This window comes from Humulus lupulus, chromosome 8, assembly GCF_963169125.1.
Source record: "Humulus lupulus chromosome 8, drHumLupu1.1, whole genome shotgun sequence".
Lineage (NCBI taxonomy): Eukaryota > Viridiplantae > Streptophyta > Magnoliopsida > Rosales > Cannabaceae > Humulus > Humulus lupulus.
Genome location: NC_084800.1, coordinates 11046713 through 11190891, shown reverse-complemented (window position 1 = coordinate 11190891; position 144179 = coordinate 11046713). Strand labels below are relative to the sequence as shown.

The following is a 144179-nucleotide window of genomic DNA, read 5'->3' as shown; positions in this document are numbered from 1 at the left end:
CTTGCGGGACTACGAATAGCAAAAGAGCTCAAGGCCAAAGCTATACATTGCTACAGCGACTCCCAGCTCGTGGTTAATAAAATCTTGGGGGAATACCAGGCTCGTGGCACAAGAATGGCAGCTTATCTGGCGAAGGCAAAATCCGCATTAGAGTATTTCGAGTTTTATGCAATCGAACAGGTTCCCCGAGAACAAAACTCAAATGCAGATGCCTTAGCTCGGCTCGCCACTTCCACCGAAAATGAAGAGCTGAATGTTATACCCGTAGAACACCTATCGGCACCAAGCATTACTGAGCCAGACGAGGAAGATGTGTGTATGATTGAAACAGAACCAACCTGGATGAGTCCAATAGTTGATTATCTCGAAAATGGAATTCTTCCAAGAGATCGAAATCAAGCTCGAAGGTTGATGTATCAACTTCCTCGTTACACCATTCTGGATGGAAAGTTATACAGAAGAGGGTACTCCATGCTGCTGCTTAGATGTGTAACTCCTCCCGAAGCTAAAAAGATCATTGCAGAAATTCATGAAGGGTTCTGCGGAGATCATACCGGGGGGCATAGCCTGTCCAAGAAGATTATACGCCAAGGATATTTCTGGCCAACCATTAAAACGGACTCTTTTGAGTACGTGAAAAAGTGCAACAAATGCCAGAGAATCGCAACGATACCCCGAGCTCCACCTTCCGAACTGACCATGTTGACATCCCCATGGCCTTTCGCGGTATGGGGCATCGACCTCATAGGCTCACTCCCAACTGGCAAAGGCGGAGTAAAATATGCTGTGGTCGCCGTTGATTACTTCACAAAATGGACAGAGGCTGAACCATTAGCGACCATAACTTCGAAAAAGATCCTTGATTTCGTGGTGAAGAACATCGTATGCCGATATGGAGTACCAAGAAAGATTGTATCTGATAACGGAACCCAGTTCGATTGCGACCTATTCACCAACTTTTGTGACAAGAACGGTATAATAAAGAGTTTTTCATCAGTGGCTCACCCTCAAGCGAATGGTCAGGTCGAAGCCGTTAACAAAACCCTCAAGAGTTCTCTAAAGAAGAGGTTGGAGGAGGCAAAGGGACGATGGCCCGAGGAATTACCTCAAGTCCTTTGGGGATACAGAACTACAGCTCGGACATCAACGGGACATACCCCGTTCTCTCTAGCGTACGGATGCGAGGCAATGTTGCCCATCGAGGTCGAAATCCCAACGATTCGAACTCAAATTTACGATCAGGATACAAATCACACTCGACTCGAAGAAACCCTAGACTTGATCGAAGAAAAAAGGGAAGAGGCTCAGCTGAGAAATGCTGCTTACCAGCAACGAACCACAAGATATTTCAATAAAAGGGTTCGAGGTCGAAATTTCGGAGTGGGAGACCTGATTTTGAGACGCGTATTCTTAGCAACCCGAGATCCAGCAGCTGGAGTGCTCGGGCCAAACTGGGAAGGACCATACCAGATAGAATCAGTCATCCGACCTGGCGTATACAAACTTGCGAGATTAGATGGGAGCCTGATACCACGAGCATGGAATGGCGAACACCTTAGACCATATTATCAATAGTGTAGGAAGTGTTGCCTGTAACCATGAATTTCTATCTGTACTAGTTTGTTTGTTTCTGAATTTCATCAAATAAAATGTCTGCTTTGTTTCACATGTAAATGTATTTTTATTTTTTGTAATCTCCCTTAATTTAATAACCTATGGTCACATTCATAGGATATTAAGGGGGCATCATTGGTATACATACACCAGCTTAAAAAAATAAAAAATATATATAAAGTATTTGGATGTAACCAAGTACGCGATTTAGATAGTTCGGACATAACCGAATTATCAAAAACATAAAGTATTTGGATGTAACCAAATACGCGATCTTAGATAGTTCGGACATAACCGAATTATCAAAAACAAAGTATTTGGATATGACCAAATACGCGAGCTTAGATAGATTGGATATAACCATCAAGAACCTAAAACATTTGGAGTTAACCAGATGTGTAAACACAACAGGTTTGGAACAAACCAGCCAAATTATCGATCGATGATAAATGGGAGCCTAAACCTATTGCGAAATATGTCGAGATCGAGGCTGGAATATCTTAAAGAAAAATAGTTTCGAACTCATAACCTCGGAGGCAAAATACTGAGGATGAGGAAAAGTGACTAAAAAGATAACCAAATCATTCATATTACATACCATATAAGTACTTTCGAGTTCGTGGTTAAAGTAATATCCGACCTTGATAAGTAACGAGGTCGGAAGCGGATAATTCGAATAAACTATGCATGAATGCATCAAATTTCGAGCCCAAGTCCAAACTATGTTTGTATGAATAAATAAACATAACCGGTTCATCCATTTAAAATATGCAAAATATTTCGAGCAATGTAAATCATATAAAAGAATGGTAAAAGAAATTGTATCAGCCCCGTGGGCATATATTAAAATAGTTATAGAAATAAGGGGACGCAGCCCCGATAACTGATCTCCCCGAGGTCAGATTCAAGAAAGAGGAGTCTCCTTGGCCTTCTCAGCATCAGTGGCACCGGACCCCTCAGGACGAATAGCATGGCTATCCTCCTGAGCTTCCCTCGAAACGGTGCCCGGAGCAGCCTTTTCCTTCTCGAGTTGCTCAGCCTTCTCCTTCTCAAGCCGTTCAGCCTCCTCCTTCTCGAGCCGGGCATTCCATCGTTCAAGAAACGGCGCCTCGTGGGGACCCAAGAAGCTGGTGTCCAGCTCTTCGTTATTAGCCCACATCCGGTACATGGCTGAGTCGACCGCCTTTTCCCTCTTGTCTTTGAACTCGGCAGTAAGGCGAGCTTTGACATCCTCTATGAAGTCGAAGGTGGCGGCCTTGTCCTCTTCGAGCTTCTTGTTGGTCTCCCGAAGCTGGATGTTATCTTTCTTTTGCTCCTCGAGTTCAGTTTTCAGCTTTCCGAGCTCCTTGGCCATTTCCTCACGCTCCTTAACCACTGCCTCGAGCTTAGTATTCGCCGCCTTCAAATCGTCGTTCGCTCTAAGGTGGAGGTCCCTCTCCTCTTGAGCATGAGTCTTGCTCGAATGGATCTCGTTGTTCAGCTCGTAATTGAGCTGGGCAGTGAAGGTAAGAGCCTGAAAAAAGGAAGAAACCACCATTAGCCTCAGGACAGTATGAATGTAAGCAAAAGGAATAAAGAAGGATACTTACCGCGGCAGTGTGCTCGATACTCTTCTCGTACAGGACAGTGCGGTCTCGGGTGCCAGTTAGGCACTGCCACTGAGGAGCCTCGAAACTGCGGCCGATCCGGGACATGACATCCGAAATCAGCGTAGATCCATGAGGTCCGGCAGCGTTATCCACCACATATGAGTCCATATGGGTGGAGATGGTTAGCTTCTGAGCTCGAGAAGCAGAAGGTCTCTTGGCGAGCTGAGCAGAAGACGTTTGACCCGCCACAAGAGGTTGGGATTCGACCACGGCAGGGATACCAGCCTGCGAGGCCGGTGCCACCGCAGAGACGACGGCCTGCGAGGTCGTGGGGGCGCTGATCTGGCCAGTCGGCGTAGCAGCAGAGCTCGAAGTCGGCGGGGGAGGAGGAGGCGTTTTCTTAGATCTCTTAGAGCCTTTCCCCGGCTGGCTGGTCTTCACCGACCCTGCCCTGGGGCGTTTGCTCCTCTTGGCGCCTGCATGGTCGATAAGGGTGTCGAGGTCGGAGTCCATCTCGCCTGCACAAGTCACAACACTGAGTCAGTAAAAGAGAAATTTACAGCAAGTAATTTCGGTATCAGACACATAGAGTGATATGGAGGAAACCTAACTGGAACTCTCCCCCGAGCTCGAGCTTGGGGACCATGAAATTCCCCCGTCTTCAGAGGAGGTGGGGGGAGTGCTTTCCCTATAAGTAGGGGATAACCTCGAGAGGTCCCTATAGTCATTGGTCCCGTACTGCACCGCTATCCCATTCCACACCTCGTCCGTGGTGTACATGGTATCATATTTCCCAAGCCCACTATCGAACCTATGGACACAGTCGTCTACCCAACTCCATATGTAGAAGTGGTATCTATCCTGTGGGCACGAGACTAACCTATTGAGCCTGTGTTCTAGTAGTGTGGGGGACCACATCCTCGAGGTAGGGAGGACTTTACCTTCATCTGAGTCCGAGCTCGAGGCTTCATCATTGGCCTCATTCCCGGACCGCGGACTCCTCAGACGAACTGGGAGTGTTGGCCTCCTCTCTCTCCTCGGAGGAAGGGCGCCTGTAGGCAGGGGCACCTCCTCCCAACGTTCGTATTTTTTATTAGACCAGTCAGAGGTTGACTGGCCTTCTCCCAACAACCCACAGGCTCGGAGCTTGCCCTCTTGAAGAAGATACGAAAGAGACCTCCTGCCATAAGGAAGTCGGAGCAAGGCCTCTCTGTGCTCCCCCATTGCCTCGGTGGGGGAGGGGCGCTTAAAATTAGCTGAAAAGCGAAACACATTTCAGCTAAGTACGGTCTTAAGGGCTAAAATTCCGAGCTCAAAAAAAAAAAAAAAGTAACAAGAGTACTTACGAATCCGCTTGAACGATCGATGTCGAGACAGGGACAAACCGTCTGTCCAGAAAAAAGCCTTTTTGGAGTCAGGAGGGTGGTTTGGAAGATCTTAAAAAATCTTCGTTTCTTTGGGGTAGCTCGAAAGATAATAAAAACCATCTCCTCCCCGAGCTCGGGAGGGGTTACTTTTCAAACAAAAGAGATATAAAATCTCTTGAGGTGAAGGTCCTTCCCACCCCAGCTCGTGGAACAAGGACCTCAGGGCAGACAGCACCCTGTATGAATTGGTGTTGAGTTGGAATGGAGCCAACCCAACGAAATCAGTGAAGTCTCTGAAAAAGGACTTCAAGGGCAGCAGAGCTCCTGCCCTTATATGTTCCTGGCTCCAGGCCGAATATTTCACACTGACGTCGCGGCCCCCAGGGGCGAAACAGCTCCGTTCATGACTAACCGGAGCTCGACACTTCAGAGTGTCCAACGAACTAAGGCCATGGAGGGCCAAAATGTCAGTTATTTGGTCGGTGGTGGTAACCGAGCTCTGGTAGAGCTCGGCTTCGAACATCTCTCTCTGAGGCTGCGAGGACGAAGGTTCCGCCATTAAAGAAAATTGGAGTTCCCCTGGATGATATGCAACCGTGAATTTTGACGCAAGGTCGAGGGGAATTGGCCTAGGTCCTGGGTTGGGCTCCGGATAGATGGCCTCCCGAAGAACTCTTCTCTTCTTTTCAATGACCTCGTCTATCTGACGGCGATAGTGGGCTCGAGTGTCCTCTTGCTCGCGCGCAAGCTCGTATTCTTGTATCCGACGCTAATTCCGGGCGAACAGCGATTCTGGGCTCGGAGATTTAGGCTCGTATGGGATGGCTCGCAATGACCCCCACCGTATTTCCAGATTCTGTGACATCTAACGAGAAAGAAAAAATGGTGAGGGCCATGCATGCAAGAATCACGAGCTCGATGGTATGAGCTCGGGGATTTAGGAACAAGAAATTAAATATTGAGACCCTTACTAAAGAGTCAGAGCGTGTGTTCCACGGGAGAGAAAAGGAGCGTGGAAGATTTTTTGAAAATCCCGAAATTCAAGGGAAAGAAAGGTGGCGGTTAGCCAGGAAGGGCATTCTCGGTTTTCGTGCATTTGTCAAGGACAAGGGTTTTTACCCGAAAACTTATTAGACAAGAAACATGGCCTAAAATTTTCAAAACCCAGAAAATTGAAACTTTGCTCAAACGTTAGAACTGGATATAAACCAGTGATGCGAAATCCAGCAGGGGAAGTCTAGGAAACTTGAAAGCCTATCGAAATGAAACCCCCTATCTTATTATGCTAAGAATGTAAACTAGCATACACAGCAAAAACAGTATAAAAAAAAACAACAGAAATGACATACTTACACAGTGATGGTGATTGCAGAGAAATCGTCGACTGAAGAAGAGGTTGCAAGAAAGAACTCACTGACTCGAACAGACCAGGATTTCTTTGTTTCTTGGGTCGAGAAAACATGCGCAGGACAAAAGCTTCTTAGGAGAGTCTGGTTTTCTGGTTGTGTTTCTTTTCTTGCTTACGATGAACAAACGTGAAGAAGAAGATGAAGAGGGGAGGTCTTGTATATATAGGTGGAAAAATGGAATTAATCAGGAGCGTCGAGTGAAATCCTCACTAGATCGAACGGATGGGGTTCAATGACAAGAAGGCGCCGAAAAGTTGTCAGACGGATGATCGTGGGCATGTTTCCAAGGTACTCAAGTGCCTAAAGTGGGCAATACCCGGCTGACGCGTGTCCATTTTCAAGAGTGTTACGGTACGGTCCCCCAGAGGAAGTAGTTCAAAAGTTTCCTTCTCTTAGGATTCGAACAAATACTTTTGAGGGGGCAAGATGTTATACCCAGATTTCGAGCTATAATAAATATGACCTCGAAAGCTGAGTTCGCAATAAATGGTCTCGTGAGGGTTAGGGCATGCTCTAGAATTGTAAATCGAGCCTGCAAAGTACGATACATGACCTCGAGTGTCGTGACCTCGAAATGATCTTGATCTCGAAAGGTAGCTCTGAGAGTACCCTCATCTTCAGGAACAACTTCAGAGCAGGGGTCTTGAGCTCGACGTACTATCTCGAAAGCCACGTTAGCTCGGGAGATGTCACTGGCTCGGGAAATGATGGGAAACTTAGGAGGCAAGAGCCTTAGAGATACGCGATCGCCGCTTTGAATATCAACAAGTATTATAGACATGAGATGTAATCCTCATTTATTAATGTAAATCCCCAAGAATCGTGGGATATTATTTAATCAGTTATGCGTTTCCCGGTCTTCAGGGACGTTTCCTTTTTTATCTGATTATAGGCATTTAAAGCCATTTATTTTTATTCACAAAAGAGTAACTACCCAAAATATGTGGGATAGTATTCTGCATCCTTCTCTATAAATAGAGAAGCCATGCACCATTGTAAAGGACCGAAATTCTGATCCTTGAGAGAAAACTCTGGAGAATTCATGCTAAAGAATTTTTCAGAGATAATCTTGAGATTAATAACAGAGACTCGTGGACTAGGCAGATTTAACTGCTGAACCACGTAAAAAATTGTGTGTTTGATTTGTTTGTTTCGTTTGGCCATTGTCATTCATTGTTTTTGTGCTCTTCTTTTATCTGTTGACGAAAAACGGCGTCAACAATATGTAATACCAAAAAGAACTTGAGTAGTTTCAAATGAAATGTTGAAATATAGATAGTTTCAGAGACTCTCAAATCAAACCTTCAACGATAATAATGATTAATTAGAGCGAAAAACCTGTCAAAGGAAATAAAAAATGGAAGAACGTCAACAGACAAGAATAAAAGATATGAGAAAAATATCAACTAATTAATTAATCTAATAAATATTATTTGAATATATATACACTTTCATAGTCGTCTATATAGAAAACTATACACTGAGATAGTTGAGAAAAAAAGTGAAAGATGACGTAGGATGATATTCTGATTACATAAGTTTAATATGATCGATAAAAGATAAAATAAAGAAAAAAGCTCAAAAAAAAATTTCTAGCTATATTCACTCTTACATGACTTGAGTGATTTATAATAGTGATTAGTGGTAGGATAAAGTGTGAGAGAGAGCCTTGATCATGTGAATGACGGTTATAGATACAAGATACGTGTGAGACCATGTATTTAATTATTTATATTGATAATTATATATGTTTTTTTGTGAAATGTTAATTATATATGTTATCTACACAATACAATATATTGTTAATTATTTTAAAGAGTCACCTAACATATAGGTAGATATATATTTATGCTATCAACACTGAAGATTATTATATATATTTAATAATTTATCTTATAGTATACATAAATGATAAAAATTACTTGTGTGATATGTTAGTGTATATATATGGATTATAAATCTATAATTATAATTACTATCCTTTAAGAATTATAGTTATTATAAATATTTTAAAGATAAGTACAATTTGATTTTTTGCTACAAAATTATTAGTAGCACAAATTTTTACAATTAAGATGTAATAAATTTATTTTTTGCTACCAAAAAAATTAGTAGCTAAAAGTTTCAATTTTGCTACCAAAAAAAAAAGTAGCCAATAGTATATAAAATTGTCAATTTTATGTTTTGGCACCACTAGATTTAGCTACGAAAAAAAAATTGGTAGCTAAAAATACTAATTAGTTACCAACAATTTGGTAGTAGAAGCATTTGGTATTATTTTGTTAATATTTTGCAACTAAATCTTTTTGCTACCATATTTTGGTAGCAAAATACAAATAATTGCTACTAATAACATTTAGTAGCTAAAAACTTGGTAGCAACAAGATTATTTTCTTGTAGTTAAACTTAAATAAAATAAAATAAATAATTAAAAAAATTAAAATAAGATATTTTTGAGATATTTTACAATAATAACTATTTAAAAATAATAAATAATTAAAAAATTAGGATATATTTGAGATATTTTACAATGATAATTATAAAATAATAAATAATTAAATAAATTAAAATATGATATTTTTTAGATATTTTACAATAATAATTATTTAAAAATAATAAAATCATATGTTTTATAACTTAAATAAAATTTAATTAAACTTAAACTCACTTATTAGAATAATATCATATTAAACTTATAATATAAATTATTTTAAAAAAAAACTAGCAAAAAACTTAAATTTAAAATCCACATATAATATTTAAAATTACATTAAACATATAATATATAATATATAATTTTTTGTTGTCTCTTCTAAATTCAAATTATAGAAAAAACATAAAATTAAACAAAAATAAATAAATTATTTAATTAAAATAGAATATTTATTTAAAATTTATATGAAATTAATATATAATTAATAAATTTTATAAATAAAATTAAGCACTGGCACGTTATTTGTATTTAATATATATATGGTCTAGTAGAGTGTTAGATATATGTCTCCTAACACCACATGATTTATTCACATAGCAATATTCCATCTAGTATAATATATATAATTGGTAAAAATCAATTGATATTTACAGCAATAATAAAATATCCAATGTTAGCAGCGAAAATTGATAGTCTAATTATTTTTTGGGTTTATATTATTTTGGATTTTGTATTTTTTATGATTACTTATTTGAATTCAATGTTTTAAAAAAATTATTTTTGGGTCCTATATTTTGTAAAATTGTGCAAATAGACTCATAAAATCAATTTTGATAAAAAAAATTGAATATAACAACACATTTTTTAAGCATAATAATTTAATTTTTATTCTGAATTGTTAGTTTGGTGAATTATTTGTGATTTTAGTTAACAAAATTTTGACCAAAATTGAGTTTAGAGTTCTATTTAAACTATTTTACAAAACATAAGATTCAAAAAATAATTTATCAAAATACAAATTTAAACAAATAACGAGAACAAAACATATAATCAAAAAGTAAAAAATCTTTTTTTTTTTTTGTTTAGGTACGGTTTAATGATCTGATTCTATATTGTTGTGGTATGGTGTGAGATGGGAGTACTTGCAAATGCATTTATTGCACCATATATCCATTATTCTTTCGATGTTAATGTTAATGATAAATTTAAAAGGAAAAGACTAAATATTATATTTATTAATATTATACTTAAATGTATAAATGTTATATATAATACTATTCAAAATAAGAGATATAAAAATAATATTATTTAATAAATATATATAAATTTTAAATGAATGAAATACTAAATTTTACAAGTATTTATTGCCATACTAAATTTAGCACTATGCTAAACAAGTTTATTTTTTTTAATATTGCCACAAATATTTACTTAATTTGCATTGGAGATCTATTGAAAATTCAATATCTTGAGAGTGATAGTCACATGGGCAGAGGCGAACCCACATAGAGACAAGGGTGGGCGGCTGCCCCGGGTGAGAAAAAAAAATATAAAATATTGTTAAAAAATATATTTTTTAATTAATTAATGTATATATTTTTAATTAAAACTAACTTTTAACAATTAATATTTTAGCATAATAATCAAACTCATTTATTTAAATCTTAATGACATGGACAACAAGGACATTTTCTTATTGTCTTTTTATATATGTACAGTTTATTTATAAAAAAAACACATTCTTGTTAATTTTCTTTTATATAAATTTTTTTTTGTTAAGATTTTATTATATTGTGTATATTTTTTATTATTTAGTATCGAAATAAATAGTTTGATATTCAATATTTATATATGTTATAATTAATAAAGTTTGTCTCAATTTTTTAATATTTTTTTTTCTTATTATGATTGTATTTGGTAAAATTTTTGTTTTTAAATTTTTTAAACAAAAAAATGGAAATATAATTTTATTTTTGTTTCTTTATTTTAAAAAACTAAAAATATATTTGGTAACTATTTTTGTTTTTAAAAACAAAAAATAATAAACACTTTTGATCATTTTTACTTTTTGTTTAACAATATGAAAAGGTGATTTGAAGAAAAGAAGAAAAAAAGAAATTAAAAGTTGAAAACGGTTTTAAAAAAAATTTAAAAGTGAAAAAATCATATTTATAAATTTAAATAATTTTAATTAAAATTTTAAAAAATAATAAATAAAAACAGAGTTACCGAACACATTTTATGTTTAATTATCAAATTTTTAATTAATTAAATAAAAAACTATTTTTTTAAGTGTTACCAAACAATACCGATATTATTTCAAAAAAAAAAATGGCTCCCACTAAAGCTGAATCTCAAATCCGCCACTGCACATGGGTGAATTAAGTGTATCGTGTTCAACTAAATTTTAGAACTTTTTAAAATTATAAAATAATATATTTTTAAAATATAAAGTTTCAATAGAATTTTTATCATGTAGTTTTGTTAAGAAATTAGATAGAATATTTGAAAAACTAATTCAATAATCTTATTAATCTACCTAACATGAGATAATTTCATCAAATTAAATCTCTCGTCTTCATCTATATGTTATTGATGGTATAAGAAATAAAAATGATGACATTATACTTAACTTGATTTTTTTTTATAATTTATTATAGACAAATAATTAAATTATTCATTTTTTAATTTTTTTAATATTCAATCCTATTCGATTTTATTCTACATTCCATAACTGACCTAAAAAATGCATGGTAACTTAGTGAGAAACATTGACGTCCTTGATTGTCTATACAACGTACACAATGAAGACAAATACCTGTATTAGGCCAAATATAAAGTTTGTTTATGTACATGCAAAATGATCAAATGCTGAATTTTATTAGCTAGGTAATTATAATAATAACTTAATTGCTCAATTAGCAGTCTAAGATTAAAAAATATATATAATTATAAAAGTATCTGAATCTAAAAAAATTAATTTAATTTATATATTTGTACAATAGATCAGTCTTTTTTCTTTGACAGACTGAGTACTGAAATTAATCCTGATCAGTCCATTTTCTTTGACAGATTGAGTATGTATATATATACTGAGATTAATAATCCTTCACTTTAATCAAGGTCTCCAGTATGCAATTCATAAAAAATGGGTCATTTTTGTACTTACTGATTGGCCAATAGGAACTTCTTGAAAAGTTAACATTACAATACTATATATCTGGCTCTTGATTTGAGTAATTAATTATATCCACAGATCATTCATCGGACGGTGAGGTGACACTATAATATTACACACTTATTTTCAGTTTTCACTACTGCTACCATTGATAGAATCAATAGAATCACTGTTCTGACCTCAAACTCCACGTGAATAGGAAAGTACTTTCAGTCATTTTGAAAGCCCGATCTTATATTAAATGAAGTTGTACATGCATACATTTGGTATCAATTGACAGAGGCAGCAATGTTGGGGACATGCACTATCACTTTTTAAGTAGGATTTTTGTCCTTTATATATATTGATTTTATGAAACGAGAAAGATCAGTATATAAAAAGTGATAAGAAAGAACCCTTTCACTTTCTTTTTTTTTGTGAGAAAATTGATGACGAGAAACTCAATTTTGGTTTAAGTTCTAATATAATACAAATACAATAAGAATTTTGACTTTTATCTTATTTGAAGTTGAAAACAACTTCAAGAACATCAATGAAAGTGTTTAAGATTGACCCAAAAATATCTGTAAAAAATGTATAAAAATCAAAATTCCAAAAATCATCTCCAAATTCGATTTTTTACGAGATATAACTACAGATTTATATTTGTGAGTAAGATTGAAGAATTTTAAGTACAAAACAAAAATAATATGAATGCATTATATATATAAATAAAAAATGAGAAAAAAAAAACAATAATGTACAAAATTTTTAATTACATACTTTTGTTAGAGCGAAAAACAAACTCAAGAATAATACTAAAAAATGTTCAAAATTGAAAAGAAAAAAAAATCCTCAAACTCATCTCCAAAAAAGTGAAGAAACCATAACTAAAACTCTAAATTATTGATTTTTTAAGAGATATAAAGTTTCCATTTGTCTAGGTTTTCCCTCTCTTCTCTAAATTAGAGAGGGATGAACAAGAGAGTAAGCAGCCCGTAAGTGATTAAATTGTCTTGGCATTCACTTATCCAAATGAATCAACTAAAACTATCTTATAAAAACACTAGACATCACATTTATTATATAGACAACTTAATGACATTTATTTTAATTAAATTAATAGATAAAAATTCAAAGTCTTGGGCTTCCACACATGGATTTTGGCCCAATCTCTTTATCTTAAATTTAAATTTCAATTGGGCTTAAATTCAAAACTTTTTTATTTACTTATCTCTTAATTAATTAATTAAATATTTATTCAGATTAACTAATTATAATTTGAAACTTGTTTTAATATTATTTATTTTTACACCAATTTATCAATATTAATAAACTTTCACAAATATTCTCTTTTATTCCCAAATTCTTATTACATGTAACACTACACCAAAATACATCTTTTGTGTTAGTCAAACGCTCCAGTCAACGCAATTGACTGACACCATTGACCGAGAATCAGTATTTGTGGCAGTTGAACACTGCCACAAATACAGGGGCATTTGTGTAATGCCCCGGATTCCCTAATGTAGTTTAGCGGCTGGATTTGTAGGCCGGGAGGGCCATAATTGCTTAATTACGCCATTAAATGTGTTTATGCATGTTTATGAGAATTATATTATAATATAATGTTACTTGTATGCATATCGATGTTATGTGTTGAGACCACATTATGATGTGGGTTTGCTCGAGCTATTCGACATGAGACGATCGTAGATTATTGATTAGCGGTTTAGTCACAACGGGATTAAGCGTCGGGACTTGGGTTGAGTCTCGGGGTGGTTTTGATGATTAGAGCGTTACCGGGAGATAAAGGGTAACGGGATGTGAATTATTGGTGTTTGAGATTATTGAGAATAGCGGGAATTGGAGAGCGTTAATTATGATTAACGAGTTAGGAGGAAAGTACCAAAAATGCCCTTAGGAGCCTTTAGAAAGTATTAAATGACCTAGGGGTAAAATGGACATTTCACCCCTAGGATAGATATAACCCTTGTTGGCTGAGAAAATGAAGGAAAAACAGAGTACACTTTAGAGTTCTCCCGTACCTTCTTCTCCTCACTGTTCTTTGTGGTTTTTGAACCAATTTTGAGGATTTAAGCTTAGGAAGCAAGCCTTGGGAGTTTGGGAGTGTGTTCCACCATTGAAGGCCATCATAAGCCAAGCTTTGGGTAAGTTTCTAACCATGGTTTCTCTGGTTTGCTCTGTTTTGGTTTTGTTTTGCAGCTGAGTTTCCTAGGATGAATTCATGGTTTTTGTTGGGAGTTTTGGCTAGGGTTCCCATGCTTGTGATGTTTGGGGTGTGTTAGGATGGTTTTTGGGTTTATTTGGCATCAAGAATAGGCTTTGGAAGCTTGGAAATCGAGTTAGAATCGAAGGAGATGAAGAAGGTCGGTTCAGGGGTGTTTGGGTCTGGAGGTAGCGCTACAGCGCCCACCCTAGGGCGCTATAGCGCTCCTCAGGAAGCTTTCTGGCGCTTGGGAGGTTCTGTGTTGAGCGCTGTGGCGCTAGGGGTTGAGCGCTGTAGCGCTACCCTGTTCCTTCCAAACCCCATTTTGAGTGTTTTTAAGGGTTTTTGACTTGGGGTTTCAATCCTTAAGGCCCGAGATCGAACCTACTCACCGTGTGGGCATGTTTCGGGGTCCCGAGGGTGGTGCTTAGGTTAAGACCCTATTATTGTGGATTCTCATTAATGGAGGTTGTAATTGGTTGTGATTAGGTAACCGCTAAGGAACTAAAAGATCGATCGTTCTCAGGGGTCGTCCTTATCATACTTCTCGCTCGAACCTGAGGTAAGAAAACAGTGTATGAATACAGTTGCACCCTGTACAGGTATATGACATGCATGGTTTGATATTGAAGCATGTTGGTTGATATACGTGAACGTGGATTGCATATTAAATGCTAGTGGATGCTGATTACCTGTTTGAGACACTGACTAGTCAGGGACCGACTCTAAAGTCGATGATCACGCATTGAATGGCTCTATGGCATTAATGCGGGACCGGCCCTAAGGTCGATGAACTTATAAGCGCTTGCCTGGTCTACGACCAGAAGACTATAGCCAAGGTATATGACCCCGGTGACCGTTTGTCACGTGGCTAAGGGACGTTGTCCATAGTTTCGACCCTAGGGTCGTAAGGAAGGTTATGTTGGTGACCAACCACCATGCACCTGTCCTGAACATGCTTATGAAAGAGATCACCTATCAGTTAAGCCCTGGTGACCCTATCGTCACATGGCTAGAGGGAGCGATGCTCATTATTGTGACTTTTGGCTAATGTCACCTATTTGTTGGACTGATAGTCTTGAACGGTTATTATGATCGTTGTTGATATTATATCATGTTTTATTATGTTTTCTTGCTGGGCCTTGGCTCATGGGTGCTATGTGGTGCAGGTAAAGGAAAGGAAAAGCTTGACCAGCCTTGAGCGGAGAGCTTGGGCGATGTGATGTACATACAGGGCCGCTTGACCGCCACGGTCAAGAAGTTCTCAAAGGGACTAGGGGTTTACCCTATTTTTGCCGCTTAGGCTGGCGGGGATTGTAAATTTGGAACTGTAGCGACTCTTTTGTATTATGAACTACCTGTAAACATTTTGAAAGGCTCGTGAGCAGTTTGTTTACTTAATAAAATGCACCCTTTCCTTTTTGCTGGTTTTTCACCTTAACCTGATATTAACACTTAGATCACGTTTTTAACCAAAGGACTCGGGTAGCGGGTCAAATTTCCGGTTTACCGTTCACCGTAACTGTTCTGGGGTAACCAGGGCGTTACAATTTGCGTCAGTGTTGTGTCAGTGGTAACACTGACGCTGTTAATTGGCGAAGTTTGCATCAGTGGCCAACTGACGTCGTTAACGTCACTATTTGTGTCAGTGGGCAACTGACGCTAATGGCTTGTTTGCGTCAGTTGGGCACTGACGCAAACGGTTAAGCAAAACGTGCATGTTGCTTAACCGTTTGCATCGGTGCCCCACTGACGCTAAGTCGATAGCGTCCACTGACGCAAACAGTTCGCCCAGTAATAAATCTCAGCCATCATCCCCGAGCCCCTCATTCTCCCCAATTTGAAAACTTAGGTTTTCTCCTAGCAACCAGTAGTGCCTCCAACTTTCTTGACCTATTTTGGTGAGTTTTTTTTTTTTTTTTTTAATGTTAAATTGAAGAAAATAATATATTTATGAATCTTATACATAGTTTTTTTTTGTATAGATTTTTTATTTTGAAGATTATTGTTTGAATAATATCATGAATATTTTTACAAATTAAATAGTGTAGTTTATAATCTAAAATATTATCTCATATATATATTTAAAAAAATATTTAGATTTAATTTTTCTTTTAATATATTTATGTCATTTTTTAATATATAAATATAATATTATTTATTTATTTAAAATTTATATCACAATCATACAAGTTAATAAATATATTTAATAATTTTTTTAAATAAAATTAAGCACGTTGAAAAAGTAAGATATATTAATATATAAAAATACCATCAAATATTTTTATATGGATATAAAAAAATTAAGAAGCAAAGATTGAAGAAATATAAATAATATATTTAAAAAAAGAAAAACTTCTCTGAGACTATTTTAACCAACTACCTAGAATAGTCTCAGCCCATAGAAATTATATATTTTAGATAATGAGCAAAATGTCAAGCCCCTATAAACCCCCAAACAGGCGATTGTACTGTTCCCAACTTCTTGTCTAGCTGACCAAACTTTATCATTATCAGTATTAGTTTATGCAATATGTCTCTTCTATATATAAAATGGGTAGAAAATGAAATTTTTTATTTTTAATGATATTTAATTTTTTTCAGTTAATTTTAATAGAATATTTTTATATTTAATAGTAGTTTGTAAATATCACTTAAACTTAAATAAAATAATAAATAATAAAACATTTTAAAATAGTATATTTTTGAGATATTTTACCATAATAATTATTTAAAAATAATAAATAATTAAACAAATTAAAATAGTATATTTTTTGTGATATTTTACGATGATAATTATTTAAAAATAATAAAATCATACATTTTATAACTTAAATAAAATTTAATTAAAATTTAACTCATCTATTAGAATAATATCATATTAAACATATAATATAATCTACGGTCAATTAAAAACAATTTTTTTTTTAAATTAGTAAGAAACTTAAATTTAAAATCCACGTATAATATTTAATATTACATTAAGCATATAATATATAATTTTTTGTTGTCACTCCCAAATTTAAAAACTAGAACAAATATAAACTTAAACAAAAATAAATAAATTATTTATTTAAAATAGAATATTTATTTGAAATTTATATCACAATAATATAAATGTAATAAAAATAATTAATAAATTCTCAATATTTTTTGTGACAATAAAAAATTTATTGAAAATGATTACAGTACGGTAGAAGAGAAAAAAAAATCTTCCAACTATATAAGTTTTTTTTATCTATCTAAAGAGCATGTATAATTAATAGATGAGTGAAAATCTTCATAGTTTCATTCAAAAAATGGATATTTGCGATAAAACCCCATTTTCTTTTTGAGTTAATACACTAATAAACTCAATAAAAAATTTGGACGGCAATACCTTCAACTGTTACATTTTTCTTATAGTCGTCTATTTTGGACCGTTAAGTGCCAATGAGGACTTCGCCTCATCAAATCATTTGTCCACGTGTTTGATGACATGCCCAAATTTAATCAGTGTCCAATTTTGTTATTTTCCCCAAAAAATCATATAAATTAAAATTAAATGTCAAGCCCCATATATACTGTAACTCCCATTTCTTTTTACAAATACATTACAACAATTATGAAAAATAAGAGAAGATATTTTTTATTCATACTTTTGAGCGCATTACAATGCTAACCGAATGCTAGAGCTATTAAGTAAAGTGGAAGAATAACTAATGAATATGCAACTATAACATTCGTGGGCATTTCATTAGTATAATACCCATAGAATGATGCTAAATACAAGCAAACAATCACTAAAGTTATGAAAAATAAAGAGAAATTCATGATTTGATGATGAATTTTATCTAGAAGGTTAAGAGATGAAGAAGTTGTGTAAGTAAATGGTTGAAGGAACAAGTATTTATAGGACAAAAACTAGTCGTTTATGACCGTTGGTGAATAGTGATCCTGACCGTCGGGGAAATAGTTGTTTTCTATTATGGGATTTTAACAATTCTAAGTTGTTGAAGTAACCAACATGTGAGAATAATTAATTTATGGGTGTTAGAGAAACATTTTCAGAAAAGTTTGTGAGTCAAAAATGTTAAACCAAGTAATATAAGAAGATTGAGAAAATTTTCATTTTTTTACTATTCACCGGGTACTATTCATAGTGGGTCCCACAGTGGGGTCCGCAAGGGTCCCACAGTAGGGTCCACATGGGTCCCACAGCGGGGTCCACCCCATGGTTTCCACATGATGATGCAGTAGTGATATAATGATGACTTTAACAAACCACCATGTTTATATTTTGAATATTTTATTATTCCACTATGCTTTATATTTTAAATATTTTATTAGCATAGTAACCCAAAATTTTCCTATAAATAGCCCTTCCAAAACTCATCTTGAAATCACAAAAAACCTCATTTTCCTTTCTCTTACTTTACCCAAAAATTTTCTTAACACTCTTCTAAAGTTCTGTCCGAAACGCTAGCCTACGAAAACCTTTTAGGTAAGCTCTTTCCCGAGCCTTTCTTTTCAGTTATTTAGTTATTATATATGTATAGATTATTTTACTATGCCGTTATAATGCCAAAAGTTATATATAGATTATTTTACTATGCCGTTATAATGCCAAAATTTATATATAGATTAATTTACTATGCCGTTATAATGCCAAAATTTATATATAGATTAATTTACTATGTCGTTATAATGCCAAAAGTTATATATAGATTAATTTACTATGCCGTTATAATGTTAAAGTTATATATAGATTATTTTACTATAATGCCAAAATTTATATATGGATTATGTTACTATGCCATTATAATTTATATAGATTACTTTACTATGCCATTAAAATGCTAAAATTTATATATGGATTATTTTACCATGTCGTCATATTTTACAAATGCCAAAATTGAAATATAAACTATTTTTTTATGTATCTTTATAATACTAAACTTATATAGGCTATGGTCACACTTTGGACTATTTGGACTTTTATTATATGACCTTATTCCCTATTATTATGGACTGATACTATGACCTTGACATTTCCGTATAACCATGACCATGACTTTTAGACCGGGATCTTGCCATGGACAATTATAGTATGACTATATGCCTGGACATAAAATAAACAATAAAATAAGAAGAAAAGAAAAATAGAATAACAACAACTATAAACTAAAATTACATCATGTAGATTTTATGTAAGTTAATAGTTTTTGTTTTTATCAGAAAGCTAACAATTTCGGTTGTTTTATCAAGACGCAAGGTAAGTAGAATCCTCATCTACAATACAAGTTTTTTATGTGTCTTATGTGCATTTATATGCTTTATATGTTATTCTAACATGTTGTTATGCATAAGTTATTTTTAAGAATGTTATATTTCTTATGCATAAGCACACTTAATGTTCACAAACAAGTTATTGAAAGCGTTAAAGTAGAGGTGCTGCTTGGGAGACCTACGTCCCAAAAATGTAAGGAGGGAGATGTACGTCCCTATATAATGAATGTTTATGAGGGAGAAATTCCCTATTATCATGTTTATGTTCAGGTGGGAATGTGATTCCCTATGTAATGCCGGCAACAGCATCCTCTAGGGCCCAAAAGAAAGGAAAGTGAAAGACAGAAAGAAAATACATAGCATGTTGCATGTTTATTTTAATGCATATGAGGTAGTTATTCTACTTACTGAGCCTTAGCTCATCAGATAATGTTTTGTATTGTAGGTAAGAGGCCCCAAATATAAATTGTTGATGAGTATACGTGGAGCCAACACGACTGTACATATGGGGCTGACCTGAAGGGAGTGGAGTTCTGCTATGCTATTTTATAAATAAACGAGAAACTTGATTTTATAACTATATTTCATTAAAAGTATTTTGTGAACTTTATAATTTACTTAAAGCTTTAAAAGTATTTCATGAACATTGTAATTTACATAAAGCTTTTCAATTTATCGGTTGGATACATCTTTATTTCTACATTAAGATGTAGTAACGCCACGAAAATTATTTATAAAAAGTATTAAGATTTGTATGTAAGATAAAGTTTTTATTTAGTTGTGAGTATTGTACGGTTTGAAGTTATGAACATTAGTTTATGTATTGTTTAATAAAGTTTTTTGTAAATTCAGAATTTCAGTAGTGTTATATTCAGGTAAAACTTTGTTTTTACACTATATATATGTATGTTAAGAAAGGAGGTCGTTACATATACAGTCATGCTTGCCCCACGTATACTCATCAGCAATTAATACTTGAGGCATCTTACCTACAACACAAACATTATTTGATGAGCTAAAGCTCAGTTTGTAGAATAACTACCTCATATGCATTAAAATAAACGTGCAACATGTTATGCATTTTCTTTCTTTCACTTTCATCTTTTCACTTTCGTTTCTTTGGGCCCTAGAGGATGTTGCTGCTGGCATTATATAGGGAATCACATTCCCACCTAAATATAAACATGATAATAAGGATTTTCTCCCTCATAAACATTTATTATATAAGGAAGTATGTCTCCCTTACTACATTTTGGGACATATGTCTCCTAAGCAGCACTTCTAATTTAACGTTTTCAATAACTTATATGTAAACATTAAGCATGCTTATGCATAATAAATATAACATGCTTGAAAATAACTTAGGCATAAAAACAATATGACATAATAACATCTAAAGCATATAAATGCACATAAGACACATAAAAGACTTGTGTTGTAGATGAAGATTCTACTTTCCTCGCACCCTAATAAAACAACCGAACTGTTAGCTTCCTGATAAAAACACAAGCTATTAACCTACATAAATTCTACACGATATAATTTTAGTTTATAATTTTTATTATTATATTTTTCCTATTTTATGTTCATGCATATGGTCATACTATAATTGTCCATGATAAGATCCCAGTCTAATAGTCATGGTCGTTGTCATGGTCATACGAAAATGTCCAGGTCATAATTCCAGTCCATAATAATAAGGAACAATGTCATATAATAAAAGTTCATATAATAGTCCACATAATGGTATAAAAAGTCCATAATAGTTCAAAGTGTGACCATGACCTATATAAATTTTAGTATTATAATGACATATTAAAAATAGTTTATATTTTAATTTTGGTAGTGTAATGACTTAGTAAAATAATCTATATATAAATTTTAGCATTATAACGACATATTAAAATAATCTATATATGAATTTTGGCATTATAACAATATAGTAAAATAATCTATTTATAAATTTAGCATTATAATTGTAACGCACTGGATAGCCAAGACCGTTACACTGTATATTTATAAAGGTGCAAGACTTGCTAATCAATCCATTAAGTTGAAAACATGTCATTAACGCCGCTCATAAACTAGGGTCTAAAAAGGTTTTGGTCATAACAGACACGTTTCATAAAATTAAACGTTTGGGATCCCAAAAGAAACAACGTTTGAAAGTCAGTTTACAAAATTCTAAGGTACAAAACATTCTTGGCCACTCTAAGGGAAAAATAGGCATTTATGATCCTCCTGTTCCTGTCCCTTCCTCAACCGTGGCGGCTGAGCAGCTAGTCATGTACATTCTGCCTTCAGAGCTCTCCGATCAGGGCTGGTCAAGCTTACCCTTGCCTTTACCTACACCACGTAGCACCCGTGAGCCAAGGCCCAGCAAGAAAACATGACATCATAGCACAAGCACTGATAATAATCATATAACTCTTAAAGCATGTTTATACATTTAGCAATCCCTAAAAACCACATAATTCATAGACATACTCATGATTCCATAAGATAATACTTAGCCACTTAGCAACTCATATACAACAGTTAACAATGACAATCATATCACACAATAATTAGGGTCGATGCCCTTAGGCCGCACCCTCTGTTTACCCCACTGACTCCGGTTCGTTTAAACCGAGCTCAGAGAATATTAAGTTGTCCTCAGCTACCAGTGGCTGAGCCGTGCCCTGTGCGCCAATGTAAACCTCAGCACTCTTAGGCCGTTGTTTTAATATTCTCATGGCATAATACCAACCTTCATAACGCATACAAGAATAGGGAACCATTAGTCCCATTATTAACTAACAACCGGGTGCAGTTTTCTTACCTTTGATTTCCAAATGCTTAGATAACAAGAGATGTCCCTTGAGCACGATCCGTTTCCCGAGCCCTAGCTCTTACCTAGTCACAACCAAGATAAGGAATTCCATTAACAATTGCAAAAAAGTTTCTGATTAAAGTTCTAGCTTCTGGGACATCGAATTCCACAAAACACGGTAGTAGAATCGATCCCGAGCATCCTAGACTAGGTTCTCGCACTTAAAACCTCCAAAAGGCTAAAAGTACCCTTAAGGTCCACGACCCTTGAGACCCATGCCACGGCCCTCCCCCTAAAATAGAGGCTAGGCCTCCCTGAACACAGACACATGTCGCGGCCCTGCCCCTGTGTCGCCGTGGCGCTCCCTCACCTGAAAGCCTTCCTGGCTCCGTAGGGCCACGACACTCTAGAACAGAGCTGCAGCCCAGCCCCTTGAACCCAGAAAAACCACCATTTTTAACACTCAAAACCATCCTAATTCCACAACTCAATTATCAAAAAACTTCTAACACGTTTCCAGCAACATAATCCAACAAAAACTTAGCCTAGAAACTCATCAAAATCCCATTTCAATCTCTGAAATCCAAAAGCTTAAAAACATCAAAACTAGTCAAGAAAACACCAAGATTCAGACATTAGATCATAAATTCGAGCTTACCTCCACTGAAGAACCAATTCTCTAAGAAATTTCTGAGCTAACTCCCAAGTTCTTAGCTTCAATTCAATCTTCAATTTCAAAACCCAAAAACCTCTTAGAACTCAATCAAAACCACAAAATCTAAATAACCAAGAGTGTGATTCAAGTCTTACCTCAATCCTGGTTGAAATTCTTAGTTAAATACTAAGTTAATCTTCCAAAACTTCAGCTCAAATCATTGAGTTCCTAGCCAAATTTCCTTAGTTTTCAGTAGTTTCCCTTGAGAGAAAAAGAGAGGAAAGGAAAGTGACAAGCTGAAAGAAGGAGAGGGTCGGTTTGGGTATCTTACAGTGTTTTCTAAGTTTTAACTTAGTCTATCTTTAGTTGATTAAGTCGATCCCAAGGCTCGGGGTACCAAAACGTCCCCGAGGGCAAAAATGGTAAAATTCCCCAGTATTCCCACCTAGGCTTCCTATCCTCAAATATATCTCCAAATATTTATTTTCATAACCCGATAACCCAGATAATCATCTAATACCTGAAATACCCCTTGACTCGACCCAAGCCAAGTATTGGGTCCCATTGTGACTTTCTCGCTAACTAGCTCCCTAGGATCGCCTCAAGTCGCATACTGCTAACATATCCACATAATAATGTGGTCTCCACAATTTATCACATTTATACCCTCAACGGGCCAAAATTACAAATATGCCCTAATGTTCTACACAGAGCCTACATGCATACTAATTCTCATAATCATGCATCTCATTTATTCATATAATCATGAATTAAATCATTTAAAACATACATAAACCAATTATGCCCTCCTGACACGCTAATCATGGCCCTTAAGCCTTATTAGCAATTTCGGGTCGTTACAATAACGACATAGTAAAATAATCTATATATAAATTTTGGCATTAAAACGATAATCTATATATAAAATTTTAGTATTATAATGGCATAGTAAAACAATCTATAAATAATAGCTAAATAACTAAACTGAAAGGCTCGGGAATGAGCTTACCTAAAAGGTCTTCGTAGGCTAGCACTACAGACATAATTTCACCTAGATCTTAGAGATTTAGAACTTTAAAAGAGTTCTAAGAAGATTTTTAGGCAGAGTGAGGGAAAGAAAGATTTTCATAATTCAAAATGAATTCTGGAAGACCCTATTTATAGGAAAACCATGGGTTTCTATGCTACATAGTAAAATAATAAAATATTAAAAATATCGAGCATAGTAAAATAATAAAATATCCAAAATGTCAAGTATAGTAATTTTTGGAAGTCATCACTCCACAAGTGCATTGTATCATTGGTGCATCAACATGTGGGAACCATGGGGTGGACCCCGCTATGGAACCCATGCGGACCCTATTGTGGGACCTTTGTGGACCCCGCTGTGGGACCCACTATGGATAATGCCATGAATAGTGACCAAAAAATTGAAAAATTCACAATCTTATTATATTATTTAGTTCAACATTTTTTACTCACAAACTTTTCTAAATTTTTTTTCTCTAACATCCATAAATTAATTGTTCTCTTATGTTAGTTACTTTAACAACTAAGAATTGATAAAATCCCACAATAAAATAATGTTACAACAGTTATATCCCCAACGGTCAGGTTGTTGTTTCCAACGGTCGGATCACTATTCACCAACGATCATAAATGTTAGTTTTTGTCCTTTAAATACTTGTTCCTTCAACCATTTACTTGCAACAACTTCTTCATTTTTTACCCTTCTAGATAAATTCACCCCTAATCATGAATTTCTTTTTGCTCATAACTTTAGTGATTGTTTTCTTGTACTTTGCATCATTCTATAGGTATTATACTAATGAGGTGTCCATGGATATTATAGTTGTGTTTTCATTAGTTATTCTTCTTTACTTAATAGCTGTTGACTGCGTTTTTAGCCAACGACGTGAGAACGTCAAATACGACAAGCCTTCAAGAGAAATAAAAACGACACAGACGGTTTAAACAAGAAAAGTAAATAACACAGGAGATTTTTATAGTGGTTCAGCCCCGATTGTCGGTAATAGCCTAATCCACTTAGAGTTGTGATTTATAGATCTATACTCAAGATCAGATGGACTGAGCAAACTAAGTTTCTTCAGTACAGATTGTGAAAATACAAGAGTTCTCTCAAATATCAGCACTTTCTCTCTCTAGAATACACAGACCCAATTTTCTCTCTCTAGAAAGAAGAAGCAGCAGCAGCCCCTCTCTAATCCCATAAACCCTCTATTTATAGGTCTAGGATCCTCAACTGATATCCCCTTTCGATAGGGATATTTTATTATTCATCTTATATTTATATTACAATAAATGTTTAAAATACAACTGATTCCTCAATTTGAGTGAGGAGTGAGAGATTCCCGGGTGCCTAGACCAATTCTTGCTAGAGTCGTTCTGGGGACTTTGCCGTAGTCTCACATGCATGTTGGTTACTCCTTCAAGATTTCCTTGGACCAAGGTGATATATGCATGGCTCTCCTCGGACCAAAGGTCATGCATGCTTGGCTCTCCTCGGACCAAGGTGGTCCGAGCCAACACCCTTGTTTCTCACCTCGGACAAGTCCGAGCATACCTTCTCCAATCAAGGTTCGATCGGACCTTGTGGCCTTCTCCTCGGACCAAGGTGGTCTAAGGCATCCTCCTCTTGCCTTCTCCTTGGACCAAGGTGGTCCAAGGCATCCTCCTCTTGCCTTCTCCTTGGACCAAGGTGGTCCAAGGCATCCTCCTTGACATCTCACCTTGGACAAGCCTGAGGCACTCCCCTTTAGCATCTCCCAACTATGTCCGATCGGAAATTGTGTAGGCTCTCCTTGGCAAAATCTAAGTCTCCATTCTTGGCTTGCATGGGACTCCTCCTCCTTAGCTACTTACCTTGGACACGTTCGAGCCAACACTTAGGAAACCTTGGGAGGTTTACCTCAAACACACCCTTGGGCTCTCCTAGGACCACATCCTCCTTGGGGTCTCCTAGGACCACTCCCCTTAGCACTCCTAGAATGCATTCTCCTTGGCCTCCTAGGATGCATTCTCTTATTTTTTGGGTATAACAATAGCTATAGTATTCGATTAACATTGTATTGTACTCAAAAGTATGAATAAAAAAAATATCTTCTCTTATTTTTTATTATTGTTATGATGCATCTGTAGAAAGGGGGGTTACAATCTTCTCTCCTTATAAATTTTTCGTCCTAAAAAATTTAGAATAAGTCGGGATATTTAGCTTCATCTCAACTTCATGCTTCCACGTAGCCTCTTCTATTTTTTGACTTCTCCACAATACCTAGACCAAAGGTATTTCTTTATTTCTTAAGAACTTATTCTTTCTATCCAAGATTTGGACAGGTTTTTCCTCATAGGTAAGGTCTTTGTCCACCTGGATAACTTCATGTTGCACGTGAATGGAATCAAGAATATATTTCTTCAACATTGACACATGGAAGAAATTATGTACATCCTACAACTTTGGTGGCGGTGCCAATTTATAGGCTACTTTTCCAATTCGGTATCTAATATTTCAAAAGGTTCAATGTACCTTGGATTCAACTTTCCTTTTGGTCCAAATCTCATAACACCTTTCATTGGCGTTATCTGTAGAAATACTTTTTCTCTGACTTGGAACTCTAATGGTCTTCTTCATTTGTCTGCATAGCTCTTTTGTCGGCTTTGGGCTGCTGCTATCATTTGTTGAATTTTTTGAACGACTTCTATTGTTAACGTCACAATATCTAGTCCATTATGTTGCTTTATGTACTTTCATTCACCCGCCTCATGCCAATGGATAAGAGATCGACATTTCCACCCATATAACGCTTCATAACGTGCCATCCTTATTGTTATCCCTGTTTCCTGCCGTGGGCCCGAGACCGCGATCCAGGCCCACTAGCTGGCTAATTAAGGTTGGGCCCAGTCCGGGCCCGTGGCAAGGAGTATGATGGATATCGACAGTCTAATTCTGGGTGAGGCCCGGAAGGCGTCCGGGGAGTATTGTTCGAGACGATCATCCAGGAGATGGTACAAAGGGCTGGGGGTAACAGTCGGGATTGATGCGAACGGTCCCGAAGCCTGGTAAACGATCCGGGCTCCTGGTGGATGATCCGGGCTTGCGGTAAACGAAGAGGGACATAGGTAAACGAACCCGGGTCGGGTCCCCAAGGGTGGCAGGATAAAGCATCCGTGACCTTGACTTCGCCCCATGAAGCGTGGGAATTGTCCCCACGTTTCTCCTGCGAAAAAGGCCACCTCGGGATTGTACGCCGCTGGTTCAGACCTGTGCCGCCACTGCTTTGACTGTTCTTGTCCCCTGAATCTGTCTCATAACTCGAGAAGCCCAGACCAAAAGCTCCAATTTGTCGGATGATAGATACGGTTTGGGCTGGCCCAATGGGCTCAAGTTAATGTTTTTCTTTTATGTTTTAATTCTTTTGTATTGGGCTTCCGGTAGAGAAGTCAGCAGTATTTATACCTTTATTGGGCCCGGGTCAGCCCGGTGCACCTGTGAACCTATAAATACATGTAACAGAGCACTGGAGAAGGGACCTTTTTTTTTAGCGTGTATACAGTTACTCGCTAAAACTAAGAGAAAACTCCATTGTTATAGATTCTCTAAGCTCTAATACAACTGTCTCGTGGACTAAGGCTCATTAACGCCCCAACCACGTAAAAATCTTGCTTACGACTCCTAAACCCTTTCTCTTTAATCTCTCTTATCTTTTATTATTATAGTTTCTAAAAAACTCGGTAAACATTTTGGTGCTTTCATTGAGAGCTTGAGAAAGCTAGTGTTGACATCAAACCTCTACAACAATGGTGAATACAAGACACACCACTTTCAACCCTACTAGCCCAGAACAGGGCAATGGAGAGCCACTGCCCACCCAACCTCTTCCCTAAAGCCCACCTGAGGACACTCCTCATCAGACATCCCACCCTGATGAGTCACAGGACTACAAAGGTGGAACGGAGTACGAAGAGGACTATTACGAGGAAGAGGAGGGGAATGAGGAGGAGTACCACAACGAAGGTGAGGATCCCGAGATCCCAAGAGGAGTGGACCTCAACCAGGAGGATCTGGAGGTGATTAGACTGAGGCAGCAAGTCCTGGACCAAGAAGCCATGATTGCTGAGCAGGCAGAGGCATCTCGGGATGCAAGAGTCCCTCTAAGCCTTGCAGGCTTTCATAGCCGCGCAGGGTCTGGCGACCAATCCCCTAGCTGGCCCACCTCTAGGAGAACAATAACTTGCTCCGCAGGCCAGAACTGGAGTCCCTGAAGATGTGAGGTTGACCCCTCCTCTGGGGCAGGCTCCTGAGCCAGGCCTAGGAAACCCAGACTGAGAGAAAAAGAAGGCTGGGGCAAACACCCAAGGGAAAAATCCCCCCTTCCAGAGAGCCGGGCCCCGTCCCCGGCCGCTCCCTAGGAAAGAGAAGGTGCACTCTGTCCCAAGACAGGGCCACCCGACCAATCCGCAGGGGACGCAGCCGCAGGGTACTAGGCCTCGGTATGCCTCAGGGCAAGCCGGACGGGAAAGGTCTTTGTACCCCAGCACTTCGGTGAACAAAAATCGCCGAGAATGCCCGCATAACGAGGAACACCACGCCCTTAATTCTGGGGATGACACGTCCCGGGTGGACCTTCGTGATGGGCTAAATGCTCGAAAAGAGTGGGCCCGTAAGGAAAAGATTCGCCCCCGAGGTGGTGACCTTAGGAACAACATCAGCGACAGGAGGAACGAGAGAGTTCCCCTAGAGGGTGGCATGGCCAGGCAGCTCATGGAGTAACTGGCCGCCTTGAAAAAAGTCACGGACCGCTTGGTCCGCAAACAGGAAGGAGCAGACACCGACTCCAATGAGAAGGACAAAGAGCCTTGTGCGAGGCACATTCTGGACAATGTGCTCCCCAAGGGGTTCAAGATGCCGAGTCTCACTGCCTATACCGGGAACACCGACCTCAGGGATCATCTGTCCCGGTACAACCGACTTATGACCGTGGCCCACGTTAGTGATGACGACAAGTGCCTCTGTTTTTCGATCACTCTAAACGGTCCTGCCGAGGAGTGGTGGAAGAGACTCAAGCCAGGATCCATCCAATCCTGGTCAGGGCTACAATCGGCGTTTCGCAAGCATAGCAATCCGAGATCTAGGCCAGGTCCCCCCTCTGGGATGACATGTAGCGTAGCAAGGCGCCTACCTTAGAAAAATTCATAAGGAGGGCCCAGGGGTTCATCAACTGGGAGGAGGCTCAAATCCAGGTGTTCGGGTGGCCGTCGGTGCCTCAGCCCAATGCCCAAGCATTCCCGGGGTACGGGATACAGTTCCTGGCACAGCCCTACGTCACTCCCCCGATTGCCCCAGGTTCGGTGGCTACGCCCGGGGTTACCTACACCACGCCTATAGTGTACGGTCCTACCTCTTCAGGATACACCCCGATCCAGTCTGCCCCTTTTTCCAGATATAGAGCCGCACCAGTCGAGTACAAAGCCGCCCTCGTTGGGGCCCAGCAGTCCCAGGCAGGGGGAACTGAGGCAAGTGCAATCCCTTCTCGGGGGAAGAGGTCCAGCAAGGGCCAAAATCGGTTTGAGCCGGCTAAGAAAGGCAAGAGGGGCTACGGGCCCCAGTATTTGGAATACACCAATTTGGTGGACACCAGGGAGAACATCTTCCTTGCCACAAAAAGGGCGGTTCACTACCGTAAGCCTACCCCCATGGTCAAATGAGGGAGGAATCCGAGAGATACCAACAAAAGGTGCGCTTACCATAAGGATATGGGTCATATGACTGAAGAGTGCTAGCAGCTCAAGGATGAGATCGAGAATCTGATAAAGCTAGGGCTTCTCCACCAGTGGGTCAGAGTGCCCGTGGGAGTCTTGGGCCTGTCAGCAGTTCTCGGAAAACCCGCGGTCACGGGTGCGCTTGGAGCATATCTGCCTCAGGGAGGATATGCATAGGCCCCGGCAGCACAGACCCCTCAGGAGGTCCCCGTTGCGCAATCACCCAGACCTGGAATGCCTTATCCATCCGGGACTGCACCCCCCCACGTGGACGGACATGTGACCATCATTTTGGGCGGGCCTCACTTGGGAGGGTCGTCCAGGAATGATAAAAACGCTACCTTAGCGAGCTCGACCACGATTAGGAGGAGTGCGCTCTGGTACAGGCCCCAACTTAGCACCCGAAGCTGATGAACCTCCCTATCACCTTCACGGAGGACGACGCCCGTAACGTCCATTTCCCACATCATGACCCTCTGGTCATAGACGCCCAGATCGCCAATAAGCTGGTGTCCCAGGTGCTGGTGGACGATGGAAGCTCCGTTAACATCTTGTTCAAGCCCGCCTTTGCCGTGATTGGCTTGACCGAAGCGGATCTGGCATCGTGCCCAACCCAGATCTACGGCTTCAATGGGGACGCAATACTACCCATGGGAAAAATCCAGTTGCCTGTAACATTGGGGAACAAGTTGCAGCACTCGTTCAAGTTCGGCACGTTCGTAGTAGTGGATTACCCCACTGCTTACAATGTCATTTTCGGTCGGCCCGCACTAGTCGAGTTCGGGGCGATCACATCCATCCGTCATGTTTGCATGAAATTCCCTTGCGACAACGGAGGGGTGGGAATAGTCCGGGGAGATCAAAAGAGCGCCCAAAAATGTTACCACGTGTCCGCCCGACCAATATACATGGTTCGGGAGGAACCCTTCGAGGAGGTCATCGACCCGGTTCCTCCTCCCCCGTCTGGAAGAGTGGTTCGGGAGGAGGACGAGCTAGACCTGAGGATAGGAGATGACCACATCCTGGAGCCCATGGACGAGATTGAGGAGGTGTGCATTAGTGACACCGATCCGACCAGGATAATCCAAGTCGGGAAAAATCTGCCGGCAGAGGTCCGAGCCGCCATAATCGCTCAAGTAAAGGAGAACCAGGATATTCTAACCTGTTCTCATTCAGATATGACGAGGATCGACTGTAACATCATCTGCCATGCATTGAATATCGACCCAGACGCGACCCCGGTCCGACAGAAACGAAGGCTCTTGGGAACGGAGAGGGTCGAGGCCCTCAAGCTGGAAGTAGAAAAGTTGTCGTCGATCAACTTCATCTGCGAATCTGTATACCCCGTATGGCTGGCCAACCCCGTTCTGGTACCGAAGCCCAACGGGACATGGAGGATATGCATCGATTTCACGGATCTTAACAAGGCTTGCCTTAAGGATTGCTTCCCGCTTCCCTGGATCGATCAGATGGTGGATGCGACATCTTGGTACAAGATCTTAAGCTTCATGGACGCTTACTCTGGCTACAATCAGATTTCTATGCATGTAGCAGACCAGGAGCATACCAGTTTCCAAACTGACAAGGGGATATATTGCTACATTGTCATGCCTTTCGGGCTCAAAAACGCCGGGGCCACCTATCAGAGGCTCGTCAGCCGAATGTTCTGGGCCCAACTGGGGCGAAACATGGAAGTCTGCTGTAATGCCCCAAATTTCCTAATAGGGTTTAGGACCTTGATTAGGAGGCCGGGAGGGCCATAATTGATTTATCATGGTATTAAATGATCATATGCATGTTAATGTGAATTATATTATTACATGATGATAAAATGCATGCATATGGGTGTATATATAATCATAAGAGCATTTTGGTAATTTGGCCTGTTGAGGGCATATTTGTAAACTGGGTGTATGCTGTAATTTGTGAATGAGATTTTATTATTATGGAGATATATTCGAGCTATTCGACATGAGACGATCTTATTATGAGTTAGCAGTTTTGTCAAAACGGGGTCAAGTTCGAGGTAATAGAAATGTTTATTTGATGATAAATTGGGAGTATTTGAGATCAGAATGGAATTCTGGAAGTTTTGACTATAATGTCCCCGGGGGTGTTTTCGGGACTCCGAGCCCTAGGTTTTATTTGAGGTTACTTAAGCTTGAAGTAGCTTGTCAGATAAGAACGTAAGTTAGAAAATATCTCTCTCCCTTCCCGATAGCTTATTTTACTGTTCGAAGCTTTCTTGAAGGAATTTCGAGTTCTAGGAGTCGGAATTAAGTGAGGGTCGAGGCATAGAGATTCTAGGAAAGAGTAGAAGCCTCTTAACCAAAGGATTTGACGGAAAACAACCCAATCAAAGGTAATCTAAGTTTGAAGTTTTGAGTTTCTAAAGTTTTTAAGCTTAGAATTGGACTTTGTGAACTGTTGAGTTTTTGGTTGGTTTGAACCTTGGGTTTTGAGGGTTATGGAGCTTTGGGAAGCTTGGGAACTTTTTTTTGATGATTGGGATATGTTTGGGTATGATTTTGGAAGCTTTTAGAAGTTGAGAATACGTTTGGGAATGGCCCAGGGTTGGGGGTCGCGGCCCTGTTCTTGGGTGCCGCGGCCCTTGGTGTTGGGCGCCGCGGCGCTTGCTTCAGGAAATTCTGGGGGCCGCGGCCCAAGGTGCTAGGGCTACAGCCCTTGCCCTGTTTTCACCCCGTTTGCTCGTTTGACCCCGGGAACTTAGCTATAGGCCTCAGGAGTGTTCCCACTACTTGGATTAGTTTGGATTGATGTCCCGGAGGCTAGATTTTGGTTTGGTAACCTATGTTGATCATTTTTATTGATGGTGTCCCATATTTGGTTATGACTAGGTGACCGCTAAGGGCTTAAATGTTGATCGTTCTCAAGGGTCATTCTTATATTGGTTCTAGCTCGAATCTGAGGTAAGGAAACTACACCCTGTGTATATATGACATGCATGGTTGTACTTGATGCATGTTGGATGTTTATATGCGATGCATGTAATGCATGAGGAACATGTGATTAGGACATGCTTTACATATTGAGTATGATATTGTTCAGAGCTTGAGCCTCTGTGTCTGTGTATAGTCCTAATTGTACTAGTACTTGTTGAGTAAGCATGTTGAATACCTTGTTTATGGATATTGGATATGTGATATATGTTTGGTGGCATGGCTTACTTGTGTGTGGCACTGACTTATTAGTCAGAATCGGCAACGGTGTTAGATCCATCTGTGAAGCTATGATTTACTAGTCAAGTTCACAATGAGTTGAACACTGGTCGTGATTTACTGACCTAAGAGTCAGAAATGGCATAGCGTCGTGAACGCCAAGCCAAATGTGTAACGTCCCTAAGGTAGGGTACGTTCGCCACATACTCGTAATTCTAGAGTTTACGAGTATGTTAGGCACTTGACCAAAAGAATTAAATAAAATGATACGAAGAAATACAGAAAAATTTAAAACTTTTATATAAACTTATTAGTATAAATTATTACACGTATGAATACTTTAAATTTAAGGCAGCCATATGAAAACTCTAAACCATTATTACATTGCTACTGAGTCCGTGCTCCACAAGTTGCTCAACAGCTAAAGCCACACCTGGAAAAATGTTGGAAAATAACATAATGAGCTAACGCTCAGTAAGCAAATCTCATGCATACACATACACATGAATGTCGTGAGTTTGTAGTGCACATATACTAATATGCTGACTTATATACTTATGCATTTCATTTATTGCTCATGCACTTTCAAACTTTACTTTTATGCTCTTTCTTTTAGTTTCACATTTTTATGGGCCCAATATCACTTGTGCACACTGTTTGATTTGGCCAATGCCTGCAGGGCTTGTTACACATATCATATAGAATCCCATGGGTTCTCCTCCGGCTAGCCATCATCACAGCTGGGCTTATCATAACACTCATTTCATCGTTGCCATAGCTGCCATACTTATTACACATATGGAGAAGAAAGACGGAAACATGGCAAACATATCTGAATGGTCAACTCTGACCTAGCCCACACTAGTGGGCAGCCACTATAAGTCTTCTAGACTTCCGTCTTCTTTACTGAACTTACTTGATTGCTTCATCAAAACAGTGGCACCCTTTTTAAACATCTTATTATCACTTTGCTTAAGCCTTGTGTCATTAAAATGTTCACTTCACATAAGACATTTCAAGGCATTTCACAATTTTCCTCATATTTATATGCATGGTCTTATATCACATAATAATGTATCACATAACTGTACATGTCATGCATACATGCTGATGCTAAAATGTCAATGTTCATGTTCATGATTCATGTTTGATGGTATTCAATCAAGGCATTGTATCACATCTCATATAACTCAAAACATCTTTAGTCATAATACATGAAGCTTTGGGTTGGTGGCGTTGTTATACCTTAATGTAGAGCTATGGCTCAGGTCTAAGGTTTCCAGCCTAAAAACTTAAACGCTTCATATATCATAACATATAACAAATCATGAACATAAAGTAATCCACATATCCATCAAAATAAGAACATATACTTGCACATAATTCATATCATTCTTAACCAAGTAAGACATCTTTCACATATCACAGAATTCATCAATTACATATCACACAACACCCTTATGGTGTTCATATAACCATTCTTCACATACTTATCATATGCATCATCATCATACCATACTTAACTCATCAGATGTACACAATCAATGTAGTCATGCATCTTACACTTAAGCACAAAAGGTGAGATTTACTTACCTTAGGTCCTTAGCTTATTTTAAAATTGCTCAGCAAGGGTCAATCAATCAAATCCATACAAATCTTATTCAAGGCAAATCATTTATTAAATTCTATAAAAATCGTAAATATACACTATTGATAGTGTATATTAACAATACCATAAACTATATGAATGATAATAATAATTATTATCAACGTAATACAAATAACTCTTCATATAAAACATTGCTCATTTAATAATGTACTCTCATGATAATAATAATAATAACAACAACAACAACAATAATAATTATCATCTATAAATAAACTTATTTCAATAATAATAACAAAATACCTCAATAACAATACATATATGAATGTATATATATTCAAATAGTCATTTTATAAAAGAAATCATATTTTTAACATAAAATTGTAATAATCAATATAATGATAATAATATAAATATAAATATTTATATTATTATTAATTAGTCATAATATCAATTCCAGTGATATAATAAATATACTTTCTCCAAAATTCACCGGTCTTACAAATATCAATAACTGTAAGAAACTAATATTTGATATTATTTTAATATTCAAATATTAATAAAAATATTAATATACAATAATAATGGTTAAATAATAGGTTTACTATAAATCACACTTTTCATATATATATATATATGAATTTGTATTTTTGATTTACTTAACAAAACAATAACAATAATAATTAAAATTAATTAATCATAATAATTTCCATATTAATGGAAAATCAATTAAATATGTATTTTTATAATTTATTTAATATTTTCTAGAAAATTGGACAGCACAACGGCTATAAAGTGGACAACTCCAAAATCAAAACCTGTATAAAAAATACATATAATCCCAGACAGCCAGTATAATTACAGAAAAATATTCCATATATCAAGAATATATAATTATATACTATAAATACACATAGTAACAATTATTCTAATCAATCACAATTAAATCACAATATACAGATCAAAGAAATTATACCAAAGTGATCGGGTTCCACAACAAGTCAAACGATGATTTTCTGAGACTCAAAACGTACTTCAAAACCTCGAACACTAAGTTTCGACCGTCGGTCTACGGGGGATCGCGGTGGGCCCACCACCCAACTATGGTAGATGTAGGAACCAGTTATTGGGTTTTGAAGCCCACAACACGAGGAATACGATGGTGGTGACGGATCGGCAAACGGATGCCCGAGGTGGCCGAATCGCAACTTTGAAGTCGCGGGGTGGCCGAACTTAAATCGACCAGTTGAGGTGTTTAATCTGTGAGTGAGCTCTAGATTCCCGCGTGGTCGATAGTTCGGAGGCCTCTGAATCCAACGGTCCGGCGCGTGGCTGTAATGCCCCGAATTCTCCGATAAGTTTAACAGCATGAAGAGTTGGCCGGGAGGGCCATACTTGCTTAATTATGTTATTAATTGAGTAAATGTATGTATATGTTGATTATATTATGATATGATGTGAAATGCATGCATATGAGTCCATATTTACAATTACAGGGGTATGGTGATAATTTGGCCCGTTGAGGGTAATTTGTGTATTTGGGTGCATAACTTGATTTGTGAATGAGATTCTATTATTATGGAGATATATTCGAGCTAAGCAACATGAGACGGTTATTTTTAGTGGATTAGCGGTTTTACCATAATGGGGTCAATTTTGGGGTAATAGAAATGTTCATTTGATGATAAATTGGGAATATTTGAGATCAAGGTGGAATTTCGGAGGTTTTGACTATAATGTCCCCGGGGGTGTTTTCGGGACCCCGAGCATTAGGTTTTATTTGAGGTTATTTAAGGTTGAAGTAGCTTATCAGATAGAACATACGATAAGGAAACCTTCCGTTCTCCCTTTTCAAAGTTCGTTTTACCGTTTAAGCCTTTTTGACGAAATCTTGAGTTCTAGGAGTCGGAATCAAGTGAGGATCGAGGCATAGCGATCCTAGGGAAGATTAGAAGCTTCTTAACCGAAGGATTCGACGGAAAACAACCCAATTGAAGGTAATCGAAGTTTAAGTTTTGAGTTTTTCCGAGTTTCTAAGCTTTGAATTGATTTTGTGAATTGTTGAGTTTTCGGTTCGTTCGAGCCTTGGGTTTTGAGAGTTTTGATGCATGGGGAAGCTTGGGAACTTTGTTTTGATGATTGGGGAATGTTTAGGGATGATTTTGGAGGCTTTGGAGTGTTAGAAACGCGGTTGGGAATGGCCCAGGGTGGAGCGCCGCGGCCCTGTTCTTGAGGCGCCGCGGCCCTTCTTTGAAGAAGCAGGTGGAGGCCTTGTGCCTGCTGAGCGCCGCGGCCCTAGCCTCTGGGAACCCTGGGGGCCGCGGCCCAAGGTGCTAGGGTCGCAGCCCTTGCCCTGTTTTCGCCCCGTTTGCTCGTTTTGACCCCGTAAACCTAGTTTTAGGCCTCAGGAGTGTCCTTGCTACTTGGATTAGCTTGGATTGATCTCTTGGAGGTTAGATTATGGTTTGAGACCCTTGATTATCTTGATTATTAATGGTATCCTAAATGTGTTGTGATTAGGTAACCGCTAAAGGACTAAAAGCTAAACTGTTCTCAAAGGTTGTTCTTTTGCTCATTCTAGCTCGAATCAAAGGTAAGAAAACTGCACCCAAAGTGTGACATGCATGGATATTTGTGAGGCATGTTGATTGTATAAATATGGACATGGATTGGATACAGAATCGACAAAAGTGTTAGTATCAGCTGTGAGGCTGTGACTTACTTGTCAGGCTCGGCAGTGTTACTGGACACAGGTCAGGAAGCGCTGACTTACTTGTCAGAACGGCCTTAGCGTGAAACACGCAAGCCAACAGAGATTAGATCTAATCGACCATTAGCATTGAATGACTCAAGGAGCATTAATGCCTGACCGACCCTGAGGGTCGATGAACAAACAGAGCCTGGAGGCTAGTGGCTTACCTATCAGCCACTCTCCCGCTACAAAACAGAGCTTGAAGGCTAGTGGCTTTCCTATCAGCCACTCTCTTGCTAGAAAAGAGAGCTTGGAGGCTAGTGGCTTACCTAACAGCCACTCTCCTGCTTAAATCATGTGATGTTCATTTGCTTGTTGAAAGCTTTATGTTCAGTATGATTATAATGATAATCATGTGATAATGTTTATGAGGAATGTTATGTTTTCTTGCTGGGCTTTGGCTCATGGGTGCTATGTGGTGCAGGTAAAGGGAAAGAAAAGCGCACCTAGCCTTGAGTGGGGAGCTGATGTGGTGTTGTGTACATATGCGGCCGCTTGACCACCACGGCCAAGGTGTTCTCAGAGGAACTAGGGGGTTTACCCTATTTTTGCCGCTTAGGTCGGCGGAACTGTAACTTTACAACTATAGTGACCATTTTGTACTGAGAACCACTTGTAAATGTTTTGTTTAGCTCTGCAGAGCAGTTTGTAATAAAATCTCCATTTCCTTTTTATTGGTTTTGTACCTTAACCTGTTAATCATACTTAGAGCACGTTTTTGACCAAAGGACTCAAGCAATGAGTCAAATTTCCGGTCCACCGTTCACCGTAACTGTTCTGGGGTAGCCAGGGCGTTACAGTGGCTATAAACGGTGATCGCCGGTGGACGCTCGGTGGTCGGGTAGACGCACGCACGCGAGAGAGAGAGAGAGAGAGAGAGAGAGAGAGAGAGAGAGAGAGAGAGAGGGGCTCGGGTAAAAAAAGAAAGGCCGAAGCCTTTTCTTTTCTTTTTTTTTTTAAATTTATTTTTAAAATTACACTTGGACCCAAAATACTAAAATTCTTTTCAAACAAGCCCTTTAGCAAAACTTTCTTAATTTTATAAAAATCTCCAATTAAAATTATATGACATTTGGGTCCAATACTTGACTACTCAAGTTTCTCTCTCTTTAATCTCCTTAAAAACATAAAATCATATTTTAAACACTATTTTTCCATTACTATTTCTTAAATTTGTAAACTTGTACATTTTATGTATTAAAACTCTGATTTATAATAAATAAATGTATTATGAAAATGTTGGATATTACAAAATGAATATTAGATCTAATCAATATCAGTGTTGAATGACTCATATGGGGTATTAATGCTGGACCGACCAGAAGGTCGAAGAAAATTATAAGCGCTTGTCTAGTCCAAGACTAGTTATTCAAAGCCAGGGCATATGGCCCAGGTGACTGCTTGTCACATGGCTAGGGAACGATGTTCCATAGTTGTGACTCTAGAGTCACGAGGAAGGTTATGTTGGTGACTGATCACCATGCACCAATCTTGCTAAAGCTAGTGAGATGCTCACTTATCTGTTATGCCCTGGTGATCCTATCGTCACATGGCTAAAGGGTGCTGTCCCCATATTAGTGACTTTTGAGATTGTCACCTATTTGTTCAGACTGAAAGTCTTGAGTAACTGTTATGAACATTGTTGATATTATATCATGTTATATTGTGTTTTCTTGCTGGGCTTCGGCTCACGGGTGCTATGTGGTGCAGGTAAAGGCAAAAGAAAGCTGAACCATCCTTGAGTTGGAGAGCTTAGGTGATGAGGTGTACATATGCAGCTGCTCGTCCACCACGGCCGAGGTTGAGAAGGGACTAGGGTTAAACCCTGTTTTGCCGCATAGAACGGCTTGTTGTAAATATTTTCTTGTAGTAGACTCTTAAATTATAATTTTGGGATCCCAACATATATATATTAAACGTTCTAATGAAACGTTATATCTTATCCAAAAATTTTAATCCTTAAACCGCTAATCATACTTAGTTACACGATTTTGGCCAAATGACTCGATTAGCGAGTTTACCACTGTTTACAAGGCACACCGTAACGGTCCCTAGAGTTTAGGGCGTTACATCTGCATTGACGATATGCTGGTCAAATCCAAGACCTCCAGGAAACATTCGGACGACCTGGCTGAGGCCTTCGCAATCATTCGAAAGTATGGGATGAAGCTGAATCCTAAGTGTATCCCCATTTCCTGCGTGGACCCGGAAACATTCGTCCAGGCCCATGGTCAGGGGCTGTTAAAAATGTGGGCCCGACACAAGGCCTCTTGGTATGGGAATGTCCAAGAGGGGCACGGGCCTGGGTGCACTTCTGGGCCCACAAGGAGGTCTGGTATGATCATTCATCTCCCGTCATCCGGGACAGTCATCCGGAAGACGTACAGACAGTTCGAACCCCCCACGACATACGCGTCCTGGTCCCGGACCCTGGTAACGGTCCGGGCCTGTGGTAAATGAAGAGGGACAAAGGTAAATGGACCCGGATCACATCGTCCCCGGTTGGTGGGACCAAGCGTCCAGGACCCTGAAGCTGCCCCACTCCGCGTGGGCGTTGTCCCTACTTTTCACCTGCGGAAAAGGCCACCTCGGGATTGCGTGCCGTTGTTTCAGATCTGCGTTGCCCAGTACTCTGACTGGTCTTGTCCTCTGAATCTGCCTCGTAACTCGAAGTGTCCAGACCAAAAGAATCGTTTTGTCGGGCGAAATATAGCTCTTGGGCCAACTTATTGGGCCTTAACTGGTCTGAAATTCATGTATGTTTTATCTTTTATCTTGGGCTCCCACTAGAAAGGTCAAGAGTATCCATATCTCTGATGAGCCCGGGTCACACCCGGCCCAGACCCAGTGTTCCCATAAGCTTATAAATACAAGCTATAGAACACTAGAAAAAGGATCTCTCTTCAACTAGTATACAGTTACTCTGTCAAAATATAGAGAGAAACTCCATTATAAAAGGCTTTCCAAGCTCTAATACTACTGACTCGTGGACTAAGGCTTATTAACGCCCCAACCACGTAAAAATCCCGTGTTAAACTTCTACTTTTCTTATCGTTACTCTTAAATAATATTCATTAATATAGTTTCCGAAAATCTCGGTAAACACTAAGAAATGAACTTTCGGTGTGGCCTCCGGGAAGTTCTTGGGGTTCATAGTGAGCTTCCAGGGGAATAGAAGCCAATCCGGACAAGATCAATGCACTGATTGATATGCCCTCTCCTCGGAAGCATAAAGACGTGCAAAGTCTGACCGGGCGGATAGCCGCCCTAAGCCATTTCGTCTCTAAGGCCACGGACAAGTGCATCCCGTTCTTCAATGTTCTTCGGGGAAGCCAACGTTTCAATTGGTCAGTCGAGTGCGAAAAGGCTTTTCAAAAGATGAATAAGCACCTGGCCCAAGCACCGATATTGGCGAAATCGGTGGACGGAGAGCCTCTATATCTCTATTTGGCAGTGACCGAGCACGCGATCAGCGCCACACTAGTGCGGGAGGAGGAAAAAGCCCAACTCTTGGTATACTACGTGAGTAAAAGGTTGTTCGGGGCTGAGTCACGGTATCTGCTAATTGAAAAGTTGACATTTTGTCTGCTGATGGTGTCTCGAAAACTCCGGCCTTACTTCTAGGCCCACACTATAAAAGTTCTAACCAACCACCCCTTGTAGCAAGTGTTGCAGAAGCCCGAGTCGTCAGGGAGACTCTTAAAGTGGGTCATGGAACTAAGTCAGTTCGATATAGCCTACGTTCCTAGAGTCTCAATCAAGGGGCAAGCCCTAGCCGACTTCATCGTGGAATGTTCCGGGATCACCCAGGGGGACGATCCCGCAGACCCCACGACGCCCGTATGGAAGGTGTTCATGGACGGGGCCTCGAGCGAGAATGGAGTAGGGGTCAGAATCATCCTAGTGTTGCCGCAAGGACACCAGTTGCAAAACGCCTTGCGTTTCCATTTCAAGGCATCGAACAACGAGGTCGAGCACGAGGCCATGCTAGTCAGGTTGCGTCTAGCCCGGGAAGTAGGAGCCACGAACCTGGAGATCTACAGTGATTCCCAGCTGGTTTTCAGGCAAGTCTCAGGAGAATATCAAACCAAAGGGAAGAGAATGGTGGCTTATGTCACTTAGACGAGAGAAATGATGCAAGCGTTCAAGAGGCACTCCTACCGCCAGATCCCCAGAGTGCAAAATGTATTCGCAGACACACTAGCAACATTAGCCACCGATGTCGAAGCGGAGCTGTTCGGACTGGTCCCCGTTAACCATCTCCCCATGCCAAGCATTCAAGTCTCTGTGATCAATGCCATTGACCACTCCACGTCTTGGATGGGACCCCTTGTCCACTATCTGACAACTGGTGGGGTGCCAGGGAACAAGGCCGCAGCCAAGAAGCTTCAGTACCAGGTCCATAGATATGTCATGATGGACGAAAAACTCTACCACATGGGGTTTTCCATGCCATACCTCAGGTGCGTGTCCGGGACTGAACTGAGCGCAATCATGCATGAAGTGCACGAAGGCTTCTGCGGAGACCACACAGCCGGACTCAGTCTATCCAAAAAGATCATGCTCCAAGGATATTTCTGGCCAACCATGAAGAAAGAATGTATTGACTACGTCCACAAGTGCGAGCAGTGCCAAAGATACGCGAAGGTCCCGCGAGCCCCTCCAACAGAAATAACCCTGATGACTAGCCCCTAGCCTTTCACGGTGCGGGGAATCGATCTGGTAAGATCGATCCCGACCGGGAAGGGAGGGGTGAAATACGCCATCGTGGCCGTCGACTACTATACCAAGTGGGTTGAGGCGGGGCCCATGAATAAAATCACCTTGAAGAAGGCCCTGGATTTCATCATCAACAATATTATGTGTCGGTACGGGCTTCCCTATAAGATTGTATCCGATAACGGGAAGCAGTTCGACATCATCCACTTCACAGATTTATGTGAAAGAGATGGTATCGTCAAAAGCTTCTCCACAGTCGCCAGGCCCCAAGAAAATGGGCAACCAGAGGCCGTCAACAAAATCTTGAAAGGGACGTTAAAGAAAAAACTCCAAGCCTGCAAAAGCAAGTGGCCCGAAGAGTTGCCCCGTGTGTTGTGGGCTTACCGGACCACCGAAAGGACATCTACCAAGCACACTCCTTACTCCATGGTCTATGGATGCGAAGCTGTAATGCCCTGGCTACCCCAGAACAGTTACGGAGAACGGTGAACCAGAAATTTGACCCGCTACCCGAGTCCTTTGGCTAAAAACGTGATCTAAGTGTCGTTAACAGGTTAAGGTGTAAAAACCAGTAAAAAGGAAAGGGTACTTTTCATTAAGTAAATAAACTGCTCATGAGCCTTTTTAAAATGTTTACAAGTAGTTCAAGTTACAAAAGAGTTGCTACAGTTCCAAATATACAATCCCCGCCGGCCTAAGCGGCAAAAATAGGGTAAACCCCTAGTCCCTCTGAGAACTCCTTGACCGTGGCGGTCAAGCGGCCCTGTATGTACATCACATCGCCCAAGCTCTCCACTCAGGGTTGGCCAAGCTTTTCCTTCCCTTTACCTGCACCACGTAGCACCCATGAGCCGAGGCCCAGCAAGAAAACATAATAAAGCATGATATAATATCAACAACGATCATAATAACCATTCAGGACTATCAGTCCAACAAATAGGTGACAATAGCCAGACGTCACAATAATGAGCATCGCTCCCTCTAGCCATGTGAGGATAGGGTCACCAGGGCTTAACTGAGAAGTGAATCGTTCATAAGTTGTTTAGGACAGGTGTATGGTGATTAGTCACCAACATAACCTTCCTCACGACTCTGGAGTCGAAACTATGGACAACGTCCCTTAGCCATGTGACAAACAGTCACCGGGGTCATATACCTTGGCTATATTCATCTGGTTGTAAGCCAGGCAAGCGCTTATAAGTTTCTCGACCTTAGAGTCGGTCTGACATTAATGCTATAGAGCCATTCAATACATAATTCTCGACTTTAGAGTCGGTCCCTGACTAGTCAGTGTCTCAAACAGGTAAACAACGTTCAACAACATTTAATATGCAATCCATGTCCACATATATCAACCAACATGCCTCAAGTATCAAACCACGCATGTCATATACCTATACAGGGTGCAACCGTATTCACACACTGTTTTCTTACCTCTGGTCCGAGTGAGTATTATAATATGAACGACCCCTAAGAACGATCAACCTTTAAATTCCTCGACGGTCACCTGGTCATAACCAAAATATAGGATTCATCAATAAAAATGATAACTGAGGGTTACCAAACCAAATCCCAGCCCCCGAGACCTCAAATACTACCCAACCGGGTACTAGGTCCAACCCCGAGGCCTATGGTTTGAATCCCTAAGCTAAAAACCACTTTTAGAAAATTTTGGCCTTATGGGCCGCGGCCCCCAAAAGCTGTGCCGCGGCACGCCCCAAACAAAGAGGCCCCCCCACCTTCCAGACGCGCATGGGCCGCGGCACGGCCCAGAAAAGCTAGAACGGCCACACGCGAACCAGGTTTTCTCCCTGTTCGTTTTTCTCTCAAACTAGTCTCTCAAACCATCATAGAACCTTCTCCAAACATGTAATTGAACCCCCAAACAACATCCTTATCTCACTCACACCAAACCCCAATCAAACTAACATTAAAATCCTCTTTGCTTCACACTTTCCACACCAAAACTCGTGATTCAAAAGCTAGAACAAAAACAGAGTTTAACTTGAATTCAATGGTCAAAGCTTACCTTAGAACCTGTTTTGAACTTCCCACACAAGCAGAACCAAGTCTCCAACCCAGCCCTAAGTTCCTCTAGCTTGAACCTCCACCAAGAACTCAAAACTCTCAAAGAAGGCAATGAAGAAGATGAGGCTATGAGAAGGTACGGGAAGAGAAAAAACTAACCCCTGTTTCCCTCTGTTTTAATCTACAGCCTTCTAAGTTACTTAGTCACATATATCCTTCCAAAAAGACCAAAATACCCCTTATGTCATCTTAAATCTCCAAAGCCACCCCAAGGGAAAAATTGGTACATTCCGCTAAACCCGTTAATTATAATTAACACTTCCCAATTCCCGCTAATCTCAATATCCTCAAACACCAATATTTCATAACCCGTTACCCTAAAATCCCCGGTAACGCTATAACCTTTACTATCACCCCGGGACTCACCACGAGCCCCGAGCTCAAACCTGTTATGACCAAACCGATAAATCATGTTCTAAGATCGTCTCATGTCGAAATACTCGAACCAATCCACATTATAATGTGGTCTCACAGTATATCATTATCATACAAACAAATATTCAATTATACCCTCAACGGGCCAAATTACCAGAATACCCCTGTAAACAAATATGGACTCACAAGCATGCATTTAACATCATATGATAATATAATTCTCATAAACATGCATAAACACATTTAATGGCATAATTATACAGTTATGGCCCTCCCGGCCTACTAATCCAGCCATTAACCATAATAGGGAATCCGGGGCATTACAGAAGCCGTCATCCATGTCGAGACGACTGTCCCGTATCACCGAAGATACACGTACGATCCCGCCCAGAACCACGCCTTACTCTAGGAGTCCTTAGATCTCATCGAGGATGTAATGCCCCAAATTTCCTAATAGGGTTCAGGACCTTGATTAGGAGGCCGGGAGGGCCATAATTGATTTATCATGGTATTAAATGATCATATGCATGTTAATGTGAATTATATTATTACATGATGATAAAATGCATGCATATGGGTGTATATATAATCATAAGGGCATTTTGGTAATTTGGCCTGTTGATGGCATATTTGTAAACTGGGTGTATGCTGTAATTTGTGAATGAGATTTTATTATTATGGAGATATATTCGATCTATTCGACATGAGACGATCATATTATGAGTTAGCAATTTTGTCATAACGGGGTGAAGTTCGGGGTAATAGAAATGTTTATTTGATGATAAATTAGGAGTATTTGAGATCAGGATGGAATTCTGGAAGTTTTGACTATAATGTCCCCGGGGGTGTTTTCGGGACTCCAAGCCCTAGGTTTTATTTGAGGTTACTTAAGCTTGAAGTAGCTTGTCAGATAAGAACGTACGTTAGAAAATCTCTCTCTCCCTTCCCGATAGCTTATTTTACTGTTCGAAGCTTTCTTGAAGGAATTTTGAGTTCTAGGAGTCAGAATCAAGCGAGGGTCGAGGCATAGCGATTCTAGGAAAGAGTAGAAGCCTCTTAACCGAAGGATTTGACGGAAAACAACCCAATCAAAGGTAATCTAAGTTTGAAGTTTTGAGTTTTTAAGCTTAGAATTGGACTTTGTGAATTGTTGAGTTTTTGGTTGGTTTGAACCTAAAGCCTTCTTCAAAGTCAAAAATGCATCATGACATTCTTTGGTGAATTCAAACTGTCGGTTTTGCTCCAGCAATGAACAAAGAGGCTTTGAAATCTTCGAAAAATCCTTTATGAATCTTCGATAGAACCCCGCATGCCCCAAAAAGCTTCTAATGCCTTTGACCGTGGTGGGTGGTGGTAGCTTTTCAATCACTTCCAGCTTTGCTTTATCTACCTCAATGCCCTTGTGAGATACTTTATGGCCCAAAATAATGCCCTCTTTCACCATAAAATGGCATTTCTCCCAATTTAAAACCAAGTTGGTCTCCTCACATCTTATCAACACCTTCTCCAAATTAGCTAAACAATTGTCAAAAGACTCCCCAAATACCGAGAAGTCATCCATGAAGATCTCAAGAATGTTTTCTGCCATATCTGAAAAAATCGCCATCATACACATTTGGAAAGTGGTAGGAGCATTGCATAATCCAAACGGCATCATTGTAAAGGCAAAGGTGCCGTAGGGACACGTGAATGTTGTCTTTTCTTGGTCTTCCGGAGCAATAGAGATTTGGTTATAACCTGAGTATCCATCAAGAAAACAATAAAACTCTTTTCCTGCCAACAGATCAAGCATTTGGTCAATAAATGGCAGCGGAAAATGGTCCTTCTGAGTGGCATTATTCAGCTTCCTATAGTCCATGCAAACTCGCCAACCAGTCACCGTTCTTGTGGGAATCAATTCATTGTTGTCATTAGTCACCACTGTAACTCCTCCCTTTTTAGGGACACATTGAACCGGGCTGACCCATGAGCTGTCTGAAATCGGGTACACAATGCCATAATCGAGCCACTTGATCACTTCTTTTCGAACCACTTCCTTCATGATGGGATTCAACCTTCGCTGCTGCTCAATAGAGTTACTACAGCCAGCTTCCAGCAATATTTTGTGCATACAAAATGTCGGGCTAATGCCTTTTATGTCTGCCATAGTCCAGCCAATTGCTTTCTTATGCTCTTTCAACACCTCTAGCAACAAACTTTTAGCTTCAGCTCCCAACAATGCTGAAATAATCACAGGCAGCGTTTCATTGTCCCCCAAGTAAGCATATTTTAAGTGGCTCGGCAAAGGTTTCAACTCTAGCTTTGGTGGTTCTTGAATGGAAGGCTTTGGAGGCTTGAAATTCCCTTCCGATAGGTTTAGAGACTCATAAGGTTTGTTGAATTTCATGGTTGGTTTGCTGGACTCTACCCTTGTGACTTGGGACTCCTCCTCTTTGCTAAATTCTTCATCATCTTCAAAGATATTCACCCCCAAATCAGCCTTGCGAATTTCGTTATGAAAAGTTTCAGCCACAAGTGTCTCAATTACACTCAATCTAGAGCATTCTTCGATGTCATCCGGAAACTTCATGGCTTTGAAAACACTAAAGGTCACTTGTTGATCATTCACCCTCATGGTAAGTTCTCCATTTTGCACATCAATCAAAGTCCTCCCGGTAGCAAGAAATGGCCTCCCCAATATGATTGGTACATCTCTATCCGCTTCATAATCAAGAATGATGAAATCAGCCGGAAATATGAACTTGTCAACTTGCACTAGTACATCTTCAATTTTTCCTTCCGGATAAGCCATCGACCGGTCTGCCAATTGCAAGGTAACCGTGGTTGGCCTAACTTCTCCAATGCCCAATTTCTTGAAAATCGACATGGGCATTAGATTAATACTAGCACCCAAATCACATAAAGCTCTTCCCACACTTTCCCACCAATGGAGCATGGAATTGTAAAGTTGCCCGGATCTTTTAATTTAGGAGGAATTTTACTTTTCAACATAGCACTACAGCCCTCTGTTAAAGCAACTGTTTCGAATTCACCGAGCCTCCTCTTTTTTGTCAAAATGTCTTTAAAAAACTTCACGTAGTTGGGCATTTGCTCCAAAGCTTCCACCAAGGGAATGTTGATATGGAGCTGCTTCAAAACATCCCGAAACTTCCTGAATTGGCCATCTTGCTGCTGTTTTTTGAATCGTTGAGGAAATGGCGGAGGTGGCTTGTGTAAAGTCTTTTCTGCAGTAGAATGCTGATCCGATGCTGTATCAACTGGGGAGAATTCAGCAGCTGCACTTGTTGGTTTTTTACTCGTTTCCCCCTCGGTTTGGATTGAAGTGGGCTCCTTACTGCCCTTTGTTTCTTCCTCATTCACTTCCAGATTTTTCCCACTCCGTAGATTGATTGCCTTGCATTGTTCTTTGCCATCCCTCCTTGGATTCTTGGTATCACTAGGCAAGGAACCTTGGGGCCTATTTTTCAGATCATTCGCCAAATGCCCCAATTGAATTTCAAGATTCCGGAGAGAGGCTGCTTGACTTTGAATTACAACATCATTCTTGGCCATATAATCTCTCATTAAACTCTCCAAAGAACTTGATTGAGAGCCTTGAGATTGGTGAGGTTGTTGAGCTCTTGGTTGTTGAGGAAACCTCGGTGGAAATGATTGTTTTCCTTGTGCTGGTGCTCCACTTGAACTTGCTCCTTGACCCCCCCATGACAGGTTTGGATGATGTCTCCATGCTAGATTGTAAGAGTTTGAATATATGTTGTTGTTGCGGTTGAAATTTTGATTACCCACATAGCAATCCGAGGCTGGATTCGAAGGGCAATTCTCAAAAGTATGTCCGTCTCCACAATAAACACATGAGGTTTCTGCACTTTGAATGGTAGCGGCTGGCTGTATGTTCCCTCCCAAACTCATGTTCTTTAGAATGTTGGTCATTGAGGCCATTTGAGCGGTTAGAGCGGTTAACGCATCAACTTCAAGAACTCCCGCCACCTTTCGACTTGTAGGGGCTCTAGTGGTTGACCATTGATAGTTATTGCTTGCAATCCTTTCCAAAATCTTGAATGCTTCATTGTAAGACTTGGAAAGAATGGCTTTATTGGTTGAAGCATCCAATACCATCCGAGAGGCTGCATTGAGACCATTGTAAAATGTCTCCATTTGTATGCAATGAGGGATACCATGGTGCAGACACTTTCTCAACAACTCCTTGAATCTTTCCCAAGCTTCACTAGTGGACTCATCTTCCAATTGCTGAAAAGACATAATCTCACTTCGAAACTTTGCATTTCTAGTGGGAGGGAAGTACTTCCTTAAGAATTTTTCAGCCAATTCGTTCCAATTTGTCACCGAATCGGGAGGAAGGGTGTTGAGCCATGATCTAGCTCGATCCCTTAAAGAGAACGGGAACAACTTCAATCTTAGTGCCTCTTCACTTACTCCTTGTAGCTTGAAAGAATCACTCACCTCCAAAAATGAGCGAAGATGGAGTTGAGGATCTTCCGTTGGCAACCCACTAAATTGACCAACTGTTTGGAGCATTTGGAACATGACAGGTTTGAGCTCAAACTGAGGTGCTTGAATTTCGGGCCTCACAATGCCTGGATTGAGCTTGTTGAACATAGGGGCAACGTATTCCCTTATTGCTCTGGCTCTATCATCCGCCAAGGCAATATGATTAGCCATGTTATGCGCACCCCCTGCTTCTCCAACATTTTCAGCCATGTTGCAGCGGCTTTTAGCCTTTTGTGCCTTTCTCCTTTGTCTAAAAGTGCGTTCAATTTCGGGGTCAATAGGAGCAAGTTCAAATTCTTCTTGTTCGTTCATGCACTAAATTAATCTTGAAAAACACACAGCCCAAACAAGCAGAATTAGAACCAAACAAACAGAAATAAATTGCAAAATAGTTGATAATACACAATTTTAATTTCAATCCCTGGCAACGGCGCCAAAAAATTGTTGTGAAAATTAATATACGCAAGTATACGCAGTCACACAAGTAATATAATGATAAGTAAGATCGTCTCCACAGGGATTGCAAACAAAATTCAATGTAAAACCAACTAATTAACAACTTAAAATAAATGGAAAATATGGGAATGATTGGGTAATGAATCTAAATTTAAATGACTGTAAATAAAACCTGCTTAAAATGTGGCTACAATTACTGGAAAAATAATTGCAAGAAAAAGTATCTATGGAATGATAGACTTGAATAGCTAAATCCCCCCTATGTCTAATTTGCCCAGTTGTTACAGCATTTCTTTCAGCAAAGTTGCACAGAGTTAACAGAATTCTAGAATTTCTCGTGAGATTTTTCCAAAACTCACTGATTATGTTCTACTACTTAATTTAATATATTCCTATATTTAATCAGGTTGCAGAACATCAATTAAACTCCAATTCTCAAGTTATGCAACGTAGTAAAATATTCCTATCTTACTTACTAAGAACAACCTAAACATGGAAATTCTCTTGCATCATCCAAGTTATTATATCCACTAGATTTAGCCTTTCCAGAACCAAATCTAGCTTAGCAAATTGTTACTCATGGCCAATTAATAACAATTAAATAACAGTAAGCTCACTTGAATGAACAAAGGCAAAATTGCTAAACTCATGCATTCACATTAATTAATCACAAGCATAGGGGTTCATAGCTATTCAAATCTCAAAAGGTTTAGCTCATGCTCAAACCAGTAATTACAATCCAAAACAGAGTTTGTTCATCCATGACTAATACTTCAGTTTCACAAAATATAGAATTAAGAGTATATACTACAGAAAAGGAAAAGATAGAAGAAGAAGAAGAAGTAGAATCAAAGTATGCTTTCGTCCTCCTCCTTCTTTTCTCGTGGATATCCTCTTATGGGTACTTGGTTTTCTGTGTATATCTCTCTGCAATATTCCTTCTCTCCTCTCTCAGCTGAGTTAATGTCCTCCTTTCTCACTCTATGCGGCTGTACTTGTTTTCTTCTCCTCCCTAGGGTACAATTTCCATTACCCTCAATTAGAAAGCCCAATTTCTTCTCTTTGGCCCACTAGTCCAATCCACATCAGCCAGCTGACATAATTTTAAGTGACTGCCACATAGGCGCTGAATTAGATGAAGAAATTCCTGCTAGTATTTTGTCCACGTCATTTCCCAGTCCCCAGAAATGCTATAGCATTTTGTTCTCCAGCAAATCAGAAGCATTTCCAGCTTTAGTGTTCACTTTGGCCTCGAATTCCTTTCTTTCCCTTGGCAATTCAAAAATTCCTTTCCTAAACAACAAAACAAGCATAATTAATTAATTAATTACATTTAACTCTAACAACTTAAAAGACTCCTAAATTAGTACACTAACTAAAAAAAAAAAAAAAAACTAATCAAACTTACAAACAACATCACATTCATTACTCTTTTCACGAAAAATCAAGTTTAAAGTTAATAAAAATAACTCTATACCATAGAGTTATCAGCCACCTCGGGATTGTACGCCGCTGGTTCAGACCTGTGCCGCCACTGCTCTGACTGATCTTGTCCCCTAAATCTCCTCATAACTCGAGATGCCCAGACCAAAAGCTCCAATTTGTCGGATGATAGATATGGTTTGGGCTGGCCCAATGGGCTCAAGTTAATGTTTTTCTTTTATGTTTTAATTCTTCTGTATTGGGCTTCCGGTAGAGAAGCCAGCAGTATTTATACCTTTATTGGGCCCGGGTCAGCCCGGTGCACCTGTGAACCTATAAATACATGTAACAGAGCACTCGAGAAGGGACCTTTTTTTTAGCGTATATACAATTACTCTGCTAAAACTAAGAGAAAACTCCATTGTTATAGATTCTCTAAGCTCTAATACAACTGTCTCGTGGACTAAGGCTCATTAACGCCCCAACCACGTAAAAATCTTGCTTACGACTCCTAAACCCTTTCTCTTTAATCTCTCTTATCTTTTATTATTTAGTTTCTGAAAAACTCGGTAAACACTTATAGTTTCCCGATAACTGCGTTTTAAGCAAATTCAATCAGTGGCAAATACTTACTCCATGATCCTTCAAAGTCCAGAACACAAGCTCTTAGCATATTTTCAAGAGTCTGTATAGTCCTTTCTGTTTGTCCATCTGCTTGTGGGTGAAAAGATGTACGAAATTTCAATCTTGTCCCCATAGCCTTGTGCAAGCTTTGCTAGAATTTTGAAGTAAATTTGAAGTCTTTATCTGACACTATGGAAATTGGAATTCCATAAAATGAAATAAAGATCAAAGATTAAATAACTAAGGATAGAACGATATTAAAGAAATAGTTAAGAATTACTCTCCACCTTCGACAATCAATCTATCAACAATGACGAATAATATTCCCTATTCCCAATTAAGCAACCAATTATCCCAGTTTCCATATTATACTTAATCAAAGCTAAGCGCTCTTAATTAACCCTTTTTACTCAACAATAAACTCATTAAGCATGCGATCTATTTAACCTAGTAAAATCATTACACTCTATGGAAACAGGTTAATCTAGGCAACAAATTCATTAAGCATGCAATTCATTTAACCTAGTTTCTATTTTTCATCACAATCAAAATACTCTTCACAATATCCTAATTGTAATTTATCACTCTACTTAAAATCCTAAACTATTAGGTGAATACTAGTCCTAAGATGAAAGTAGAACAATGCAAAATCCTAATTAGTTGGCCACCTAACAAGATCTTACAAGATTCATAACATTCAAATAGAAAAATAGAAACAATTTAATATAAGGGAATATAAGAAATAAAATTCATCAATACATTCAATATCTCATGTCTAGGGTTTTGAAATAAGCTTAACTATAAATAAAACTACTCCATAATCATATTCATGTTCATACACATAAATATTCAATGAAAATAAAAGAGTTTTGAGAAGAAAGAAACACTAGATTAAAGAATGTTATGCTGATGTCATTTCTCCTCATCTGCTGCTCTAGCCTCTAAACTTCGCAATCCAAAATTATTATAAAAGTTATCCATAACCCCTTTAATAGCCCTTTCAAAAATACATTTAAAATTAAAAAACTAAGGAAAAAATCGATCGCCAGCCATGACCAATGTTTCTTGGCGTCCGCAGCCATTAGAAAATGTATTTTCCAGAAAATCAGGCTTCGGTCGCAGTCCGGGACATTGCTGGTCGCGCCTTGAAATAAGGCTGGCCGTAGCCGTAGAAATTTTTCCGTTTTTCAGTTTTCTTCTACTGCGGCGATTGAAAGTATTTTAACCATAATTTCCTCGATATAACTTGGAATTTGACGATTCAAAAAGCTATGGAAAGGTAAGAAAAAATATTTAAAACTTGTATTTCTTGAAAGATTTCCAAAAGAGTATTGGAAAATTATCAAAATCAAGTGTGAAGTTTCAGACTTATAATTTCGAGTTTAACCATTGCTTGTAAAACATCCCAAATTCATTATTTTTCACCCAAATGTCTTGAAAATCCTTGAAACACAAAATAAACTAATTCAACATATATAAATAAATAATCAAGTGCATAATTATAGAATAATAATTAATTAAAAATAGACAAATTTGGAACTTATCAGTGGAGAATGAAGAAGAAGAAAAGGAAAAAAATAGGAGGAAGGATATTAAAAGAGGAAGACAAGAGAAGAGAATCACTTGGAGACTGTAACGCCCTAGTTACCCCAGAACAGTTACGGTGAGCGGTGAACCGAAAATTTAACTCGTTACCCGAGTTTTTTGGTTAAAAACGTGCTTCTAGGTATTATTAACAGGCTAAGGTGAAAAACCAATTAAAAGGAAATCATATATTTTATTTAAAACATAAAATTGTTCATGGGCCCATAAAAACGTTTACAAGTTATTTACAACTCAAAATGGTCATTACAGTTTCAAATTTACAAATCCGCTGACCTAAGCGGCAAAAATAGGGTAACCCCTTAGTTCCTCTGATAACTCCTTGGTCGTTGTAATGCCTCGAATTTCCTAATAAGGTTTAAGACCTTGGTTAGGAGGCCGGGAGGGCCATAATTGATTTATTATAGTATTTAATGATTATATGCATGTTTATGTGAATTATATTATTATATGATGGTGAATGCATGCATATGGGCTCATATGTTAATTATGAGGGTAATTTGGCCAATGTGGGCGTAATTGTATATTTTGGGTGCATGTTTGTGATTGACTAATATAGCCACATTATAAGGTGGATTGGTTCGAGCTATTCGACATGAGACGATCATGAGATGTAAGTGTTCGGTCTAGTCATAACGGGTTTAAGTTCGGGGCTCGGGGTGAGTCTCGGGGTGAATTTAATGATTAGAGCGTTACCGGGAATTAAAGGGTAACGGGATATGATTTAATGGTATTTGGAAATATTGAGAATAGCGGGAATTGGAGAGCGTTAATTATAATTAACGAGATAGGTTGTAAAGGACAATTTTACCCTTGAGAGTGTTTAGAAGCCTTTAAAAGACCTAGGGGCATTTAGGTCATTTGGCTTAGATATGCATGAGGTTTAGAAGGCTGTAGAAGGCAGAGTAAAGCAGAGCCTATCCTCTCATTCTCTCTTCCATCCCGTACAAGATTTCCCCTTCTCTTTTCTTTGAATTTTGAGAGCCCAAATCAAGAAGTTAAGCTTAGAAATCAAAGGTGGCAGCTAGGGAACCTGTAGCAATCATCAAAGGGGATTCAAAACTGTGTTTAAGGTGAGTTATAGCCAATGAATTCAGGTGTGCTCTGTTTTCAAGTTTTGGTTTTCAGCTTTTGATTCTTGTGAGAAGTTTGGATTCAAAGGGGTTTTGATGGGTGATTAGATTGGGTTTTGATGAGGGGAGGTTATGGGTGGTGTCTAGAGGTTTGAATGAGTGTTTGGAAGGGGTTTTGGGCTAATTTGAGGGGCTGGTTCTAAGGGAAAACGCAGGGGCAATTCTGAGTTCGCGTGCTGGTTTTAGGCTGAACTGGGCTCGGTGCCGCGGCACGGCTTTTGCGTGCCGCGGCCCAAGCGTGTCTGGCAGATGGGGCTTGGGGGCGTGTCGCGGCACAGCTTTTGGGGGCCGCGGCCCTTAAGGCCAAATTTGCTAAAAAGTGGTTTTTAGCTTAGGGATTCTTACCATAGGCCTCGGGGTTGGACCTAGTACCCGGTTGGGTAGTATTTGAGGTCTCGGGGGCTGGGATTTGGTTTGGGAACCCTCAGTTATCATTTTTATTAATGATACCTTATATTTGGTTATGACTAGGTGACCACTAAAGGACTAAAAGTTGATCGTTCTCAAGGGTCGTTCTTTTAATCGTTCTAGCTCGGCTTTGAGGTAAGAAAACTGCACCCTGTGTATATGTGACATGCATGGCTATTATGATGCATGTTAGTTGATTAATGAGTATGACATGCATGGCTATTATGATGCATGTTAGTTGATTAATGAGTATGACATGTGTGGTTATCATTGATGCATGTCGGTTGATTATTATGTATGACATGCATGGCTATTCTTGATGTGTGTTGGTTGACTATTAAACGTGACATGCATGGCTGTTATAGGTGCATGATGGATTGTTGGATATATTGCATACGGTGCATGAGAAACATGTGATTAGGACATGCTTTGTATACTGGGTATGAGATTGTTCAGAGCTTGAGCCTCTGTGGTTGTGCATGGTCCTAATTGTACTGGTATCTGTTAGTGAGCATGCTAAATACCTTGTTTATGGATATTGAACATGTGATATATGATTGGTGGCATGTCTTACTCGTGAACGACACTGACTAGTCAGGGACCGACTCTAAAGTCGATGATCACGCATTGAATAGCTCTATAGCATTAATGCGGGACCGACCCTAAGGTCGAAGAACTTATAAGCGCTTGCCTGGTTACGACCAGATGACTATAGCCAAGGTATATGACCCCGGTGACCGTTTGTCACATGGCTAAGGGACGTTGTCCATAGTTTCGACTCTAGAGTCGTGAGGAAGGTTATGTTGGTGACTAATCACCTTGCACCTGTTCTAATCAAGCTTAAGTCGAGAATCATGCATTGAATGGCTCTATGGCATTAATGCCAGACCGACCCTAAGGTCGAAGAACTATTAAGCGCTTGCCTGGTCTACGATCAGATGTTTATGGCCAAGGTATATGACCCCGGTGACTGTTTGTCACATGGCCAAGGGACGCTGTCCATTGCACGACTCTAGGGTCGGGAGGAAGGTTATGTTGGTGACCATTCACCATGCACCTGTCCTAATCAAACTTATGAAAGGATCACTTGTCAGTTAAGCCCTGGTGACCCTATCGTCACATGGCTAGAAGGAGCGATGCTCAGTATTGTGACTTTTGGCTATTGTCACCTATTTGTTTGGACTGATAGTCCTGAATGGTTATTATGATCGTTGTTGATATTATATCATGCTTTATTGTGTTTTCTTGCTGGGCTTCGGCTCACGGGTGCTACGTGGTGCAGGTAAAGGCAAGAGGAAGCTGGACCATCCTTGAGCTGGAGAGCTTAGGTGATGACGTGTACATATGCAGCTGCTCGTCCGCCACGACCGAGGTTTAAAGTGGAACTAGAGTTGAACCCTGTTTTGCCGCTTAGAACGGCCTGTTGTAAATATTTTCTGTAATTAACTCTGAGACTTATTTTTGGGATCCCAATGTATAAATTAAACGTTTTAGTGAAACGTTACATCCTAACCAAAGTTTTAAATCCCTAAACCGCTAATCATACTTAGTTCACGATTTTGGCCAAATGACTCGATTAGCGAGTTTAGCACTGTTTACAAGGCACACCGTAACGGTCCCTGGAGTTTGGGGCGTTACAGTCGTGGTGGTCAAGCGACCGCATATGTACACACCACCACGTAGGCTCTCCACTCAAGCCTGGGTGAGCTTTTATTTCCCTTTACCTGCACCACATAGCACCCATGAGCCAAAGCCCAGCAAGAAAACACAATATAGCATGAATATAATATCAACAATGATCATAATTATCATTCAGGACTTTCAGTCCAAATAGATGAGTGACAGATGCAAAAGTCACTAAGGTGAGTTCAGTTCACTCTATCCATGTGACGATAGGGTCACCAAGGCTTTACAAATAAGTGATCCTTTCACTAGCTTAAACATGATAGGTGCTCGATGAACTAGTCACTGACATAACCTTCCTCGTGACCATAGAGTCACAACCGTGGGATTCCGCTCCCTTGCCATGTGACAAGCAGCTAGCTAGGCCTTTGGCCCTGACTCTGAGTAACTATTCTTAGTCTAGTCAAGCGCTTATAAGTTTCATCGACCTTAGGGTCGATCCAACATTAATGCTCCCAGAGTCTTTCAACGCTGATATCGATTAGATCTAATCTTTTATCGGCCCTGCGTTCAGGACGCTTATGCCGTTTCTGACTCTCAGGTCAGTAATATGCGACTAGTGTCGTCCTTGACTAATCAGTGCCATACACAAGTAAGCAAGCTCTGCTAAGCATTTAATATGCAATCAATGTCCACATTTATCAACCAACATGCCTCAACAACAATCATGCATGTCATATACACAGGGTGCAATTTTCTTGCCTTTGTTTCGAGCGAGAATGAATAAAAGAACGACCCTTGAGAACGATCTGACTTTTAGTCCTTTAGCGGTCACCTAGTCATAACCAAATATGGGACACCATCAATAAAATGGATAACAAGGGTTCCCAAACCAAGACCTAGCCTCCGAGACATCGAATCCTACTAAACCGGGTAGTAGGATCGATCCCGAGGCCTAAGGCTTGAATCCCCGAGCCAAAAATCCATTTCTGGCCAAAATGCCACTAAAGGCCGCGACCCTCCCTGGCCATGCTGCGGCCCGCCCCTCAAATAGAGGCGGCCTACCTTCAGCACCTAGCATGGGCCGTGGCCCTCCCTGGCCATGTTCGCGGCCCCTCAGCCCTTCAACATCTTCCTCTCATTTTCTCAAGCTTGGACCGCGACGCTCTAGAACAGAGTCGCGGCCCCACCTGAAACTCAGTCAAAAACCTGGTTTTTCTCCCTTCGAACCCAATCTAAAACCCCATTAAAACTCCCCCAACATCACCAAGCAAAGCCCCCAATTGCTACCACAACTTACCCACCATACAAGCATCAAAACCTAAGTGAACTTCCTCCAAAAACTTCCATTAATTCTCAACTTAATACCTTAAATTTCACAACTGAAAACAATAAGAAAAACAGAGCATCACTAAGGTTTCATGGATGAAATCTTACCTCAAGTTGGATTTAAGTCCTCTTTAATGGTTGAACTAAAGTCCTAAGCCCCACCCCAAACTTTGGTTCCTTAGCTTAGTTCTTCAAATTGGGATCAAAAACTCCAAAGGAAGCAAGAGGAAGATGATGATCGTGAGAGAGGTAACCAAACTCTGTTTTGGTTCTATTTTTCTACAGCCTTCAACCCATATATCAATCCTAGGGGTAAACCGACTAAAATGCCCCTAGGTCAAATAAAAGATTCTAAGGACTCCCATGGGCAAAACCATCATTTTCCACCTATCTCGTTAATCATAATTAATGCTCTCCAATTCCCGATATCCTCAAATACCAATATTTCATATCCCGTTACCCTTTAATTCTCGGTAACGCTCTAATCACCAAAACACTCCGAGACTCACCCCGAGCCCCGAGCTTAAACCTGTTATGACCAAACCGATAGTTTATATTCAAAGACTGTCTCATACCGAATAGCTCGAAAAAATCCACATTATAATATGGCCTCAACAATTAATCACAAGCATGCACCAAAATATACAAATATACACTCAACATGCTAAATTACCAAAATACCCCTGTAATCAAATGTGGACCAACATGCATGCATTTAACATTACGTTATAATATAATTCACATAAACATGCATATAATCATTTAATAATGGCATAATTAAACAGTTATGGCTCTTCCGGCCTTCTAATCCAGCCATTAAACCGCATTAGGGATTTCAGAGCAATACAGAGACACCTATTGGGGCTTCATTTTCTTAGTATTTAATTCTTCTCTTGTACTTTTCTAGTCAGTGTTTGAATTTATTATTAATATTTTTCATATTTTAATTATGAGCTAGTTTTCTTAGTAGGCAGAATAATTGTTAAAGAATTTGGTACTTTGGTGAGGGTACTTAATGCAATTTGAGGTGTATTCACTCAAGTGATTTTAATGTTTAAATGCTTGCCATTATTTGATCACCATTAGTGGGCTATTGAGTTAAGTAATAATTCTGAAAATATTTTAATTAATGGACATACAACTTGAATGTTGGAAGATTAAGTTCTTTGAATTTAATTTGTGTTAGTATAGACATATATTAATGTCTTGCATAATCTTTGTGAAATTGGTGCTTGATAAATATTATTGAAATTAGATTTGCATAGACATATGTTAGTTTAATTAGAAAATTTATACCATAACAGTGATACCGACGAGAACCTATGAATTTAATTGAAATTCTTGATTAATAATACAATGTTTGCCATAACATATACCAACAACATTATCATCATTTTTGCATATTAGGGGGAATTAATTGTTCTAGCCTTATTTCATTCTCTTGCTATCTTATTATTTTGTTTCTTTTTATTTACTTTCTTGCTTAGTTTTTAGGATCAACCAAATTTATTTTCACTTGTTTTGTTCCAAGTTGTTTAGTATTGATTTTTGCATGAATATTTGCTAATTCATTCCCTGTGGAGATGATATTTACTTTTATCTATTTATTATTTGTTGATTGTGTATACTTGTGTATTTATCACATATATATTTTACCACATCAATAAACAAATACTTATTTTGCTATTTAGGAGATAAAAATTCTATGTCAAAAGTTAGTGGTAAATACTAACTTTATCATTTAAGGGGCAAAACAATAATATGTCAAAAGCTAGGAGATAAAATCATAATAATAGTAACAAAAGTTGGGACAAATTCACTAATTGTTCATTTTGTAATCTTTCTGTTCTTATATTCCGATCCGTCAACTTCCATTAATTCTGGCATCAGTATGTAACACTTGTCATTATATAATCCCAAATTACGTACTCATAAAGCTTTTTCTAGCTGGTTTACAGTTTCAAGACTCAAAGCCTTAATATAATATATTCTCTATAACCTTTCTAATTTGTTTGTCATTTGAGTTGTGATGCTAATTGTTTCTACGTAGTGATCTATGCATACGTTAACTTGGTCTTATCCCTTAATTATGTTCTGTTTATTAAAGTCCAATACATCACAAATCTTGTAACACCAGTCAAGAAAACCAATAAAAAATTATTACGTATTAAAAGGTAAAACGTCATTATCTGTTCTTTCTTGTTAATAATCCTTATAAGCAAAAATCTTATTTTAATTTACGTAACAAATTTTATCGACAGACGTGAGTGAGGGTAAAGATCTATTTAGAGGTAAATGAATTGGACGACAATCATTGTTAGAAAGTCTTTCTTTTTTTACTATATTTATAAATATGGATATACTGTTGGATGTCTTATTCGAGTTCTAGCCATACTTTCATGTTTATCTATGTTAAACAGATACATGTGCTTAAGTTTATATATATATATAATATTTTCCAGTCTCTAATTACTATGAAACTTGCATTGGTAAACCCAACTGTAATTTTTTTACTTGCTCAAAAATCATTATTATTCCTTTTTTGACTTTTATTAAAAATACTTAATTTGTGTGGTATTGCATTTTAAAAAATATCATATCAGAAATCATACATATTTTGATTTCAAAATGAATCTCATTCTTAAGAGATAATATTTTGAACATTTAACTATTAATATCAAGTGGTAAAAAAAATCAAGACAATCTATACAATTAAAATATATAGAATTTTTGTCAATATATATTTATATATATAGAATTTTAGACTATCAATGTGTATTGTAATGAATAGATCTAGTATAATTTTCTTTATTTTAAGCAATAATAATTATTACACATTTTGTCAAAAAAAAAATTATTTTACACATATAAAATTTTATAGGATAAATATAGACCCATCATATATATAAATAATAGAAATAAATCATTTTTATAACAGATGTTCAGTTTCCAAAAGATATGTGTCGTTCACTAGTATAAAATATATATTTAAGTAATATGGGTACATGTATATAAACATACAATAAGTACCACTGAGAACAAGAACAGAGGAAAGAAGAAGAACATTATTTATGGCTAGGTTAAGTTTTTTGAATTTCTTCTCCCTCTATCTCTCCTCCATATGGGCAATCTACAAACACCTTTTTTCTAGTTTACTCAACACAAATGGAGTTCCAATCTTAGTCAAACTCATGGAGATTTGCTTAGGACTCTACTTCTGGTTCTGTGGTCTGTCTCCGTGTACCGTTGATTTAGATGACCAAACCACCATGCACTTCTGGACCGTTAATCACCGGCGGAAGAATAAGCCAGATCTAGTGATGGTTCATGGCTATGGTGGCAATTCAATCTGGCAGTTTCTAGGCCAAGTGGGTCCTCTCTCTCAAGCCTTCAACTTGTACCTACCGGACTTGTTATTCTTCGGCAAGTCTTATACCAAAAGGTCCGACCGGTCTGAGGTTTTCCAAGCCAAATGTGTGGTTGAAGGTTTGAAGAGACTTGGCTTAAACCGGTTCTCTGTGTATGGTATAAGCTATGGAGGTTACGTGGCTTACCAGATGGCTCAGATGTGTCCGGACGAGGTTGAAAAGGTTGTGATCGTGAGTAGTGGGATAGTTTGGACAGAGGATCAAAAACAAGAGCTGCTCCATAAGAAGCATGGGAGATATGGTTTGGAGATTCTTTTGCCAGAGAATCCTTGTGATCTGCGGCTGTTAGTGAATCTATCAGTGTACAAGTTTAATCCTCTTAAATGGGTCCCTGATTTTGTTATTCGAAAGTTCGTACAGGTCAGGGTGACTACTTTTCTTGCTTTTTCAATTGATATATTAATGTCAGTCAAACCCCTAAAAAAACCATTATTTTGCTCTGTTTTTCTTGCCAAGTACCGAGCTTTATTTATATATGTTGTTTTAGGCAATAATGGAATATCGAAAGGAAAAGATAGAGATGGTAGAACACTTACTCACCGGAACACTAGATTCCAATTTTCCAGTCCTAACTCAGGTATACCTATAACTTTCTTTGGTTAATTACCATTTTTTACCACTCTGAGAAACTTCTATTTTTTATAACTTTTTTTTCTCTGTATGTAATTATTAATGTAGTATTTTTCTTTTTCCTTTTGGTTCAAGGAAACGCTAATAATCTGGGGTGACAAAGATAATGTATTCCCTTTAAATTTGGCTTATCAGCTACATAGGTATGTAAAAATTAATGTTCTAAATAGTAAATACGTACTAATTGAGTTATTATCATTACAATAAATCATGATTTGCAGGCACTTGGGATCCAAGTCGAAGTTGGAGATTATTAGGGACACAGGTCATGCTGCAAATATCGATTCACCAGAGATCGTCAATGCATTGACAAAGTCATTTGTTTCGACCCTACCTTAGCTTACATAAAAGTTCATCAGCGAAGCCTGTAATGGTTTTAAATTGTGACTTTGAACTGAAATGAAAACAAAGGAAATAATTAAACTTTGCTTTGCAAACATGATGAAAAGTAGCTTAATTTGTAGACATTATGGCAAGCATGGTTATTATCCTTAGGCTACGCATCAATTATTACTTAATTATATCATAATCTATAGAAATTTATTTATTTAGTTAGATAAGGCAAATTATCATCCTAACCTGAGTTTTGCTGAACTTTTAAGAAAGCACTTTCATGTTCGAAAATATGAGAAAAATCCATGAGATAACTCTAAATTTCTATTGTCAAATTGCATTTATGAGACGCTAACACTTTTTAATTGATCGAATTAGATATGTACCAAGCAATCACAAATCAAGTTCAAAAAACATATAGTTATAATTTTTTCTTTTAATTTTAATAAACAATCCTTTTTTTTTCTTTGTTACCAAACCAAGTTAATTTTAAATTTTGGATTCGATTTATTTATTTTACTTTTATGGTTTGGTAGTACAACTGCCAAATTGTGAAAGAAAAATTGAGTTTTAATGGCTTTTTTAAGCTTATTTTTAATTATTATACAATGGTTTTTTTTCTTTAAAAAAATAAAATAAAATTGGGTTGGACTGAGACGCCCTAAAAGGCATATTAGGTTATAAATGTTTTTCTCCTCTCTTTTCCAAAAATAAAGTCCTAAATTTAAATCTCCTTCCCAAGTACTTTTTTTTAAAAAAAAAACGAATAAGTGGTAAATTTTAAAGTACTTTTAATTGTATGTAAAAAAAAATGAATTCATTTTTATTCCTTTTTTTTTAAAAAAAACAAAAATTCCCCTCCCCAAGTTAAAAAAAAAAATGTTGTTAAGCAAAAGAAGAAAAAGTAAAAACAATATTAATAAAAATTTCCATCATATAATAGAGGTACATCAATGTCATTTACTATAATTTTTTTTATCGGACAACGAGCAAAATAATTCCTAAAACAATTATTAATTAGATAAATATTTCTGTTTTAAAAAAAAATCAATAAATAGTCCAATACAACAAATTAGTATAGCAAAATTCTACATTTACTCTTACCTTCTTTAATCTCTTTATTAGCTCTTTAGGTAAACCATAATATTCACTTAAAACTTGGTGCAAAATGATAACTTAGGTAATCAACAATATAAAATGATCATTTATTTATAATTTTAAAAAAATAAAAACATTAATTTCTTTTAGGTCATTTACTATAATTTCTCTTATCTTTAATTCATTTTTCGAGTTGTTTAGTAGTAAAAGAAAAGATTTTCTAATCGATGGGAAGAATTTTTATTGAAAAATATTTTTTATGCAAGAAGATTAGATGAAAAATCGAAAGATGTGTTAAAATTGGGACATTCAAGCATCAAATTCCAACTCACAAACTTGATTATTTAGCGTAACTATTATATATATATTATCTTTATTTATTCTTCGTGTAAATCCTAAACAAGGCGCACAAAAATGGCGAGCAGCGGGCAAGAAGCGGCGCCTTACACCCCTTACCGGTACCTGAAGACGCTTCGGGCCCACGAACGCGCCATCTCATGTGTGAAATTCTCAAACGACGGCACCCTCTTGGCCTCTGCCTCCCTCGACAAGACCATTGCTATTTGGTCCTCCTCCTCTCTCTCCCTCCTCCACCGCCTCGTCGGTCACTCCGAGGGCATCTCCGACCTTGCCTGGTCCTCCGACTCCCACTACATCTGTTCCGCTTCTGACGACCGCACTCTCCGCATCTGGGACGCACGCTCCGCCAAAGGTGAATGCGTCAAGACTCTCCGTGGCCACTCCGACCTAGTTTTCTGCGTCAACTTCAACCCCCAGTCTAACCTCATCGTCTCCGGCTCCTTCGACGATACGATTAGGATCTGGGAAGTCAAAACCGGCAAGTGCCTTCACTCAATTAAGGCTCACTCTATGCCCGTTACCTCCGTACACTTTAATCGCGATGGTTCGCTCATCGTGTCCGGTAGTCATGATGGGTCCTGCAAGATTTGGGACTCCGCCACTGGTGCTTGCTTGAAGACCCTTATTGACGATAAGGTCCCTGCTGTGTCTTTCGCTAAGTTTTCCCCCAATGGCAAGTTCATACTCGTTGCCACTCTCAATGACACACTGGTAAATCCCTTGTCAATTCGGTCTTGTCTATTGCTACAAATTTGGTTAAATGAATATGCCATTTTTCTTTCGTGCGAATTGTGTTGTCAACTTCAATAATTGAATTGTACTAGTTGAATGATCAATTGAGTTTTCATCGTATTACAATACCAATATGTCAGGACTAAACTAATCATAGAGTAACAAGTAACCATTTTGGGGTTATATGTTTAAGTTGTAAGGTGCATTTTCTAATCACCGAATTTTAAAATGAATGATTAGAGTAACAAGTAACCATCTTGTTATTATGTTTTGCTTGTAACCTACATTTACTAATCACTGAATCTTAAAATGAATAAGTGTAACAAGTAACCATCTTGTTGTTATGTTTAACCTAGTGAATCTTAAAATGAATGATAATAAGTAGTTTCCTTTCTTATCTATTGATGTGTTCATTTACCTATTTGAGACCCAAAGTTCGAAAATTGCTCTCTAATTATCAAGAAAAGGATGGCAATTTTTTTTATTCCTCCCATTCATCGTTTTTTTTAAGACTGTTTCTATTTAGGATCAGTAAACATGCTCGTAGTAGTATATTGGTTGTTGTTAGTTCTGTTTTTTGATAAATTCTTGTTTGATTCCTTTTCTGATTTACTGTTATTTTCTCTTATGTTGTTTCCTATGTGTGCTTAGCTACCAAGTAGAAAGCCTGATAAAACTTAATTTCTTTACCTGGCTTTGCAATGTAATTGCTAGTGGTTGAAATGCTTATCTTGTTGGGGTCTTGTTAATACTTAATTGGTGACCCTTTTTCCTGGGTGCAGAAGCTGTGGAACTACTCAACTGGTAAGTTTTTGAAAATCTACAGTGGACACGTGAACAAAATATACTGCATTACATCTACATTTTCTGTGACAAATGGGAAGTACATTGTGAGTGGATCAGAGGATAGATGTGTATATTTATGGGATCTCCAACATAAAAATATGGTTCAGAGACTTGAAGGCCACACTGATACTGTAATCTCTGTTTCATGTCACCCTACTGAGAACAAAATTGCCTCTGCGGGCCTTGAAGGCGATAAAACTGTTAGGATTTGGGTTCAAGATGCCTGAGCCATAATGACATTGTAGGGGCAAGAATTCTTCCTACGACAGAAACTGGTATTCTCTATCGGCTGTGTATATAATATAATGTGTATTGTTTTGAAAACAGTTAGAATCTTTGAGCTGCTGGTTATTGCAAATCGGTTTCCTATAGGATAATTATACATGTAAATGGTTCATCCTATTTTGCCTTGAGTTGAATCCCTGAGTTTGTCGAAGACAGGACATCTCTAGTGTTTTCAGGTGAATTGGAAGAAAGAAATAACAGTTGGTTTAATAGTTTCATTTGACATGTTGCATATGCCAGTTAATTCTTGCCCAACATAAATTTTTCATCACGTTTTTTCCCATGCATGAGAGTAGATTATTGGAAATTTGTAGTGTTTTTTCCATTGGTTATAGTTCATGTTTATAACTTTATATTATAGCAAAATTGTGTCATTTCTATAAATTATGACCATGCTTGATATTAATTTTCCGGGTTGTTTCTATTACGAAAACAATTGAGGGCTGAAAATAAGTGATTCTCATTACTCAGCAAAAGAAAGTTTATACAAAAGCTATACATACAAGAGTTATAAACTACGACCATGCTTGATATTAATTTTCCGGGTTGTATCTATTACGAAAACAATTCAGGGCTGAAAATAAGTGATTCTCTTTACCCAGCAAAATTTTATACAAAGGTATATATACAAGAGCTGGTTAAAATAGCTACACTAACTAATCAGTAGCAAACTAACAACTAACTATATCACTGAACACCCTCCTCAAACTGATGGTGGAGAGTTGCTGAGCTGTCAATTGGTCTTTGAGAAACAAAAATCTTGTATTGGAGAGTTCCTTGGTTAAAATCTTGTATCTGAATGGAACTCACTGAAAACATTATTGTCACGAATAAGTTGAGAGACACTAATGAGATCTTTTGTAATATTAAGAACATGAAGAAGTTGATTGAGAAAGAGCGATTTAGAGTGGAAAGTGGATTGAATTACATACTTGCCAACATTGGAAATGATAGGCCAGCACCATCACCAACATGGAGTTTCTCAGGTCCGTTAGAATGTGTCCTTTACTAATACAATGGTTTATTGCTCTAGAATCAGGATACCACCCAGGGTCATTAACATAAGTAGTAGCCACCATAGCACTTGCACTAGGAGAACCTTTATCAACAAAAGCCGCACCAAAACCAGGGAATTCAAGATTATACCTTCGATAACAACGCGAGGCATAATGTCTAAGCCGAGAGACAGCTCACATACAAGTCTACTAGAAGCACGAGACGGAGGAGAGGGACCACTTTGAGGGTAAGATTGGCCAGATTGAGAGTCAAAATTACCTCGACCAACAACCCAATGATTCAAATATATTCCTTGAGCAGGTGGTGTGCCACTAGATCGACCATAACTAGAGTAAGAAGCCGGAGTAGAAAAATCACCTCTCCTCATTGTAGCATTAGCTTGGGCGAGATTAGCAGAAGAAGAATGAGAATCAAGCTCATGACTATGTTTCTCCAAACGACTTTCAGACTCAATCTCCACCACGATACACGAAGATTGATGAGAATTAACAGAGATAATGAATGTGTCATAATCGGGAGGCAAGCCATTAAAGATGGTAGCTATATGATCTTTAGCAGAGGTCACATGACCAACAAAACTCAATTGATCCACCAGTAATTACACTTTGAGAAGATAAGCATTTAGAGACAATGAACCTTTATTTAGATTTTGAAGTTGAGTACGAAATTGATCAATCTTGGCAGACGTTTGAGTAGTGACATAGGTTTCAAAAACAACCCAAACTTGAGCAGAAATGGGAGAGCAATGCTGAGCCGCAGTGCTAAATCATTTTGAGTCGCGACACAAGAATGCTGGCCGCGACGCCATCGAAGTCAGAGGCTCCTCGACTAGGGCTTAGCGTGCTAGGGTTGGGCGCTTGATGGCTGGGCCGCGACCCTTGAGTATGTACAACCTACAGAAATTGTATTTTTATGGGGGCAAGATGGTCTTTTCGCACGGAATCTCTAGTGTTATTATAAAAACATAATTATGAGCGATTCGAATAAGTGCTGGCCGCTGGAGAATAAGAGAAACTTGGAGATCAAGATTGGGGAATTCACCAAGAGTTCTTCTCCTTTTCTTCTTTAATTTATTTTTCTATGTTATTTTCTGAATCAATGAATGTTATGGATTTAATTAAGAACTAATTTTATTTTCTAGGGTTTTAATGTAGTATCTTGATGCTTTATTATTAGTTAATGCAATTTCAATGATTTTTTTTTCTTTAGTGTTCTATTCAATTTGTGCTTGATGAATGTGAGTAATTTGATGTCGTTATTTGCATTGCTTATGAATTTGATTCAATATCTGAGAGGCGAGAGTTTAACATGCGATAATTGAATAGACATAGATTTTAACGAGAGTATCTATATAGTTTGTGTAGCTTTTAGGATTTCTATTCTTAATGCTTGTCTTATGTTGAAATTTATTATAAAGATGTAGAAGATTCACATATAGGTTGAGAGATTTATATATCCTAGTAACAATATAGATTATATTAGTAAATCTACTATCACAATAAGAGAAAGAATAGTGAAATTGTATTGATAAAGTAATAAAGTGGATAGATGATGAAATTAAATACCATGTGTTTTCATCCAATGAATTAATTTTGCTTTTATTTGCTTCTTTTTTTGTTAATTCTTGTTTATGATATTCTTTAATCTATAATTTATTAGCCAAATTGAATTAGGAAATTAATTATTGGTAGTTAATAAACAATCTCTTTGGGACAATACTCTCATTATCTTTATTATTACTTGTCTACGATTGTGTATACTTGCACATTGAAATTATCGTAACAGCTACATATATTAAAAGTTAGGTATTTAAGTGTAACAATTACAAAACTTAAGTATTTATGGCGCGAATATACCTAATTAAAAAGTTTGGTATTTGTATTTGGGTTATTAGTGACTAAAGTCTATGTTCTTTTACAAGTGTAGCATTTAAGTCCCTTATCATTTTTTTGCTGGCAATAGTCCCTAACGTTACGTAATTGTTGCACATTTTCCTCAAACCATTATCTCTTTGTTAAAATGAGGATTAAACATGAATGTTAGAGACTACTGCCGCAAAAAAATAAAAGACCAAGGACTTAAATGCTTCAATTTTGTAAGAATGGGGACTATAGCCACAAATTTCCATATATATTTTTTTTAAGAAGATCAAACACTCTATAATCAACATATAAAAAAATTATTTCTTAAATTTTTTAAGGGCTATTGACTACCCTAGACAAGTTGTGGTTCTACAACTGTATATTCTCGTATTAATGTTTTCAATTACAAAATTAGGACATAATAATTTTTTTTACAATATATCAGTTTCTCTAATTTTTTCCTTACATCATTTAAATATTATATCTTTAAAATTTATAGATTTTTAGAGCTCCTTTAGATATATATTTTTTTAAATTATTCAAATTTATTTCTTTTTCCCTCCAAATTTATTAGTTTTTATTTATTTATTTATATTATGTTAAATAATTTTTTTAAAGATATAATATTTAAATCTATAAATTTTAAAGATATAATATTTAAATAATATAAAGAAAAAAAATAGAGATTAAGATATATTGTAAAAAAATTATTTTATCTTACTTTTGTAATTAAAAAAATTAATGTGGGAGACAATGGTTAGTCAATAGCCCCTTAAAAAATTTAAGAAATAATTTTTTTATATGTTAAACATAGAGTATTTGATAATTGGCGGCTAAAGTCACAATTCTTTTCAAATTGAAGCATTTAAGTTTGTGCTATTTAATTTTTAGTGGCAATGGTCTCTAACATTTATATTTAGTCCCTACTTTAATAAATGTATAATGGTTTAGGGAAAATGTGCAATAATTATATAACATTAGGAAGTTTTGCGAGCAAAAAAAAGATAAATGACTTAAATGCTACATTTGTATAAGAACATAGACTTTAGCCACTAATAACCCTTTGTATTTTAACAAAAAAAAGTAACAGGTTGCAACAAAAAAATAAACTCATAATTAAATAGTTTGGTATTTATATTTTAATGGGAAAAAGTAACGGTTGCAAAAAAAAAAAAAAAACTTTAGGTATTTATGCGGTAAAAAAACAAATTAGATATTGAAGTGTAATACATACATGAACTTAGGCATTTTTTTATGTCATTTTTTAAAATATTTTTTTGAAAATATATAATTATTCAATATTTTATACAATTATATTAATTTGAAATTTATTTTTTCAAATAAAAGGGGCATGGAGCAAAATGACCCTTAATGTTGTGTGAAAGTAAGTAAATGTCCATGTTTTTAATTTTGTAGTATAATAGTCTAATCATCTATTTAATATCACATATTACCAAATATACCATTTAACAAATTACTATTTTATTCTAAATATTTTAATATTATGATATATGTATATTAGTTTTGTTTAATTAGTTTTTATTTTAAAGTTATTTTGATTTTTTTTTCGTTTTTTATGAGTTGTTGAATAATATACCATACCACAAAATATATATACTGAGTTGAAAAATAATATACCATCAAAACTTACAAAATTATTACTAAAAAATGTATATACTATGCTAACAAAATTATATACTACCATTAAAATCTATATACTATGATACAAAATTATATACTATCACTATGTGTTGACGCCGTTTCTCGTCAAACAGTAAAAGAAGAGCACGTAAACAATGATTGACAATGGCTAAATGAAATAAAACAAATCAAACACGCGATTTTTACGTGGTTCAGCAGTTAAATCTGCCTAGTCCACGAGTCTCTGTTATTAATTTTAAGATTATCTCTGAAAAATCCTTAGCATGAATTCTTCAGAGTTTTCTCTCAAGGATCAGAATTTCGGTCCTTTACAATGGTGCATGGCTTCTCTATTTATAGAGAAGGATGCAGAATACTATCCCACATATTTTGGGTAGTTACTCTTTTGTGAATAAAATAAATGGCTTTAAATGCCTATAATCAGAGATAAAAGGAAACGTCCCTGAAGACCAGGAAACACATAACTGACCAAATAATATCCCACGATTATTGGGGATTTACATTAATAAATGAGGATTACATCTCATATTTATAATACTTGTAGATATTCAAGGTGATTATCGCGTATCTCTAAGGCTTTAGCATCCCAGGTCTCACGTCATTGTTCGAGCTAATGACATCTCCCGAGATCACGTGTCTTTCGAGATCATATATACATCTAGCTCGAGACCCCCGATCCGAAGTCGTCCCTGAAGATGAGTGTGTTCTCGAAGCTACCTTTCGAGATCGAGACCATTTCGAGCTCATATATTCGAGGTCATATATCGTACTTTGCAGGCTCGATATACAATCCTGGAGCATACTTCAATCCTTACGAGACCATTTGTTGCGAATCCAACTTTTGGAGCCATAGTTACCATGGCTCGAAATCTGGGTATAACACTATGTATAATAAAATAGAAATTAAATATCACAAAAAAAAAATTATATACTATACCACAAAAAACATATACACTAATTGTAAAATAATATACCAACAACCTATAAAAAACTTAAAAAATCAATATAACTTTAAAATAAAAACTAATTAAACAAAACTAATATACATATACCACTATATTAAAGTCATAAAGTCATAAATAAATAAATAAATTATAAAAAAAAGGTAATTTGGGTAATCAATAATGTAAAAGGGTCATTTATCTACAATTTAAAAAATGAGGACATTAGCTTCTTGACGGTTTTATTTTGGATCATTTCCTATAATTTCATAATTTTGTTTGTTTGAAGCCAAACAAGTAAAAATTAAATTCTTTGAAATTCTTTTTTTTTTCTTCCATTCCATCCAAACAGAGGATTAGAGGATTCAACAACTATAACATCAACTCCAAACATGGACCAGTGGTGACAAGTAGGGCTGTGCAGAAATTTTTACAACCCACCCAACCAGAATAATCCGTCCAAACCAACATGAAAAAATCGCCAAAAAACGCAACCCGAATAAACCGACCAAAATTTAAACCGCAACCCGCCCAATTAAGAATTTATTATTTTTAATATATTCAAATAAATATATAAATTAATTAAGTTTTGTTTTAATTTTTTTACTATAAATTTAAAATATTATTTTAAGCTTAAAAAGATAAACTTCACACTATTAGTAAAAGAAAAAAAATGTAAAAAAAAATACCACTTTTGTTTGGGCAGGTGGGTTGACTTGACTAACTCACCAAAAAAAAAATCATTTCGGTTTGGGCGGGTTAACATGACCAATCTGCCCAAATTATTGGATGGATTAAAAAAAAAATTATTAATTAGGCAAATTACTGATCACTTTTGCTAAGCCAATTATGATATTGGACAAATAGAGGAATCAACAACTATAACATCAACTCCAAACATGGACCAGTGGTGACAAGTAGGGCTGTGCAGAAATTTTTACAACCCACCCAACCAGAATAATCCGTCCAAACCAACATGAAAAAATCTCCAAAAAACGCAACCCGAATAAACCGACCAAAATTTAAACCGCAACCCGCCCAATTAAGAATTTATTATTTTTAATATATTCAAATAAATATATAAATTAATTAAGTTTTGTTTTAATTTTTTTACTATAAATTTAAAATATTATTTTAAGCTTAAAAAGATAAACTTCACACTATTAGTAAAAGAAAAAAAATGTAAAGAAAAATACCACTTTTATTTGGGCAGGTGGGTTGACTTGACTAACTCACTAAAAAAAAATCATTTCGGTTTGGGCGGGTTAACATGACCAATCTGCCCAAATTATTGGATGGATTAAAAAAAAAATTTTTAATTAGGCAAATTACTGATCACTTTTGCTAAGCCAATTATGATATTGGACAAATAAAAATACCTTGAAACCCGCCCAATGATAGCCCTAGTGACAAGTTCGTTTCTTTGATCTGTCTCCGCTTCTCTCTCTCTCCAACCTCCGTAACGCAACAAACTACTGCTTCGTGTCGATCGAATTCATTTGTCAGGTACTATTATATTATAAATGTAAAGACAGAACGACAACAACCCAAATGTCGTCGTCAAGAGCAAGCCCTATTGTCTTCTCCGGTGACGGTGCTGTATTGGCCCTAGCCCTAGCCTCCCCGCAGTTCGTTCTTTCCTCTAGTACAAAAGCATCTCATCCGCCCTCAACAGGCTCCGGAACGCCCCTTCGGTCAAAGTATCCGATCTTCGCTCAGTCATTGCCATCGACTATTCCGAGCATTTGAACGATTTGCAGCAAATCCGGTGATGGCAAAATCTTGATCGTCTGCGGTACTACAGAGGCAAAATTGGTCATAGACGGTAGCTGGAAGAGCCTGAGGCCAAGTGGCTTGGTTTGGTCTCTCAAGAATCTGGAGATATAGTCGTTATCCTTCAGAGAACTCAAACCGTAAGTTGCTGAACTTTCTAAATTTATATTAATTTATGCGATAAGAATTGGGAATTTTCTAAAGCCTGAGGCCAATTTAAACCGTAAGCATATAAATTGGGAATTTTTTCCCTCCCGAAGGAAATAAGATTAGGTTTAAGAGTAGTGTAGCAAGTTGAATTTAACTGAACTAGGCACATTGACTGATACTTGTTAAATGTAGAAGCAGTATTTTTTTTTTCGGGAATATTGAAATAGTATTTTAAAGGCTTTATACATTTTTTGAATTTTTTCGGGTGACAAATTAATTTTTGGATTTATATTTTTGTAAAATTTTTAAAATAGAATATTAAACTTTAAATTTTGATAAAGAAAAATTTAAATATATTATAACATTTTTAAGCAGAAAAATTTTATTTTTGTTCTGAATGGGTAGTTTGGTAAATTATTTATAATTTTAGTTGAATTTTTTTTGATCAAAATTAGATTTAAAATTCTATTTTAACTATTTTATAAAATACAGCTCAAAAAATAATTGATCAAAATACAAAGTCAAAAAATATAATGAAAAAAAAAACACATTATGAAAAAAAAAAAATATAAACCCTATTTTAAAGATGGTTTTAAGGAAAACATTTGTACAAACGACTACGATAGTGGAAAACGACAATGTTAGTTCCAGTAGAAAAACGACAACATGTTATTGATCGGATGCTTTATAGCATCCTTCCTAACATTTCAAACAAAAAATTCGCCAACTAATTAATATGCTTCTCACAAGTACAAAAGCCTAGGAAATTCTGAAATTTTAAAACTAAACTAATTCCCATTTCTCAGAAATATATATACAGTACATTAAAGTCAAATGTAAACATTATAACTGTCAAAATGAATAGCATAAACAAAATTATATTTAGGATGTTCAACGCAACCCAATTCATGAGTTCTAAATTTGTGGGTTTGTTTGGAACCGGATTTTACTAGGGAAAGTAAAAAAAAAAAAAGTTGGGAAAAATCAGATTTTACTGTCTGGACATGTAGAAAAAGTGCAGCTTAAAATTATTGTTGGAAACTTGAGGAAAAATGAGTTAAACAAAAAATTTGAGGATTTCACTTTCACTTTCTTTATTTTTTTGGTGAGGAATTCAAAATCGACAAGCTGCTCACTCATCTCTTCTTCTACCTCATACTCTCTCAAACTTTATTGTCTCAATAAGCCTAACCCAACCATAGAATCTTATTGCCAAAATCATCTACCTATGAAAACTTATTTGTCGTCCATAGATATCATCTACATTGTTGATTGAGTTGTTTTTTGCTGGTCAAATCTCAAAAGGAAGAAACAATACTGACCATGATATAAGCTCTTCTCTGAAACCATTAAATCTACGTGATCATATGAAATAGTAATAAGATTCAGTATGTTCTTTCTTTTTCTTAATGAATTTCTTTGCCTTTTCTCTTTCTCTTAAGATTTTTTGTAAATTTATTCAAGATTTATACAAATAATAATTTGAGTTTGATCAGAAGTATGCTTAGTGTATCCTTACTGTTTGATCAAATGCTTAATTAAATATGTGAATATTCTGGGTAAGTTTTATGATTTTTGTGATTGTTTACATCTTGGAGTTTGTATTACTGCTAGTTGTTGCATGTGGCAAAAACTATCAGGTTTAAAATTTTATTATGAGATATGAGGCTTATCTTTTGTGTAAATGATGATTTGGAATGACATTTTGATTGATCTCATATAAAAACATATTTATTCATATATATATATATTTATTCTGGTTTTCTATTATTGTTTCAGTGTTTTTTTAAGATATAATTATATTTTTGATTAATTTTATACCATAAGCTTAAATCAAATTTTAGATTCTATCGCTAGAAATGATTGTGATAAATGAAACTGTGCTAAGTTATAATTAATAGATTTTGTATTTTTAAAATTAAATTAAAGAAAAATATATTTTTTAATTGGAAAAAATATTATTTTAAAAATTCATTAGAAAAAATTGAAGGGAATTCTTATTGTTTACATATAAGTTAAACTTTAAAAATTTTAATCGAACCAGTTTTATTTCTTTTAATTATTATTATTTTTTAAATCTTCCACACATATCAAAGAACCAAATAAGAGAAAACTTTCTATGGAGAATTTATTTTTCTTCCCTCCTCTTGTGAGCCTACCAAATATAAGAAAACAATTTCCTCATTTTCTCCATCTCTTTCTTTCTTTCTCATTCTTATTATTTTTATTTTTCTTTTTTATCTTTCTTTTCTTACCAAATTCCAAGCCCCAAATAGAATATTATAGTAAATGGCTCAAAATATTGGCATCAAGAAGGTAATATAATCATTTTAAAAATTGGTGAGAAATAATCCTTTTATATTGTTAATTATCTAAATATATATTTTTTTTATCATTTTTTATTTATTTATTTAGAAGCGTATGCTTTTAATATAGTAGTATATGTATATGTATATTAGTTTTGTTTAATTAATTTTTATTTTAAAGTTATATTGATTTTTTAAGTTTTTATGGGTTGTTGATATATTATTTTCCAACTAGTGTATGTGTTTTTTGTGGTATGGTATACATAATGATAGTATATTTTTTTGTATCATGGTATATACATTTAAATGGTAGTATATAATTTTGTTAGTATAATATATACATTTTTTAGTAATAATTTTATAAATTTTGTTGGTATATTATTTTTAAATTCAGTTTATGTATTTTGTGGTATTATATATCATTCAACAACCTATAAAAATGAAAAAAAATCAAAATAACTTTAAAATAAAACTAATATACATATATCATAATATTAAAATATTTTGAATAAAATAAGAATTTGCTAAATGACATATTTAGTAATATGTAATATTAAAAATATGGTTAGGCAATTAAAAATATGGATATTTACATATATTCACACACCATAAAAAATCATTATGCACCAAACCCCTTATGTGTTTCGGGAGGGATTCTAATTTCAACAAAATTCTTAATCTAATTCATCCGTTCTAAATTCTTCATTAATTGACACCTTCAAAATGGTGTGATATAATAAAGTTGGGTTGGAGCTTAATCCTTTCTTTGAATACCAACATAACTTGAATTTTTGCGTCATTACATAGTTGAATTGGAGAAACAATATTGCTTTGTAACAATATTTATGAATGTTTAGAGAAATTAGAAAGCTTTCAGAGATTGCGTAAAATAAATATGGATAATTAGGAATATATTTCCCTCAAAATGCATCATAAGAAATAATAACTATAAATACTCTGTTTCCCACAACTTCAGAAGCGATAGTTTTAGCAAAAAACGACAGCATATGTAAAAACGACAAATTTGATGGAAAACGATAATATTTGTAAAACGACACTATTATTAAAAACGACGCTATTTGTCAAAATCGATAAATTTGACAGAAAAGGACAACTTTGGTCAAAACGACAAAATTTGGAAAAACGATAATTTTGAAGAAAACGACAACACTGGTCGAAAATGACAACTTTGATGAAAAACAACGATAGTTGTCAAAAAGCCAGTGTTGGCGAAAACGACACTATTTTTCAAAACGGCAGCTTCTGTCACAAACGACAACTTTGATGAAAAACGACATCATTTATAAAAAACGATAATTTTGACGTAAACGACAACATTTTTAAAAAATGACAAGTTTGACAAAAAGCGACAGCATTTTTCAGACGACAATATTTGATAAGGACTTTATATTTTAATGTAAACGACAACATTTGTACTAATGACAATGTTAGCTTTGTTGCATTTTTCCTAAATTCCTAACATTTCAGACAAAAATTTGCCAACTAATTTATATCTTTTCTTAGGGCCAAAAGCATATAAAATTTTGAAATTTTAAAACTAAACTAAAATATTATACTAAATTTTAATTTAAATTTATACATTAGAAATATCATAATGAGTGTAGTGCTGGCGTGTGCAATTTTTTTAGGCTGTTCAAGGCAACTCATTTCATGGGTTATGGTGGGTCAGAGATTTCATAAAATAAATAAATATGGATAGTTAGGAATATAGTTTCCTTAAAATGCATCATAAGCAACAATAACATTAAACATTTGCTTCAGAAACAGTTTACATGTAGATTACAATATAAAAACAGTGATTGCTTAATGTTTTAATTGAAACGGGCCAAATAAACACCAGCAAAACAAACTCCTTCAAAGATGAAAAGGTACATATTAAAAGAAATAAACAAACTGCTACTATTCATAACTAGGCACCAGATTAGGAATGAAGGCTACATACCATACTTAAATCTTTATCAACTGTCCTTGTCAAGGATATTGATTAATGGAGACTGAGTAATGTCACCCCAAATTAGCTTCTGGTCACGTACTATCTTTCTTGCAAATTCCTCTGGCATGTCTGTTAACTTCAATTCAGCTAGTTTCTTTAGGTTCTTCAATCCATCTGGTACTGTCAATCTCTCACAGCCCCTTATCTCCAAATCCCGAAGTTTTTGCAGTGCTTTATCTTCAATTATCAACTCTTCCAAATCTTTTATCTTCCATATTTTTAAGTCTATTAGCTGAGGAAATCCATCATTGGAGCAAACCATGCGTGCTCCCTTGTAAGAGCCAGAATAGAAGTATAGTTGTTTAAGGTTGGGAAGTTTTTCGAGCTTAGGCATTGGATCATCTGAAAGAGCTGAGGCTGATAAGGTAAGCTCAGTAAGTTTGTCAGGGAGTTCATTTATAAGGACAGGATTCTCTAGCCTCCCAAATAACTCTATGCTGGAGAGATTGGTAAGGTTTGAAAGGTTCAAGAATAGCTTATTGGGTTTACCCGTTTCATCAATCGATCTTAGTCTCAAAGTTTGAAGGCGCTTCAGTTTAGACATCCGTTGTGATGACAATTTCTCTTGCTCTGACACATCCAATTGGAACACCATTGCTAATTTCCTAAGATCATTTGACTTGTCGAGGCAATCCTTGAGAGGACTATCTTTATCAACAAACACACCCCACAAAGTTTGAAGCTTCTTCAAGGAATTGCCTCTTGGATGATGCATAAATTTACATCGGTTGCTGTGAGGCAAGTACAGATTTCGAAGTCTCTGCAGTTTCCAGACCGAACTGGGGAGAGAGCGGACATAAGTATGCTTCACATCCAAGGTTTCAAGCTGCACTAAGTCGCCTATGCACGATGGAATTTTCTGCAAGTACGTCCACCTTAAGCCTAGATACTTCAACCTTCTTAGCTTTCCTATGGAGTTGGGCAATTCTGGTTTGAAAACGCCTTCAAGATCAAGAACCTTCAATTGTTGAAAATGACCACGTTGAATTCCCTTGCAAAGAAAGCTTCCTATTGTTTCTCCTGGTTCTTCTCCTTCTCGAGGGTCAAAAGTCAGAAAGGTGTGAAGGTTTTTGTAGTCTAGTTCAAAACTACATTTTGTTGAGCCATCCTGAAGTTCATTGCCTGTGCGAAGAAAGCAACCTATGTCATCTCTGGGTTCATCGTCTTGTCGAGGATCAAAAGGGAGAAATGAGTGAAGTCTGTTCAAATCTCCCAGATCATCATGTTTTGAGTCATTATCACTGTGGATGAGACAAAGGCTAAGACCATTTTTGTTAAAATGATGAGCAAGCCTTTGAAGGTGCTTGATTTTTTGTGGTGAATCATGAGAAAACTGGAGATATCGTGGTTCGTTTGTACATGGAAAACGACATGTCTTGACTTTCCCACTGGTCTTTTTCTGAATCATCTGCACAATTCCTTGATCAATCAACTTATAAAGCTGCTTTTCTGCAATTTGTTCAAGAGTTTCGTTATCATCTCCACTTTGTTCTACTAACCCTTCTGAGACCCACAACGTAACTAATCTCCTGACGGGGATATCAAAGTCCTTGGGAAAAATTTCGAAGTGCTCAAGTAGTTTTTGTATATCTGACGTAAACTTTTTCGGTACAGTTTCTATGAAACTACTCTTCAACAATGGTAATGTGGCAAGAGCCTCAGAAGCCGTGGCGTTCTGCTTCAACATCATATATCCAACACGCACGATGGAAAGCGGTAAGCCCAAACATCTCCTAACAATATCTTGTGCGATTGTTTCTTCGTTTGAAGTAATGTACACCATCTGTTTGAGCAAGCCTAAACTTTCATCAGTGGTTCGTAGGCGAAGTTTTAGAGTGGGGTGACTCCTCTGATTAGGGTCAACTACTGAAGCCACATTCTCATTTTGTGACGTGATTAGAATTCTGCTCCCTTCTGTTTTTCCAAGGGGCATTCTTTCCATCAGTTTATAAAAAACTTCCTTTGTTGAGATATTGTCCAGAACGAGAAAGGACATGTCGTTCACTGGAAAGTTGTCTATCTTCTGCTTGTAGTGTTCAAGTTTCTCCTGCAAAATAAGACCGCGCTGGTCCATAACCTGTACTATTACATCATTTAGAAATGAGAATTGGTCGTCGTAGTCTTGAGGTACAGAAAGCCATACACGGATAGGGAAATGGGCCATAATAGCTCTATGACTATAAATTTTTTTTGCCAAGGTTGTCTTACCTATGCCCTCCATCCCTACTATTGAAAAAATGTCAACAGTATTGTCGCAATTTTGATGCTCGCTAATGCTGGTGGTCAATTGTGAAACTACTGCTTCTACATCTTCTTCCAGACCAACTACTAAGCTTGACTCGTCTCTTAACTCACCGCTGTATGCTGTTATGCTCCTTTCGAGAATACACATATGATGTTTGATTTGGTCAATTTCTCGGGAAAGTTGGAGCCTGGCTCGTGTATTCAACAATGTATTGGTGCTCTTTGCTTTCTCGACAAATGTTGTTGTAGATTTGAAAGCTGCCATTACTATATTTTCCATTTGCTTCGACCATGCTTGTCTGATATTTTGTATTGCAGCAGTTGAATTTGCATTATCTAAGAGATTAAGCATTTTCTCCATCTGATCACAGATCAACATAAGCTTGTCGGATACCCAGCCTAGTAGCAGGCTCTGCTTCTTGAGGTAAGAGCGAAAATTGCGTATGAGGGATGGAAATTTAACTTCAAAGTCTGTTTCGTGAAAATAATGGTGTTTGGATTTTGATGGATCTCTTATGATGAACTGGAAACCATACTTTTCTTTCCTTTCGAAAAGGTCAGAGAAGCTGACATCAATGCACTTCAAGTCTGCCTTAAACTTTCTCTTTGCTCTCCAAACGCTGAGAATATATACAGCTCTAAGCCACTTGCCTCGACACGAAAACGATACTTTTGAAAAGGTGTCGATAGCAGCCTTAGCTTTGCTCACGATCTCATCTAAATCCATCAACCATACCCTTTCAATTTGGCTCTCGAGGCGAAGACCTTTGATGTGCTGCAAGAAAGGACAGAGTAGCATCAGTTGCATCTCAACTGTTTGGCCTTTAATGCTGTCCAAACTTTTTCGATCGATCATACTGATAGCAGCCTCTACTTTCTCTAAAACAGAAGATATCAGCCCTCCTGCCCCAACTTGTAGTATAGAGTTGACCAACTTGTTCTCATGTTCTTCAATAGGCCTGTTCAGAAGCGTTCTTATTACAGACCACGATTTCTCCTGTGACTCGCAGATGTGCAATTCAAGTGCTTTCTTCCTCGTAAAACTGCTATTTATACGATCCTTGATCTGCATGGTCTTCAGGAAAAGCTCGTCTATATCTGATAAGTACTTGATCATTGATGAGAAAGACAGAGATATTCTTTTTAACTTTAATTCCTTTTTTCTTCGACACTCAAAGGCTTCAGTCAACTTATCTGCGTCGACAACAATGCCACTCGCATCTTTTATCCAAGCGTATTCAGTTAGCCCAACAGCTTCTGCTGTACTAGAACCAGAGTCTAGTTCAGGATCCCATAGTTGATGCCCTTTAGCCGTTATTTGGTCACTCAAAGACGTAATTGCTGCTTCATCATCCACAATGGCACGCAATAGCCTCGACTCTTTTCTGATCCACTTGATGTCATTGTCCAAGAGTTGAAATGCTATGAAGTTTACAAAAATGAAAATGCCTGCTGCGATTAGCAAAACACACAACAGGACTTGGTACAACGATATATTCTTTACGTTATGCCAAAACAAAGTCAAAGAAAGTATCAAACAGCAGTGGGCATCAATTTGGTTAAAATCGACAAATGCATTGGCTTTCGTCGTTGCTCTATTATCCTTTTGGTGTTCCAGAAAATATGTCAGCAGAACCAAACCAAAGTTTGGCGAACCGGCGGAGATGGCGTTCTCCTCCAGAGGCGACCCCCCAAATAGGTTGGCACCAGCTACTTCCGACAGGACCATCCATTCCATCGTCACTCCCTCAATCTCTCTCGCTACTATGGAATTTGGTAATAACAAAACAAAAGCATTGAATCACAGACAGAAGTCAGTCGCACCCCTTCATCACACATTACTACTACTATGTGGAGGCATAGTTTTTTTACATTTTTTAATCATTTTATTAATGTCCCTTATCCATAATATCTATCAGTGCTCAAACTTCTTTTGTCTTTACTCAAACTTTCCTCCATTATTGTCCTTTGTAAATACCAGAGATGTGTCACATTTTTCTTGGCTATTTGGTGTGGTGGTGGGGACAACGCACTTCCCCATAAGACCTGTGCGAATTTTATTACAATCATGTCCTTCCAACTTTATTTTTAGGATAAGGATTAGGATTAGGGTTATAATGAGTCCAAAGAGGACAGAATAATCGAAGACGAAGACTGAAATTTGCATATAATATTCTATAAAACATGTGGGATGAATGCAAGGGCTTTGGGATACGTGAAAGTAAAAATTTTGTTTTTTTTTTTCCACCAAACCTAGGTATCATTTCTTTGACTTTCATTGTGGTTAGGATAGGTTAAAGTTCGCAGAATAGTTATTATGTTCGTCAGAGCAGGTGAGATATTTATTGTTTGCAGTAATGGTGCCAACTGCCAAGGAATACATTGAAGTGCAAGAAAGTTGCGTTCTAAATTTTAGTTTCATGTTTGAGTCTCCAAAAGTGCTTGAATCCTTTTTTTCCTGTTTTTATTTCCGTGTAAATTCATCGATTCCTTTAATATTTTAATTAATCCATTATAAAAGTGAATTTCAACCCAGTTGGGATAAGAGTACGATCCAAATGATGTCACTAATGCTTTGATGTCGATAGCTGGGATAACAAAATTGTGGGTACCCTTAAGTTAATTGGCAACCATGAAAGCTCAACATTATCAAATAGAAACATACATATTATTAGTATTACTTGTGCGTTTATCGCAAAACTTAATTTGTGTTTAATGAGAATAAGCACGCGAATAGTTTGTCCGGTAAACTCATAGTTCTCCTAGTGCAGAATCAACTTGGCCCTTGTATGACCCTTGGAAATTTGAAACTGCTCTGTTATGCCAAGATGGGCCATGAGAAGCCAAACATGAGTGAGGAGCTCTCCACCTCGCCTGAGCTGCTGAGCATGTTGACTCCACCTACACTGGTTAGCCGCGTACGATAGTATTTCGACCCACAAACAACTGATCAGTTTCCAGCGTTCCTCTGTTTCAAGCAACGACTCCAAAGTTTTAGCAAGAATGCATGCCTCAAACAGCACTGATTTGCTTCTATCTCCTTTCACTTCAGATGGATGAACTTCCGTGTTCACCTCCATCAACATCCGACAAGCTTCCTTGGGATCTTTCTTATGTTTTCTTTGGTTGAAAAACTCCGAAACCTCAGCACACGTGTCTTGAAACCTGATCTGTCCAATCCCATTTGGCAGCATGAAAGGGCAAACGACTACGAGATACAACATGTAGTCCGACAACAACTTGCTCACATCTCGGTTTGGATCAGTACAGGTTTCGCTTCTTGGATTACTCGAATAGTAACACAGATCAGTTGCAATGTGCCATAAAAGAATGCTTTGGTCGAATTCTAAATCAATGGTCGAACCAAATTTATCATATAAATTCTCTCGTTTGAGGACATGGTCACCCCTGCTACGACATAATTCCTTGCAGCCCCTGAAATCATCATTGTCACCACTCGATTTCTCTTTCAGCTGCTTAAATATTAATTCCTTTAAATGCTTGGGCACATCTGTCACGTACATGTGTCTGTATTTCTCAAGCAATTTATCAATGCATAAGAGCTTAGCAAGAACCATAATCTTTGGTGGCTCGCTTTTGAGGCTTATACCAATTAAGTTGTACTGTCTTAACTTATTAGACCACCTAGGCCTGGAATTGAATATGTATCTATCAACAGCCACAATAATTTTCTTGTGCTTACTTAGCCATAGTATTGTCCAGTCTGAAGTAAGCAATACAATAACTGCATAAAATTCCAGGATTATTGCTCCGACCAACAATATGTAAGAGATAATTACATCAGTTCTCGTGTATGCTTCTTTATTGGTGAACTTAAATGCAAAAAGTACTGAAACTGTGGAAGAAAAACTGATGCAACGAAGAACTGCACCAGTCCAGGAGTGGATCAAGGCCGCTTTCGTGTAAAATGTATCGTACATGAATCCGAGCTCGATTTCAATCACTTCAAAAGCCTTATCAGAAGATATGTGTTTGAAGAAGGATCGGCTTTTGGTGATCTCATGATAACTGAGGATAAGATCAGCACAAAGCCGTCTGAAAGTTGTGAAGAAACTGTGAGCTTTGCGAACCATCTCTGAACTTGAATCAATACTTTTTCTGATCTCACGATGAGCACCCCTGGCTTCGCTAGCCTCGATGACTGTAGACTTTACATGAAAACCCTCTTCTTTTCTTAAACAGAGCTCCTCCATGTATCTAGCGTAATTGGGACCAGGGTCAGGTTGGGGAAGCATGGACTCTCTGAAATGCTCGTTGCTGGCAGATCTCAGTGCCCAAGTTCTCTCTCCAAATTTGATGATACCAGCTACGAACACGGGAATAGCTAAGAAATTTAACATCTTTGAGTTCCAGGCCCTGAGGAAGACATAAAAAGCTACTCCCACTTGAACAAAGAGACCAAGCAAGTGCCTGAGCCACAACTCGTTGTCTTCTAACGCGTAAGCAGTGATGGTGTCTGGGCCACCGAGGTGGAGGAGGAGAAATGGAGCCCAAAACGCCATTATTACGTAGTTGGGGTCTGTAGAATCGTGGGATGAGCCTGAGCTTGAGTTGGCTGAATTATCTTCTTGGTTGTTTGAGAGTATGCCAAGGGAAACTGTGGCCACTGAGTCGGCCGATAAGTAGGCAAGCCATAGAGCAATTCTGATTTTGTTACTGCTCGAATGTTTTCTCCAGTTTCCGATCAAAATGAGGATGATCTGTAGGCCAAGGCTAGTTAGAACCAGTGCCCGGAGCTCGCATTTGTTCCATAATTCTCTGGCCTTTTCTGGGAAAATTTGCATCGTGTTCCTCTTCTTGGCCAATATTAAACCGGCGATGCCTGCAAATTTCATGAATTCGAATCAAGATTCTTGAACAAGAGGACATTAGTTTGCGTTGCTTAGATGTTGTTGTATTGTTATTATTATCCATTTTGCAAAACAAGTTAACTGTTTGCATCAAATATTTGAATACAAAATCAATGGCAGAGGAAAGGATTTATGAATGGACAAAAGTAATATCACTTACTTCTGACCAACATCAGTTTTCTCTTTCAAAAGACAGCAGAAAACTAGGAATAACCGTCACAGCGAAGCTCTTTTAACGTCCGTGGAGAATTTAGTAGCAGCTGTTTGTGCTTAAAACAGGGGAACCACAAATAAGATTGTAAGACGATAAACGAAAATAAATTAAAATTGGAAGCACAGTCATTTTACAAAGGACTCGTTACAGTTCCCCCTTTTAAGTGATTAGTTTAGTCTCTTTTTTCTCGACATTGCCGATTGCACCTATCTTATGTCTAGAAATAAGAATAGAAAATCCAAAAGAAAGAAAAGAAACTGGTGGGGTCCTTCGAAAAAGCAGCACAATTAAAAACAAAAATCCTTTATGATCGATTGCATCCGTTCGCAAACAGTGAACCTTATTAATTAAGTTTTAACGCAGACTTTAGACATATCACTACCAATTAAACTTTAGATTCTAATTCAAAATTTGAAGGTGTTAGAAATTCTAATCTATTTTTCATGATTTTTTTTTTCAATTGATGCATGAGATTTCCACTTTTTAGCTTCCGGTATTATTCTGGGATTAGTCTCTTCCTTACCTTTTGCTCTTGATATCATAATGCGGTCAAGAGAGCAAGCCGCTAAGCCCATACTAATATGAACTTCATTCATATATCAGCTGAGTTTTGCTCTTACTTTGTTAATGTTACAGTTTTCCCAACCTACTGTTAAGCATCTCTGACAAAAGTGGCCCCTTTTAACAGGTGCAGCTATTTAAATGATAAATTAAATCATTCAATGTTTTGCAGATTGATTTTTATAGGCGTATTTTACAAAAATATTTATGTTTAGTTTTCTTTTTATATAAATATAAATTTTTTCAACATCACTTTGACAAGTGTTAAGTGCTGTCGGAAATAAATAAATAAATAAATAATTTTTATCATACAAAATTAATAAATTAAAAATTTCACTAATTAGTTGTATATTATTGGATTCAGTTTTGTGATGAAAGATCGAAGACAATTCTATGTTCTTAATTTGAAGAAGAAGTGGAAGTTAATTTTAATTCCTTTACTATTGTTTTATAGCAAAACTATTCTTGTATAGATTATGTATACATGTAAGTAATATTAATATGTATACATGTCTCTTTTTTAGCTATGTTCTACAAAAAGCTGTTTCTATGGTTGCTGCACTGCATGTCTCAGCTGAAAACAAGGCTTGTTCATTGCATAATCAGCTTAGTCCTCGCGTGGCCATCTGTAATTTGAAATTGTTTGGTTATACCAAGATGAGCCATAAGAAGCCAGACATGACTGAGTAGCTCGCCACCTCGCCTTAGCTGCTGGACATGCTGATTTTTCTGGCATTGGCTGGCTGCATATGATAGTATCTCCACCCAAACATGGCTGATCAATTCCCACTTCTTTTCCTTGTCCCAATTTTGTTCTGTTTCAAGGGATTGTAGGCCTTTCGCAAGGCCACAGGCATCAAATAGCACCGATTTGCTTCTGTCTCCTTTCACTTCAGACGGAAGAATTTCAGTGCTCACTTTGATCAATGCTTCACAAGCCTTCTTCTCTCCTGCTATGAATTTTCTCTCCTCAAAGAACTCGACTGCCTCTGCGCATGTGTCTTGAAACCGGATTTGTCCAATCCCATTGGGCAACATGAATGGCCGCATGACCAGAATATACAGCATATACTCGGACAAGAGCTTACTGATCTCTTTAGAATTGTAACGCTTAACTGTGTTTGAGCTTTGATTCAGTTGAGAGTTGTTTAAGTTTTCATCCGTATCAGACTTATAACAGAGATCTGTTGCAATATGCCAGAGAAGAATGCTTTCATCAAATTCTCCCATAACGCTCCAGCCAAGTCTGCTGTCACATTCCTCATCCTTAAGAGCCCATTCACCTCTATGATCACATAATTCCTTACAAGCGCTAGGTTTTGATCCCCTAGATTTCTTTTGAAGCTGCTTAAAGATCACCTCTTTCAATTCCTTGTGGATGCTAATCCTCTTGCAATAGTACTCATATACCAACTGATCGTAAAAACTTACGAAGTGCTTCAGATAAATACTGCACTTGCCAGGCCTGTATTTGAGGCAAAATCCTATAAGATTGTATTGTCCAATTGTATTAGACCATCTCTTGTTTTTGGGTATTAAAAACTTTGGAATATGGGAAATTACTTGGTACAAGAGATCCACTGCAATGTTCTCATGCTTGCTTAGCAACAGCATTGTCCAGTCAGAGCAAAGTAGAAAAAGGAGAATATATATCTCAAGAATGGCAGCTCCGGCCAGCAGTACATAGGTGATGATGACATCTGCGGCAGAGTAATCTTGCTTCTCAGCGATGAAGAAGGCCACAAATACGGAAAGAACACATGAAAAACTAAAGAACCGGAGACAACCACCTAAGATTGAGTGAATCACAACCACTTTGGTGTAAAACACATCGTAGATGAATCCAAGCTCTATCTCTATCACCCTGAAGACTTCCTCACAGGATCTGTTGCGGAAGAAGGATTGGCTATTGACAATGTCGTGGATGCTTAGGATCAGGTCTGCAAAAAGAGGCTTGAACATCTTGAAGAAAGTGTAGGCGTCTAACAAGCTGTTTGCATAGGGTATTGTGATGTTAACCGGGACAGAATTAAGATGATGACCTACTTTAGGAATGTCGACTATTTTTGTTGAAGACACCTTATACCCCTCGGCTTTCTTTGAACTATACTCATCCATGTATCTAGCATAGTTCGGTCCCGGATCAGGAGAAGGGAACATTGATTTTCTAAACTCTTCACTACTCGCCCGCATCAGAACCAAAATCCTCTGTCCAAGCTTGATGATCGCAGCCACAAGTATTGGAATAGAGAGAAAGTTGAGACAATTGCCAGACCAGGCGTTGAGGAAGATGTAGAGAGAAGCTATCACTTGTCCAGAAAGAACCACAAAGTTTCTCAACCATAATTCAGTATCTTCCATGGAATAAGCTGTAATGGTGTCCGGGCCACCGAGGTGAAGAAGAAGAATGGAAGACCAGAAGGCTTTAATAACGTAGCCCGGGTTAGAAGCAGGATCTTCTGCCCCGGCTTTCAAGTTGGAAACTATGCTCAGTGAAAGTATAGTGACCCAGTCTGCTAACAGGAAAGCTAGCCATAGAAAGAATCTGAGGAAGATATTAGTCCAATACTTTCTCCTGCTTCCGCCTATGATCAACATGGTTTGAGCGATTAGGCTAACTAGAACCAGTGATGGCATCCTCCACTGTACCCAAATTTCGGTGAAGCTTTCAGGAATGACATGAACCATTCTTTTCTTATCGTCCTTAGTGAAGAAACAAATATGGAGCAGAGTAATTGTAGAATCAGCTCAGAAATGAGGCTGAGGAGAAACTTTATATTTATATGTAGGGTATAGTACAACGTAACAAAAAGACACAAAATATAAAGATGATACCAAAAAGGAATTAACAGAATATTCTAGATAGTAATATATTGTGGTGCTGGTACGCAAGTAGCATTGTGGCACAGACTAAACTTTCTTAACATCCTTTGCGAAAATTAAATTGGTAAAAACTGATATCGAGATTTGTCCTTCTCTAGTTAATTAATTGCTTTTCAGCTTAGCTATATGAAAGGAAATAGTTTGGTTACTTCTTCTGGAACTAGCTGGATTGGTTGACGAAATAATATATAAACTTGCAATTTAGATTTTGACAAATGTAGCCACCTAGATAGAATGGTTCAACTTTTCAATACAGCGTTATAAGCTTGAATTTTTGTATTTTAGCTCTTTTAAATTAGCAAGCCTATTACTGGAGAAATATTTTCTCCATTTAATTAAGAAGACTTAAGCTACACAAATATATAATTAAACAATGTCTCAGAAGGACCTGTGCTAGCTGCTAATGTTAACCCCTAAAATATAAGTTAAAAAAGACTAGAACAGTCAACAATGTAATATTTTAAGTTTTGATAATTTAAACACTAAAAAAATAGTTTTAGATCTAAATGTGAAGAAAGTGGTAAAGAATAGAAATAAAAAAATCTTAATCCAAAAATATCTCCAATAATAATAATAATGATGATGTGTCCAGTAATTTACCAACATTATCTAAACAATACAGAGAATGAGAGAAACATACATAACCAAATTAATAAAGAAAAAAAAACTAAAACCAAGCAACATGTCGAACAAAAAGATTCCCTTGTGGACAGCCATTCCAATCAGCCAAGTAGTAGAGTAAAGCCATTGCTTAAACAACTTGTTCAAAGGATATCGTTACGAGGATAAGATCTGTAAACAAGTTGCCGAGCAATAAATTAATGTACTGGTTAAATAAATGGTTGAAAACAGAAAACAGAATACAGAGAAAACATTTTAACATAAATAAAGGCGTTATATTTATTAAGTACCTTAGCATTGGAGGGAAAGCGAAGGACTTTATCCTTGGATTGTGCTTTAGCTTCTGCGACTTCTTTTTCAAATCGGCTGTGTACTCTTCAGGCATGTTACTCAATTTCAATTCTGTGAGAGTGCTGAACTTGGGTAGCTTAGTAGTAGGTACTGTCAATCTCAAGCAGGACCTGATTTCAAGTACTCTTAGTTTTGGCATTACTCCTTCCTCCACCACCAGTGTTTCTAGATTAGGAAGATTCCAAAGATTCAAAACAAGAAGCTTGGGAAAGCCCTTGTCGAAAACCATTTCTGTTCCACAATAAGAATCAGAAAGAAAGTAGAGAAATTTGAGTTCCGGAAGGTAGTTCCCTAGCATTTGCATTAGTAGATCACCTGTTGAAATTTCAGAACTTGATAAGGTAAGTTCAGTGAGGCTTTGTGGTAGATCAAACATGACAGATGATCTTCTTATCTTCCCTGTTAAACTTAGGCTGGAGAGCTGCGTAAGGTTATTCAAATGTGGCACGTATAGCTCCTGCGGTTCGCTGCTCTCATCGATGGATTTTAGACTCAAAGATTGTAAGTTGGTCAGTTCCTGAATGTGTCTAGCTAAATCCTCTTGCAGCCTTGGTGTCAATTGGATTGTTAGCCTCAGCTTTTGAAGATTCTTCAACTTGGGCAGCCCATCCATCAAAGCCCTGCCTTCATGATTCACAAGCACGCCAGATAACTTATGCAGATTGTTCGGTGGAGTCTTAGTTTTAATTTGACAACTCCCGTTCAAATGCAGGTTTCGAAGCTTCTTTAGTTTCCATATGGAGCTAGGAAGCTTTTGTACAAGAGTATGCTTTAGGTCCAGAGTTTGTAGGCTCGATAATTGGCCTATGGATTCGGGAAGATTCTTTATCTGAGTCCATCTTAGGCCTAGATATGTCAGCTTCTTTAGATTTCCTATGATGCTGGGCAATTGAGGTTTGTATACATGTTCGAGATCAAGAATCACCAAGCCAAGTATGCGCCCAGTTGTAATGGCCTTGCTTAGAAAGTTTCGTATATCTTCACCTGGCTGATGTCCTTCTCGGGTATCAAAGAACATAACTGAGAGAGGACAATTTTCCTCTGGTAAAAGATTTGAGTGATCCAGACGATGAATTCTCCTACTGAAACTGGCATCGTCATCGTCGAATCGATAAGCAAGTTTTTGTCCTAAACTTCCACATAAGGACCAAGAGCGAACTGCAGTGTTGTTTGTTCTGCTTGCCAGCCAGAGTTCTCTTAGAATGCCTGGAAATTGGCATGTTAAGACTTTCCCGTTAAGCTTTCTTTCAACTATTTGGATGATATTACGACCAATTAACTCCAGCAGATAATTGTAGGCTAACTTTTCCTGAGTTCTCACTCCATTAGTATTATCACTTTGTCTCAATCCTTGTGCAACCCATAAAGCAACCAGTCTCCTTGCAGAAATTTCAGAATCCTTTGGGAACAATTCAAAGTAGGAAAGACAATTTTCAAGATCTGATTGCAAGGGAAAATCTTCTTTAATGGTGTCCCTAATGGCCACCCATGGTATTTGGTTCTGACCTTGAGTTACACGCTCCAGCACCACAGACAACTCCTCCTCAGTAAGTATCTTCCCTGACAATAGATATCCAAGACGTAAGATGGCAAGGGGAAGGCCTCCAGTCCTTGTGACCACTTTTTTGGCAAGCTTTTCGACGTCTTCATCAACAGGGCACGAGACTATTTGGGTGAAGAATTCCCAGCTCTCTTCTCCAGTTCGTAGCCGAAGTTGGTGGATGTTGCTCGAATTCGCATGAGAAGCCACAGCTTTGTCACGAGTGGTGATCAACATAATAGTACCGGTGTTTCTATCTGAGAGAACCGCAGGTTTGAGTATATCCCAAGCTTCCTTGGACCAAAGATTATCGAGAACCAGGAGGCATGGATTCTCATTGAAGTAACCTCGTAACTTGTTGATCCAGTAGAGTTTTTCATTCCTTTCATCTTGGGTCCGTAGGATCTGGTTCCCAACACTGCGGAGGAGTATGACATCATCAGTCTCTTCCGGTACAGAAACAAAATGACGAACATGAAAGTAATTGATAATGGATTTATGGTTTAAGATTTCCTTAGCCAGAGTTGTCTTACCGACCCCTTTCATACCAATAATGGAAAAGATCGATCCATATGGATCACGGTTAGTAGTCATCTTCAAAAATTTAAGTACGTCTTCTTCCAAACCGACAACCGAGCATGATTCTTCCATCACCTTGATCTTATACACTTGTATAAATCTCTTAAGAAGAATAAAGGTTTCCTCAATTCGCTGAACACGTTTGATATCCGCTGAAGACTCTACTTCGGAAGTCATTTTCCTCAAAAACTCAAAGCAAGCTTTTCTCGTATTAGTGGCGACGTTAGTTGCTTCTTCCTCTTCCAACTGCTTCCGGGTATTCTCCAATTCGATACGTAGCTTATTAATGGCTTCATCATGTTCGTGGGAGCTTGATATATGTTCATGATAATCAACTTGGTTAAGAATCACAGTAGAAGAAGTAGTAGTCACCGCATCCTTGGAGGAATCTCTCTGTCTCTTGATAAGGTTAAAACCGTATCTTTGTTTTGTTTCAAGGAGATGAGAGACCTCGTTACCAACATTATTTATAACGTTCTCCAACTTGCGCCTTAAAAGTCGATAATCAGTGATGAAGGCAAGCCACCTAGGCTGATCTGCAGCGTCTTGCAAGAAAGTATTGACGTCGTTCTGTGATCGAGCAGTGATTTGTTGTGCCTCCTCCACCCAAACCTTTTCAATTTCACTTTCAAGTCTAAGCTCCCGTAAATCTTTCATGAAAGCTCGTAGTAGTTGCAGCTGCATTACCAAGGATAGAACTTTGTCTCCTACCCCACGAACCAGTTTTGGCTCCTCAGTCACCAGGCGTTCCAGGACCAAAGCAACCCCCGAGCGAAATGGCGGCATTGGACCGATTACAAAGCTCTGCTCTGCCTCATCAATAGGCCTGTCTTGCAAACTTCTGACTTTAATTCTCGACTCCTCTAGTTTCTTAACAATGGAGTTTGTGTACTCTTTCTTCTGCTCAAGCTGGCTCGTTATCTCTTTCTTAATTCGACTAATTCCAAGGGCAAGCTCAACTATTGGTATGAACTTTTTGAAGACAAGTGAAACATACCGTTTGATCAAATTAGTACTAGCTCCATTTGTGACTATTATTAGTTTCTCATAATCTTCAACATAGCGCTGAGCATCTGAGCTGACCTTTGCTTCTTTCGTCAGCCACTGCTTCTCTATTTCGCTCAATGTTTGAGTAATTCCTCTCAAATTGAGCTCCGACTCCCACACTTGGTTAGCTCTGTGCTTTATTACATCTACTGACTTGTTCACTGTCTGGAAATCTTTTGCAAGAGCATCCAATAACTTCCATTCTCTTTTGATCCACCTGCTGTTGTCATCTAAATACTGCACAATTTGGTGGTTTACAACGATTAAGACTATGGAAAAGACAACGAAGATTGCTAACAAGGCTTCAGCAATATCTTCCTCCACGGGATCTTGCTCGTTGTACGGGAAAAAGGGCAAGTATCTCAAGATCAGACTCATGACTCTCAGTAGTAGTTAGCTAAGTAGCTTTGTTACGTTTGTCATTTCAGTGTCTATCTTTTTAGTCTATTTATTCATGGAGAAAAAGCACACATATTGGGTTTAACATTTTGGATCCAAAATTTTTATAAATTTCTGAGCGAATTCGTCTTTGTTTCTCTATGTTCACATAGTCATGAATTATTTAATTTTTGTTTTGGACGATTCATTTTAGCGACTTTTCCTATAGTAAAACAATTTACAAGTGGAAGTGATTTGAGGTATAGTTTTTATGTCAGATAGATCAATGATATTAAACAATGACTTCAAAAGTCTGAAGTAGAAACATTCAAACCTCACTATATTTTTCTAATAGTGACAGGACCACTAAGAAGTTCGTTGGCAATTCCTAATGCTTCGTTTCATTTTGTAGTCATTGTCATTTGTCAGTGAAATTAGAAAGCGTAGATACTATTCTCATCTCGGCATTTGTATATTCTTAGTGGTCCACATATATTTATATTACATCCTTGAGCTAAAACGAATGTAAAATGAAACACATCACGAGCACTCGTGATGTTTTATTCATGTCGTTCGCATTGATTTATTATTATATTGTTACTTCATCTTCAAAAATGAAAGTTCTTCGTCAATACGAGCGTTTCTCTCCTTACTAGTATTGTCTCTGTTACATGACTTCGTCAAATCTTCATATATATATATATATATATACTAGTTAAAAGTTAGGTGCCTATCGCACGTACATGTGGATTTAAAAATAATTAGTAATATATTTATTAAATTATATTTAAAAATTGATAAATATGTGTTTAACTTTTTTGTTGAAAAAAAAAATGCCTTTTTAAAATTTAAAATATAACTCAAATTAATAAATTTTAAAATATTTGGTAAAGATTAGACTATTTTATATCTTTTTTTTAGTTTATTTTTGTCGGAAATGTTGTTTGGTATAACCCAATTATTTTGAATACATATATATTTTTTTTAAAAACTAATGCAATGTTTATAGAGTTATTTTTATAAATTAATAAATATGTGTGTAGATTTTTTGAAAAATGAAAGATTAATATTTACTTTGCAAAATTGTGAATATAGCTTAAATCAAAAGATTTAATGGGTGTTTGGTAGATATTATACCACTTTATTATAGTATTGTTTATTTATATTTATGACAATCATATAATTTAATTTTGCAAATATATATTTAGTAACAAGGATGAATAATAAATAATATTATTTTGAAAACTACCTAGGACTTTATGTATATAAGTTTATGGAGGATAATATCAAAGTATAATGCAAAAATTAATAGTACTATTTGTACACACGATATATATATAATATTTATAATGTTTGGTGCAATTAAATATGAATATATGTATATTTATATAGGTGATTATAAGTAATAAAAAATATATAACATCTTTTCTTTTTAAATATAATTGATGAAAATTTTAATAAAAATTAAGATTATGTATTATATATATGGGTACCACTATAGTAATGATTGTTTTTAATTACTATTTATAGGTACTTTAGTACTTTTGGTACATTGATAAGTTGCAAATATATATTTTTTATAATATAGTTACAAGAAATTTTCTACCAATTTTTAAGAAATTATGAATAATTTAAAATACTATAATTAAAATTCAAACAGAATGTTGGACATATGCTTATTTGATATTTATCTATTAAATTAAATATATATAAAAAATCAGTTGACATATGTTATAATACAGCAAAAATGATTGATAAACAAAACCATAAGAGGATTAATTATTAATAGTTTTATTGTATTTAAGAGAAAATACAATTATCTTTGAAAAATAATTATTAATAAAATGCAGTGGAAAAATAATAATATCTAAATAAATAATGGCAAATGGAAACAATAAAAAGCAATAAAAATAATTATCTACGTGCGAATAATAAAACAAAGAATCTTTAATCAAGTTTGTATATATGTTAGTTAGAATAATAATAATAATAAAATATATATATATAAAAACGTGTCATTGGGCCTTTAAAATTAATCGAAGACACGAATAAAAACAAAACAAAAAAGATAAAAATAAAAAGTAATAAGAAATCTTTGAAGTAATAAGGAATATTCAAAGTTATATATAATATACTATAAATAAATATGGGTGAGGATAGTTTTTTTTTTTAAAATTGTAGATTATGGTGTTTAAAATACAAAATATATAAATGTTTTTTAAATTAAATATGTATATGAAAAGGACAAATGCAAAGGCTGAAATTTGTTGTATTATAATTAGAAGAATTATTCTGAGCAATATTGTTCACCGGTGCTTAATTATTGAGTTAATAGTCAATAATATTTTATTTAAAGTACGTAGCAACATATTTGATTTCTTGTGTGAATTAAGGTTTGATTAAATAATATTTTGATTGAATGAGAGATCTATCATCATATTTCGAACTAATATATTTGATATTTGTTCTTTTTAAATTAATGTTGGTATATGTACAAATAAACACATTAGATGTTATTTGTTGTTTATATGAATACTGTTGGTCATATTTTGTCTATATATAATTATAAACTATTTAAAAAAAGATAGGTGTATCAAGAGAAATTTGTATCTATTAATGAATAAGAACTAATTAGTTGTATCTCTATAATTCTCTAATAACTTAACAGTCAAGGAAAAAAATTGTTAGAGATATTAATGAATAGCTTAGGCCTTTACTTGTTTGTTATTTTTACTGTTAGTTGTTATCAGATGGTTACAACTGATTTCTCTGAGTTTGTTATAGCCAGCTGTAATTCTCTTTTCGTGTATATGTAATCAGTATCACTATATAAAGGCCAAGCCTTCCTATTCAAAGGTTGAGCTTCATTCATTCTCATATCTCTTCTTCACCCAATTTCTCTGTGATCTTGATTTTGTGACATGGTATCAAGAGCCCTAGGTAAAAATGGCGTCTAACGACTCTGTGTCTTCCGCTCAAAACGACAATCCAGGAGCTTCCATCGCCGGTCGTGAAGCTCCACCGGTAGCTCTTCCCAACAATAATCTTCTTCCCCTTACTCTTCGCCTCGATCGATCAAACTACACATTCTGGCCCTCCCTAGTCCTAGCAGCAGTTCGAGCTTACAATCTTGATGGACATATACTCGGCACCAATCCTCCACCGGTTCAATTTCTTGCAGGTGATGTTCCTAATCCTGCGTTTCTTCACTGGCTACGTTTAGATCAATTCTTGATGCACTGGATGATGAACTCGATTACTGAACACATGCTTGGTTATGTGATAAATTGTCGCACGTCATTAGAGATCTGGAATGCCTTTGCTCAGCTCTTTGCCACCACTTCCAGAGCCAGATCACTTCAAGTTCGTGGTCTCTTGCAATCAACCAAGAAAGGTTCTTCTACTGTGGATGATTACATTCTCAAGATGAAAGGCTATGCGGATACTCTTGCTGCGGCTGGCCAACCTCTTTCAGATGAAGACCTCGCTCTATACATTCTTGGCGGTCTCGGATCCGAGTACGAAGCTGTGGTGGTCAACCTAACCTCCAGATCTGAACCTCTCACTCTTCAAGAAATCCAGTTTATGCTTCACAGTCATGAGATGCGTTTACAACACTTTTCCTCTACTGCACTAGCAAATGTTCAAGCAAATGTAGCAAATCTTTCTTTGAATGGTAACAACTGTGGACGTGGTTACAGAGGTGGATATCGAGGAAACAGAGGCACTTACTTTAATCGTGGTGGTAGGGGAAATAGACCACTTTGTCAACTCTGTGGACGTGCTGGTCATACCGCTCCTAAGTGTTATCACCGTTTTGATATCACCTACACTGGACCACACTCTCCTGGTACTTCCAGCTACTCTCCCTCTCCAGAAAGTCCTCAAGCAAATCTCATAGAGACCTCGGCACTTCAAGAATCTCCTGGAACTTGGTATCTTGACACCGGAGCCACGAATCATCGAACCACGGATGATCAACATCTCACCAACACAGCTGATTACAAAGGCAAGGCAAAAGTGGTTGTAGGTAATGGTGCTTCTCTCTCTATTTTACATGTTGGTTCTAACAGTGTTCCCACCTATATTCCTACCAAATCCTTACTTCTAAAAGATATCCTTCATGTCCCGAGCATAACCAAAAATCTATTAAGTATTTCTCAATTCACTAAGGATAACAATGTTGTTCTTGAATTTGACTCTGTGTGTTGTCTTATCAAGGTCAAGACTTCGAAGCAAGTACTTCTAAAGGGTTCCCTCACTAATGGACTCTACAAACTGCATGTGCCTTCCTCTCACCCTGCTGTCTTTTCCCAGTCCGAGCACTGTAACTCTAATATCAATTGTAATCTTTCTGCTCTTAATTGTACCACTTCTAGCAACCCTGTATTTGATAAATCAATTACTAGTTTAGTTTGGCATTGTAGGCTTGGACGAGACTATTTGGGTGAAGAATTCCCAGCTCTCTTCTCTAGTTCGTAGCCGAAGTTGGTGGATGTTGCTCGAATTCGCATGAGAAGCCACAGCTTTGTCACGAGTGGTGATCAACATAATAGTACCGGTGTTTCTATCTGAGAGAACCGCAGGTTTGAGTATATCCCAAGTTCCTTGGACCAAAGATTATCGAGAACCAGGAGGCATGGATTCTCATTGAAGTAACCTCGTAACTTGTTGATCCAGTAGAGTTTTTCATTCCTTTCATCTTGGGTCCGTAGGATCTGGTTTCCAACACTGCGGAGGAGTATGACATCATCAGTCTCTTCCGGTACAGAAACAAAATGACGAACATGAAAGTAATTGATAATGGATTTATGGTTTAAGATTTCCTTAGCCAGAGTTGTCTTACCGACCCCTTTCATACCAATAATGGAAAAGATCGATCCATATTGATCACGGTTAGTAGTCATCTTCAAAAATTTAAGTACGTCTTCTTCCAAACCGACAACCGAGCATGATTCTTCCATCACCTTGATCTTATACACTTGCATAAATCTCTTAAGAAGAATAAAGGTTTCCTCAATTCGTGGAACACGTTTGATATCCGCTGAAGACTCTACTTCGGAATTCATTTTCCTCAAAAGCTCAAAGCAAGCTTTTCTCGTATTAGTGGCGACGTTAGTTGATTCTTCCTCTTCCAACTGCTTCCGGGTATTCTCCAATTCGATACGTAGCTTATTAATGGCTTCATCATGTTCGTGGGAGCTTGATATATGTTCATGATAATCAACTTTGTTCAGAATCAAGGGCGAATTGGAGTCAAGGGCGACGTTAGTTGATTTTTCTGCCACAATGTCTTGACATTTCACTGTGTTCCAAGCCCATGGTTACGTCCAATCCCAACTCCAGGGATGGAGTCAAGGGCGACATTCTTAGCCAGCATGCCGAATGCTGATAAGAGTGTCAAAAATTTAGTTACTGAGGCTAACCTTAGGTTGGCCGGCCTCTTGAATCCCCAACCAGCAACGAGCGAACCTTCGGTGGGAAATGCCCAAGCCGAAGTGGAACCCGAGCAGCAACCCCAAGCGTCTCCTCCGCGGAGGAGACCAACTGGGGTTACGATCAGGGAACCTGCCGTCCCTCACCGAACAGAGAAACCCTTGGCCCCCGAGGGCAAAGGAAAACAAAAGGCTGCTGAGTCTACTGAACTTTCTGACGACTCGTTGGATGAAAACGGTATAATAATCTCGCTTTTAAATCATTTGCCAATTCCCTCTCATCTATTTGATGGGGATGGCAACTTTAAGAATGCTCCCTCCTTAAATTCAGGTTTCTTCCAGGCAGTAGGTAGTTCAGTAAATAATGTTACGACCAGTAGTTGTAGCGCGGGTACTTTACTTGTAATCCTTTTGCTTTCATTCTTTTACCCTGCGTGAACATTTAGTCTTACTGCTCGTGTTGCTTCCTTTTGTGCAGGTATGGACTCCGAGGACATTTTTGAGCACTACCAGGCCGCTGCTGCTTCTTCTGCTCAAAAGAAAGATAGCAAGAGGGCCCGAGAAGAAAGTAGCAAGACCCCCTCGAAGAAGGCCCGAACAGACGACGTTCCAGCCACTGCCCCCTCAAAGGAGAACTCACCACCTCCACCTTCCTCCGAGCAGGCGACTCCCACTCCTGCTGATCCACAGCCTTCTTCCAAGGCTCCTGACAAAGAGGCATTGGACACTCGGCCCGAAGGCTCCCTGCCCAGCCTCGTGGTCAGCTCAGCCAGGGAGAGGATATACAAACTCTCCAAGCACAAACGCAGCCAGGCAGCCATTACTGAAACTGCCTCCATGGAGGCTGATCAGGTCGTCAACAGAGGGCTGAACGAGATAGTCAGCGTAAGTTATCTCCTGTTACTTTATCATTTGTTTCTGATTTCTTGTCCTTACTTTATCTTATTCTCTGTCTTCAGGGGCTGCTAACTTTAACTGCTGGCTGGCGCTGTGTTGGGACGTTGGTTTCTCGGGGAAAGAACTTTGACTCCAGGCTTGTCGAGACTAAGCGAGCACTTGAGGCTGACAACAACAAGCTGCTCGAGGAGAATAAGGAGCTGTCCAAACAAAAAGAACAACTGTGCGAGGACAAAGCTACTCTCACCAAGGAGCTTCTGGACGCCCAAGATGCCCTGAAGAAAGCCAACGAGTCCAGGGAAAAATTCAGGGAAAGTGCCAAGCTCAACACTCAAGCATGTGCTCAGCTTGAGCTTGACCTGATCGCTAGCAGGCAGGAGACGGGGGAGCTTGAAAAACGAGTACAGGAGCTCGAGGAGGACGGGGCCAGGAATTTGAAGAAGTACAAGGAGGCCCCTCACCTCTGCTTCTATGAATTTTGGAAGCACAACCGGGAGGCTAACTTCGACTACCTGTCCGAACGTTTGAATAGGACTCTGATGGCGCAGTGTGCTGGCACTCTTCCCAACCCTTAGGACCCTCCAGCTCCTTAAGAATTTTTCTCTTTTTATTTCGTTTTCACGGCCCACGGGTTTTATTGTAAAGACAATTTGTTTTTGTTGCTGCAAGGGCAGCTTTTTACTTTTAATTAAACAATTACATCCGAGCAGTACTGCTCGCGGTGTAAAAGAATGTCTTTTGATATTATAATATTTCTGTCTATTATAACATCTGTTCGCATGACCGAACTTAGCATAGTACTTTGGCTTGATTTAACAAAATATAAATTTGAAAAATACTCTAAGTACTGTAGCATGCTTTCACTTATTTTGTTCATGTGTTTACATACCTCTTGGTATGCTTTGCTATCGATGTACCTTATATGCCCCCCAAATGAATTATTTTGCATTTTTGGCCAATGGCAGGTAAGAGGAATACCATGTATTCATGCAGCTGCTTCTATAACCACCACCAGGGCTGACATAGCCAATTATTGCTCTTCATACTTCACTACTGAAATGTGGAGGAAGACATTTGAGCATGTTATTCATCCTATCGCTGATGAATCGATGTGGCCTCAATTTGATGATGAGGAGTTATTACCACCTGTTGTAAGAAAACCACCAGGGAGACCTAAAAAGCATCGTAGAAGAAGGGTTGCAGGAGAGGAGAGACCTTTGCCACCTATGTCAGAGAAGCCACCAACTAGAATGGGTGTTTCTAGCACTAAAAAGTGTAAGAATTACCATGAATTTGGCCACAATAGTAGGTCATGCAAGAAACCATCACCATGCCCATCTCAACCACAAGCACAACCAACAAAAGGCAAGGACAAAGGCAAAGGAAAAAGCAAAGGCAAGAGCACTGGTCAAGGCAGAGGAAATGCAGAACAAACACAATCATCTAATGGCCCATCTCAACCACAAGCATCGCCAACAAGAGGCAGTGGTCGAGGCAGAGGTAGGGGGAGAGGCCAAGGCAGAGGAAGGTCAACATCATTTGAGGTAAAAATATTCAGATCCTGATGTTAGTTTTTTATTTTTCATATGGGGTATTCAACTACATTACATTATTGTCAGGTTCCAATGACCCATTTTGAGCAACATATTGTTAAAGAAATGCACACCACTGCAGCACCAGTAGACCTATTCTCAACACATGATACTCAATAGATCTACAACCAACCACAACACCTTTTGAACACAAGTTGACTACATTTTACACTATTTTTTGTTGTTCTAGTTGACTAAATTCATTTTGTAAATAAAAAAATATTGGATGCAGTATTTATTTTGTATTTTGACAAGTTACATTACTGGATTTTTGATAGACTAATATGACAATTGGTTGTGGTCCAACACATGGAAATTACAATGAAGCAATGAATGTGATTTTGCAATTTTACAATTTTTTTTGTTCATTTTCTATATCTCTTCTTTTGTAATTGTTTATTCATTAATCATGGGGGAGTTTTGGAAACAATCAATTACATATGCTGAAACACAAACAGATCCAAACCAAAATTGCAACTTCTTCTCATTTTGAAATTACATATGTTAAATTACTTCTAAGCTTTTCTGTAAAATACAGAACCATGATGGAGTCTATTTCGTTTACTTTGATTTGCTTTGTTGTCCTGCTTTCAATTTTTTTGTTTGGTTTATGGTTGTAGAACTCTTTATTTTCCTTTGCTAATGAATTTGGGTCCCTGTGTTTGATGGGATTCTTCCAGCAAAAAAAATAAAATAAAACAAACCAAACCAAATTAATAATCTCAACATTACAAACATAATTCTGAATTGAATTTTACATCTTCAAGGTTATAAACTATAGCAAAAACATAAAAAACAGACAAAATACATATAAACTCTTAAGCATAAAAATTCCAAAGGCAAATTTTTCCTCCAAGTTTTCTACTATGTTCTACCATCTTTGAATCCCCAAGTTTTCTACTCTTGTTGCTCCCAATCTTCTTCTCATTTCCTTCATTCCAATAATCTTTGTTCCACCAAGCAAAATAGTTGCATTCTTTCACCCTATTTGACGCGATCAATGGTCGTATACTGTATTAACACAACCTAGGGCATAGACTTGAAGGGCATAGACATGAATAATGGAGAGAGATTCAGCCCTAGCGCATGGAGAAGATTAAGAAGGAGAGATTCTAAGGCATGGAGAAGAAGAAGAAAGAAAATGAAGAAATTCACTTGTATTCAAGCTTAGCACCATGGAGAAGTGAGAGCGTTTCAGAGTTTTTTTTTTTGGGATAGAAAAAAAGAATGAGACCACTTCTCATGGAGAACACAAATTAAAGTATTATTTTTAATTAGTGTTTCTGTTTTTTATTTTAGAAAATAATATTAAAACATTTGAAAATATGAAAAATAAATAAATATTATTTGATTAATTAAAATGGAGGGTAATATGTGTATTATTAACCAAAATTGTGTGGAAGGTACTATTTTTTACTTATTTTATAAATACAGGGTACATGTTAGGAATTTTTTGTATTGAGGGTACTAAAGTTACATTTTAATGAAACACAGAGTACTAAATGAGTATATTCCCTACTTATAATGGTTGTGTTTGGTAAAATTTTTGTTTTTGAATTTTTTAAACACAAAAATAGAAATATTATTTTATTTTTGTTTCTTTATTTTAAAAAAAATATATATGTTTGGTAACTATTTTTGTTTTTAAAAACAAAAAATAATAAACGTGTTTGATAACTTTTATTTTTATTTTTTGTTTAACAATATGGGGTGTTGATTTGAATAAGAGAAGAAAAAAAAAAAGTAGAAAACGGTTTGAAAAAATTTTGAAAGTGAAAAAATTCTATTTTCAAAATTTAATAAATTTTAATTAAAATTTAAAAAAATAATAAATAAAATAGAGTTACCAAACACATCTTATGTTTAATTGCCAAAATTTTAATTAATTAAATAAAAAACTATTTTTTAAGTGTTAACAAATGTTAATAATATAAGTTTTATTAATATGTAAGGGTAGTTTAGTCTTTTAGTCTCTCATTATTTTTGCTATATATTTTATTGCTCTTGTACTCTTATTTTTATCTTTTTGATATAATGAAAACCTAGCATCCATTTTGATTCTCTCTCAAATCTCATTTGTCTATTTGCAAAATTATCACCAAACAGCACCAATATTAATCAAATTTTATTATTTTTCTTTTAAAAGATAGATAATGAAATGTATCTTGCATGTAAGTTATGTCATTATAAGTGTATAACAATGATCTAAACCATCAACTTGAAATATTTTAGCTGCAGCATAAGGTTTTTTTTCTTTATTAGAAAAGAGCATTATCTTGTTATAAATTGATACGATAATCAATTGGAAGCTAAATTGCAGTACACATATGTGATAGTCAGAATCCCGTGATTCGCAGAGGGAAAGACCGGGTAAAAAGTTGTGCAATCCCACATCACCTGGGGAAGGTCAAGTGTGATGATTCTAAGATTGTGTAGGTATGGAACTACACAATTGAAGAGGGCTTAAATGAATTGATTGGTACTACCTATGCTAACAAGATGCATCTTGTAAAGCCCCGAATTCTCCGATGTGGTTTAGTGGCGGTTTAGTAGGCCGGGAGGGCCATAACTGTTTAATTATGCCATTAAATGAATATATGCATGTTTATGTGAATTATATTATAATATGATGTTATATGCATGCATGTGGGTCCACATTTGAATAATTATGATGTTATGATAATTTGGCCCATTGAGGGTAAATTTGTGTATTTGGGTGCATAATGTGATTTGTGAATGAGATTCCATTATTATGGAGATATATTCGAGCTATTCGGCATGAGACAGTCCTATTTAGTGGATTAGCGGTTTTGTCATAACAGGATCAATTATCGGGTAGTAAGAATGTTTATTTGATGATAAATTGGGAGTTATTGAGATCAGGGTGAAATTCTGGAAGTTTTGACTATAATGTCCCCGGGGGTGTTTTTGGGACCCCGAGCACTAGGTTTTATTTGAGGTTACTTAAGCTTGAAGTAGCTTGTCAGATAGAACGTACGTTAGAAAACCTCTCGTTCTCCTTCGTTAGTTCATTTTTGTAGAGTCCAAGAACTTTACTTAGCTAAGATAGATAATAGTATGATAGTATTTATAGCATTATCTTTGTTACTGTGGATTTTTGGTTCAGACCGGGAATTATTTGGACACTCATAGTAGTACTTATAGATTTTCTAAGTTTAACCTATAGTTTAAGAATATTAAGTATAACCTAAGGTTTGATTAAAGTGACTGATATTAAGGATTATATTATTATATTATAAGGTTTAGACATCAACCAATAGGATTTTAAGCACATGTTTTGAATGGTAATTAAGGATTAAGATTTTTGAGGATTAAATATAATAAGGAGTAAAGTTTGAATGTTATAGGGTCAGTCAGCAGCTTTGAGTACGTTGAGGGCTTAGTCAAGGCTGTTTACTCCATTCAAACTTAGCTAAAAATGTGTAATTTCGTGTTTAAATATTCAGCGTGTGCCGATATATCGCAGCTATAGGGGGCGATATGTCGCAGCACGTAGATACGGAAAACACGAAACGATGCACGGTCGCCTCGGGCATACTGGCCCAGGCGATATATCGCCTACAGGGGCGATATATCGCCTCCTTCAGCATGGATTCAAACTCTTTTGAATTCATTTCCTTTCAGCCATTCAAACTCCTTCAACAGTCCAGCATCTTGTGAACGAGTCTTCAGCCTCTGCTGAACGATTATTCAAATGATTTTCACCTAAAAAGCCATTATTTTTATTCAAGTAAAATCAAGATATTTTCATTCCCAAACTCTATAAATAGGACCTAGTACCCAGCCATTATTCACCATTTGCTCTAAGTTCAGAAGCTGCTAGTGTTAAGTGAGTGTGAGAGTGTAAACACCTGGTTTGGGGAAAAACTATAAGCTTAAACATCATAAGCTTATCAAACACTTTGGGAAGTGAGTTCTATAGTATTTCGGTGAAGGTTAGATTGATCTTGCAATCTTTGAGGTAAACCCAAAACTCTAGTTCTTTTCTGTATTTTTATGTTATTTCCTTTCTCAAAACCTTCTACTCAGTCCCCTAACCTTATTCTTATTTTGGTTAGGGAATCCAAGCTTTTAAGCATATAAGTTGGTAAGTATGTTTTCTATGGTTTAGTCTTTCCATCTCTTTCATTTCATCTCCTTTCTTTAGACTTACTCTTTTTTATGGTTTTAGGAGTGTTCCAACAATCCCAACTCAGTCCATAATCTCGGTAACTTTGGTAAGGAAAATAGGCTAGAATTAATATGTTATGTGCTTATGTTATCTATATGCTTTATGTTATTAATGTGTTATGATATGTATATGTGTATGTTTGTAGGCTTGGGCATATGACCCATATGGCTAACAAGACCCCAAATGGGTTATGGGCATATGACCTACTTAGCTAGTAGGACCCCACTAATCCCATGGGCATATGCTTGTTTAGTCTATGGGACCCCAAGTAATAATGGCCATTATAATAAGTGAATTATGTGTTATGATATGTCTTTACGTTATTATGAAATTATGTTTATGTTTATGACTATGTGTTAGATTTTCCTTGCTGGGCATTAGGCTCATTCCTTTCTGTTTATGTGCAGGAAATAAGCTTTAGAGGCGGAAATATTCGTGACGCTTAGAGGATGTGTATCGATGGTGAATGGAGTCAAGGGGCCGAGCGTTATTCGATTCGAGGATGTAGTCTTGTTTTTGCTTTTATGGTTTTAAATGTATTTTCCGCATTTTCTATGTAACTCTTTTTAGTTTTAAGTTATTTTTGTTTTAAAGACAATGGGTACCCATATCCTACTTATTATTTATGAAAGTAACCTTTGTTTCTACAAGTTTATAATAAATTGTGGTATTTTCGCAAATATATGTTTTAGTAAGAATATGTATGTATAGTTCGATAATGGTCCAAGAGTCTAGATTAGTGGGTCGCTACAATTTTTGCCATCCGAAGCATTTTCGAAGAAATCTCGAGTTCTAGGAGTCGGAATCAAGCGAGGATCGAGGCATAGCGATCCTAGGTAAGATTTGAAGCTTCTTAACCGAAGGATTTGACGAGAAACAACCCAATTGAAGGTAATCTAAGTTTAAAGTTTTGAGTTTTTAGAGTTTCTAAGCTTTGAATTGGACTTTGTAAATTGTTGAGTTTTCGGTTCGTTCGAACCTTGGGTTTTGAGGGTTTTGGAGCATTGGGAAGCTTGGGAACTTTGATTTGATGATTGGGGAATGTTTAGGTATGATTTTGGAGGCTTTGGAGTGTTAAAAACTCGTTTGGGAATGGCCCAGGGTTGGGGGCCGCGACCCTGTTCTTGGAGAGTCGCGACCCTTGCTTGTAGAAGCAGGTGGGGCTTTTTGTGCCTGCTGGGCACCACGGACCTTGCTTCAGGAATTTCTAGGGGCCGCGGCCCAAGGTGCCAGGACCACAGCCCTTGCCCAGTTTTCACCCCGTTTGCATGTGTTTGACCCCGGGAACATGGTTTTAGGCCTCAGGATCACTCCTACTACTTGGATTAGTTTGGATTGATGTCTTGGAGGCTAAAAGTTGGTTTGGGAACCTATGTTGATCATTTTATTTATGGTATCCTATAATGTGTTATGATTAGGTAACCGCTAAAGGACTAAAAGCTAAATCGTTCTCAAGGGTCGTTCTTTTGTTCATTCTAGCTCGAATCAGAGGTAAGAAAACTGCACCCCATATGTGACATGCTTGGTTATTCTTGAGGCATGTTGATTGTGTAAATGTGGACATGAATTGATTATCGAATGCTTTGCAAATCTTGCTCACTTATGTATGGTACTGACTCATTAGTCAGATTTGGCAAAGGTGTCAGTATCAACTGTGAAGCTGTGACTTATTAGTCAGGTTCGGCAGTGGTACTGGGCACTGGTCACATAGTGTTGACTCATTAGTCAGGACGGCTTTAGCGTGTCCAACGCAAGCTAATAAAGATTAGATCTAATCAATATCTGCATTGGATGACTCAAAGAGCATTAATGTCGGACCGACCTCAAGTTCGATGAATATTATAAGCGCTTGTGTAACTTACCCATCAGTCACTCATTTGTTAAGTTACAGACTTACCTATCAGCCTCTCATCTGTTTAAGGCTAGTGGCTTACTTAGCAGCCACTCTTCTGTTTAAATTATTGACTTGCTTATCAGTCACTCAGTATGGTTTTCTAGAACCTCAAGTGATATTCACTCATTTGTTTAAGAGCTATGAGTTCTGTGTGATTATAATGATAATCATATGATAATGTTTACATATAATGCTATGTTTTCTTGCTGGGCTTTGGCTCATGGGAGCTATGTGGTGCAGGTAAAGGGAAAGAAAAGCTCACCCAGCCTTGAGTGGAGAGCTTAGGTGGTGATGTGTACATATGCGGCCGCTTGACCACCATAGCCAAGGGGTTCTCAGAGGAACTAGGGGGTTTACCCTATTTTTGCCACTTAGGTCGGCGGGTTTGTAATTTTGAAACAGTAATTATAACGCCCTGGTTACCCCAGAACAGTTACGGTGAACGGTGGACCGGAAAGTTGACCCGCTACCCGAGTCCTTTAGTCAAAAACGTGCTCTAAGTGTAATTAACAGGTTAAGGTATAAAACCAATAAAAAGGGAATGGATATCTTTCTTTACAAACTGCTTTGCAGAGCTAATCAAAACATTTACAAGTTGCTCTCAGTACAAAATAGTCACTACTGTTTTAAATTTACAATCCCGCCGACCTAAGCGGCAAAATAGGGTAAACCCCCTAGTTCCTCTGAGAACGCCTTGGCCGTGGTGGTCAAGCGGCCGCATATGTACACATCACCACCTAAGCTCTCCACTCAAGGCTGGGTGAGCTTTTCTTTCCCTCTACCTGCACCACATAGCTCCCATGAGCCAAGGCCCAGCAAGAGAACATGATACAACATGACATAATATCAACAAGAACCGTAATACTCATCCAGGATCAACAGTCCAAACAAATAGGTGACAAACGCAAGAGTCACTAATACAGGGACAGCACCCTCCAGCCATGTGACGATAGGGTCACCAGGGCTTAACAGATAAGTGAGCATTTCACTAGCTTTAACAGGATAGGTGCATGGTGATTAATCACCAACATAACATTCCTCATGACTCTAGAGTCATAACTTTGGAATAGCGTTCCCTAGCCATGTGACAAACAGTCACCGGGGCCATATGCCCTGGCTCTGAGTAACTAGTCTTAGACTAGCCAAGCGCTTATAAATTCATCGACTTTAGGGTCGGTCCAGTGTTAATGCCTTAGAGCCATTCAACACTGATATCGATTAGATCTAATCTTCACTTGGCCCGGCGTTCATGACGCTCTGCCATTTCTGACTCTTAGGTCAGTGTCCCTGACTAGTCAGTGCCATATACAAATACGCAATATTCATCAGCATATAATATGCAATTCATGTCCACATTTATCAACCAACATGCATCAATAGCCAACACGCATGTCATATACACAGGGTGCAGTTTTCTTACCTCAGGTTCGAGCGAGAAATATAATAAAGATGACCCCTGAGAACGATCGATCTTTTAGTTCCTTAGCGGTTACCTAATCACAACCAATTATAACCTCCATTAATGAGAATCCACATAAATAGGGTCTTAACCTAAGCACCACTCTCGGGACCTTGAAACATGCCCACACGGTGAGTAGATTCGATCTCGGGCCCTAAGGATTGAAACCCCAAGTAAAAAACCCTTAAAAACACTCAAAACGGTACTTAGAAGGAACAGGGTAGCGCTACAGCGCTCAACCCCTAGCGCCCCAGCGCTATACTCAGAACCCCCAACATGCCAAAAACCCTCCTGAGGAGCGCTGTAGCGCCCTAGGGTGGGCGCTATAGCGCTACCTCCAGACCAGCACTGCCCTGAACCGACCTTCTTCAACTCCTTTGATTCCAATATGATTCCCAAGCTTCCAAATCCCATTCTTGATGCCAAATGAACCCAAAAAACATCCTAACACACCCCAAACATCACAAGCATGAGAACCCTAGCCAAAACTCCCAACAACACCAAGAATTCACCCTAGAAAACTCAGCTGCAAAACAAGACCAAAACAGGGCAAACCAGAGAATTCCATGGATAGAAACTTACCCAAAGCTCAGCTTATGTTGCTCTTCAGTGGTGGAACACACTCCTTAACTCCCTAGGCTTGCTTCCCAAGCTTGAATCCTCAAAATTGGTTCAGAAATCACAAAGAAAGGTGAAGAGGGGAAGGTACGGGAGAACTCTAAAACTTGCTCTGTTTTTCACTATCTTCTTCAACCAACACCAGGTATATCTATCCTAGGGGTGAAATGTCCATTTTACCCCTAGGTCAATTAATAGTTTCTAAAGGCTCCCAAGAGCATATTTGGTACTTTCCTCCTATCTCGTTAATCATAATTAACGCTCTCCAATTCCCGCTATTCTCGATAACCTCAAACACCAATAATTCACATCACGTTACCCTCTAACACCCGGTAACGCCCTAATCATTAAAACCACCTCGAGACTCAACTCGAGCCCCGAGCTTAAACCTGTTGTGACTAAACCGCTAATCAATAATCCAAGATCGTCTCATGCCGAATAGCTCGAACAAACCCACATTATAATGTGGTCTCAACACATATCATTAACATGCATACAAATACACAGTTATACCCTCAACGGGCCAAATTACCATCACATCCCTGTAATTAAAATGTGGACCCAAATGCATGCATTTAACATCATATTATAATATAATTCACATATACATGCATAATATCATTTAATGGCATAATTAAACAAGTATGGCCCTCCCGGCCTACTAATCCCGCCATTAAACCATATCGGAGAATTCGGGGCATTACAGTAATGACCTTTTTGAGTTGTAAATAACTTGTAAATGTTCTTGTGGGCCCATGAACAATTTTATGTATTAAATAAAACATATCTTTTCCTTTTTGCTGATTTTCACCTTAGCCTGGTAATAACACTTAGAGCACGTTTTTAACCAAAGGACTCGGGTAGCGGGTCAAATTTCCGGTTCACCGTAACGGTTCTGGGGTAACCAAGGCGTTACACATCTTCTTTTCGGTAGCCCAACACTTGAGAACTCCAAAGTTAAGCGTGCTTGACCTGGAGTAATCTAAAGATGGGTGACCTCCTGGGAAGTCTTCTTAGGAAGCGTGCGAGTGAGGACAAAGCACGCTGGAAAGACTCGTGTTGGTTTGTAGAGCCAATTGCCATTCCAGGAAGCAGCCATATTGACGTGGGGCGTTACAAATGGTATTTGAGCCTTGACCCAGCCGGAAGTGTGGCCGACGAGGACGTCGGGCCCATAAGAGGGGGTGATTGATATAGTCAGAATCCCGTGATCTGCAGAGGGAAAGACCGGGTAAAAAGCTGTCCAATCCCACATCGTCTGGGGAAGGTCAAGTGTGATGATTCTAAGATTGTGTATGTATGGGACTACACAATTGAAGATTGATTAAATGAATTGATTGGTACTACCTATGCTAACAAGATGCATCTTATTTTTGGTAGGCCAACACTTGAGAACTCCAAAGTTAAGCGTGCTTGACCTGGAGTAATCTCAAGATGGGTGACCTCCTGGTAAGTTTTCCCAGGAAGCGTGCGAGTGAGGAAAAAACACGCTGGAAAGACTCGTGTTGGTTTGTAGGACCAGTTGCCATTCCAAGAAGCAGCCATAGTGACGTGGGGCATTACAAGGCGGCACCACCCCTAGGTCCATATAGGTAGAATTCTTACAGTATTTTGTTACCAAAAATACTTGTCTTCACAAGACTGAATTCTATTAAAAATTCTTTTGGTTTTAACCCTCAACTTGGTAACTCACAAGTACTCAACATCTCAGATGGGACTTGTTTTGAGTACAACTAATATTCACTTGATTGACTTGTTGTTACCTATTGAACCTAACACTAGTGTTAAGATAGGTTACCATCAATCGTGAATCTCTTTAGGGAGTTTAAGTCCCATCCTTCGAGATGATGTAGCCACTAAATCCCTCGTTAGTGGCTTAGTGAAAGGAACTGCCAGATTTTCACTTGTTCTCACATAGGATATTGAGATGATTCCTCTTTGAATAAATTCTCTTACATATCCATGTCTTAGACTAATGTGTCTAGACTTCCCATTATACACTCCACTGTATGCTCTAACCAATGTCGCTTGGCTATCACAATGTATCGACATAGTGGATACATTCTCTTTGATTAGGGGTATCTCTATCAACAGATGTCTTAACCATTCGCCCTCTTTTCCGGTAGCAGCTAGAGCTATAAACTCTGCTTTCATAGTGGAATGAGATATACAGGTTTGTTTCTTGGAACCCCAAGAAATTACAACCCCACCAAGTGTAAATACCCAACCAATTGTGGACAAGTTGTCCCCAAGATTGGATATCCAGCTTGCATCTGTATATCCTTCTAAGATTGAAGGAAATTTGGAGTAGTGAAGGCTTAGTCCTTTGGTTTTCTTGAGATAACCTAGGACTCTTCCTATCGCCATCCAATGATCCACACTTGGATTACTTGTAAACCTACTAAGTTTACTTACCACAAATGTTATATCAGGTCTAGTACATTGAGCAGCGTACATTGGACTCCCTATAGCACTAGTGTACTCCAATTGAGCCACCGCTCTTCCTTCATTCTTCTATAGTTTTACACTATGATCGAATGGAGTATTGGCATCTTTAACCTTGAGATGGTTAAATTTGTTCAATACTTTCTCAACATAGTGGGCTTGCCCTAATGCAAAACCCCCACTATGTTTCTTTACTTTGATACCAAGTATGGTGTCAACTTCTCCAAGATCTTTCATCTTTAAGGTTGATGATAGAAACATCTTCGTTTCTTCTATCCCTTTCATGCTATCACTTAGAATAAGCATGTCATCCACATATAAGCAAACAATGATCACATATCCCTTACAAGTTTTGGAATACAAACACTCGTCTCCATTGTTATGTCTAAACCCATTAGACATGATGGCTTGATCAAATTTCCCATGCCATTGCTTAGGAGCTTGTTTCAATTCATATAAGGATTTTACAAGTCTACATACTTTATGTTCATATTTTGGTAGGAAAAACCCTTCGGGTTGTTCCATATAGACCTCCTCATTGAGGTCACCATTAAGGAATGTCGTTTTGACATCCATTTGATGAACATACAAGTTGTGTATAGAAGTTAAAGCGAAAAAAATTCTTAGAAGTTGTTCTTGCAACAGGCGCATAGGTATCAAAATAATCAATACCCTCTTTTTGCCTAAACCCTTTAGTTACTAATCTAGCTTTAACAGTTTGGATAGTGTCGTCAGTGTGGTATTTTCTCCTAAATACCCACTTACACCCAATTGGCTTAGACCCCGATGGGAGGTTTACCAATTCCCAAGTGTTATTGGAAATAATGGAATACATCTCATCATTGATGGTTTATTTCCAAAATGCACTATCTCTCGATTGCATAGCTTCTTTATGAGTCTTAGGATCATCCTCAACTAGAAGTACAATAAGAATTTTCCTAATGGCTTCCTCTCTATTTCCTTCTACCATGTAGAATGAAATTCGTTGATAATCTATCTCATCCCACTACTAGACTTTTCTCATTATTTAGCCTTTGACTTCTTCTAAGTTCAAAGGGTTGCTTTACATTCCTTTGAGAATTCTCCTCTTGGGAATCATTTTTGGATGTAGAAGCTTGAGCATTGTTCTCATATAACAAATTCTCTTTTAGAGATGTTGAAGCTTGAGAATTGTTGTCACATAACATGTTCTCAAAAAATTCAACTTCTCTAGATTCAATCACAATATTAGACTCTAAGTCTAATAGCCTATAAGCTTTACTATTGTTGGCATAACCAAAAAAAGCATACTTTATGGCTCTTGAACCTAACTTTGTTCTATTAGGTTTGTTTTTCTTGCAATATGCAAGACACCGCACACTTTGAAGTATCCTATGTTGGGTTTTCTTCCTTTCCATAACTCATATGGAGATATCTAATTTTTTTTCATCAGTATTCGATTAAAAATGTGACAAGCGGTTAATAGCGCTTCACCCCATAAGTTGAAGTTCAACTTAGAAAACACCAACATAGAATTTAGCATCTATAGATAAGTTCTATTTTTCCTTTCGGCAACACCATTGTGTTGTGGTGTATAAGGTGCGATGCACTCATAAATTATACCATTTTCTTCACAAAATGTATTGAATTAATAGAAAAATATTCTCCTCCTCTATCACTTCTTAGCACCTTAATCTTTTTATTAAGTTGATTTTCAACTTCTAATTTATATAATTTAAAAGCATCAAAAGTTTCATCTTTATGCTTTAAAATAAACACATAGGTATATCTACTAAAATCATCTATGAAAGTAAGAAAATACATTTTACCACCTCTAGTTAAAACACAATTTAATTCACAAAGATCACTATGGATTAAATCTAGTAAATTAGATGATCTTTCTACACTAGGAAATGGTTTCTTAATCATTTTCGCCTTAACACGTGTTTCACATTTACCATAGTTTTTAATATTGCATGCAATCATACCAAATTTTACTACTCTTTTCATGGTTGAAAAACCTATGTGAGATAGTCTAAGATGCCACAAAAATAAAGAATCATACTCAACTATATAGACATAATTAACATTTTTATTGATAACATTGAAAGTTACATTATTGGTGCACAACTTAATCATACCATCACAAGAGTACCATTTTCCCAAAAATACATTTGATTTGGTAAGAATAAGTTTACCGGACTAAAAAATGGCTTTAATGCCGGGCTTGCCAAGCAAATCACCACTTACCAAATCAAATGGTGTGGTGAAAAAGACTTCGATGGTACCTTTTCCAAGCACCTTAGATTTTCCCTCATTGCTCATTTGAATCTCATGGTTGCCCTTTGACTCTTCAAAGGTCTTGAACAATGATTTGTCATAGGTGACATGGACGGTGGCACATGTATCATACCACCACCCTTTCACCTTGCCTTGGACCGCATTCACCTCACTAAGGGTAGCAACTATGTTTTCTTATTGAGTTGCGTTCACCTTAGGTCTTTGTTGGTCTTTTCGATGCCTACACTCTCTAGCATAGTGACCATTTTTTCCACACACAAAGCAAACACTTTTTTCGCCCTTAAACTTGTTTGGCTTGGTTCTTGGACCCAAGGATTTCTCGTTACCCTTTTTCCCTTTGTTTTTTGGGATGTTTTGGTTGTGACACCGCATCTGCTTTGGAAGTCTCTTCATTAGATCCCTTCATAAGTTTATCTCTACATATCAATTTCTCCTCGATTTGAATATGTTTTTGGATTTCCTCCAAAGAATAATCCTCGTTTTTATGAAGGTTTCTTTTCCTATAGCTCTTCCAAGTTTGTGGTAATTTAGCCATTATAGCACCAACTTGAAAGGCCTTGGGAAGCTCAATCTTTAATACTTTCAATTTGTTAACAATTATTTGCAATTTATGTATTTGAGGAAGAATAGGTTTATCACCAAAAAACTTGAAATCAAAGTATTGAGATATCAAAAAAAATTTGCTACCTTCCTCTTCCACCTTGAATTTAGTCTCAAGTGCATTCCATATCTCCTTTGTCGATTTGGTCTCGGTGTAGAGGTCATAGAGCCTATCGGAAAGGGCGTTGAGGATATAACCCCTACAAATGAGATTGTCTTCCTCCCTCTTCCTTCTTTTCTCCACCTCCTCGGAAGTGTCCTTGTCGGATGGTGTTAGGAGAGTTTCTAGAGTGGACTCTAGAATGTAGGCGATTTTGATAGTGGTCAAAAGGAATCTCACCTTGTCTTTCCATCTAGTGAAATTGGACCCATCAAACCTATCCAACCTCACTAGGTCTTGATTCATAATCTTGATGCGCTCACCTTCCATTGAAACAAACAAAGGGTAAGCTTTTGAATGTTAGGAAAAAATAGTTTGCCTCAATAGAAATTGTAAGAAATATTACAACTCTAGACAAAATATTACAAATAAATAATGTTACAACTCTATAACGGAAAATACAAATAAATAAGAGAAGGATTAGAATAGGAGAGTGGTGAAATACAACTCTAAGCAAAATGATACAAATAAAGTAAAAATGTTTGACAAAAGAAATGAAAGGATTACAACTCTAAACAAAAATACAAGTAAATAGAACAAGAAGAATAAGAAGAAAATCAATAGTAGCAAGAATAAGAACAAGAACAAATAACAAGAAACTCTCACTCACACAACCAAAGTGAAGAGTGTTGGAGAACACCAACTTGAACAAGGTTTGAAACCTTTGTCAAAAAGCTTATTTCCCCCTAACTCAAGCACTAAGGGATCTCTCACAGATTTTGGAAATGCTTTTTGGAATAATCAAGCCTCTAGGTGTTTTCTAGCCAAGTGCTCTAATGGATAGAAAATTTGTTTTTTTCAAGTGAGCAATAGACTCCTATTTATAGAGTTTAGAGACACCCTTTGAATTTCAAATTCCACCAACCCCATGGTTGTTACCAATGATTAATTGGATGTTTATGGAATTAAAAGTAAGATTTGGGAGTTATTTGAGTTTTTGAAGCCGTTCAACAAAATTGGAAAAACTGAAAAAATTGATTAGTTTTATACCTGTGGCCGCGGCTAGGGACATCAGTGGCCGTGGCCAATGCTTTCTGTTCTCCAGGTCGCGACCACTGACCATTTTCAGCACATAAAATTGTGATGTTTTTCAAACGGTTCCAAACCCTCCAAATTGATTTTGTAATTCCCAAAACACATTATTGGGGTTTAAATCATATCTCTAACAGACATTTCACATATGGCTTTAAGAAATTCATCTTAATATTGTGTAACAACAAATTTACACAATAAAGGTTAATTTTTGGAAGTTACAAATTTGTAGCTGAATTTGTAACACCAAATATGTTACATATTTGGATATTTCTCATATATCTAAATATTGTAACTCTCGGTTATATGTTACAATATGTGACACTCTTTGTCACATCTATTTAATCTAAAATATTATATTATAAAATAATATAATATAATATTACATTATATTATAAAATAATATAACAGGTTCGATTGGATTAGTACTAGTAGTCTCTTCTAGTTCAAACCTAGGAGAAGATTCATCCACAAAATCATTGGATTGATCTGACAGAGATGTCTCAACAGACTGAGAAGAGGACTGATTTTCTTCAATGACAGGCTCAGTGAGAACAACTAGTGGAACAGATAGAACAGGAGGATCATCATCTTCACTAGTCTCATCTTTATCCTCCGATTAATCAAATCTCACATTTACAGATTCCATGACTGTATGAGTGCGCTTGTTGAAAACTCGATAGGCTCTACTGTTTACTGCATAACCTATAGAAACATTCCTTCATCACTTCTAGGCTCAAATTTGGTTAGATGCTCTCTATCATTCAGTATATAGCACTTACATCCAAAAATATGTAAGTGAGCTAGATTGGGTGTCTTACCCTTCCAAATTTCATAAGCTGTCTGAGTTGTTCCTGATCTGAGATGAACTCGATTGCTAATATAGCAAGCTATATTCATAACTTCTGCCCAAAAATGAGTGGCAACCTTCTTTCCACTTAACATGACCCGAGCCATTACCTGAAGAGTTCTGTTTTTTCTTTCAACTACACATTCTATTGAGGTGTTTTAGGAGCAGAGAACTCATGAGCAATACCGAGATGATCACAAAATTCAGCAAAAAGACTATTCTCAAATTCTTTTCCATGATCACTCCTCACCCTGTAGACTTTCATAATCTTTTGAAGTTTTTCATTTTGAAGTTTAAGAACAAGGGCAGAAAATACTCCAAAAGTATCAGACTTTTCCCTAATAAAATTGTCCCAAGAGTATCTGGAATAGTCATCTACACAGACCATGACATATCTTTTCCCACTTATGCTCTCAGTCTGCATGGGTCCCATCAAGTCCACATGCAAAAGTTCCAAAACATGTGAGGTTTGCAGAAACTTAATTGTAGGATGAGTTGCTCTAATTTGTTTCCCTATAACTGACATGGTCCAAAAACCTTTTCTTGACTAACTTTACATTCTGGAACCCCCCTAATTGCCTTGAGCTTGATCAGTTTATGTAGATCTCTGTAGTTTAAATGACCCATTCTATGATGCCACAACTCTGATTTTCCAAGTATAATTCTATGACACAGAACATCACTGTCCAGCTTATAGCAATTATCATTGGATCTTTTTCCTGTCAAGACTGTATTTCCATCAGACGAAACAACAGAACAACAGTTTTTAGAAAAATTTACCAAATATCCTGAATCACACATCTGACTTTGTTACAGATTTTCTACACGCAAGTATACGCGTTCGTTTAACAAGTAATATAATGTAAGAAAGGTCGAACCCACAAGGACTGTTACCAAGTACCAATCATTAATCCTAATATTCTATTTGGTTAACAATAATTTGATTATAAGAATTAAGTAAAACTATTGAAATAAGAACGTAATTGCAAGAATAAAAGATAACAAAGGAAATAGAATTCAATAATTAAATAAACTAGGAAAATTAACTTCATCTACCATCCACTTTATATTTCAGTAATACCAATTATACTATTCAATTCTCTCTCGTGATAGCAGATCAACAAAAGTAACGTATCTTCTTACTAGGATATACAAGTCTCAATCTTATGTATATTTTCTACATCTCTATGATAAATGAACATAAGACATGCATTAAGCAAGACAACCCAAAAGCAACACAGACCAAATAGGCACTCTCGTCCTATAATGAAATCTATGTCTATTCAATTACAACATAATCAATTCTCACTTCTCATATTTCCAATCAAAATCATATAAATCATGTAATGGATGGTCAATCAATCACAAGCATTAAACATAAATTTGAATAGATCACAAGATAGAATAGAAATCATAAAACTTGCATTAATTCAAAATAAAGTTCAGGAGAATCCATTAACACCCTAGAAAAAGAGTTTAGTTCATGACAAAATTCATAATAACCATAGAAGAATTAAAAAGCATCCAAAATACAGAAAATAAAAGTAGAACAGAAGAAAAACTATGATAAGTTCTTTGATTCCACTTGCAATCCTCCACAATGTACCTCCAGTCGTCTCATATGGTTAATCTTCCCTTAAAAAAGTCATTAAGAAAGCATTTATAGTCCCTAATTAATTATGTGCGAAAGGACAAAATTGCCCTTGAAAAATGCCCTAAATTTGACTTCCATACGGATTGGCGCCCAGCGCTGATGTGTAGAGCCGCAGCTCTAATGTGCTTCGCGTTCCAGATTTTGTCTCTGGAGTATGTAGCGCTGCAGCGCTGTCCATAGAGCCACAGCTCTAATTCTCATTTTAATAGAGCCTCAGCTCTGTCTAGTAGAGCCGCAGCTCTAATTCTGGCTGATTCTTTTTTTTCTTCTCTGTAACTCTTAGGGCTGCGACTCTACACCATAGAGTTGCGGCTCTAATTCCAACTTTTCACCAAATCATCAATTTGACCCCCGGATTCGCCTAGTTTCCATTCCTTAGCCCGTTTAACACCGTTTCTTCAAGAATTAAGAGATTTTCCTCCAATTTCAAGCTATTTCCTTAATAACCACACTTAATCTTTAAAACACAATAAACACCGGCATAATATCGCACAAAACCAAATAAAAGACTAAAATTGCATCTTAAAACACGCCATAAAAACATACCAAAACTAATCCTAACAGACTTATTCTAATCAAGTTCGCTTTCAACCCCTCAACATACAGGACATCCTTTAAAGACGGGAGATTCTTCAGAACAAGTTCACCTCTTCCTTGTATAGCTCATTTGTTCCCATCACCAAAGTCACAACACCTTCAATCCTTTCTTGGTAGTTAATCAACAAGTGTTGGTTTCCAGTCATATGACGTGAACAACCACTATCAAAATACCATTGGTTGTCCTTAAATGCAGATAAAGAGATATAAACCACACATGCTTTTGGATCCACTGAACATTCTTTAGGACAAATATCAAAAGGTACAAAGTCAATCTTCTCGAAAGACTTCAATCCCTCCTTTCTATCAACTAACTTTTGAAGATAAGATTGCAACCTGAAGCACTTTGGGCGAATATGACCACGCTTATTGCAGAAATGACAGACTTGGACAAACCTTCTACTAGTCGAATTTTTTAAACTAGTTGGTCTACTCCAGAATTCATCTTCTTGGGACTAAAAATTTATAGATTGAACTGCATTTGAACGAAAACCTTCAGAAGTAGAGGGACCATCAATAAGAATCTCCTTTCCATTTTTGTTTAATAGTCTAACCTTGTTTCGAGACCCTTCCATTCCATATTCTTCTCTTGGTTTTTTAACTTTCAGAACTTCAAATCTTAAGGCCTACAACTGAACATCCTTATCATCGATTTCCCTCAATTGTCTTTTTACTTTTCCCTCAAGGTTTTTGTTAACAAGAATTAATTCCTGACTTCTTCCCTCGACTTGCTTTACCTTCTTGATCAAACTCACCCATTGCTCATACATCTATTCATACGCAGTTTGTTGATCCAGGCTTTCTGTATCAGATTCGCCAGTCTTTTCATTCTCACTTTCATCTTTTCGATTAGATGAAGCCATAAAAGCAACCACACATTTATCTTGATCTGAGTATTCATTGCAAGTTTCATCTTTATCCTCATCAATGTCACTCCAAGTTACAGCCATAGCCTTCTTCTTCTTAGAGTATTGGCACATTCATCTTGAATGTGTCCAAAGCTTAACGCCCTGGATAGCCAAGATCGCTACACTGTGTACTTATAAAGGTGCAAGACTTGCTAATCAAGTCATTATTTTAAAAACGTGTCATTAAATATGTAAGAGCTAGGGTTAAAAGGTTTTGGTCTCAAAAGACTCATTTTATATATTTAAACTGATACATACACGGGATCCCAAAAGAAACAGGGTTAAAAATAAGTTTATAGACTCCCAAAGGTACATGAGTAATCATTAGCCATACTAAGGCAAAATAAACAGTCTTTGGGTCTCGCGTCCTTGCCTAAACCTCAACTGTGGTGGCTGAGCAACTGGCCATGTACATTCCACTCGTTGAGCTCTCCAATCAAGGCTGATCAACTTGCCCTTGCCTTTACCTGCACCACGTAGCACCCGTGAGCCAAGGCCCAGCAAGAAAACATCATATACAACACAATCAATGATATCAGACAGTTAAATCATCAAGCATGATCTCTCATCAAATAATTCACAATAGACATTCAGCACATATACTCAGATTCAAGATGCAAGCAATCACTTATATCACTCATATCACATAATATTCAGGGCCGACGACTTAGGCCGCACCCTCTGTTTATCCCATTGACTCCGGCCCGCTTAAACCAAGCTCAGTGCATAATAAGCTGTCCTCGGCTACCAGTGGCCGAGCCGCGCCCTGTGCGCTAGTGAAACCCTTGACACCCTTAGGCCGTTGGTTCACTAAATGGCTTGCATGGCATGATACCATCTTTTCAAGCATTTACAATAGGGAACCCTTAGTCCCGTCACATATATTCAACCAGGTGCAGTTTTCTTACCTTTAATCTTTACAGTTATTGAATTACGAGCAATGCCCCTCAAGCACGATCCGTTCCCGAGCCTAAGCCTTTATCACCTAGTCACAACCAAGGTATAGGGTTCCATTAATATTCAAATATAGGTTTTTGGTTACAAAACTAACTCCCGGGAATCCGAATTCCACCAAGCACGGTGGTGGAACCAATCCCGAGCGAACTAGACCACATTCCCATGCCTAAAATCCTCAAAAGTTCACGTGCACAACTAAGGGCTGCGGCCCTTGAAGCTTAGCCGTGGCCCTAGCCTCAAAACAGAACCAAGGCCTTCCTGAACAAAGACACGCGCCGCGACCCTTGCTTTGGGCGCCGCGGCGCCCACCCTTGGCCGAGCCTCCTTGGCTTTTCTTCATCCTAGGGTCGCAGCGCTCTAGAACAGAGCCGCGGACCTTCCCTTCGAACACAGAAAACCCACCATTTTAAAGCTCAAAACCTCAGCCAAAACCACCCCTAAGCTCCCTACTTCAACACCCAACATTACTACAATTTATTAAACAACTTATGCTACACATTTCAACAGAAATTCAGTCCAAAAACCCATAGAAATCTCACTTTCAATCCTTGAAACTTTAAGAACTTAAACACCCAATTTAACCAGCCAAAAACTCAAACCCAAATCATCAATTCATGAAATAAAGCTTACCTTCTTGATAGAACCCTTCCTCTAACCAAAACTCAGTTGATTCCCAATGATTTCCCAGCTCAATTCCACCTTAAACAATAGTTGGACAGCACCTCAATAACCAATTGATACACAGAGTTAAACTTCTGAAAAAATCACATGGGTTAACCCTTACCTTAGTCTTGATTTAGTCCTGGATTATTTCTTGAGCTAAGCCTAAAAGTCCAGCTTAATTTCCCAGCTCAAAGGTTCCAAATTTCCCTCTGTTTTCCTTTGAATTCTCACTTAGCTTCTTCCCTTTGTTTTCCTTGAGAGAGAAAAGAAAGAGCTGAGAGAAAGATGTTTAGGTCAGTTTATCTTTTCCTTCTAAGGGTTTCCTTATGTTTGTCTTACCCACTAAGTTAATTCCCAAAGCTCGAGGTGCCGGAACCGTCCCCGAGGGCAAAATGGTAAAATCCCCCAATATTCCCGCCTAGACATCCTAACCTCAAATATATCTCCATATATTTATTTTCATAACCCAATAGTCTAAATAGCTACCCGATACCTAAAATACCCCTGACTTGTCCAAAGTCATATTTTAAGTCCCGCTGTGACTTTTCCCGCTATCTGACCCTAGGATCGTCTCAAGTCGTGCTCTGCGGACCTGCCCACATAATAATGTGGTTCTTACATATATCACATGTTTATTTCATATTATCATAAAAACATTACTAAACATATAATTACACATTTAAATCACATAATAGTCCAATAATGCCCTCCTGACACACTAATCAAGGCCCTTAAGCCTCATTAGTGAATTTGGGGTCGTTACAAAAGCCTTCACACTCTCGACACTGTATTCCTCTCTTTTTCTTTTCTTGAGGAATCATAGATCTTTGATTAAAGGGCACATTTTTCTTGAAGACATTCTCTTTTCCACCAAGGTTACTTCTTCTCATGTTCTTTTTCAGGAACTTTGCATAGTTTTTTGTAAGAAAGGCCACCTTATCTTTAGTCATACATTCTGATACATCAATCTTCTCCACATATTCTTTGTGAAAAAATGCAAGATTGTTGTTTCCCTTATCCTTTTCCTTTTCTTTCTTCTCTTTGCCCCACATTCTTAAGGTCATCTCATAGTTTTGTAAAGAACCTATCACCCATCAAGATCCAGTTCCTCAACATCATGAACCTTTTCAATAGAGGTAACTTTTGCTTTAGAAGATAGACACTGAAGTGACAAATTTGACAAAGCTATTGATGTACATACTGATTAGTTAGTCTTTGCTAGTTAGTTAGTTGGTTAATGAGTTGTCCCTTGATTAGTTACAGGGCTTGTTATTTTGTTTTGCTTGTCCTCTCTGGATATATAGCTCTCTTGCACTAGCTCTCTTAATCAATAATAATACGATTCACAATTCTTTCAGATATTTCTTCTTGAAATTGTTTTGCTCTTTCTCTCTTCTTCAAATCTCATCATGGTATCAGAACCATCCATCATTGGCGACAACCTTGTAGAGTCCCAGAATATTTACTTAGCTAGATAGGTAGTAGTAGTAGTAGTAGTAGTAATAGTTAGTATTAGTTAGTAGTATGTTAGTTACCGTGGATTTTGGTTCAAATCGGGACTTAGTTGGACAATCATAGCAACAGTTATGGATTTTATAAGTTTAACCTATAGTTTAAGAATATTAATTATAACATAAGGTTTGATTCATATTTCTGGTCCTAGATATATATTTATTATAACCTAAGGTTTAGATAGAATTTTAAGAGCGTGACATTTGTCACAATCTTGTTTATTTGAGGATTTAAGCATTTTAAATGGATAATTTAGTAATAGAAGAATCTAGAAGCTTTAGAACCTTCCAGAACCTGCTGGAATCACGTATTACTCAGTCAAATCTGTTTAATCAACTTTGATTATGCTAAATTAGTGCAAAAACATGTTTAAAATATCTATGTATGCCGATATATTGCAACATAGGGGTCGATATATCGCCTATGGAAGATACGAAAAACACGTCGACTTTGCACGAACGAAAACACGAGCATGTGATATGCTGGTAGGGGCGATATATCGCCTACCCTAGGCGATATATCGGCTTCAGTGGCCTGTTTTCAAACTTCGTAAAAAACCGAACTTGATTCATTCCTTAACCTCTTGACTTGCCTCTGAACGATTTTGACTGAGTTCTGGGCACCTGTTGAACGAATATTCAAATATTTTTCAATTAATATTCGTTATTTATTAAAGCTAAAAGGAGATATTTTCACTCCTTGAACTCTATAAATAGGACCTAGTACTCAACCATTTTCTTCATTCTTCAAGCTGTATTTAGAGCCTTCAAGCTGCTAGGGTTACTATAGAGAGATACACTTGGGTTTGGGATAAAAGCTTTATCATCTTAAGCTTTATAAACACTTGGGAAGTGAGATATATTGTGTTTTCAATATCGAGGTGTAGATTGGTTCTAGTTCATCCAAGGTATTCCTATTCTTAAGTTCATTTCTATATGGTTCTTTAGTTTTCATTTAGATCCTAAGTCATTGTTTCGATTCTTGGTTAGGTATTTCAGTTCTTTGAACTTAAGGTTTCTTTTCGGTAAGTTTCTTCTTGGTGGTTTAGTTTTCTTTTAATTCATCTCTTTTCTTTAGAAATACTCACCATTCTTATTGTTGGTTTTAGGAGTGTTCCACATCCCGTCCTTGTTCTCAAATATCTCGATGTTGGTAAGGAAAATATGATAGATTTATGTGCTTATATGTTTATGTGATATGATATGTTATGATAATATGTTATAGTATGTATAATATGAATATATGATTTACTTTTATGTCACTTGAGGCTTATAGTTGCTTAGATAGCAAACCTTAAGATTAGGGCTTATAGTTGCTTAGATAGCAAACCCTAAGAATTTTATCATTATTATGGCTTATAGATGTAATCTAACTTACCTCGATTAGTAGACTGAGGCTTATATAGGTTTTATTGCATACCACCCTAATGAGTTAATGGCCATTAATATTGTAGTCCTATATGATATATGTTTTATAGTATATGATATAGTCTTATGTTTATGATTTATGATGTATGCTTTTAGTAGATTTTCCTTGTTGGGCATTAGACTCACTCCTTTATTTTTTAGTATGATGCAGGAGAATAGACATGGAAGGCGGAAGGATTCTTGGTAGCTTGGCTTGTGTGTTAAGGATGAATGGATTCAATGGACTGCGTGTTGATCGAGGATGACGTTATTTAATTTATGTCTTTAAAATTATGTTTTGATGTAATTCCGCAATTAGTATTTAAATTTATGTTTTATCTTTTATAAACAATGGATACCTATACCAAATTTCATATGTTACTTTATAATTTTCACAATATTTATTTTGGGGTTTTTAAATAAAGTTATTGTTATCCAAAAAACAGGCATTGATGACATGGCAGACGTTTGGTACACGTGGCTGACATCTGGCAGAAGTCTTGTTCGACCATCGACCAAAAAGATTTTCGTGGCGCAACGCTCAATCGGTATATACAACCAGCTTGGTCGTATACTCGTTATATTTGGAGAAAATCTTATGCAGTTATGATCATATCTGAAATTATCTCCCATGATTTCCTGAGTATCCGATTATTTAGGAAAGAATATCTATAACAAATTAATGTAATCTTCCTTGAGCCTATAAATAGAGAAAAATGGCTCAAGGAAGGGACTTTTGGCTTTCTAATTACTGAAGATTAGAGATTTACGAGTGAACTAGAGCTATCATATTCGATATAGTGTTTTGTTCTTCAGAGGTTAGTGAAACTCATTGAACCCTAGTTCTTTGATCACTCCTTTCAAATATTATATCAATAACAGCTCAAGTGGACGTAGGTTATTACCAGATTCTGGGGCCGAACCACTATAAATTCTTGTGTGCTTTACTGTTTTCGTCATTATATTCATTCTAACATATCTGTCCACATCAAGCATTTTTAACTCCGTGTCAGTTGACCAAAATCAGGGTCAACATTCTGGTGCTTTCATTGAGAGCTTGATATAATATTGTTGAAGTATCAATGGCGAAAACAACAAAGAAGACTGGACAGGCGGCTAGCGCTGCACCATCTCAACCGCCTCCACCCCGAGACATGGCTGAGAATGAGCCACATTTGGAGTTTGATGAGGAAGAATTGGATTCTAGACGCTGAGGAATACCCTGGGGGTATTGCAGGATGAACTGGCCAATCTGAGGGCCAGCCAGGAGAGTGCTGCTGAGATTATGGCGCGGCAGCAACAAGAAATTGAGCGACAGCGCCAGGAATTAAGTGAAAGACAGGCGGAGATGGACCGTCGCCAAAGGGAGGCCATGGCAGCCCTCGAAGCAGCCTTACAGTTGGCTAGGAATCAGGCTGTACCTGCCTCACAGCCTGATTAACCTACAAATGGGCCGCCCCAAAGGGGTCCTAATCCTAGCCCGCCGATCCAGCCCTCGAGCCCCCAAAGGCCCGAGCAGCCATCGATGCCTCAGAAAGATGTCCCGCTGAGGGATCCTGAAGCGCAGCCTCCATCCCAGGCTGGTCGCGGTAATCCCTCGCAGTCAAGGCAGAACAGGGCCGGGCAGCAGCCCCGCAGTCCTATACGCCATAGGGGCGAAGAGCCTAACCCTCCGAGCAGAGGATAGCGTCCTTCTGGCAACAGAAGGAACTTAGAGACAGGCTCTGCGGTCCGAGGTCCCCCACGGCATGATAATGCACGATGACCTACCGACCAACGCAAGCCACCCTCTAACGCTCGGGAGGTTCCAGCCCGGGAAGGCAACCGAGGGAATAGTAGATCCCACCATAGCCAGTCGAGATTCAGAGATGGCCATGGTTATAATGAGGCCGACTCAGGCAGAGGAAATTCCGGTCGGAGGAATGAAGAAAGAGGTGGAGGCAGAAGCCCATCACCTAGGGAAGACCAACTTGAGAGACATGATGTTGGGGGGCAGCCCAGACAAAACAACGTCTTCAACCGGCTCGGTGCAAGCGAGCAGCGGCGAAGAGACGAGGATTTGAAAGATGTGCTCAACGACCGCCGGGAACGGCACGATGAGTATGTTCCCCCAACAGAAGAGGCCACAACGATTCCTGCCGCCGTGCAAGCCCAGATAGATGCCCTGAACCAGGCAGTGCAACAGCTGGTCGGGGGGAGGACGTCTCACATCGAGTACGATAGGAGAAGAGGCACTCCTTTCGTTCAAAGGATAGCTATGGTAGAGACTCCTAACAAGTTTAAGATGCTGACGCTTCCAAACTTTGACGGGTATGGTGACCCAATATCTCATGTCAACAAGTTTGAGATACAGATGGACATTCAGAAAGTGTCTGAAGACGCTCGGTGCAGGATCTTTCCTGCAACACTTTCTGATGCTGCACAGGAGTGGTTTTTCAAATTCCCTCCTGCAAGTATTGTTTCTTGGGAGATGTTCGTAAAAGAATTTTACGAACAATTCTATGCGGGTCGTGTGCACCCAACTGAGGCGAATCAGCTAGTCGAGATATGCCAGCAAGAGGGAGAGCCACTGAAGGATTACATCCAGTGCTTCATGCGAGCAGTGGCTGGAGCCAAAACAGTGGGAGATGAGGGCAAGATGATGGCCCTAACCGCAGGAGTTAGGCGTCGCACGCCTTTGTGGAGTAGCCTCAGAAAGCATGGAGTCAAGACTACTCAAGAGTTTTTAGATCGAGCTGATCATTACATCAAGCTCGAAGATGCCATCGCCAGTGAAGGGAAACCCCCAGGCAAGGATAAGGGGACTGCCGAGCCCGCCAAAGCCGCCAATGGGTCAAAACCAGGCAATGGCAAAGGCAACGGGAACGGCAATGGCAATGGCAATGGCAAGAATGGGGGGAAACGGCCGCATAATGAGCCTTCCACCTCTGACAATAAACGAGCCAAGGGCAATCGTTATGAACCGCGGTTCACTAACTACATTGCCCTTATCGAGTCTCGGGGAGAGGTATATCAGGCCACGAGTTCTAGTGTGCCTTATAAAATACCTGCTCCCATTCGAAAAGATATTTCGAAGAGGGACACTACCAAGTTCTGTCGTTATCATAACGACTACGGACATGATACAAATGAATGCAACCAGTTGAAGGATGAAATCGAGTTCCTTATTAGACAAGGACACTTGAGAAGATATGTACGGGCCTCGGTAAATTCCCAACGAGAGGCTCCAGGTGGAAACGAGCATGCGCCCGCACGCCAACGCTCGCCACCTTTGTAGCTTGACCCCGTAGCTGGCACTTTACTCACCATCTGCGGAGGCCCGCACCTCGCGGGAAGCAGTGGAAAGGCGAAGGAACGATATGCTCGGACCCTACGTCACGATCAGGACATCGAGATGATGATTGTGGAGGACAGGGCATCAAAGAAGGCTCGGTCAGGGCATCCCAGCATGTCCGGTTCCCACATTCTGATCCGCTGGTCGTGGACGTTCAAATCGCCAACATGATGGTGAAAATAGTACTAGTTGATACAGGAAGTTCAGTAAACATCCTGTACAAATCTTCGCTGGAACGCATGAAGTTGTTCGTCAAGGACTTGGAGCCGTGCAACCAAACAATTTACGGCTTCTCAGGCGAGGGACTTGCCCCAGCAGGGTCAATCAGACTTCCAGACACAGCAGGTACAGCGCCCGCTACTAGGACATTGCTCGCTACTTTTATAGTAGTTGATTGTCCTTCGGCATACAATGCTGTCATTGGAAGGCCCATACTGGTTGATCTTCGGGCCGTCACCTCAATATGGCACTTGGCCATGAAATTCCCGACAGACGCAGGGGTAGGACACGTGTTGGGAAATCAGAAAGAAGCAAGGGAGTGCTACAATGCCTCAGTTACAAAGGCGAAGAAAGGAACGTCGAAGAGCACTCTCCCAGATAGGTTGCAGATGGCAATTGATACACAAGCCCAATCCGGTGATAGAGTCACCAAATAGGGTGTTTCCCAAAGCGAGGATAGGGACTTAGATCCTCGCTTTGGGGATTTTGAGGAAGATGTTGGACCCGTCGAGGACCTGGAAGAGGTCCAACTTGACGAAAAAGACCCGACCAAAGTTATAAAGGTTGGGAAGAATTTAGAAGCAACAATGAAGCATGCACTGGTGGAATTTTTGCGGAAAAACCAGGAAGTCTTTGCCTGGTCACACAAAGACATGGCTGGGATAGATCCTGCAGTTATCAGCCATGTCCTGAACGTTGACAAGAGTTTTCCACCCGTGCAACAGAAAAGAAGGCTGCTCGATAAGGATAGATCGTAAGCCTTAAAGGAGGAAGTCGAAAGACTAAAGGAGAATGGGTTCATTAGGGTGGCATTTTATCCATTGTGGATCTTTAATCCAGTACTGGTTCCCAAGCCTAATGGCAAATGGAGAACCTGTGTGGATTTCACAGACCTCAATAAAGCCTGCCCAAAGGATTGCTTCCCACTCCCAAGGATCGACCAGCTATTCGATGCAACTGCAGGACATGAGATCCTCTCCTTCATGGATGCATACTCTGGATACAATCAGATCAATATGCATCCCCCTGATGAGGATCACACTAGCTTTCGGACCGATACAGGGTTATACTGTTATAAAGTAATGCCCTTCGGACTGAAAAACACTGGTGCGACTTACCAGCGACTGGTCAACCACATGTTTAAGGAGTTGATCGGAGTAAACATGCGGGTGTACGTGGACGACATGCTAGTAAAGTCAAAAAAAGCAGAAGGACATGTGAAGGATTTACAAGAGTGTTTCAATGTTCTGAACAAATATCAGATGAAGTTAAATCCTCTCAAATGTTCCTTCGGAGTAGGATCAGGGAAATTTTTGGGGTTCATTGTTAATTCAAGAGGAATCGAGGCCAACCCCGACAAGATAAAAGCCCTGATCGACATGAAATCTCCAATGAAAATCAAGGATGTGCAAAGGTTAACTGGAAGAATTCCCGCACTAAGTAGATTCATTTCCAAGTCGACGGATAAATACGTCCCTTTTTCAATCTACTTAGAGGCAACAAGAAATTCGAATGGACAGGAGATTGCGAGCAGGCTTTCCAGGCCTTAAAGGCCCGCATGGCACAGCCTCCTGTTTTATCAAAACCCATGGACGGAGAAACTTTGTTCATTTACCTGGCGATCACCGAATTTGCTGCCAGTGCGGTACTAGTGCAAGAGGAAGAAGACGTACAAAAGGTGGTTTACTATGTAAGCAAGAGATTAATTGGAGCCGAATTGAGGTATCCTCCAATCGAAAGATTAGCCTATTGCTTAATCTTGGCCTCAAGGAAGTTACATCCTTACTTCCAAGCCCATCCCATCACAGTCTTAATTGACAAGCCCCTTCGGCAAGTTCTGCAAAAGCCAGAGGTGGCTGGACGCTTATTAAAATGGACAGTCGAACTCGGGCAGTTCGATATCACATATTCACCGCGAGCAGCAGTAAAAGGACAAGTCTTGGCTGACCTCATCGTTGAATTCACTGAGCTCCCAGACGACAAGCAGTGCGAAAAACCTAGTGCGCCTGAGCCCCTAGTCAAAGCTCCTTCGTGGAAGTTATTCACGGAAGGATCGTCCAATGAATCTCACGCAGGAGCAGGAGTGATATTGATAACGCCGGAAGGGCATCAATTTCACTGCGCTATTAGGTTCGATTTCACTGCATCAAACAATGAGGCCGAATATGAAGCACTCCTCGCAGGACTAAGGTTAGCCAAAGACATGAGTATAAAAGCGCTTGATATCTACAGTGATTCACACCTGGTAGTGAATCAAGTCTTAGGGGAGTATCAAGCACGGGGCCTCAAAATGGTGGCTTACTTAAACAAAACTAGAGATTTGTTGGCGCAATTCGAGAAGTATACCCTCCAGCAAATTCCCCGAGATCAGAATTCAAACGCAGATGCCTTAGCCAAACTCGCAAGTGCGAAAGACGCTAACACTTTGAATATAGTGCCAGTAGAGAGATTATGCGAGCCAAGCATACAAGCAGACGGAACCAATATGGAAATCCGGATGGAGGATACATGGATGGCACCATACTTGGAGTATCTCACAAATGGTGTACTACAGGCAGATAGAAACAAAGCCAGAACTCTGCAGAGACAGGCTGCTAGGTACATACTGGTCGATGGTGTTCTTTACCGAAGAGGATATTCCATGCCACTGCTCAGATGTATGACACCGGAAAAAGCTAAAGAGCTGATGAGGGAGGTACATGAAGGCTTCTGTGGGGACCACGCTGGGGGGCAGAGCTTGTCAAAAAAGATTCTGAGGCAAGGTTATTTCTGGCCGACTATGAACGAGGACTCAATGGAGTTTGTGCGAAAATGCGATAAGTGTCAAATGTTTTCCAAGATTCCACGCGCAGCTCCCAACGAGTTAAAACAGATGCAAAGTCCTTGGCCTTTCGCAGTATGGGGTATAGACTTGATTGGATCCCTGCCAACAGGGAAAGGTGGAGTAAAATATGCAGTCGTAGCAGTTGAATACTTCACCAAATGGGCCGAAGCTGAACCGCTCGCTACCATAACGACCAAGAAAGTTATTGACTTTGTCATCAAGAACATTGTTTGCCGGTATGGTTTGCCTCAAAAAATTGTCTCAGACAACGACACCCAGTTTGACAGCGACTTATTCACAGACTTCTGTGAAAGACATGGAATCGTCAAAAGCTTTTCTTCAGTCGCACATCCACAAGAAAATGGGCAAGTCGAAGCAGTGAACAAAACACTTAAAGATATCCTGAAGAAAAGACTTCAAGACGCTAAAGGAGCATGGCCAGAATAGCTGCCTGAAGTACTCTGGTCGTATAGAACTTCTCATCGAACAGCGACAGGTCATACCCCATTTTCCTTAGCATACGGGTATGAAGCTATGCTGCCCGTCGAGTTAGATCCCCCCTCACATCGACGAATTACATACGGCCAGGACCAGAATAGCCAACTGATGATGGAGTCCCTAGACTCACTTGACGAGAAACGGGAAAAAGCCCAACTCCGAGTAGCTGCGTACCAGCAAAAAGTCGCCCGGTATTTTAACTCAAAGGTGAAAGAAAGAAAGTTCAACGTCGGAGATCTAGTACTTCAATGAGTTTTCTTAAACACCCACGACCCAACTGCTGGAGTACTCGGACCAAACTGGGAAGGACCTTACCAGATTGAAGATGTCCTTCATCCAGGCACCTACAAGCTTGCACGCTTAAATGGAGATCTCGTTCCACGCTATTGGAACGGAGAACACCTGCGCATGTATTATCAATAAACAGCCCTTTTTAAAGGACTGGCTTGTATTAATTTTTACTTTTTACAAGTTATGAAAAAGGGTTAGCCACGTTGTATGGCTAATCGCTTATAAGTGTAAGATATTTTCAAGATCACTCGTAAAGACATGTTTAGTCCATTTTTAATACGAGAGTTATAAGGGACTGTGCGCAACCAGTCATTATTGCCAACCTTTGTAAAAAAAAAAATTTACAAGTATTTGTTCATTACGTGTGTTGTTTTGCTGTATTATAAGTGTTGCATTTCCTATCGAGCAGTTGTTGTGAAAATTGTATACGCAAGTGCACGCAATCGTCAAACAAGTAATAAAGTGATAAGTAAGATCGTCTCCACAGGGATTGCAAGTCAAATTTAATGTAAAACCAATTATTTAATAATTTTGAATTTTAAGAAAATAAATAGATTGGATGTTGTGAACTAAAATAAAATAATTAAACTGGAATCAAGATTAAAATATTGCTACAAACGCTGGAAAATTAACTGCAAGAAAAAGTATCTATGGAATGATAGACTTGAATAGCTAAATCCCCCCTATGTTTTATCTGCCCAGTTGTTACAGCATTACTTCAGCAAAACGCACAGAGTTAACTAGAATTCCTTACAAGCCCATGAGATTTTTCCAAAACTCATGAAATAAGTTCTATCATCTAACCCAATATATTCCTATATTAAATCAGATTCAAGAACATAATTTAAGCATCAATTCTCAAAGTTATGCAAGGTAGTAAAATACTCCTATTCTACTTACTAAGAACAACCTAGAAAATGGGTGTTCTCTTACATCATTCAAGTACCAACTACTAGATTTAACCTTTCCAGTATTAAATCTAGCTTAATAACCTGCCATTAATTTCCAAACAACAACAGTAAATAAACATGAAGCTCACTTGAATGAACAATGGCAATTTAGCTTAAGTAATGCATTCAAACTTGAAATACATGAAAAAGGGGGTCTTTAACCATTCAAGTCTCAAAAGTTTAGCTCATCATAAATTGTGCAAAAATTACAAAATTGAAAAAGAGAGAAAGATAGAAATAAAAAACCAATTTAGAGTTGTCACAAGACTCTAAGTTTTTCTTTCAAATTCCTCTTCTTCTTCCTTTGAAAATTTGCCAATCTCAAAATTAAAATGCAAAACTAAAACCCTAAATAACACTCAAATAAACTTTCTCTTTTTTTCTTTTTGTTCTTCTTTTTCTTCATTGTTCTCTTTTTCTCTGGTTGCTTTTTGTCGGCCTCCTCTCTGTAGCAGCCGCCCTTTCTTTTCCTTTGATGATATATATATCATATGCATATGATACACTTGGTTGCAATGTCCAAGGCTAATCACGTGGCCCATTTGCTATCCTTCATCACATATATACACATATATGATGTAAGGTCTCATTTTGTCAATTCCCTTTTCCAAAGCCCAATACGTGATGGCCCATCTTTTATCTCTCTCTTTTTTTTTTTTTAATGAGGCATCAATTGTTCTTTAATCTCCTTTAATTTCAATATTTCCATTTAAGCTCCTAAAAATACACAAAATTGAGATTAATAATTATAGATAGGAAACTAAATAATGTCAAAATTAATATTTATTAAAAACTAAATAAAACTAATTAAAAGTCACTAAATTTAACTAAAAATACTTGAGAACAAAACTATTTTAATGCACAAAAAGAGTTAAATAACTCTATTTTTATAGAGTTATCAGCAATAATGTTCGCACAGGTCATGGTCAAGGCAAGTGACCAAGGACCTAAAGCTCCTCGATCACTTGGGGGGCATATAAGGTACATCGATAGCAAAGCATACCAAGAGGTATGTAAACACATGAACAAAATAAGTGAAAGCATGCTACGGTACTCAGAGTATTTTTCAAATTTATATTTTGTTAAATCAAGCCAAAGTACTATGCTAAGTTCGGTCATGCGAACAGATGTTATAATAGACAGAAATATTATAATTTTAAAAGGCATTCTTTTACACCGCGAGCAGTACTGGTCGAATGTAATTGTTTAATTAAAAGTAAAAAGCTGCCCTTGCAGCAACAAAAACAAATTGTCTTTACAATACAACCCGTGGGCCGTGAAAACGAAATAAAAAGAGAAAAATTCTTAAGGAGCTGGAGGGTCCTAAGGGTTGGGAAGAGTGCCAGCACACTGCGCCATCAGATTCCTATTCAAACGTTCGGACAGGTAGTCGAAGTTAGCCTCCCGGTTGTGCTTCCAAAATTCATAGAAGCAGAGGTGAGGGGCCTCCTTGTACTTCTTCAAATTCCTGGCCCCGTCCTCCTCGAGCTCCTGCACTCGTTTTTCAAGCTCCCCCGTCTCCTGCCTGCTGGCGATCAGGTCAAGCTCAAGCTGAGCACATGCTTGAGTGTTGAGCTTGGCACTTTCCCTGAATTTTTCCCTGGACTCGTTGGCTTTCTTCAGGGCATCTTGGGCGTCCAGAAGCTCCTTGGTGAGAGTAGCTTTGTCCTCGCACAGTTGTTCTTTTTGTTTGGACAGCTCCTTATTCTCCTCGAGCAGCTTGTTGTTGTCAGCCTCAAGTGCTCGCTTAGTCTCGACAAGCCTGGAGTCAAAGTTCTTTCCCCGAGAAACCAACGTCCCAACACGGCGCCAGCCAGCAGTTAAAGTTAGCAGCCCCTGAAGACAGAGAATAAGATAAAGTAAGGACAAGAAATCAGAAACAAATGATAAAGTAACAGGAGATAACTTACGCTGACTATCTCGTTCAGCCCTCTGTTGACGACCTGATCAGCCTCCATGGAGGCAGTTTCAGTAATGGCTGCCTGGCTGCGTTTGTGCTTGGAGAGTTTGTATATCCTCTCCCTGGCTGAGCTGACCACGAGGCTGGGCAGGGAGCCTTCGGGCCGAGTGTCCAATGCCTCTTTGTCAGGAGCCTTGGAAGAAGGCTGTGGATCAGCAGGAGTGGGAGTCGCCTGCTCGGAGGAAGGTGGAGGTGGTGAGTTCTCCTTTGAGGGGGCAGTGGCTGGAACGTCGTCTGTTCGGGCCTTCTTCGAGGGGGTCTTGCTACTTTCTTCTCGGGCCCTCTTGCTATCTTTCTTTTGAGCAGAAGAAGCAGCAGCGGCCTGGTAGTGCTCAAAAATGTCCTCGGAGTCCATACCTGCACAAAAGGAAGCAACACGAGCAGTAAGACTAAATGTTCACGCAGGGTAAAAGAATGAAAGCAAAAGGATTACAAGTAAAGTACCCGCGCTACAACTACTGGTCGTAACATTATTTACTGAACTACCTACTGCCTGGAAGAAACCTGAATTTAAGGAGGGAGCATTCTTAAAGTTGCCATCCCCATCAAATAGATGAGAGGGAATTGGCAAATGATTTAAAAGCGAGATTATTATACCGTTTTCATCCAACGAGTCGTCAGAAAGTTCAGTAGGCTCAGCAGCCTTTTGTTTTCCTTTGCCCTCGGGGGCCAATGGTTTCTCTGTTCGGTGAGGGACGGCAGGTTCCCTGATCGTAACCCCAGTTGGTCTCCTCCGCGGAGGAGACGCTTGGGGTTGCTGCTCGGGTTCCACTTCGGCTTGGGCATTTCCCACCGAAGGTTCGCTCGTTGCTGGTTGGGGATTCAAGAGGCCGGCCAACCTAAGGTTAGCCTCAGTAACTAAATTTTTGACACTCTTATCAGCATTCGGCATGCTGGCTAAGAATGTCGCCCTTGACTCCATCCCTGGAGTTGGGATTGGACGTAACCATGGGCTTGGAACACAGTGAAATGTCAAGACATTGTGGCAGAAAAATCAACTAACGTCGCCCTTGACTCCAATTCGCCCTTGATTCTGAACAAAGTTGATTATCATGAACATATATCAAGCTCCCACGAACATGATGAAGCCATTAATAAGCTACGTATCGAATTGGAGAATACCCGGAAGCAGTTGGAAGAGGAAGAATCAACTAACGTCGCCACTAATACGAGAAAAGCTTGCTTTGAGCTTTTGAGGAAAATGAATTCCGAAGTAGAGTCTTCAGCGGATATCAAACGTGTTCCACGAATTGAGGAAACCTTTATTCTTCTTAAGAGATTTATGCAAGTGTATAAGATCAAGGTGATGGAAGAATCATGCTCGGTTGTCGGTTTGGAAGAAGACGTACTTAAATTTTTGAAGATGACTACTAACCGTGATCAATATGGATCGATCTTTTCCATTATTGGTATGAAAGGGGTCGGTAAGACAACTCTGGCTAAGGAAATCTTAAACCATAAATCCATTATCAATTACTTTCATGTTCGTCATTTTGTTTCTGTACCGGAAGAGACTGATGATGTCATACTCCTCCGCAGTGTTGGAAACCAGATCCTACGGACCCAAGATGAAAGGAATGAAAAACTCTACTGGATCAACAAGTTACGAGGTTACTTCAATGAGAATCCATGCCTCCTGGTTCTCGATAATCTTTGGTCCAAGGAACTTGGGATATACTCAAACCTGCGGTTCTCTCAGATAGAAACACCGGTACTATTATGTTGATCACCACTCGTGACAAAGCTGTGGCTTCTCATGCGAATTCGAGCAACATCCACCAACTTCGGCTACGAACTGGAGAAGAGAGCTGGGAATTCTTCACCCAAATAGTCTCGTCCAAGCCTACAATGCCAAACTAAACTAGTAATTGATTTATCAAATACAGGGTTGCTAGAAGTGGTACAATTAAGAGCAGAAAGATTACAATTGATATTAGAGTTACAGTGCTCGGACTGGGAAAAGACAGCAGGGTGAGAGGAAGGCACATGCAGTTTGTAGAGTCCATTAGTGAGGGAACCCTTTAGAAGTACTTGCTTCGAAGTCTTGACCTTGATAAGACAACACACAGAGTCAAATTCAAGAACAACATTGTTATCCTTAGTGAATTGAGAAATACTTAATAGATTTTTGGTTATGCTCGGGACATGAAGGATATCTTTTAGAAGTAAGGATTTGGTAGGAATATAGGTGGGAACACTGTTAGAACCAACATGTAAAATAGAGAGAGAAGCACCATTACCTACAACCACTTTTGCCTTGCCTTTGTAATCAGCTGTGTTGGTGAGATGTTGATCATCCGTGGTTCGATGATTCGTGGCTCCGGTGTCAAGATACCAAGTTCCAGGAGATTCTTGAAGTGCCGAGGTCTCTATGAGATTTGCTTGAGGACTTTCTGGAGAGGGAGAGTAGCTGGAAGTACCAGGAGAGTGTGGTCCAGTGTAGGTGATATCAAAACGGTGATAACACTTAGGAGCGGTATGACCAGCACGTCCACAGAGTTGACAAAGTGGTCTATTTCCCCTACCACCACGATTAAAGTAAGTGCCTCTGTTTCCTCGATATCCACCTCTGTAACCACGTCCACAGTTGTTACCATTCAAAGAAAGATTTGCTACATTTGCTTGAACATTTGCTAGTGCAGTAGAGGAAAAGTGTTGTAAACGCATCTCATGACTGTGAAGCATAAACTGGATTTCTTGAAGAGTGAGAGGTTCAGATCTGGAGGTTAGGTTGACCACCACAGCTTCGTACTCGGATCCGAGACCGCCAAGAATGTATAGAGCGAGGTCTTCATCTGAAAGAGGTTGGCCAGCCGCAGCAAGAGTATCCGCATAGCCTTTCATCTTGAGAATGTAATCATCCACAGTAGAAGAACCTTTCTTGGTTGATTGCAAGAGACCACGAACTTGAAGTGATCTGGCTCTGGAAGTGGTGGCAAAGAGCTGAGCAAAGGCATTCCAGATCTCTAATGACGTGCGACAATTTATCACATAACCAAGCATGTGTTCAGTAATCGAGTTCATCATCCAGTACATCAAGAATTGATCTAAACGTAGCCAGTGAAGAAACGCAGGATTAGGAACATCACCTGCAAGAAATTGAACCGGTGGAGGATTGGTGCCGAGTATATGTCCATCAAGATTGTAAGCTCGAACTGCTGCTAGGACTAGGGAGGGCCAGAATGTGTAGTTTGATCGATCGAGGCGAAGAGTAAGGGGAAGAAGATTATTGTTGGGAAGAGCTACCGGTGGAGCTTCACGACCGGCGATGGAAGCTCCTGGATTGTCGTTTTGAGCGGAAGACACAGAGTCGTTAGACGCCATTTTTACCTAGGGCTCTTGATACCATGTCACAAAATCAAGATCACAGAGAAATTGGGTGAAGAAGAGATATGAGAATGAATGAAGCTCAACCTTTGAATAGGAAGGCTTGGCCTTTATATAGTGATACTGATTACATATACACGAAAAGAGAATTACAGCTGGCTATAACAAACTCAGAGAAATCAGTTGTAACCATCTGATAACAACTAACAGTAAAAATAACAAACAAGTAAAGGCCTAAGCTATTCATTAATATCTCTAACAATTTTTTTCCTTGACTGTTAAGTTATTAGAGAATTATAGAGATACAACTAATTAGTTCTTATTCATTAATAGATACAAATTTCTCTTGATACACCTATCTTTTTTTAAATAGTTTATAATTATATATAGACAAAATATGACCAACAGTATTCATATAAACAACAAATAACATCTAATGTGTTTATTTGTACATATACCAACATTAATTTAAAAAGAACAAATATCAAATATATTAGTTCGAAATATGATGATAGATCTCTCATTCAATCAAAATATTATTTAATCAAACCTTAATTCACACAAGAAATCAAATATGTTGCTACGTACTTTAAATAAAATATTATTGACTATTAACTCAATAATTAAGCACCGGTGAACAATATTGCTCAGAATAATTCTTCTAATTATAATACAACAAATTTCAGCCTTTGCATTTGTCCTTTTCATATACATATTTAATTTAAAAAACATTTATATATTTTGTATTTTAAACACCATAATCTACAATTTTAAAAAAAAAAACTATCCTCACCCATATTTATTTATAGTATATTATATATAACTTTGAATATTCCTTATTACTTCAAAGATTTCTTATTACTTTTTATTTTTATCTTTTTTGTTTTGTTTTTATTCGTGTCTTCGATTAATTTTAAAGGCCCAATGACACGTTTTTATATATATATATATTTTTTTATTATTATTATTCTAACTAACATATATACAAACTTGATTAAAGATTCTTTGTTTTATTATTCGCACGTAGATAATTATTTTTATTGCTTTTTATTGTTTCCATTTGCCATTATTTATTTAGATATTATTATTTTTCCACTGCATTTTATTAATAATTATTTTTCAAAGATAATTGTATTTTCTCTTAAATACAATAAAACTATTAATAATTAATCCTCTTATGGTTTTGTTTATCAATCATTTTTGCTGTATTATAACATATGTCAACTGATTTTTTATATATATTTAATTTAATAGATAAATATCAAATAAGCATATGTCCAACATTCTGTTTGAATTTTAATTATAGTATTTTAAATTATTCATAATTTCTTAAAAATTGGTAGAAAATTTCTTGTAACTATATTATAAAAAATATATATTTGCAACTTATCAATGTACCAAAAGTACTAAAGTACCTATAAATAGTAATTAAAAACAATCATTACTATAGTGGTACCCATATATATAATACATAATCTTAATTTTTATTAAAATTTTCATCAATTATATTTAAAAAGAAAAGATGTTATATATTTTTTATTACTTATAATCACCTATATAAATATACATATATTCATATTTAATTGCACCAAACATTATAAATATTATATATATATCGTGTGTACAAATAGTACTATTAATTTTTGCATTATACTTTGATATTATCCTCCATAAACTTATATACATAAAGTCCTAGGTAGTTTTCAAAATAATATTATTTATTATTCATCCTTGTTACTAAATATATATTTGCAAAATTAAATTATATGATTGTCATAAATATAAATAAACAATACTATAATAAAGTGGTATAATATCTACCAAACACCCATTAAATCTTTTGATTTAAGCTATATTCACAATTTTGCAAAGTAAATATTAATCTTTCATTTTTCAAAAAATCTACACACATATTTATTAATTTATAAAAATAACTCTATAAACATTGCATTAGTTTTTTAAAAAAATATATATGTATTCAAAATAATTGGGTTATACCAAACAACATTTCCGACAAAAATAAACTAAAAAAAAGATATAAAATAGTCTAATCTTTACCAAATATTTTAAAATTTATTAATTTGAGTTATATTTTAAATTTTAAAAAGGCATTTTTTTTTTCAACAAAAAAGTTAAACACATATTTATCAATTTTTAAATATAATTTAATAAATATATTACTAATTATTTTTAAATCCACATGTACGTGCGATAGGCACCTAACTTTTAACTAGTATATATATATATATATATATGAAGATTTGACGAAGTCATGTAACAGAGACAATACTAGTAAGGAGAGAAACGCTCGTATTGACGAAGAACTTTCATTTTTGAAGATGAAGTAACAATATAATAATAAATCAATGCGAACGACATGAATAAAACATCACGAGTGCTCGTGATGTGTTTCATTTTACATTCGTTTTAGCTCAAGGATGTAATATAAATATATGTGGACCACTAAGAATATACAAATGCCGAGATGAGAATAGTATCTACGCTTTCTAATTTCACTGACAAATGACAATGACTACAAAATGAAACGAAGCATTAGGAATTGCCAACGAACTTCTTAGTGGTCCTGTCACTATTAGAAAAATATAGTGAGGTTTGAATGTTTCTACTTCAGACTTTTGAAGTCATTGTTTAATATCATTGATCTATCTGACATAAAAACTATACCTCAAATCACTTCCACTTGTAAATTGTTTTACTATAGGAAAAGTCGCTAAAATGAATCGTCCAAAACAAAAATTAAATAATTCATGACTATGTGAACATAGAGAAACAAAGACGAATTCGCTCAGAAATTTATAAAAATTTTGGATCCAAAATGTTAAACCCAATATGTGTGCTTTTTCTCCATGAATAAATAGACTAAAAAGATAGACACTGAAATGACAAACGTAACAAAGCTACTTAGCTAACTACTACTGAGAGTCATGAGTCTGATCTTGAGATACTTGCCCTTTTTCCCGTACAACGAGCAAGATCCCGTGGAGGAAGATATTGCTGAAGCCTTGTTAGCAATCTTCGTTGTCTTTTCCATAGTCTTAATCGTTGTAAACCACCAAATTGTGCAGTATTTAGATGACAACAGCAGGTGGATCAAAAGAGAATGGAAGTTATTGGATGCTCTTGCAAAAGATTTCCAGACAGTGAACAAGTCAGTAGATGTAATAAAGCACAGAGCTAACCAAGTGTGGGAGTCGGAGCTCAATTTGAGAGGAATTACTCAAACATTGAGCGAAATAGAGAAGCAGTGGCTGACGAAAGAAGCAAAGGTCAGCTCAGATGCTCAGCGCTATGTTGAAGATTATGAGAAACTAATAATAGTCACAAATGGAGCTAGTACTAATTTGATCAAACGGTATGTTTCACTTGTCTTCAAAAAGTTCATACCAATAGTTGAGCTTGCCCTTGGAATTAGTCGAATTAAGAAAGAGATAACGAGCCAGCTTGAGCAGAAGAAAGAGTACACAAACTCCATTGTTAAGAAACTAGAGGAGTCGAGAATTAAAGTCAGAAGTTTGCAAGACAGGCCTATTGATGAGGCAGAGCAGAGCTTTGTAATCGGTCCAATGCCGCCATTTCGCTCGGGGGTTGCTTTGGTCCTGGAACGCCTGGTGACTGAGGAGCCAAAACTGGTTCGTGGGGTAGGAGACAAAGTTCTATCCTTGGTAATGCAGCTGCAACTACTACGAGCTTTCATGAAAGATTTACGGGAGCTTAGACTTGAAAGTGAAATTGAAAAGGTTTGGGTGGAGGAGGCACAACAAATCACTGCTCGATCACAGAACGACGTCAATACTTTCTTGCAAGACGCTGCAGATCAGCCTAGGTGGCTTGCCTTCATCACTGATTATCGACTTTTAAGGCGCAAGTTGGAGAACGTTATAAATAATGTTGGTAACGAGGTCTCTCATCTCCTTGAAACAAAACAAAGATACGGTTTTAACCTTATCAAGAGACAGAGAGATTCCTCCAAGGATGCGGTGACTACTACTTCTTCTACTGTGATTCTTAACCAAGTTGATTATCATGAACATATATCAAGCTCCCACGAACATGATGAAGCCATTAATAAGCTACGTATCGAATTGGAGAATACCCGGAAGCAGTTGGAAGAGGAAGAAGCAACTAACGTCGCCACTAATACGAGAAAAGCTTGCTTTGAGTTTTTGAGGAAAATGACTTCCGAAGTAGAGTCTTCAGCGGATATCAAACGTGTTCAGCGAATTGAGGAAACCTTTATTCTTCTTAAGAGATTTATACAAGTGTATAAGATCAAGGTGATGGAAGAATCATGCTCGGTTGTCGGTTTGGAAGAAGACGTACTTAAATTTTTGAAGATGACTACTAACCGTGATCCATATGGATCGATCTTTTCCATTATTGGTATGAAAGGGGTCGGTAAGACAACTCTGGCTAAGGAAATCTTAAACCATAAATCCATTATCAATTACTTTCATGTTCGTCATTTTGTTTCTGTACCGGAAGAGACTGATGATGTCATACTCCTCCGCAGTGTTGGGAACCAGATCCTACGGACCCAAGATGAAAGGAATGAAAAACTCTACTGGATCAACAAGTTACGAGGTTACTTCAATGAGAATCCATGCCTCCTGGTTCTCGATAATCTTTGGTCCAAGGAAGCTTGGGATATACTCAAACCTGCGGTTCTCTCAGATAGAAACACCGGTACTATTATGTTGATCACCACTCGTGACAAAGCTGTGGCTTCTCATGCGAATTCGAGCAACATCCACCAACTTCGGCTACGAACTGGAGAAGAGAGCTGGGAATTCTTCACCCAAATAGTCTCGTGTCCTGTTGATGAAGACGTCGAAAAGCTTGCCAAAAAAGTGGTCACAAGGACTGGAGGCCTTCCCCTTGCCATCTTACGTCTTGGATATCTATTGTCAGGGAAGATACTTACTGAGGAGGAGTTGTCTGTGGTGCTGGAGCGTGTAACTCAAGGTCAGAACCAAATACCATGGGTGGCCATTAGGGACACCATTAAAGAAGATTTTCCCTTGCAATCAGATCTTGAAAATTGTCTTTCCTACTTTGAATTGTTCCCAAAGGATTCTGAAATTTCTGCAAGGAGACTGGTTGCTTTATGGGTTGCACAAGGATTGACACAAAGTGATAATACTAATGGAGTGAGAACTCAGGAAAAGTTAGCCTACAATTATCTGCTGGAGTTAATTGGTCGTAATATCATCCAAATAGTTGAAAGAAAGCTTAACGGGAAAGTCTTAACATGCCAATTTCCAGGCATTCTAAGAGAACTCTGGCTGGCAAGCAGAACAAACAACACTGCAGTTCGCTCTTGGTCCTTATGTGGAAGTTTAGGACAAAAACTTGCTTATCGATTCGACGATGACGATGCCAGTTTCAGTAGGAGAATTCATCGTCTGGATCACTCAAATCTTTTACCAGAGGAAAATTGTCCTCTCTCAGTTATGTTCTTTGATACCCGAGAAGGACATCAGCCAGGTGAAGATATACGAAACTTTCTAAGCAAGGCCATTACAACTGGGCGCATACTTGGCTTGGTGATTCTTGATCTCGAACATGTATACAAACCTCAATTGCCCAGCATCATAGGAAATCTAAAGAAGCTGACATATCTAGGCCTAAGATGGACTCAGATAAAGAATCTTCCCGAATCCATAGGCCAATTATCGAGCCTACAAACTCTGGACCTAAAGCATACTCTTGTACAAAAGCTTCCTAGCTCCATATGGAAACTAAAGAAGCTTCGAAACCTGCATTTGAACGGGAGTTGTCAAATTAAAACTAAGACTCCACCGAACAATCTGCATAAGTTATCTGGCGTGCTTGTGAATCATGAAGGCAGGGCTTTGATGGATGGGCTGCCCAAGTTGAAGAATCTTCAAAAGCTGAGGCTAACAATCCAATTGACACCAAGGCTGCAAGAGGATTTAGCTAGACACATTCAGGAACTGACCAACTTACAATCTTTGAGTCTAAAATCCATCGATGAGAGCAGCGAACCGCAGGAGCTATACGTGCCACATTTGAATAACCTTACGCAGCTCTCCAGCCTAAGTTTAACAGGGAAGATAAGAAGATCATCTGTCATGTTTGATCTACCACAAAGCCTCACTGAACTTACCTTATCAAGTTCTGAAATTTCAACAGGTGATCTACTAATGCAAATGCTAGGGAACTACCTTCCGGAACTCAAATTTCTCTACTTTCTTTCTGATTCTTATTGTGGAACAGAAATGGTTTTCGACAAGGGCTTTCCCAAGCTTCTTGTTTTGAATCTTTGGAATCTTCCTAATCTAGAAACACTGGTGGTGGAGGAAGGAGTAATGCCAAAACTAAGAGTACTTGAAATCAGGTCCTGCTTGAGATTGACAGTACCTACTACTAAGCTACCCAAGTTCAGCACTCTCACAGAATTGAAATTGAGTAACATGCCTGAAGAGTACACAGCCGATTTGAAAAAGAAGTCGCAGAAGCTAAAGCACAATCCAAGGATAAAGTCCTTCGCTTTCCCTCCAATGCTAAGGTACTTAATAAATATAACGCCTTTATTTATGTTAAAATGTTTTCTCTGTATTCTGTTTTCTGTTTTCAACCATTTATTTAACCAGTACATTAATTTATTGCTCGGCAACTTGTTTACAGATCTTATCCTCGTAACGATATCCTTTGAACAAGTTGTTTAAGCAATGGCTTTACTCTACTACTTGGCTGATTGGAATGGCTGTCCACAAGGGAATCTTTTTGTTCGACATGTTGCTTGGTTTTAGTTTTTTTTTCTTTATTAATTTGGTTATGTATGTTTCTCTCATTCTCTGTATTGTTTAGATAATGTTGGTAAATTACTGGACACATCATCATTATTATTATCATTGGAGATATTTTTGGATTAAGATTTTTTTATTTCTATTCTTTACCACTTTCTTCACATTTAGATCTAAAACTATTTTTTTAGTGTTTAAATTATCAAAACTTAAAATATTACATTGTTGACTGTTCTAGTCTTTTTTAACTTATATTTTAGGGGTTAACATTAGCAGCTAGCACAGGTCCTTCTGAGACATTGTTTAATTATATATTTGTGTAGCTTAAGTCTTCTTAATTAAATGGAGAAAATATTTCTCCAGTAATAGGCTTGCTAATTTAAAAGAGCTAAAATACAAAAATTCAAGCTTATAACGCTGTATTGAAAAGTTGAACCATTCTATCTAGGTGGCTACATTTGTCAAAATCTAAATTGCAAGTTTATATATTATTTCGTCAACCAATCCAGCTAGTTCCAGAAGAAGTAACCAAACTATATCCTTTCATATAGCTAAGCTGAAAAGCAATTAATTAACTAGAGAAGGACAAATCTCGATATCAGTTTTTACCAATTTAATTTTCGCAAAGGAAGTTAAGAAAGTTTAGTCTGTGCCACAATGCTACTTGCGTACCAGCACCACAATATATTACTATCTAGAATATTCTGTTAATTCCTTTTTGGTATCATCTTTATATTTTGTGTCTTTTTGTTACGTTGTACTATACCCTACATATAAATATAAAGTTTCTCCTCAGCCTCATTTCTGAGCTGATTCTACAATTACTCTGCTCCATATTTGTTTCTTCACTAAGGACGATAAGAAAAGAATGGTTCATGTCATTCCTGAAAGCTTCACCGAAATTTGGGCACAGTGGAGGATGCCATCACTGGTTCTAGTTAGCCTAATCGCTCAAACCATGTTGATCATAGGCG

The 144179-nt window shown here is 37.8% G+C and overlaps 8 protein-coding genes and 1 non-coding gene across 11 annotated transcripts; 4 read left to right on the top strand and 5 right to left on the bottom strand.

The window, feature by feature from the left end:
- Positions 1-46902: 46902 nt before the first annotated feature.
- On the bottom strand, positions 46903-48852 carry LOC133795008 (uncharacterized). Its single transcript, XM_062232463.1, has one exon. The coding sequence runs from the start codon at positions 48850-48852 to the stop codon at positions 46903-46905; it is 1950 nt and encodes a 649-aa protein (XP_062088447.1).
- Positions 48203-48309, top strand: LOC133799068 (small nucleolar RNA R71). The gene has a single exon (XR_009876273.1). It is a non-coding gene; the product is annotated as a small nucleolar RNA R71 (small nucleolar RNA).
- Positions 48853-60108: 11256 nt separating the features above from the next.
- LOC133793489 (uncharacterized) lies at positions 60109-61632 on the top strand. Its single transcript, XM_062230829.1, has 4 exons — positions 60109-60925; positions 61053-61142; positions 61271-61338; positions 61417-61632. The coding sequence occupies exons 1-4, from the start codon at positions 60209-60211 to the stop codon at positions 61532-61534; spliced, it is 993 nt and encodes a 330-aa protein (XP_062086813.1). The 5' UTR covers positions 60109-60208; the 3' UTR covers positions 61535-61632.
- Positions 61633-63006: 1374 nt separating this feature from the next.
- Positions 63007-65072, top strand: LOC133794546 (COMPASS-like H3K4 histone methylase component WDR5B). The gene is made up of 2 exons (XM_062231834.1): positions 63007-63697; positions 64501-65072. Exons 1-2 carry the CDS (start codon positions 63041-63043, stop codon positions 64789-64791), a joined length of 948 nt encoding a protein of 315 aa, XP_062087818.1. The 5' UTR covers positions 63007-63040; the 3' UTR covers positions 64792-65072.
- Positions 65073-76303: 11231 nt separating this feature from the next.
- LOC133794543 (probable disease resistance RPP8-like protein 2) lies at positions 76304-80763 on the bottom strand. Its single transcript, XM_062231829.1, has one exon. The coding sequence runs from the start codon at positions 80554-80556 to the stop codon at positions 76540-76542; it is 4017 nt and encodes a 1338-aa protein (XP_062087813.1). The 5' UTR covers positions 80557-80763; the 3' UTR covers positions 76304-76539.
- Positions 80764-81437: 674 nt separating this feature from the next.
- On the bottom strand, positions 81438-84115 carry LOC133794545 (uncharacterized). The gene is made up of 2 exons (XM_062231832.1): positions 83850-84115; positions 81438-83661 (listed from the first exon to the last, which is right to left on the bottom strand). The coding sequence occupies exons 1-2, from the start codon at positions 83860-83862 to the stop codon at positions 81581-81583; spliced, it is 2094 nt and encodes a 697-aa protein (XP_062087816.1). The 5' UTR covers positions 83863-84115; the 3' UTR covers positions 81438-81580.
- A 940-nt stretch (positions 84116-85055) lies between these two features.
- Positions 85056-87152, bottom strand: LOC133795007 (uncharacterized). Its single transcript, XM_062232462.1, has one exon. It carries the CDS (start codon positions 87150-87152, stop codon positions 85056-85058), a length of 2097 nt encoding a protein of 698 aa, XP_062088446.1.
- A 704-nt stretch (positions 87153-87856) lies between these two features.
- LOC133794544 (putative disease resistance protein At1g50180) lies at positions 87857-92082 on the bottom strand. Of its 2 annotated transcripts, XM_062231831.1 has the most exons (3): positions 88635-92082; positions 88259-88550; positions 87857-88139 (listed from the first exon to the last, which is right to left on the bottom strand). In XM_062231831.1, the coding sequence occupies exons 1-3, from the start codon at positions 91861-91863 to the stop codon at positions 88112-88114; spliced, it is 3549 nt and encodes a 1182-aa protein (XP_062087815.1). In that variant the 5' UTR covers positions 91864-92082; the 3' UTR covers positions 87857-88111. The 2 variants fall into 2 exon arrangements, with proteins under 2 accessions (XP_062087815.1, XP_062087814.1); XM_062231830.1 differs by having other exon boundaries at positions 88259-92081.
- Positions 92083-139145: 47063 nt separating this feature from the next.
- LOC133794542 (putative disease resistance protein At1g50180) lies at positions 139146-143334 on the top strand. Of its 2 annotated transcripts, XM_062231828.1 has the most exons (3): positions 139146-142591; positions 142676-142967; positions 143087-143334. In XM_062231828.1, the coding sequence occupies exons 1-3, from the start codon at positions 139363-139365 to the stop codon at positions 143112-143114; spliced, it is 3549 nt and encodes a 1182-aa protein (XP_062087812.1). In that variant the 5' UTR covers positions 139146-139362; the 3' UTR covers positions 143115-143334. The 2 variants fall into 2 exon arrangements, with proteins under 2 accessions (XP_062087812.1, XP_062087811.1); XM_062231827.1 differs by having other exon boundaries at positions 139147-142967.
- Positions 143335-144179: the final 845 nt, after the last annotated feature.

Bases quoted from the DNA above. Each gene is read 5' to 3' on its own strand.
- LOC133795008 (XM_062232463.1), bottom strand. From the start codon at position 48,852: ATGAACGAACAAGAAGAATTTGAACTTGCTCCTATTGACCCCGAAATT.
- LOC133793489 (XM_062230829.1), top strand. From the start codon at position 60,209: ATGGCTAGGTTAAGTTTTTTGAATTTCTTCTCCCTCTATCTCTCCTCC. The intron at 60,926-61,052 runs GTCAGGGTGACT...ATGTTGTTTTAG, and splicing joins TTATTCGAAAGTTCGTACAG to GCAATAATGGAATATCGAAA. The intron at 61,143-61,270 runs GTATACCTATAA...TTTTGGTTCAAG, and splicing joins ATTTTCCAGTCCTAACTCAG to GAAACGCTAATAATCTGGGG.
- LOC133794546 (XM_062231834.1), top strand. From the start codon at position 63,041: ATGGCGAGCAGCGGGCAAGAAGCGGCGCCTTACACCCCTTACCGGTAC. The intron at 63,698-64,500 runs GTAAATCCCTTG...TCCTGGGTGCAG, and splicing joins CCACTCTCAATGACACACTG to AAGCTGTGGAACTACTCAAC.
- LOC133794543 (XM_062231829.1), bottom strand. From the start codon at position 80,556: ATGGAATGGATGGTCCTGTCGGAAGTAGCTGGTGCCAACCTATTTGGG.
- LOC133795007 (XM_062232462.1), bottom strand. From the start codon at position 87,152: ATGGTTCATGTCATTCCTGAAAGCTTCACCGAAATTTGGGTACAGTGG.
- LOC133794544 (XM_062231830.1), bottom strand. From the start codon at position 91,863: ATGAGTCTGATCTTGAGATACTTGCCCTTTTTCCCGTACAACGAGCAA. The intron at 88,140-88,258 runs GTACTTAATAAA...ACTTGTTTACAG, and splicing joins GCTTTCCCTCCAATGCTAAG to ATCTTATCCTCGTAACGATA.
- LOC133794542 (XM_062231827.1), top strand. From the start codon at position 139,363: ATGAGTCTGATCTTGAGATACTTGCCCTTTTTCCCGTACAACGAGCAA. The intron at 142,968-143,086 runs GTACTTAATAAA...ACTTGTTTACAG, and splicing joins GCTTTCCCTCCAATGCTAAG to ATCTTATCCTCGTAACGATA.